The sequence below is a fragment of the Muntiacus reevesi genome, chromosome 18 (genome assembly GCF_963930625.1).
Source record: "Muntiacus reevesi chromosome 18, mMunRee1.1, whole genome shotgun sequence".
Taxonomy (NCBI): Eukaryota; Metazoa; Chordata; class Mammalia; order Artiodactyla; family Cervidae; genus Muntiacus; species Muntiacus reevesi.
In genome coordinates, this window is record NC_089266.1 from 6,740,643 (window position 1) to 6,863,077 (window position 122,435).

A 122,435-nucleotide genomic window follows, 5' to 3' on the forward strand; every position below is an offset into this window, starting at 1 on the left:
GCTAAAGTTAAATCCCAAAACAAAGAGTCCTCAGTGAAGATTTTGAGCTGGGATTGACTGTGGCCAGCCCAGTGCCCTGGGGTGGGTGGGCGCTCAGACACCACGTCCCCAGCCAGTGTCTCCGAGGGCTCGCCCAGCCCTCCAGGGCGCCAGGTGCCGGCTCAGCACGCAGCATGCCCTCACCCGATTGCCAGGACAGTCCTCAGGCCCTCCTGTCCCTCCCAGCAGCGGTGCCCTGCTTGCCGTGTGACCTGAGAGCCCCTGCCCGACCTCTCTGAGCCGCAGCTTTCTCCTCCCAGGCGGCCCCCGGGGCTTCTCCTTTGCCTCTGCCGGGGCTTTCTGTGGCTCGCGTCTAGACGGGCCCTGCCTTTGCCCCTTGTTCTTTCTCTCTGCCTTGCCTGGTTTGTCCACAGCACGTTCATCCACCAGTCAGAACTTGTTCTCCTTTTTGTGTGGTAACCAGTCTTTAAATTGCAGCAGGATCAGCATACAGTGAATTGCACACGGTTTAAGTGTCAGTTTGATGATTTTTTTTTTTTTTGGCTGCACCGCGCGGCATGAAGGATCTTAGTTCCCCAACCAGGGATTGAAACCCCAGGCCCCTGCAGTGGAAGTGTGGATTCTTGACCACTGGACCACAGGAAAGTCCCAGTTTGATGGATTTTTAAGTTCATTAAGGTGTATGTACATCTGCGTAACCAGCACTTAAATCAAGATACAGAATGTTTCCATCTCCCCGAAAGGATCCCTCATACCCTCTGCTGTTCGTGTCTTCCACCCCGAGGTAACCACGGTTCTCACCTTCAGCCACATGGATTTGTTTCGCCTGTTCTTGAACTTCATGTAAGTGGACTGGTACAGGATTCTTTGAGTTGAGTCTCTGGTTTTTTTTTCCCTCAACATAATGTTTCTGAGGTCCATGCAAATTGTTACAGTATCAGTAGCTCCTGTCTTTGTATGAATAGGCCGCAAGTTGTTCATCCGTTCATCCCCTGGTGGAGCTTTGAGTTATTTCTGGAGCCTTTATGAGCAAAGCCGTTACGATCATTTAAAAGATTTTATTTACTTGCGGCTGTGCTGGATCTTCATTGTCCCCGGGCTTTTCTCTAGTTGCCGAGCGAGGGCTTCTCGTTGCAGTGGCTTCTTTGGTTGTAGAACTCCAGGGCATGCAGGCTCCGCGCTCAGAGCACAGGCTCGGTAGCTGCGGCACGTGGCTTATTTGCCCTCGGGTGTGTGGAATCTCCCCAGATCAGGACTGAGCCCGTGTCTTCTGCATTGGCAGGAGGATTCTTTACCACTGAGCCAGGAGGGAAGCCTTGTCATGATCATTTTCATACAAGTTTTCTTGTATACATTGGGTACTCACTTGTCTCAGGTAGATTTCTTATATGTATGTACTCTTTTTTTCTCAGATCTGGGTAGAAGTGGAATTGCTGAGTCACAGAGTAAGTGTATGGGCTTCTCGGGTAGCTCAGTGGTAAGGAATCTGCCTGCTGACCCAGGAGACACAGGAGATGTGAGTTTGACCCCTGGGTCAGGAAGATCCCCTGGAGGAAGAAATGGCAACCCACTCCAGTATTCTTGCCTGGAAAGTTCCATGGACAGAAGAGCCTGGTGGGCTACAGTCCATGGGGTCAGAAAGAGTCGAACACAACTGAGTTTGCATGCGCACTTGTGTACATAGATACACACACACCCCACACACGCGGTAGATGTATGTTCAACTGTATTTGTCGTCGTAGCTCAGTCGTGTCCGACTCTTGTGACCCCCATGGACTGTAGCCTACAAGGCTCCTCCGCCCATAGGATTTTCCACGCAAGAGTCCTGGAGTGGGTTGCCATTTCCTTCTCCAGGGGATCTTCCCGACCCAGGGATTGAACCCGGGTCTCCTGCATTGCAGGCAGACGTTTTACCCTCTAAGCCACCAGGAAAAGCTACCAAAGAGTTTTCCAGTGTAATTATGATGTGTGCACGCCTCACCACCAGCACACGAGAGTTCCAATAGCTCTGCCAGCACTTACTATTGTCAGTCTTCTTTTGTTTTCCATTATAATAGGTGTATAGGGGCCTCTTGCTGTGATTTTAATTTTCATTTCTCTGATAAGGAATGTAGAGCACATTTTCATATATTGGCCCTTTTGTGCAGTTTGCCTAAGTCTTTTGCTCATTCTTTTTTTTTATTGTGTTGTTCATCTTTTATTGATATGAAGGAGTTGTTTAAATATCCTGGATATGAGTTCTCTGTCAGAATCTATGAATATTTTCTTCTTTTGCTTTTTTTTCCCCCCTTTTTTGGTATGAAGAAAAGAAGCGAAGGGGGAGGGGGATGACTAGCGTGGTCAAGGAAGACTCCGAGAAGAGGTAACAGCTTGTTGTACCTTTTTTTTCTGGCCGCACTGCATGGTTTTCAGGGTCTTAGTTCCCCAGCCGGAGATTAAACCTGGGCCCACAGCAGTGAGAGCAGAGTCCTGAGCACTGGACAGTCAGGGAATTCCCTGGGCTTGTTTTTTTTTTTTTTATTGCAATTTTATGACACATTTGCTGTTCTTTTTTCCTCATTAACCTTATATAGCAAGCATTTTCCCACATTACACGTTTTTCTTAAAACGTGATTTTTAGAACTGTATAATGTTTCATCATACGGATGTACCCTACTTTCTTTAACCAGTTTGCTGTTGTTGGGCCTTCTTTAGGAAGCTGCCAGGCTTCACATTGCTCTTTTTCTACAGCCCTCCTTAGTTCTTCAGGGCTGGTGCACAGAGGTGGGCTCCGAGGAAAACTCAGAGCGGCTGCGGCTTCTCGTCAGCTCTTTGGGGGTCTCTTGGCTCCTTCTCTGGCGCTCCTGCTCAGCCCTTTATCCATGAAGCCCTACTCTTTCCAGGCTTTCACTGCCCTTTTTCATCTGCCACGGTCACTGCCAGCAAGGCTGAGGGCCTTAAAAAGTTCCCTGCCTGCGGTGGGGACCCGGCAGCTGGTGAGTGCTGGCAGCCCCCCGATCCATCCCTGGAGCCTTCCCAGGCCTGTAAATGGGGAGCAGGTGGGGTTGGCTGCTGGGAGGCTGCCTCCCGCGCCGGTTCTCCTGCAGATGCCCTGTGATTATCCCAAGTGGCAGAGCCCTGCCCAGGCACAGCTGGGCGTGATGATGACTCACCAGCTGGAGAGTGACTCGGGCCTTTTCACCGTATCACCCTTGCGGGCAGAGATAAGTCCCGTCCCCCACCCCCGAGCTGAGTCCGTAGTGTGGGTAGGAGGCTGCAGCTCCACTCGGAGCTTAGAGGAGATGGTGCCAATGTGTGTGAGGAGCCGGGGTCCCGCCTGGGCTTTTCCACTTGTCCCTGCACCCGACTGAGCCTAGCGTCCACCCATGATAGGATTAATTGTTTTCGTGGCTTCTACAGGGACACCCTTTACGCTGGGAGTGGCAGCGGGCTCCCCATCTTCTGAGACTTTGGGCAAGTTACTCAATGGCCTCAGCTTCTTTCCTGTCTGGGGGTGGTGGTGACTCTTGCTCCATGGGGTTCAGTCGTGTGCCCGGCAGGAATGCACAGTCGCAGGCCCCAGGATTCAGAGGTACATGACTGCTGTGTGGCGCCCAGTGATGGGCAAAGACCGCAAGTAAAGAGGGTGGTGGGAAGGGAGGCCCCAGGGTGTGCTCAGGGCTCCACTGGAGTGACCTGAGGTGGGGCGGGACCCTGCATCAGTGCCTCCTCTTCTGGGGCCGCCCCTCAGAGGCCTCCTGTCAGTGAGACCCCAAAACGGCAGATGTCCCAGGTGGGCAGGGACTCGGGGAGCCATCCCATCCAGCCTCCCGACCATCTGCAGTGCAGCTGTTTCCTGCTGCTCACCGCTTTACAGTCCTTCTAACAAATGTTTGTAGAGCGCGCCCTGTACCAGGCACCCAGGACGTGGTAGGAATAAGACAGCCTGGGTCTTGACCTCTGGGAACGTATCCTCCTAGGGGGCTCAGCAGTCAGCGAGCAAGGAAAAGCCATGGTGATCCGTCAAAGTTCTAAGCATGTGAAGAAAATGAAACAAGGTGATGAGGGAAGTGCCTGGACGTGTTAGGGTGGAACTTATGTGGTGGTCCAGGAGAACCTCACTGTCCAGGGAGCAGTGACGTGCTGGTTACCAGCAAGAGCGTGGCAGGACTTCCCCGATGGTCCAGTGGTTAGAGCTTCCACTGCATGGGGGGCACGGTTCAATCCCTGCTTAGGCAATTAAGATGCTTCATTCCACAAGGCACGGCCAATAAAAGAAGAAAAAAAAAAAAAGAGCGTGGCACCATGTGAAGATCCTGGAAGGGAGTGTGAACTTTATTCCAGGTGCAGTGGGAAGTCCCTGGAGGTTGAGTGGATGGAACCTTTACAAGCTTCCCTTCAGCGGGACCCAGACTGACCCAGGTACTGCTCAGAAGCAGGCGGCTGAGCCTGGAGGGGGAGGAGGTCTTCGCCAGCCCTGCCCCCCGCCTCGCTGCTCCTGTCCCCGCTTACTGGGAAAGACGTCCAGGTTGGGTTTAAGGCTGTGAGAAGCCAGAGCCCTTGCCAGTTTCCAGAGACGCAGGGGAAGTGGGTGGGCTGTCAGTCACTCTTCATTGGCTGCGCGGGGCTGGGCGGCGCGTGCTATGCAAATGAGCTAGAAGCTGGTCTTCTGTTTGGAGTAGGAACCCAAGGGTGGGGGTGCCCTGACGGCAGGAAGCTCACCCAGGAGCCACAGGAGTCAGCTTCCCGCACCCAGGGCTCTGGGCTAGCGGGAGAGTACAAAGTCTGGCCACACTACGTGAGCGGTGGTGGGTTCTTCCATCCCGAACCACAGGTCTCTTCACTCTGTCCTTTTCTCTTATCCCCCAGAATCCTAGTAACAATGATGGGTTGGGGGAGGCAGTGGTGGATGATATTTAACCTCTTAATTATGTTGTATCCATAAAATGGTAAAAGGGTGGACTGCATGGCTGTTAAATGATGCCGTGATTGTAGATTTATTGGCGTGGAGAGCTGTTCACAATTCTGTTCAGTCGTGTCCAACTCTTTGCGACCCCATGAACCGCAACACGCCAGGCCTCCCTGTCCATCACCAACTCCTGGAGTCCACCCAAAGCCACATCTATCAAGTTGATGATGCCATCCAGCCATCTTATCCTCTGTCGTCCCCTTCTCCTCCTGCCTTCAATCTTTCCCAGCATCAGGGTCTTTTCCAATGAGTCAGCTCTTCGCATCAGATGGTCGAAGTATTGGAGTTTCAGCTTCAATGTCAGTCCTCCAATGAATACCCAGGACTGATCTCTTTTAGGATCGACTGGTTGGGTCTCCTTGCAGTCCAAGGGACTCTCAAGAGTCTTCTCCAACATCACAGTTCAAAAGCATCAATTCTTCGACTCTCAGCTTTCTTTATAGTCCAACTCTCACATCCATACATGACCACTGAAAAAACCGTAGCCTTGACTAGATAGACCTTTGTTGGCAAAGTAATTTTTAATATGCTGTCTAGATTGGTCATAAGTGGTTAAATAAAAGCAACTGGCTTACAAAACAGTAAGCAGAGGATCACATTGTTACCAAGTATATGGAGTCACATATTTAAATATTGTGGGATGAAAAGTAAATATAAAATGTCTGGGTGGTAGGATTGAGATGGTTTATGCTTTGCCTTTTTGACAGTTTTATTGTAGTATAACTGACATCTGATAAACTTCACATAAGTAAAGGGGGCAACTGGATATGTTTTGATGTATGTGTACACCTGTGAAACAGTCACCTTACATATGTGTGCGTATGTATGCGTGTGTGTGCATATATGTATTGTGGTCATGCCACACATCTTGTGGGCTCTTAGTTCCCCGGCCAGGGATTGAACCAGGCCCTCAGCAGGGAAAGCGTGGAGCCCTAACCCCGGACCACCAGGGAGTTCCCAGGAAAGCATTGAACTGGCCGAACCGGGCGGGAGAAGGTTCAGTGCCCACCTCCAGAAGGCTGGGCCGTGGCAGGCAGGCCTGTCTGGAACCTTGAAAGGGAGGGCTGGAGATCCAGTGGGACTCCGGGAGGAGAGGGCGGAGGAGGCCCAGGGCTGAGGCCTCAGAGTCCGCTTGCTCTTCCCCAGGCGGCCTCTGCAACCTGTGCGCCGACAGGGCCAACAGGGAATACATCCTGCAGGCGGGGGGCGTCCCCCTCATCGTCAACTGCCTGTCCAGCCGCAGCGAGGAGACCGTGCTGTCCGCCGTGACCGCGCTCATGGGCCTGGGCTCGCCCGGCACGGGCTCCCACCCCGAGCTGACGGCCCGGCCCGTGGTCCAGTGCATGCTGCGCTTCTCCCTGTCGGCCAGCGCCCGGCTCCGAAACCTGGCCCAGATCTTCCTGGAAGACTTCTGCTCTCCCAGCCAGGTGGCCGAGGCCCGCAGCTGGCGAGCGGATGCCGCCCTGGGGATCCCCCTGCCGAGGACGGAGGCCCCACAGCAGCCCTGACCCGCTGCCCGCCGGACGAGACTGAAACCCTAGTGGGGGCTCCGGGAGAGGTGGCGGCGGCGCGCCCACAGCGCACCCTCTCCGCTAACGGCGCGCGCTCGGCCGTTTTCAAGGTGCGCTTTCTCCACGGCAGGTATTTGCACTGTGATGAAAGGCCCCTGACGAGCGAGGAAGCCAGGCCTTGAGACGCGTGGACGGGGAAGCCGAAGGTGCTGCCGTTTTCACGGACCGCTGCTCTCATCTCAGCCTCGTGGAGAGGCCCTCGTGCCGGCCCCCTCACCCCCGCCGGGCCCCACCCTCACGGAGGAAGCAGCGCGGTCCCTGGACTCGCAGCCTTCGCAGGTGTTTCTCCGGAGGAACAGCTGGGCCTGGAGCTTAGGAGAATTGCCTGAGCTTGAGGAAGGAAGCATTCTCCCCAACAGAGGTGTCTGGAGTCATTCTGAGACGCAGAAGTGAGAAGCCTTGTTGTTCAAAGTATATCGCGGCTCCGGGAAGCTGAGGGTGGTGGTGTGCCCCTCTCTGTGGAGGCTGGGTACCTGCTCCACAAGCTCTCCAGGCTGGGCATTCGGCCTGGTGGATGCTGGCCCTGAGAACTCTCTGGCTTAACTGTTGATCCGCACAGACCTGTCAGCCAGCCACCACAGTGGGGCCTCAAAATCCAGAGCGTGCCCCCTGCTGTTGAGAGTCCAGCCCAGTGACTGTTAACGGTGGCCGTGAGGGTGACGACACGTCGGAGGACAGGCACGGACTCTTCGAGCAGTGTCTCCTCCCCTCCCCACCCCACGGTCCCCGCTTAGAAGCCCTGGCCTGCCTTCTCTGCCATCAGGGTTAGTGGGGAGAGGGGGGGCCCTGTGCCTGGAAGCACGTCTGGGGCTCAGGAGGGCCTTGGGGATGCAAGTAAGAGGGGTGCTGAAGGGAGAGGGGACCAGATGCTGACATACAGTGCAGGGCTCAGAGCCCAGTGTATGCCGCTCAGCATGGGGGAAGGGGTGTGGGCCCCCGTGGGAAGCTGGGGTTCGGGAGCAGGGGAAGGTCCTGGCCCCCCTTAAGGCTGACCTCTTACATGACCAAGGAAAGGTGGCTCCAGGAGGAACGGTGTCCAGGTGGATGTGGGGGTGGGTGGATTGTAGGACTAATGGACTAAGGAGCCCAGAGGGAGGGAGGCAAAGGCCTCCTCATCGGCCTGTATTCCCGCTGCCCCCCAGAGGGTCCTGGCCCTTCCCTTTCCCAAATAAAAGGCCTTAAGAGAGCAGTGAGCCAAAGAGTTTTATTTAAAAGGTGCCTGTTCTCCCAGCGCGTTTTCGGCCAGCTGTCCTGGGAGGTTCCAGGCAGCCGGCACGGCGCTGCACGGGAACTCGGTTCTGCCCGACTTCCCTGTCCGTCTGCCTCGCCCTCCTCCAGTCGCTGTCAGCAGCCTCATTGCTGGGGCAGCCCCAGGCCGTCAGGGTCCAGCGGCAGGGCTCCCCGCTTGCTGTCTATAATCTCCCTCCAGTTGTCGCTCCAGGAGCGCAGCCGTCTCCGAGGCGGGGCCAGGGCCAGGTGCTGGTTGTGGCAGCAGGTGAACAAGATATGCTCCCAGCTGGGGGTCTCCTCTTGGCCTGGACGGGGAGGCAGGGAACCCGCAGTCCCTAACCTGGTTATCTGTACTCCCTCCCCCTAATCCCAGCAGGCCAGATGCCTGGAGGCGGCTAAAGAGAAAGACTCCCCACCTCGAATGACCTCCTTGTCATCAATGAGTATGTCCCCCGAGATCACGGTCTTGTCCCTCGTCATGATAATGCGCTCCACAAACTGGGGTCCCAGGTGCTTCTCCACCCAGCGGTACTGTGAGGTGGGCACAGGGTCAGTAGGGCAAGGTGGGCCCCTGAACTCAGGGCCAGTGGGTGTGAGGGAGGGTCTACAGCTTATGAGAGATGCCCCCTCCACTCCTCCCCCCCAACTTTCTGTGTTTCTGTTGGGGTGTTGGGGTTTTTATTTTGGCTGCGCCATGCAGCATGCTGGATCTCAGTTGCCCAACCAGGGATTGAACCCCTACCCCCTTGCATTGAGAGCACAGAGTCTTAACCTCTGGACTGCCAGGGAAGTCCCCCGATGGTTTCTTTTAACAAATCAGAGCTTAGGAAGCTAAGTTTGCCTGTGGAGCGCTGGGGCAGCCGCACCTTCTCGGCCACACAGTGGTCGTACTTCATCAGAGGACTGGTGCAGATGAAGACCTGGGTGCTGCAGGGGGGGGCACGATCAGACGGGGTGGTGCCTGCCCCTGCCCCCCAGCCCCCACTCCCTGCCGCCCTTCCTCACTCCTGCATGTCACTCATCTCCCGCATGGCTTCCAAGGCTCCAGGGATGGGCTCCAAGTCTAGGAAAAAGCCTGGGGCTTCAAACACACTGGCCACTTTGTCCTGAAAGATACAGGGTTCCCGTCCTGGCTCTGCTCGCAGACCTCAAACCCCCACCCCCACCCCACCCACACACACAGCGAGGACTCTCAAAGGTGAGGTTCCTGGGGGGCATTGGTCTCCAGATCAGAGTCCCGGGTGGAGGATTTTGTTTAGCGGTAAGGAAACACCCCCAACCCCCAGACTGTCTAGTCCCAAGTGAAGTGTGGATTCTGAAGTGAGAGCTTTGTTCATTTTAAACAGGAAGGTGTCGACATGGAGCTGCGACAGTCCTGACCCAGGGGAGAGGCTCCCTGTCCCCGGATGTCCTGTAGGGTCGGGGGTCCCCGCTCCCCTCGCGCCGCACCCCTCCCATCCACCCGCTGCCTACCGCCAGGTCGGGGCGCAGCGCCCGGTACTGCTCGCGCGCGTAGAAGCCGCGGCGCTCCGCCAGCGGCACGTGCGGCTCCCCGGGGAAACGTTGGAGGAAGCCCCGCAGCAGGCCGGCCTCGAAGTCCGCCAGCACGCAGTCCATGTCCACCAGCACCCGCACGGGCCGCGCGCGCCGCGCCGGCGTCCCCATCGCCAGCGCCGCGAGGCAGGGGACCCGCGGGAAACGCGGAACCGGTCCCGGGAGCGCGCGGAGCCGGGCGCGGGAACGGCTACTTCCGGAGCCGCGGCGGGCGGGGCCCGGCCGGGCCGGGCTGATTTGCTTGGGCGCCCGGGTGCCCCGCCCGCCCGCCCGCGGGAGCCCCGGGCCTTCCCCAGCACCCCCGACTGGACGTGGCGGTGCCCGCGCCCCGCGTCTGGTCTGAGGGTACGCCTGCATGGACATCAGCCGCCCTCCGCTCCAGCAGACGGCCTCGCTCACCCCCAAACGTGACTGGGCCAGACCTTCCGGGGGTCCCCTGGACTGTCCTGAATACTGGGGAGCGTCGTCTTAAGCCTGTGGGCCGGCTCCGACCTTCTCAGAACCCACACCTGCTCACCCCGCGGGACAGAAGGAGAGCTGCCTCCCGCTGCGTCAAGGCAGCACCAACCCAAGACCCGAACCTCGGGGACCCCCGGGAGCTGAAGTGAGTGAATCTGAAGACAACAGGCTCTTGCGAGTACAGTTCCTCAGAGATGAATTCACAAACCAGAGTTGGCTTGAAACATGGGAGCATCTGCTTCAAACCTCCTGTTCTACCTGCAAGAGGCGATTTTCCACCAGGCTCAGGTAATCGGGACCATCCTTTCTGTGGAACTGACTTTTCTCTAGAATCCTCCTCAGTTATATCCTCTAAGAAAATGCTGGTCATGGCTAACTTTTGTTGACTCAACTTTTTGTAGATTTCATGTAATTTCCTGAATGCAAGTAAATATGCAGTGCTTAGTCTGTCGAGTCCGACTCTTTGTGACCCCATGGACAGTAGCCCGCCAAGCTCTTCTGTCCGTGGGGGTTTTCCAGGCAAGAATACTGGAGTGAGTTGCCATGCCCTCCTCCAGGACATCTTCCCAACCCAGGATCAAACCCAGGTCTCCCACATCGCAGGTGGATTCTTCACCGTCCGAGCCACCCTCACATGTAAATATATTTACTACAAACTAGATTCAGATTTCAGTGACTGACCCATCTTCCTGACGTTCCCCACCTGAACACCCCTCCCCTTCCTCATGCTTCTGTTCCATTGGGTTCTAAACACCCCAGTACTTCTAAATGGAACAGAAGCAAGAGGAAGGGAAGCCTGGTGATCTAATTTTAAAACGCTTAAGAAGTAGACTAGGTATTAGCAATAAATACCAAGCCACTTAAGTCACGTAACTGTGTAAAGAGCCGAGACTGTCATCAAAATGCTGACTCTTCTGCCATCATCATTTTAAGTTCAACTTCACTTTCTAAACCATAAGGTTTCTAAGTGGGAAAATTCAACACCCTTAGCAAACATGTTTATGAAGAATTTTAAACATCTGTAATGGTACCAAAAAGACTGGCAGAAGTCCCTCACAACACTTTTGGGCTAGGCACTTACCTTCATAGCACAGAGAACTAAAGCCAAGTTCCAGTTACTACACAAATCAGGGAGCTGTCTTTCCCAGGTCTGTCTAGTTACTGAGAGAAGGGTGCAGGCTCCCTGCCTCTTTAGTTGTAGGAAACCTTAACTCATGTTATTTGTAGATTAATCTGTTTCAGTGAAACTGGAAACACAGTATAGCACCGCTGCCCCTTTTGCAAAATAATGAGGAGGAAAAACAACACCCCCACAACCTATGATTACCCTTTCTCTTCCCAAAGAGATGCTTATTAAGTCAAATGAGCTGGTGGTTACACACCAGGCCTGTCATTTCAACCATGGTGGGGGGTGGTTAAAGGTGACCTGTTTCAAGTCTTTTTTTTTTTTTTTACTTTTTGGCCACACCCCTAGGATCTTAGTTCCCCAACCAGTGCCTCCTTGAAAGCGTGGCGTCTTAGCCACTGGGCTACCAACGAAGTCCCCAAAAGTCTTAAAGTTAGCAATCGAGCTTCCAAATGACAAGCCCAAGGAACGCTGCTGCTGAGCAGCACGGGGAGACCAAAAAGGCCGTTGGACAGGGCCCAGTTTGGACGTGGAATCCTCGATCTGGAACTTCCTCCCTAGAACCCAGCGTGCTTCCTCCAACCTCCTGTATCACTCGACAGGACTCAGACGACCTTGTCCCCTTCTGGCTACATGTCCCTTCTTCTCTTTGGAGCCCTCTTCTTTGATCATCCACCACCGAGAGGCATCCTGTAGGCATGAGAGAACTTAAAATTTTAATATCATATCACCCAGCAAAGGTGGGTAAGTGGGAGAAGACTCCAGAGTGTATTGGCTAATAATTGTTCTGGGAGCCAGGTATCTGTATTACTCCTGTCTTTTACTGCCAGATGCCAGTTAATGTTCACTTTGGCATTCTGAACTCACCCTGACTTTAAACCTGCTTTCTTTAGAGAGAAGCCCACTTCTCTCTAGGCCTTCCTTAAGTCTGTTTTAATTCCAAGGGCTCATCAAATCATTGGCTAGCAGGGTTGTTAGTAACAAAGAAAAAAGCAACTAAGCAGGTAGAATTGCTGAAACAATCTCAAAAAGAGGACACAGGACACAGTGTTTCAAAATTTGTACATCGTTTACTTTAAGCAACAGTCCAGGATTGTGAAGTACAACACAGTTTAAGGATGAGACTTTCGTTTCATGGTCAAGCACCAGCATCATGCACACAGCTTCAAGTTATCTAAGAAGAGCGCTGCCCTCAGGGGGTCCCTTCCCATGAAGACCCCGCCCCTGCTTCACCACCTGGAACATCGAAGCCTTCCTCTGCGTGGGAGCAGCAGCAGGCTTTGCTCAGCCAGTCATGTTAAGTATCTGGCTTAAATATATCTTAAGGTTCAGAAATAAAAGGCAATTTTTTGTTTTACTTTTTTTTTTGCTTTGCAGGCGGCAAGGCAGAGGGCACAGGCCTTTTATCGCCCCATGTGGCACAGGAGGATGCTTTTAGCAAAGGGCACCGACCAGTTAGGGCCACAGCAGGTAGGTTCGGCATCAAGACGACCTTGTTTGGGGCCTGAAGGGACGGCGCCTGTGGGCTGTTTACTGGTCTGTCCGATCCAGGCTTGGTAAACCCAAGTAAAGCTGACCAAAAAAGGGTTTTAAAAACCTCAGTACAAAAGATCCTCTAACACATTTGAAACCAAATTGTTTGTTCTTAAAAACACGGTACTAAGTGTCACAAAACTTTCCCTCCAATCTACTACTAGAAAACACTCATGCCAAGGCCTACAGACCCAGAGGAATCAGGACAGACAGAGAACCTGTTCTTCCAAAAAATAAAAATAAAAAGACAGCAGTACATAAAGTGCTTCTTTTTTAATGAAACAAATCCAAAAGATGTACAGTCAGGCTCAAGTTGTGCAGTTCACAAGCATGGAAAAAAAACAAAGAAACAGGACGACAGAGTTCCGGGCAGACAGAGCTAACCCAGGACGAGGCTGGACTTGCCGCCAGGGGGGTTTCTCCGGGACGGCACAGGCGCCGGCGCCACGGGGCTGGGCACGGGGGCGGCGGGCACAGGCTTCTCCTCGCTCTGCCCCAGGCTGGCCTGCAGGTCTGTGTCCACGTTTTCTAGGAAAACAGAATGAAGTTAAGACTAGTAACTATTCGCAGTGAAGATGACGAGTCTAAGTTTTTTGGGGGAGCTTTTTGAAGGATGGTTCAAACCACGCCTAGAGCTATAAAGAAAAAAACAATTAGCACGTGGCCACTACCCAGAACCAGCCACTGTGAGTGTTCTGCCGTGTGTCCTCAGGTCTTTCTCTGTGTACGTTCTTTTCTAAATCACATAAATATATGGTGACTTAAATATTTCAAATGAGAACAGCGCAGATAAGCTCTAGGTCCCTGACCACCACTCCAGTTCTGGGTGGGTCTGCTCTCCCTATTCCCAGAGGCCCTACTACTAGTTGTGTGCATTCTTCTAGTCCATTTATTTTATGTAAGCTTTGTGTATTTTATTTCCAGCATATCACAGACAATCTTGTTTTTATTGTATTTAACATAATCGATATCAACTTGTAACTTTTGGAAATTTACCCCCACTTATACACGTGGTCAGGTGCTTCCCTGCTGGCTCAGAGGTAAAGAATGCACCTGCAATGCAGGAGACTCAGGTTCAGTCCCTGGGGTGGGAAGATCCCCTGGAGGAGGAAATGGCAACCTACTTCACTCCGGTAATCTTGTCCAAGAAATCCCGTGGACAGAGGAGCCTGGGGAGCTACAGTCTATGGGGTCACAAAAGAGTCAGACACGACTGAGCAACTAAACAACATACACATGGTCGTATTTCATCTTGCTTAATTCATTGCATTCTAGTATATATACAGTATATATGATTAATCCTCTACTTGAACTGTGGTGTTGGAGAAGACTCTTGAGAGTCCCTTGGACTGCAAGGAGATCCAACCAGTCCATCCTAAAGGAGATCAGTCCTGGGTGTTCATTGGAAGGACTGATGCTGAAGCTGAAACTCCAATACTCTGGCCACCTCATGTGAAGAGTTGACTCATTGGAAAAGACCCTGATGCTGGGAAGGATTGGGGGCAGGAGGAGAAGGGGACGACAGAGGATGAGATGGCTGGATGGCATCACCGACTCGATGGCCATGGGTTTAAGTAATCTCTGGGAGTTGGTGATGGACAGGGAGGACTGGCGCGCTGAGATTCATGGGGTTGCAAAGAGTCGGACGCGACTGAGCAACTGTACTGACAACCAAAAAGTAAAACCAGTCCGACCATTCTGAAACTGTAACGCGTATACTCTGGAACATGGGCCCAGCGGGGACACGCGCTGTCATCTTCAGTGTGAACAGAGACTGGGCACCTCCTTCCACAGTGGCGGTACAGGTCCACTCTACGCCCACGTCGGAGCATCCGCTCCTCACATCTGTCCACTTCCCCCACTTGATAACCACCCTCAGCTTAATATCTGCCTAAGTGATGGGTGAAAAAATATTATTTAATTCTGTCATGTGTTAATGTTTCCATGATTAACGAGTGAGGCTGACTTTTTTTTGAGACTGACTTTTTAAAAACCATATAATATCCAGCTGTACAGACATTTATTAAAGACTCCACCCCCACCCACTGATGGTCAATTATCTTAATCCAGTTACTCCCATCATATCGACCCTGCCCTTTCCTCATTAAAGTTTTAAGAACCAGTGTTATTATCATCCAATGTCCTAGATACTGCTTGACTGATTCCCAGACTGACTTGTGAAATTTTCAACCAGCATATAGGAATCCTTAACCAAGTTGTTGCCACTGATTCAAATTCAAGAGTAATTGCAGAAGAAAAAAATGCCTTATTTTCTGCAAAAGGTAATTTTTATGAAGTTTAATAATTTAAGGTATATCAGACTAATTATTAATAATCATAAAAAAAAAGGCCAGGTCTCTACATTTCAGTGTTAAATCTTAAATTCTGTTGCATATTCTAATACCTACCTTGCAATAATCACACAGAGGCACCTTTAGTATAAAAAAACTAAGATATTTATAAGACTTGGAAGAAAAACTACCTTAAGGTTTAAAGACATTTATTCCCTCCTAGTTTAGAAGTTTCAAAACCCTGGAAGCAGGGAAGCAGAAATACTGGTTATGAAATATGCTATGTAAGAACTTCATATGCACTTGTATTAGACACCAAGGCAAAGTACTAACTCCAAAAAAATTACTCACTAAAAAAAAAGTTCCTCATAAGACTAAACATTAAAGGTCCACATTGCTAAAACCACTTGTACTAAGTTTTCATTCAGCAGACTGAAACAGAGAAGTTCAAGGAGGAAGTCTTAGATCAGAAACATAACATCTCAGAAATATGCTACTGCTGCTTTAAACATTTCATTTCATGAATTTTTGGACTGTTCGATAGAACTGACTTCTAAGGCATATAATGTTCTATACTATTCAACTACAGGTAAAAATGTAGTACTCGCTTTCCAAGATGACAGCACTCAGTTATGAACCAAAGCTTGGCGAGAAAGGGTTACCCCTCAGCTTCCTGTTGCACAAGGAACAGAACCAAATGCATCAAGACAAAGTCCCCAAGTCCTCCGACAAGTGCCCTTAAATAACCTAGGGAAGTGTGTCCACTTTACTGCAAATACAAACAAAACCCAAGAACCCACATTTTAAAGCCATCCAAGATAGACGAACACAGACCATGACCTCAGCCTGAACCAGCCTATCAATCCAAGCTGCTTCATTTCTGTCCTCGCCACTGGACAGGATCTAAGTGAATTCTCCACCATCTGGGCCAACCAGCTGAGGAACACTTCAGACGGACACAAATGTTACCCTGCATGGTAGTTTATTTCCATAAAGTGATTTTTAGATAAACAAGCTCATTCCTACCAATCTCATGTTTGCCTTTATCATTATGACCGGAGTCACTCTGTCTTTCACAACCAGGCAACAACAAGCCAAGAGAGAAAAAGGGGAGGGAGAAAAGCACCTATGGAGACTGCAAGTCGTAGCCTAAATGCTCATTTGTCCAGTCAGAAATACTCTGGCCAGAGAAGATGGAGGGTGGCTTGTTACTTCCTTGAGTCTGTGATAAGTACAGGAATTGAGAGTAAAGCCTTTAGAAACTTTTATGGGACTTGACAGAACTTTGTCTACTGAATCCAGTAATTTAAAAGATGTTTTTGTTTTCTTAAACAAAATTATGGCTTCTGCCATAATATACATCCTATATACTCTTTACTTGTCTGTCTTCTCTGGCACACCAGTAAGGTAACTGATCAGACACCAATGTCAGAAGAGAGAAAAAAAGACTCATCTAAGGATCACAAAGTTAGAACCTCTAGAAAACACAACAGACTTGCCCAAAGGCAAGTAAGGACTTCTGCCCAAGCTTCCTGGACATTCTCCCTCTTTCTTCAAGATTTCCGAAGTCCTCAGTATAGACATTCCTGTGTTTAATTATCCCAAAGATGAAGGCAGTATATCCAAGCAAGATCCGCTTTATTTAACCGAGCAGAACTGGTTGGCTTTGCAGTGAAGCTGCCGACAGAACTGGGGTAGACTTTTACTCACCAGACATGGTCTGAATCGTCATGCCCCTTGTCATTATACGACAGACAAGCTAAAAGTAGCAGCATTCAGGAGCAGAGAACAATCAGGTGCCAAAGGTCATTTAAAAAACACAAAAAGGGAGGACTTGTCATGTTGTGAATGTAGGACTGCTCACCTGGAGGACGCATATCACTGAGCTGGGGTTGGGGGGAGAATTTTTTCTTTCTTTCAGTTACAGCACAAGAGTTTTATTCGGCAAAGAATAGCATACCCTCGAGGCGTGAAGGCGGGCCGACCCCAAAGGAGAGGCTAAGAGAATTAATTATCACAGGACAAATGACATATACTTTCATAACTTCAGGCTCTCACATACTGCTCTGGGCTCCCCAAATTTGTAATTCTCTTCATTGATCAAAATTAGTGAATAAAGATTAGCTGCTTTGTGGGTCTTCCTGGTGGCTCAGTGGTAAAGAGGAGACAGGGGTTTGATCCCTGGTCGGGGAAGATCCCGCACGATGTGTAACAACTAAGCCCGTACGCCGCAACTATTGAGCTTGTGCTCCAAAACAAGAGAAGCCACCACAATGAGGAAACTGATCACTGCAACTACACAACAGCCACCGCTCGCTGAAACTAAACAAAAACCTATGCAGCAACCAAGACCCAGCATAGCCAAAAATAAATAAGTAAAATTGCATTTTTTAAAAAAGATTAATTTGCTTATTATTCTTGCGAAATAAGGTCTGACATTGGAAGTATTTCTTAATACAAAAAGGAGCGGAATCAAGAAGTCTAGAATTTTTTTTTTTTAACCTCCAGAACAATCTTTTTAAATGGAACAAGCTAGACAGAAACAAAAACAGTCCAATGAGAACGCAATCTGTCCGTGGAGCGAAAACCCAGGTAGAATTCACAATGGTTCAGAAGATTCTCCTCCCCTCACGCCCAGCGAGAGACAAGACAACCAAACAGGAACTTCTATTTTCCTGGAAGACTGACTCGCCAAATGTAATAGCAGAAAAAAGCCTTGAGGAAGCAGCTTCGTCCAAGGTCAGCTTCGAGTCGCCAGGTCAACTTGAACCTGATGGCTGCAGGCCAAACAACGCGTAAACCTCACATCACATGCACAGGCAATTCTCTGGCACTTGTTAAAGAAGTGCCAATAAATACTTCAAAGATTTTAAATAATTAAATGATTATAGCTCTTTTCCACTTATAATTTGACGATGTGGGTGCTAACTGAAAATTTACACCTGCCCGCTAAAGTCATCATTCACAAGATCACAGGGTTACCGGTGTCTTGCTGAGTAAGCACTTCAGTAGAAAATCAAACTGTAAATTTAATGCTGAGGTCTGAGCTTGAGATGCCAGAGACGGTTACTAAGAAGCTCTCACTGAGTGTAACAAATACAAACCTGACTGACATCCGTCTGTCCTGAAAGCTTTAGGAGGCTTCCAGCCTTGTTCTCGCCGCCGGCCATGCTTGCTAGCTTCCATTTTGCTTTCCTCTCCCCTTAGAGGATGGACGCTGGCACCTGGGGCTCCGCCAGGGTCACTCTCCAGCCAGCCTCTTTCCCCAGGACATGACTTGAGTCAAAATTCAATCTATTCTAACATTTACAGAACCAGAAATTGGCATACTTTTTTCAGACATACTCACCATGAATGTCACCTTCTCCCTGGAAAAGAAAAAAGTTAAAAAACTTTACTTCAGCTTTTAATTTGGCCACACACAAATAAAACAATCATAGTTCAGAGAAGTTACTGTCTGAAGATAGATGTCAAATTTTGTTTTGATGTAGTCAAGTTCAAGGTCAAGGTGCCCTTTACAATAAGCAGCCTCTATTCAACTTGGAACAATGCTACACAAAAATGCTACTGGACAAATTGCCCAAGTGCCAGTAACATGGTCAAAACACCAAAAAGCCGTCACACTGACAGTGATGACCTAATATCAGAACTCCAGAGGAGCGTTTATCAGAACGGGACACTGGTAAACCTATCTTTCCACCCCCTTTCCTTTCTTTCTAACCTAGCTGTTGAAGGGGTCATCAATTCCAAAGCCCTTCTACCGGTCTCCCCGCTTTCAGGCGGCTCCTGTCTCCGTGTGCCCCGAGGTCCCCGCTTGGGGACATCCCACAGGCTTTCCAGACACACGCCTGGGGCCTAGGGGCCGTGCTCACCTGCAGACAGCCGATGGTAACAGCATGCTACAGCCTCCTGCAGCTTAGCTCAAAACAACAGGCGATATCTGCCGACAACTAAAACAACCTTGAGCTCAGATATGCCACTATGTGTGAGAGACACAGGAAGTGCGAGTGATCCGGTTTCAAAAATCAATACTGAAGGTAAAGACTAGCCCAGCTGGTGGCAGAGACACATGAATAGACTGAGGTCACATGAACTCATCTTTCTGATCTGCTCTATCAATCTTCCATCACCAGCACAGCCAGTCCCTTTCCTAATTACCTCTGCATATAATAAAACTCCAGTGGATAAAAACCTAGTGGGAGAAGAAGTTCAGGGATGACTGGATAATTTAATAGAGGCTCTTTGCCCTGGGTATTAACTCCAGGGATTGAAATCATAAGCAAAGCCTTTAGGGAGTTAGGACCAACAGATGCCCTTTGAGAAACTGTTGCTAGAGTGATACTGATGATGATGGATGGAAAAGATTAATGGAAGTTACAGGAAAGTGATGACTAAGAACGATGCTTATGCCCTTCAGTGACCTCCTCCTTACCCCCGCCCCACCGCCCCACCCCTCTCCATTTATGCTATTTTCTCTTTACTCTGTATTTCTATTTACTAATATTGTATTTTTTGATGTTATAGTAAAAATTCAATAAAAATTTAGTGGTTAAGTGCAAAAAAAAAACCCCAAAAAACAAGCCCCAAAACTCCAATGGCAGTCTTAGTACAGTGGAGGAAGGGCGGGAGGCAGTGTGAGAATTTCATTTCTAAAGGGCGTAAACCTCCAAAAGACCGTCTCTCCCCCTATATTGTTGCACTGACCTTCAGATCTAAGAAGTCTCCAGAGTTCGCTTCAGAAGAATTCCTTCTCTGGGGTCCAGATGACTCAGAATCTTCCCTGCCCCCACTAGACTTGGCACCTGAATCAAAATATACTTTCAGGAGGAATACCAGGGAAAGACCTAAAGCAAGCCACTATTTACTGAGTTCACGTCACATGACTACATGAGCCAACAGTGTTAGGGCGTGACTGCTAATAAAAATGCCTCAGAGGGGCCACAGAAGCCAGCCTGACGGCTCTCCTTGTTCTAGCCACCACGCCGACCCCCAGCGTCTCCCCTGCCTCAGCCCTCCATCTCTCCTCCCGAGACAAGCTTTAATCGTCTCCCATGACTAAGCTAGATGCTACTCAGCAGCACAAAACCAGCTGCGGTGGTCTTGCTGGGCCCACCCCTGACCAGAGACGAGCAGTACCTGCCGACTTGGCCCAGGAAGGGGGGTTTTCCTCAGGCGTCCCAAAGATGCTGGAGGCCATCTTGTTCCTCCTCACGGGTTGTTCTGTTGGTTCATCAAAACCTAACGAAAAATTGGATCCACCGCCGGGAGGCCGCAAAACCCTAGAAATGATGGCGAAATGTCAGTTTCAGACGAGATCAAAACGTTTCCTGGTATGTGTTTTCAAACACCTTTCATTTTAGTTCCCCCGCCCATTCATTCCACACACACACACCCCCTGACAAAAGAGAACTGTTAATGGGAAAATTACTAGTTGATTCCAATGTGGTATAAATTCAACAATGGACCTTAAGGTGGCGAGGTTGTGCACCGCACCAGGCCGCTGAAACAGTCCGAAAGCACCAACAGCAGGCTGGACGGCATCCCCTTTGAGGAAAAGGCCAGAGCCTAATGGAGCCTGTCTGCTGGCCTCAGCTGGACACATTCGCAAATTAGTTTACAAGCATATCTTGTTATTTGTTAAAAAAAAAAAAAAAAGGTTCCATTTTTATTTCCAACAAAAAATTTTAAATGGAAGAGTACACATATAAAAATAAACTTGACCAATTTAGAAGCCCAAGGAAAGCTTGTAATTGTCTCCCCATCTCAGCATCATTCACAAGCCCTGTTTATACACACGTACCTCACTATTTTCACTAACCATCGTGCGTGACCAGTCACAAGGAGACAGTCAATCAAGAGTTAAGTGTAGGACTCCGTGACATGCTCTACACCCATGAACCTTTAGACACCATCTATGGCTCTTGTGTTTGATAAGGAAATATGGCACTTTCCCATTTCTAGATCTTCCGGTCACAGGTTGACCAATTTGTCCCCTCCTTGAAAAAACTCAATTTAATTTGTCCTGTCACTACTCAAAACAGAAAATGGAGATGGTTTCATGGGAAGATGTGCTAACTACAGATTCAGTTCCTTTATGGTGATGGGAGTGGTCTATTTTTCTGTTTCTTAAGTCATTTTGAGTAAGAAACATTTCTCTAGGAAGATGTCCATTTCATTCAAGTTTTCAGATAAATCCAGTTGTCATTTGTAAACTCAGCTCCTTATATTTGAAAGGAAAGGGAAAATTAAACACTTTAGGCATAAATTCTCTTCTAAGTACCCCTCCAGAGGCATCCCCAAGTTGTGATTTTCGTTTCATTCTAAATATTTTCTCATTATTTTCTTCTTTGACCCATAAATTATTTAAAAGTACATTTGTAAATTTGCAAACATAGGTCTTTCTGGTCTGATTTCCAGCTTTTCTTTATAATATAGACGGGGTCTGTGTGACAATGTTCCTTTGAAATGTGATGTGTCTTATGGCTTCATTTTATAAATCTTCTGTATCTGCTTGAAAGGAACATATACTTGCCAGTGTTCTATATGTATACTAGATAAAGCCTATTAATTGAGTTGTTCAAAATCTACTGATTTTCTTTTTTGGCTGTGCCACATGGCATATGGGATCCTAGTTCCCACCAGAGATCAAACCCACAGCCCCCCACACACATTGGAAGCACAGAATCCCAACCACTAGACTACCAAGGAAGTCCCATCAAATCTACTAATTTTTAAATATGTTTTATCAATTACTGAGATTCTGTTACCAACTTCTACAATGGGGGTTTTGTCAACTTCTCCTCAGGACTCTGTCAAGATAAGAGCTCTCTCTCAAAAAGACCACCACTGGAGTATTTTATTTAGTTCAGTAGGGAGAACTGTGATGGATTAACTGGCCAGTCATTTTGATTAAAGGAACAAACCAAATATATATTCCTAAGTCACTTCATTTACCACAATAAATTCCAGCTAGGTCAAATATTTAAATTTAAAGCCTAAGACAAAAATATTGGAAGAAAACACGTACAAATATGGTTCTAGTCATGAAGGCTTTCCTTCTAAGCACAAGATGAAAGCCAGAAACCATGAAAAATAGACAGATTAAACTTGGCAAAAATACACATATTTGACAAAGGATAATAGAATTGCTTTTAAAATAATTAAAAGAATCATGAGAGAAATTAAAATGGACAAAAGGTACTAACAATTAAAAAATATGGACAGTCTCTAAACATTAAAAATTCAAATTCACAAGCAAGTAAATGAAACCTAAAACAAAAGAATGTATTTTTTGCTTATTAGGTTGGTAAAGATGAAAAACAATGCCAATTTCTGGTGTGAATTAAAGTGTGAGAATATAAATTTGCACAAACTTTCTACAGACCATTTTGACAAAATGTATCAAGTGTTTAAATTTGCATCTTCTATGAACCAGGGAGGGGGTTCTACTTCCCTAAGTTTTCCTAAGTAGATAAGCAGACATATGTACAAGTAAACTTGCAGATGCAGGCCTGGTTAGGCCTAAGCAGACAGAAGCAAACTGCTCTGACTTCCCCTCTCAACTGTATCTAGTTCTTACCATCCTCTCCAACCCAGTCAGGTCACATTCTTCCCTGTTCCGTGAACTGTTCTGCCTTATCTCTACCTCAGAATATTTACTCCCATATTTCCTCCTGCCCAGAGCACTTTCCACCCTTTCCTCAGTGACTGCTTCAAAATCCAGCCCATTTCTTTAAAACTTCTCCTCCTCCAGGAAGCCCTCCATGACCTTGAGGAATAAGCAGTAGGACGCCGAGAGGAAAGAATGTTAGATACCCTCTCTTTCTGGTCACCAGTTCTTTCTGTAAAGGACCAAACAGTAACTATTTTTGGCTTGTGGGTCATTCGGTTTTTTGCAGCTATTCAGCTCCATAACACAGCACAGAGGCAAGCCACAGACAACATGAAAATGAATGAGGGCAGCTATGTTCCAATAAAGTTTTATTTACGGACACAAATTTGATTTTCATGTCATTTTCACAAGTCATGAAAGATACTTCTTCTGGCCTCTTGCAGCCATTTATACTGGTAAAAAGCAGGTGCCAGCTGGACTAGGCTATAGGGTGGTAGTACACTGCGCTCTGCTCTGTCTAGTTCAACGAATAGCCTCATTTTTTAAAAGAACAAAGTCAGACCCGGAGAAGTTCTAAATGAACGGCTCAACTTTAGTTAAGTAACAGAGCTGGGGCGAAACCCCAAATCATCCTCCCTGCCTGGCAGGCACATAAAAAGGGCTCAAAGTGAAGTAGGGGGATCACTCCATACCATTTTCTCTTTCAACTACAAACCTATAGAGTTGGTGTTCTGATTGCTTTTCATGTTTTCTACACTGAATGTATTTCTTATATAGGTCCTCTAGCATCCTTCCCTAAATCTAATATTCATGTCTCTCCAAAGTAAAACTCAGTACTCAATTTACACTAAATTAAAATGTCATTATTATTTTGCAGGGGTGGGGGAAATCCATTGTGTGCTTTTATAAGATGTAAAACATTTAAAAGCCCACTGTTTGTAGGTCTCCCATGTTAAATATTCACTTAGATTAAATTCATTAAATGAATTAAGAAATCATGTTCAGGCATATCTCTTATAATTTGGGGTCTGCTAATAAAACTGTTTAAATAATAATTAAAGATATGCTACAAATTCTTAATAGTCATTCTCTATGTTAAAGTTGGAAGTGACTAGGCTTTTATCATTTGTACCTCAAATCAACAGACACTTGCAATATTATAATCAAAATTAGCTTCCTTCAGAGACTTTCCTGGCAGTGCAGTGGTTAGGGCTCCATGCATCCACAGCAGGGGGCATGGGTTTGATCCCTGGCAGGGGAGCAAGATTCCTCCCCAAAAAACAAAATTAACTTGTTTCACTGTCATCCCCTTCATTCTCCAGAGATTAGAATGATTTTCCTTACTATCATAATTAAATTCTCATGAATTATTTCAGCCAGATGAAAATCTTCAAAACCCTAATAGGCCAGGAATTTTTTTTTTTTTTGGACCTTAAAAAAGGAAAAAAGACACTACAATCCGATCACCAGCTTAAAAAAGAAAGTCAAAGCTCTGACCGGCCCAACTTTTTAAAGGTCTGTGTCCCTCTAGCAATAGCAGGTTCTACCTACTCCGATGACGTCAGTGTTGTGCAGCCCATTTGTAACAGCGAGACATCCCCAAACAAAGGATCTGGATCATAAGAGAAATTATTTCAATTTTATTTTCTAAGATCCTGCTATTCTTCCTGAACTATGATAACAAGACCAGAATTACATATCTGAGACTCAACAAGAATGTGTCCATGAACTGCAGGTAGCAATTTTCAAATAATACTCTATTTCTTTCTTATCTCTTTAAATCCCAGAGTTCCCATATGAGCTTTGCAGATCAGTCCCTACCAGACTAAATTTATAATGTGTTTATGGAACCAGGAAACTGTTACTGGAGAAAAGAAGTTTAAGAGAATTAGGTGAGAAGGAAAGGTAGGAAGTAAATAAAAGGACAATGCTACATAAAGTCTTAAGATAACAATATTGGAGGAAAACTGATGACAAAAGGGGGTTAAAACATTTATTTTGCAAAACCAAAAGTCATGTATGTCTCACATTTCAAAGCCACAAATCAAAAAACTAGTGTGAGGATTCATTTCACCTGGTTACTTAAATTCTTTATGAATTCGGCACTCAACCCCAAAGGATAAAAACCTCTGATTTTTTAATAGAATGCTTGAGTTTTCGCATTCCAATCACTACAGTCTGGCCAGCATAAAGTTGACCTGAGGGCACTAAATGAAAAACCAAGGTTCAGTTTGTTCCAGTGTCCTCCGGAAAAAAAAAAAAATCTCATTGGAAGGATGACAAGAGGAGGGAGTGACAGGGTTTGCGTAGGTCTATCTACTCAAGTTCCCCTTCCTCCAAGCAGCACACTGATTTAGTTTTTAAAATCTTTCCTTCTTTTCTACATTTGAAAAGGCAACGAAGAGGTTGCAGAAGAATGTCATTTCCAGCACTACCTCCTCGGCCTCACTGCCGAGGCCTGCTTTTTGTCCCCAAGGACTCCAGCCCCTCAGAGACGGTGCTCTTCCACCGCTGTCTTCTTAGCCCCACAAAATGGCTCCCTTTGTGCCGCTAGCCCAGGACCCCAAGGCTGCCCACACATGACGGCGGGTCGTGATCAGTGAAGCAGGAGGCTCAGAAAAAGTGGGATCTAAGCTGCCTCCACGCCTTGGGCAGGATCCCAGAGACGCCTGTGTCCCACCTTTAAGAGCCGCCTGCGTGCAATTAGCCGAGACAATGTGGACATCTTCCACCGCATCCAGAGCCTTCCACCAAGTTAGACAAGGGCTCGGGAGAGAGGCCCTCCCAGTCCACACACCGTGCCCAGGGCCCCCTTGCCTGGCTGCAGTGGCATGAGTGGCCAGAAAGGCCCGGGCTGCGCAGGTGGAGATAGTACGGAAGAGACAATGGATGTCTCGGGCCCCGCCCAAGAACAGGAAACCTTCTCCATCCAGCCCGGGAACCCGGGCCAGAGGTGAACTCATTTGGCAAACGTCAAACGGGAAGCGAAAGAGGTGGGATGCGAAGACCGAGGTCCGAAGGTTTGAGCGCAGAAAACCCACTTGGGACGACACGCTTCCCCTCCCATTCGGAGGTGGGCGCGGGAGGGGAAGGAGCAGGGGTCTTTCCTTTGTTAGCGGAGAGGAGGCACTTGGCGGAGGGTTTACGGTTGGGTCCCGAACGGGGGCGGGGATCGTGATGACCAGCCCCGCCCGAACACAAATGCCACCTGCCAGGCGGACCCAAGTGGGCAGGAGCCCGCCGGACCCGATCGCTGCGGCTGCAGGATCTGACCGCCACGCCGGGCGCGGGGCCACCACCTGCTCCGTGTCTAGAGATACGAGCGCGTGGCCGGGGGTGGGACAATGGGACCAGATCAAGGTGCCCCGAGGGCTACCCGCACACCTGGGGCCCAAGACCACCGCCCTGGGGGCGAGCCGGCCGCGCTGCAAAAGGCAGAGAGCGAATCCTCTCAGCACGTCCCGACTAACGAAAACCCGCCGCGCGGCGAGCGCGAGCGGCCCCGGCCCTTCCCAGCCCCTTGCTTCGGGGGAGGAATGAATGAGAGAGAAGCAGGAATCGGGCGGGGCCGGCGCGTCAGGCTCGCCGGCCGCACAAAGGCGGAGCCGGTGGCCGAGCCCGGCCACTCGGCCGGGCGCGAGCGCAGCGCCCCGGGCACGTTACAGCCAACAACCGGCCACCAGACCCACCCGGCCCCCTGGGCAGCAACCCTCACACCCCGGAAACTCCTCGCCTCACCGGGAGCTGTTCCTGCTGTTGGGGTCGACGCCCTTGAAGGTGGTGGTGGTGGTCATGGCGCCGAAGAGCGAGGTAGGCTGGCGCGGAGCAAAGCGCTTAAAGGGTCAGGTCGGAGGGGCGCAGAGAAACTCTCCACCCAAGAGTCGGCGACCGCTGCAGGAGCCTCCGCCGCGGCTTGCCGGCCGGACCACCGCTTTTATAGGGCTCGCAAACCCCCGCCCCCACCCCGGCGGCATTGGCCGATTCAAATGAACCTGTTCGCTCCTATTGGCTCCCTGGAGTGCCAAGCATCCTGCGGCGTCACAACGGGCTGAGACGGGCCCAGCTCAGCCTAAACCCGCCCCCTTCCTGATCAGGGAAGGTCTGGGGACGTTTCCCCTCCCCCACCCCCAAATCTCGGAGATGATTGGACAAAAGACAAACCTGTCCCGCGCTCCGTACAAGCGGTGCTCGCTGTCACTTAAAAAAGTTACCTTGATAGAAGGAAAAGCTCGCTCTGGGCTAGTTGGAAATCGCAAGTTGAGGATAGGTTTATCTACCGTTCATTTATTTTACCTTACGGCGGGTAGCAAGGGCATGCTCCTCAAGAGAGGAAAACGACTGCTACAAATCCACGTTTATTGAATACCTACTGCATGTCCGGCCTGGAAAACTGACAGTCCCAAAGCAGCCCTATGAGTCAGCAACAGAAAGCACACGAAGATGATCCCTTGTAAAACGACGGGAAATTCTTTACATTTTAATGTTACTATTTAGCTGTAACGCGTGGTGCATGCACTAAACCAAAATTACAGTCGTTCCGATTTGAGGGCCGGTTCTTAAGGCTGGTTAATGCCGGGTTTCGGGGAATGGCCACATCCCTTGCTACTAAGGCCACGGGAGTAGTCCAGGCCTCTGCAGCTGTCATTAAGCCGTTAAGTCATGACTCTTCCACCTGTCTGGGTAAATCTATCCCCGCAACAAATGCAGACACACTTGTAGGGCTCAGGAATGACTGTTTATAAGATCATAATAGCAAAGTCTTGGGCAAACCAGAGGCGAGGCCTTCCCGGTCACGCTATTTCCTCAAGGCAGATCTCTTTATTTCCCATAAGAAGTGAACTACATTCCTCTTTGTGTGGCCTCCTCCTTCCTGGCCATCTGTATTGGTTCACCACTCTCCTGGGTTTTCATGAAAAGCCAGAGACAAGCTCTCCTCTTCCGGAAGGCCTGGGTCATGTGTTTATGTGCTTACCACAAAAGCATGAAGCATACCACTTGTTTGGATTAAAATCTCTTTCCAAAGTCTGGACCTAAAGTTTCAAAACAGTAAAAACAACTCCCCCAAAAAACTCTTCAGGCCAACCTAGTGAGCATGCATCCCCTCTTCAAAAGTCAGTTATTAATTAGGGGGTAGTATTAATTAGGGTCTCAAAGGAGAAATTCAGGTTTAAATGTCAATCTTACCTTTTCTGGGCACTGTTTCATTTGCAAAACAAGGATAGACTAGTATCTAGACTCCATAGACTTGAGAAGACTGGATGAGGTAATGGATGTAAGGTACTGTCGTGACATGTCATCAACATGATAGCCATTTTTATTATCAGACTTACTTGGAAAGTAACCACATTTTTCTTTAAACAATCTGCAAGTGGTTTTGTTAAGTTAAATGAGGGATTTAGACTTTCGCCTAAATTTTTGAGTTTGCACTGGTTTGCCTTATTTCCTCTGGAAACCAGAAAGTCTATGTTCTAGTTCTGTTTCCTCCCAATTTAAGACACTTGTAGGTCATTTATATCCTTGAGTCCATGTTTTTCATCTGTAAAATGGGGTTAACAGCAGCTATTCTGTAAGATATGGAATGAGATAATTAGGTACCCCATCCTTGCTGCATAACAGAATAATCTATGAGCTTTTTGGAGATTTCTGGATGCAGGATACAGCAGTGGATATCTGGAATAAACAGACAATTCTCATAAACATATAGCTTGGGCTGAGAACCTTTGCTTCAAAGGTAAGGAATCAGTTCCAAGAGAATCCTTTTTAATCTAATCTGATTTATGAAGAGTAAATTCACATAAAACAGACATCTGATTAAAGCCATCTGAGGTCTGTTTGCAACATTCCTTGTATTTTAAAGTAAGTACTGCCAGAAATTTCCAGAATAACTAGCCCTCCTATTTATTTGTTCACATACTTAACATTAAGTTGATCAAAAAGCTCATTCAGATTTTTCCATAAGCTGTTTTGGAAAAACCCGAAGAATTTTTGGCCAACCCAATAGTTTTGACCAAATTACCATACGTCACTCTCTGCTGCAAAATTGAGATTTGGGGTAAAAGATACGATATACAGCTCTGCTATAATCCTTGTTTCAGATGACCAACTAAGTTGAAAATGGGACATTAATCAAATTACATTTTTTCCCCCAAAGATCAACAAAGATCAGGATCAAAAGATGCAAAAGGATGGGACAATGTGAATATCTGCTTATAAAGTCATGAAGGCCTATCATTATGATTTTTAAAATAGACACAAGGGTCTGTATCAATACAAAATTTGCTTCAAATTCTCAGGTTAACCTAAAAATCTAAAGAAATAGAAGACACATGAAATCTTATAACAAGGAATGATCTCACAGCTATTTCAGGACTTACAGCAGTGTTTTTAAACTTTTATGAAGCAGAATCCAAATATATAAAATAGATTAACAGAACCCTGGCTCTCTCTGCTTCCCCCATCCTTGGCCACTCTCTACTTGGTCCTCCTTTTTGCACAACCTAAGGGTTCCATGAAATTTTAAAATCACTGCCCTATATGCATGTCCCTTTTCACCTGCTTTTTACAGTTAATAGAGGAATGAGCAGTTGCCTCCACTTCTTTTTCAGCAGTAAATACTCTCAGCTTCCTGTAGTCCCAACTGCCACTTCCCTACTCTATCCATTTGTTCTAGTCTTCCATGTTAATTCACTTCAGGAAGCCTGGCAATCAGCTTTTCCAATAGATCTTCTGTTTGTTGCCATCAGGTCCTAGTTTTAGTTGCAGCATGTGGGAGTGAACCCAGGCCCCCTGCACTGTGATCACTAAGCCTTAGCCACTCAGCCACCAGGCAACTCCCCCCAACAGATTTTTTTGGCCACTTCACACAGCATGCATAACTTCCACAATCAGGGAAACTGTGCAGTGGAAACTCAATCTTTAACCACTGGATCACCAGGCTTTTGTAAACCCAATATTCTTAGAAATTCCTCAGGACATAATCTATTGTTCTGAAGCATGTGGCAAAAAAATCTTTACTATTTAAAAGATGTCAGAAAATGATTAACACCCTAATAAATTTTTATTTGGACAGGAATCCTGTTGCTTTTTACATTTGTTGCTGAGGGTGTGGGCAGTTTTATCGAAGTATGCAATGTACAACTTAAAATAGAAAAATCTGCTAGTTGTTCTTCACTACTTGTGCCTATTACAGATAATAAGTAAACTTTCACCAAACACAAAAAAACACACTAACATAGCATCTCTTCATTCTCACACATTTGTGTCTTGAATATTACCAGCTTTCCCATTACCAGGTAAACTGAGTCGCTCATAATTTCAACTTGTCCCTATTTATTCCAAAATGCCAGAGGACATGGGCAACCGACATAGCGTCCTTACTGGAATTTATTCCACCTAGATTCTGCAATTGAGTTTGAATCAACCTCTTAGAATAGTGTCTTTCACTGTGATCCAATACACATATATTAGGTTGAACCATATGACACTGCAGATAACTATTTTTGATCTACATGAACAGCAATTACATATGTTTAGCCATACTTTAATACATACTCTTAATGTTTTCTATTCCTTATTACTAAAAGGAAACACTGATCATGTGCTTCTGAACTTGGTTGAATGACTTAACTAATGAACGGCCCAACAAGTACAAGTTTCACTTTCAATCCCTATTGCAGCATGCCCCATAAGTATATCACTCATACATACATTCTGCATCCATCACTCCTAGAGCCAAATTTAGTATGCATCTGTCCATTCTTTTCTTAGCTGCATCCTTACCACACAAAAAAAGAAAAAGGCAGACCAACACCACTGAGAGAAAAACAGCCCAAGGAGTTTATTTTCTCTTAAAACTCATTTGCCATTAAGTAAATCAAATGAACCAACCTAGAGGCCTCAAATATGGAAAATGGCTTTGTCATATTCTTGCCTTCTCTTTCTCCAAAGTTAAACAAAAAGGTATGCACACTCTACTAAAGTCTGACGTGCCCTCTGGTCACTCTGAAATACAAAGAGGAAGAGCATGGTTCCTATTCCCCTATTTTTTTCCTCCTCCTCTCATACTAAGAGCTGAGTAAGATTGTGATTTTTGTCTTCTTTCCCCAATGGCAAGTTTTCTATTTAATAAAAAAAAAAAATCTAAACAATCTATCCTGTTCTAAACTGAATTTAACCTCTTTTACAAAAGTAATTACTAAAATTACAAATATCAAGTAATTTAAAAGGGTATGCTCAGAAAATGGGAAAATTCTTATTAGTATTTCATATTCTGTAACTTGTTGCAAAACGAGTCACATAATACTTCTTCAAGTATCTAGTGCAAAGAAAACAACCATTACATGAAAATTCTTGAACTTTTCACAAAGGCCCTAAGGACGTAGGAAATCCTAAAATGAGCTCATACATAGTCACATGTCACTGCTTACAGGGAAATAACACTCCACATTCCAAATAACAGATTAAATTCCTAACCTGTTTATATACTCTGTTCTAATTATGTTCCACTATTTTCATTAGTTAACCACTACACATACCAGTCTCAGTATAAAACACACATATTTCTTACTAAATCCTGAACTAACCCTCAAATCATCACCCAGATAATCAAAATATTGAAGCATCTTGTGGATGGGTCCTTTGGTTCTAAAGTATTGGAGAATCATTAAAATCTTGAAGATTGTTTTTCCTTTAAGACTGGTTAGGGCACAATTTGGTATTAAGCATTTATTCAAAAACCTAAAGAGACAGACTATATTCAGGTTTTGAAATGAAAAGAAAGTACAGATCAATTGGTAGTTATGGTATTCAGTTGATGCCCCAGGCAGAGCACTTACTGCATACTGAAAATAATTTTTATTTAAAATTAAACATGGAACTTCCCTGGTGGTTGTGGCTAAGATTCTGTCTTCCAATGCAGGGGACACAACTTTGAACCCTAGTCAGGGACCCAAGATCCCACATGTCATGGAGCAGCTAAGCCCAAGAGCCACACTGAGCCCTCACACTCCAAACCCGTGCGCCAGAACTAGAGAGTCAGCACGCTGCAACTACTGAGCCCCTCTGCCACAACTTGAGTCGGTGCAACTTAAAGATCCTGCATGATGCAACTAAGACAAATAAATACATAAAATTAAAGAGCTCAGTACGTGGACGGGATTGTCAGACAGCTAAAACATCTCATTTAATCTTTACCATGAGGAGCTTGGCTCTCAAGAGTTGAGAATGCTTCTCAGTTCCATATTGCACTGAAAATATATTTCTGGGGGTAGGGCCTAGGCACTGGTATTTTTTAAAAGCGCACCAGGGGATTCTAATGCAAAACCATGATCCAGTCAGTCATATTTAAAAGCAGCATCATTCCAACTCAAAAATAACCCTCTGTAGCACAGCTGGCCCTCTCCAATACCCCTTAGCACCCACGAAGACCTTGGAAAAACTTTCCAATGGGCCTCCCTCAAATCCTGGGATTCCATCATCTTACAGATCTCCTTGTGTCACAATCCCCTACATAATTACACACTGACTCCTCTCCAGTTTCTCCTTGAACTGTTTACTTGTTTCTGTTCCATTCAACCTCACCCTCTTTAGACACAATGTAACCTAATCACCCAATTAATTTCCATGAAAACATAAAGAAGAAAAACAAATACCTTTTGTTTTGAGATCAAAAGCAGCTTGTATGAAGGCTTCCCAGGTGGCGCTAGAGGTTAAAAACCCACCTGCCAATCTAGGAGATGCAAGAGACTAGGGTTCAATCCCTGGGTTGGGAAGATGGCTGGGGAAGAAAATGGCAACCCGCTGCAGTATTCTTGCTTGGAGAATCCCATGGACAGAGCCTGAAGGGCTACAGTCCATGGGGTCACAGAGTTAGACAGGACTGACTCTAGACAGACTGGGTTCACTTAGATACTATTTGCTACTTCTGAGATACAAACATGTCTGTTATGCAAGCACAGCAAGAGTGTTTAGCAAAACTATCCTAACAGTTACTCCCATCACTTGAACCTCTCCTCCCAAGCCAAAAAAATTTAAAATGCTACAATTACTTTCACCATTTTCAACAATTCGCTTATTTTCAAAGTGTTAAAAAGAATCCTTCCTTAATAAAGTTCTCTGGCTTGAATTTCAATCCTAACTTTACCTTTGGGGACAACAAAATTCCAACACTTAACAGTACCCAGGACAAGAGAAATGTACTTACCTGATCTAAGAATTCTTGGGGGCAGGCTTCTCACATTATTTCACAATATAAATTGTAAAAACAGGTTGGCACACTACACATACAGGAAAATAAAAACTTCAGTTGATTTAACTTACAAATAGTCAAAAATCTATGCAATTCCCACTGTCTCTCAGAAAGCTCATTGACTACAGAAATGGGGAATGTAAGACAGACCACATTGCAACAGAATAGAGTCCATGATAGTTCATGCTGTCTTCATTCAAAAGACCACAATTAGGCAGTAAGGGTGGGCATTCAGTTTCTTGAGGACCATTATTGGAAAACTCAATTAAGTCATCAGAAAACCTAATCTCCAGTCCCAGCTCTATAGCCATCTATTAATAACTGTGAGACAAATTATCCTCTGGACCTCAGCCTCCTCATTTTTAAAACAGGGTTAGAATTAGTGTCTTTAAATCTTTCCAGCTCCAATATTCTATTTATTGGTTCTGTAGTTGTTTTCTTTCCCTATACATTTGAATTTAAAAACTGTAGTGATCTGCACATCTAATTGCTATAAGGATGTGTATATATACATAAAAATGTTTTCTGTCACTTTAGATCCTTAAATAAGGAACAAAAACTCTATTCTAGGTTAGAGAGTGTTTACCATCAGACAAAACGAAGATTAGAATGGTGAAGTACCACACACCAGCAGTCAGCAAAGTTAGAACTTCTTCCTAGCTGTGTACTAACCAACTGCCTCAGCTAGCGGTTACAGAACACTTCAGAGCAACCCACGACACTGTGACCCAATCTTTTGCTAGTAAAAGTTGCATACTTGGAACTGACTGAACTTTCTGAAGGGAGGCTGAAGCATTCCTTGCTAGTCATTTATGTAACTTTGTTATTCTTTGTTTTGCATTAGTCTGTCCGAAATGCAAAGTAGCTTTATTTCTTCCTTGAAATGTTACTTTTAACAGGTCTATTCAGGTCATGTTTTTGTCTAAGCTTCAACTTTCTATTGAATATTCCTCAGAATAAAGAAAACAGCTCATTTTAAACAAGAAGTTTATTTAAACAACAAGACGCTTGACTTGAAGGGAAAACTATCTAGGATTCATTTCTTTTAGAGTAATTTATCCCTACTTAAAGACAGATTGCCCTACATGTAACAGCTACGTACAAAAAAGTTATAAAATTGTCCTTGGTTTTACAATGATAAATGAAAAACATTAAAATTCTCCAATCGAACAAGGTATGCAAGAATTTTTATGTTGTTCTTTTTTTTTGTTAAACAGTGAGAGCAAAATAACTTACTGGAATATAAAGATAAGAGCTGATGAGCATGCCACTAATGGAGAAAAGGGGGTATTTTCACAGAATCAGTATTTTTCCCCATCCCATCTCCATTTGATGTCGATCAAAACATACCATTGGCCATTTAGTTAAAAAAAAATGCAATATGCGTGTGCACATACACCAGTTACTTTATGTACAATAAAGGAACGGGGAGGGGAAATGGAAGAATAGAGAAACTATAGTGTAGTAGTCAGGATGTGGTGGAGCCAAACTGCGGTTTTCTAATTGAGAATGTCTTCTTGGTCTGAAGGAACAGAATTCTGGAGTAAAGGAGCAGGTTCCCTTTTTAGTTGACACCTCCTGTCTGCTGCTGGAATACATCAATTGTATCTTCATCTTCCATCTCCAACTAGCATAAATGAGAAAAAATAATCCACCATTTGTTACTCAGTTCTTAAAATGTTTAACTATCAGATTTAAATATATTGAATGAGTTCTATCCCTTCCAGTGTTATTTCAGATGTCCCACAGCTTAAAGTAGCATTAGACTTAGGTTTGAATAATTTTTCACTTGGTCTTTTTTATTAACATTATAGAAAACTGAGTTTTTAAGTTAAAAAATAAGTATTACCATGAGTTAAATAATCTTTCATTACTGAAAATAAAAGTGATGTGTATGAAGGATCTCAATGCAATGTTTAGATGAGCAAAACCCGGAAAATAACCAAATTATAAAAACCCAAAGAAATATGGTACATGCATACATGAAATACCATATAGCTATTATTAAAGAAAAAGTAGATTTACACACGCAGCAAAGGAAATATCCCTTAGAGACAGTATTAGGCTAAAAAACAAATTAAAAAGCCAGGCATCAAATACCATGCAGTATTACATCTGTATACATAGTTCTAATTTTGTGTAAATGTGTGTACAACAAGAATATATCCTTGCCTACGTACAAAACAGTGGTTACCACCATGCAATAAGAAAAGGCATATGGGAAAAACAGACTTGTTAAAATCAAAAGGGAACTGTTTCTAACGAAGTTGAAATATAGTACAAGTAGGGTTAAAGTATTAAAAATATTAAGTCTCAATTCTCTGTTTGTAAAATGGAGTATCATTCAGTTATAAGAATTCAATGAGTCAAAGAAAGTATCTAAGAAAATGTAAGTGCATTAACAATTATACTGCTGTTAAAACTGGCTGCTAAGATGTTCTAATTTATATAATTCTGCTACTTAATAAATACTGGAAGAACAATTCTAAAATGAGTCAGTATTATTCTAAAACAAATTCAATTCCAAATACTAAAATGGTCAATTCCAAATTCAATTTGAAGATTTTATAAATGCACTTGTGAACAAACCTTCCCCAGGTTTAATTATTTGCAGTTAGCATAACAGACAAGTTCCAGAACTTTTTGGTGGTGGGTGAGTTTCAAATAACAGAAAATACATTATCATCAGAGCCCAGCATAATGGTTTAATTCTTAAAACCATCAAAACTGGTTTTCAGCCTATCCACTAAAATGAAACTACTGAAATGTTTTTAAATTTTTTTTGTTTTCTTTTTAAATTTTATAGTGAAAGTTTAAATGCCTTTGAAGGATACAGGAGAGCTTTTTCTCTCATTCAAGAGAATTCAGCTCCTCCTTGTGGCTACACACTATAATTGCTTCTTAGAGATTCACCAACAGAAAACAGACGTGAAATTTTTGAAGATTATCAACAAAAACAAATCTGGATGTTCTGTTTCACTCATACTTATAACTTCCTATTTTTTATGGGGGTGATAAATTCAAAAGTACAAGGGGTCCAATTTAAATTTCTGCTATCAATTTCCCCCCCAAAACTGGAAATCTTAAACTGAATTTCAGAAGGTAAAAAGAAACAAAAGACAAAAAATTTCTGCTACAGAAGGTAGCCCAGTCAATTCCCTACAAACTGACAGAACAACTGAGATTATACATAGAGATTAAGGGATCAAACAATTAAGGGGTTTGCAAAGAGACCTACTATCAACAGCCTTAAGAAACACAAGCTATCAAGAGACCTGCAGTTAGAACCACTAGATTCCCTTCAGTTCAGAAATATCCGTAATCAAGACTTCAAGAGGAGCGAAAATGGCTAGAACAGTCAATCACTTGTGAGAAACCCTGAGTATGACCTAGAGCTGCAGCAATGAAAACAGAAGGAAAACAACAATCTGAAGCAACAAGACAGGAATTTTAATTATTTTCTTCCAAATGATGCTGGCAAGAGAAAAACTTCGATTAAAATAAAATGGACCTACTAGCTTTACTAAGTGATAAGTAGATATTAAAAAACCATTGGCATTTCTTGAATTTATTCTTATTTTTTCTTTTTGTTCCCCTTTGGTTATATTTTACATAGCTTTGAACTCTGGTAAAGAACTATACCCCAATGACTGGAAGTTCACAAATTAACAAAGCTGTTGAGAAAATTATGAACACACTGGTTTTCAAGTTAGCACAAAGAGATTTTTACCTGTGCAGGTGTATCTGTTTCATTGATTGGCTGCCCGTCAAATCGGAATCTGATCTGCCTCATTGACAAACCCTGGACAAAGAGTTTAACAGCAATAAGAATGGAAAGAAAGTTAAGATTATGTTCAGGTTTCCATATCAATTAAGTGATTTGGGGTGATTTTTACTTTCTCTAAACTATAGTATGTTTTTCATTCTATTACTAGAGCTTAATTAATAAATTCTATTACTAGAGTATAACTTCAAGAAATTTTTACATGGATTTAAGGAGATAAATGAGCCTAAATATGCAACTTTCTGCAAAGGGGACTCCAACTTATTCAAGAATTACCTACCTGTCACAAGGGTGGGGAAGGGAAAGGAGCAAAATAGTGAAGCTGTTGGTAACTGCAGCCAAATGAGAACAAGATAGGAAAATAAAGTATCTTCGGAGGATGTTGTGAATATATTAACTACAAAAATAGCTTTCTTGGAAGCGTCTTACACAAAATCGTTCCTGTATCATGCACAAATTACAAACTGTTAACTCTTGCTATACAAACTCTTTGCTTTAATATTTAAGAGAAAATTAAACTGAGCTCCTAGGACTAAAAACATTGAGATCAAGTATTCCATAAACACTTGTTTAACACCTGTATTCCCTTATTCAAGGGATTCACTTATTCACTGAATTGGTCTTTAAAACTACTTGTAACATACTGCTTTCCTTTAAAACTCGAGTCTTTGACACATACCACCCACTTCCAGACTAGCTCTTGTCTTGAGGAACACAAGCAATCCCCCACAGCCATAACCTAATTCATTCCTCATGACTTTCAAATTTAGTTTGTGATTACACAAAGCAACCAAGAATCCAATGCCAAGCCATTACTACTATTACATAGTTACAAACACTAGATTGGAGACTACTGCTTCAACAAAACACTAAGCACCTTCTATATGCCGTGTTCTTCCCTCACTACATCAACTGATAAGGACATAAGGTCAATGGTGTGACCATTCAAAATAAGGAGGGGGGAGGGGAAAGGCAGGGCCAGGAGAACACAAGCAAATTGTACTCCTTTACTGCCACCTTTTTATGCTTTTCCTTATCAATAAAAGCTCTTTTATTTTGCTAGAGATCAAAAGTCCAAAATTCAGGAAACTGGCTTTTAAGATTCCATAAACTATGTAAATTTAAACAATGAATTTACACTAAAGCAGTATTTGGTTTTCTCTTATGTATAAATCTCAACACTGAGCTTTAGAGTTGTGTCCCAGAAGAGCTATGTGAGGCTCTCTCTACATGTTCCTCCTTCATTTCACAAAAATGAACTGGACTAAACCAATTATTCTGGGCTCTCTGAAACTACTTGACACCCTAGAGAACAACTAGGGTTAGGGTAAATTTACAGTAGAATGGAATACTATGCTGTCATTTAGCTGAAGTATCTATGGCTGATATTAAGTGGGCAAACTAATTCTACATGTGAATGAAAAACTTATCTAGAAACCAACCTCTAGAGATACTAGTCTGAATCTCTATCATTTTATAAGCATTTGAACACATTTTATAAGCCAGTACTGGTCCAGGATCTAGAGAAACAGTGAGCAAAACAGCCCTATGCTCATGGAGCTTACATGTTAGTGCAGAGACAGGTAAATACAATAATCAAAGAAAAAAACATCAAAACAAACAAAAAAGAGAACTGAGTGAACTAGGGCACTTTGAAATCAGAGAAGTCCCTGAGGTAGTAATCAAGTGTAGAGTAAAAATGATTGAAAGCTCAGCACTATCCAATAGAAATACTGTGTAAGCCATACACGTAATTTTAAGTTTTCTAGCTGCCACACTACAAAGTTAAAAATAAGTAAAAGCTTAATAAAAATATTTTAACTCAATATAATTAATATACTATCCTTTCAACATACGATCAACATTTTAAAAATTGAAACTTTTGTCATACCGAGCCTCCAAAATCTGGCGTTTATTTTACACTCTACAGCACATCTCAATTTGGACTAGCCACATTTCAAGTGGTAATCAGTCACATGTGGCTTGTGGCTACTGTTTTGAGCCAAGTTTAGACAGAGAACAGAAGTGGGTGATGGATTTTGAGTTATGATGCATCATCAAGGAAGATCCTAAGGTTTTGGCAACTAGATGTAAAATGATGCTATTTACTGAGTGGGGACACCACAGAAAGATTTCTAGTAGAATCAAGGGTCCTCTTTTGCATGTTTAGCTTGAGATGCCTAGTAGGCATTCACTGGGACTCCTCCAGAGATCCAATGCCAAATGAGTGCATTAGAAAGTAAATATGAAAAAAAAAAAAAAGAAAGAAAGAAAGTAAATATGAGCATTCAATTAAAACCCTGATAGGAAATTCTTGGGTCTTCTTCCTCACCTGCCAAAAAACTTAAGCTCTGCAAATTAGATGGGATAAATACTGAGTTTTTTTTTTTTAAATAACATGTACCACACTTAAAAAACATGGTCTCAGTCCTCTTCCTTAGAACCAGAGAAACCACTCAAAAAGTAAACAGGGACCTTCTTTCACTCAAAACTTTGAGGTTATCCCCAATTTAAGAGGAAAATGGGAATAAACATCTTTCCAAATTCTTCCTGGATACTACCTTCAAATCGTATTTGCATTCCAACAGATATGCAGTAAAATTATATTCTTTATGGATTGCCAATGTTTTTTCCTCTAATGCAAAGTAAGAGTGGTCTCAATACATTTAGTCAAATATAATCCCAACCTTATGCCTAATAACTGAGAAAAATCAAAGAAAACTTTAATCTGGGCAGTACAGTAGATTTATTTTAACACAGAAGAGAAACAAAAAAAATCCTTGATTGACCCACTAACTGACCTTACAGGACAATTGCCTATAAAAGGAAAATCTGGAAAACAGAGGATACACTTTACTTTTTCTGGGACACAGCATAATGCCCCAGCTTATATGATTCTGGCAAAAAATATATATATATAACTGTTAATTGTTAATCTAAGAGGCAGACTCATGGGTATTCAATGTATCCTTTTCTAAGTTCAAAAATTTTCAGTCCAGTTTTAAATGAAAGCTAAAATTTAATAGTAACCAGAGAAAAGTTAGGCATGATATGCAGAGGATTTTGTTAAAAGTTACCAAATCTAAGCATGAGTTTCTATTTTGTATAAAGTTGTGCTACATAAAAGTTCCACCTTTTAATATTCCCCTGTAACCTGAAGGGGTATTATTGCTAAAATACTGTAGATACTCTTTAGCATAATTAGTAAATATGTATTTACTAATTGTTACAGGATTTAACCAAAATGCTTCAAATAAAAGTACACTGAAGGGCTTATCTTTGTAAAGAATTATGAAAAAAGTTACCTATATAGATAAAAAATTATAATCACAGTATTCTGTTATATAAGTACATTAGGCATAAAATTAAGCTTCAAACTCAAAAGAAGTCTTTGGTTTAAGAAGCCTTTCAATGTCATAAAGGAGACCCAAATATCAACTCAAATTCAATCTCCCAACTTGTAGAGGCACCCCGCGAAACTTGTAGAGTTTTTAACTTTATTTTGAACCTATTCTTAGAAGGTGAATGTGTAATGTAGATAAATTGTTTTAATCTAACAAAATAATTTTCCAAACTTTTATATGTTATTCACCCAGGGTCAAGCAAGAAAAATACTTACTGTTGGATTAGATGTACTAGTTCCTGCTATACTTGCAAAAGTCAACTTTAAAGTTGTCTTGTAGTATTACAGACTCAACATCACAAAAGGAAGCTTTTTTGTCTTAAGGCTCACATTTACCTCCTAGCATCTGTTGATTTCTACTTCCTCTTCTTGATGTAAAAAATTTACTATTTTCTGAGTAAAATTCAAATGTCTTTTTTTTTCATTTATCAAATGTCTTTAATATAGGAATGTTTACACCTGACCTCTCTACTATCAGTGTAAAACGAAAATATTACAACTTTACATGCTTCAGAAAATTTGCAATGTCCTTAAACTCACATTTAATTTTATTTCCAAGTTGGCTAAAATACTCGAAATAAACTGTTTCAACACAAGACAAATTTTTAATTGTCAAAAAAGGGCCTGACAAGAATGCATTATGGCACAGAACCAGAATCATGTATATGAACCATCTTTCATGAAAAAGATGATTTCATGAAAAATCAACAAACCAAGTGTATGATAAAACTCTGATATGTCAAGTATATAAGTGTATATATATTCTACCAAAAACAATCTATTGTCATATTATACTGGTTTCTATTTCTCAAGAAAATGTTTGTGTTTTTTAATATGTTTTATTCAGAGGAAGTACACATGTCAGCTCCTCACCTGTCGTTCACAATAGGCTTTCATTAGTTTACTAAGTGGTGTATGCCTCTTAATCTTAAACTGCACCACAGAACCATCCTGCCCCGCCACCTTCAAATTAATATGATCGTTGTTCTCAGTCTTGACTCCTTCCTGTTGGGGGAAAAAAAAAATTAAAGTATAATTTGGAAAACGTAAAAGACAAACACCTTTTAAAGAAGCAGTAGCCCAAGTCACATCAGAAATCAACAGGTTTCTCATTCTGTATGACAACAGAGCATACAGCTGTTTTCAGCTGCTGAAATCAATCTGAAAGATGAGAAATCCTGAAGCAACAATATTAAATAGCTGTCGCAGAAACAGAAAAGCAGCCTACTTTCAATATTATCAGTATCAACGATCGATTTTTAAAGATGTACCCCCTTCAATTTACTGCAACGCCCTTTGACTGAGTTTTTAAAAATGACATCTCCCAAAATATATCTTTGCTCTAAAACGACTAACAAGCATCCTTTCTCGTTTTAAAGTGCTTTGAGTACACAATGCAAGAAACAAAAATCTAAAGCTTACAATTCAAAACTCATCACAAATCTCGTTAAAAAGTTAGCAAATTAAGTTTACTAACAAATCTCAAACTACATTAAGAAAACAAACAAACACCTAACTGAGGAATATCCTTTGATTCTCTCCGAAGCAACAGTAATAACTCAAAACCACTATTATTGTTCGCCTCTATGAGCAGCTTCATTTTTGTTTATTTTTAGTTGAGAGCTTTTTCTCCACTCCCCTCTGTTGTCATGAGTCAAATGCAGTTTTATTCCAAGTCTTCCTCGTAGATTTCGACAAAATCTGAAGTTCACCAAAACCAAGTGCAGAAAGAATTCTGTAGTCCCTAAACCACTTTAGAAGGAAAGGGGATGGCGGAGGGTGGGGGATCACAAAACCAACCGAGAGAGTCCCGTGTGCCAGGAAGAAGTGTGCGCCCTAGTCCTCCAGGGAAAAGCCTGGTGCCTCAAAACTCACGTTAAAAAAGTTAAGTCCTGCAAAGTCTCTCTGCTCGTACATTTGCCTCCAACTTCTCCAAACCACATGGTCTCGGCAAGCTAAGGGTTACCTGGCACCCAGGGAAAAGCCCCTGCCCATCCCGACAAAAAATGTGGGAAATACTCCCCGGGAATCCCCCAACCACTGCCCATGAGGACAGCCCGACGGGCATCCGGCTTCCAACCCATCCGCAGCCCATTGATTCGCCCCGAGCCCTCCAACCGGCCAGTGCGGCCCGGGGCAGGGGTCCCCAGATGCCTGCGGCCCCCACCCCCGAGCGGGGAAGCCCTGGGCCGAGGGAACTCCTCGCCACCGCAGAGGCGGCAACACCCGCCCGGGCGCGGGGTCCGCCGAGGGTGGGGACACCGCGCGCCCTAACGCCCCTCGTCACGCGCGCCCGGCCAACCGGGCCCAAGAAGCCCCGCTCGCGGCCAGTGGGCCCGCGGGTGTCCGCGATTCGCCCGCCCAACTCGCGCCCGGCGCGCACTCCGAGGCGGCCGGGGGCGGGGGAGGGCGGCGGGGCCTCCTCCCGCGCGGGCGGGAGGAAGAGGGGAGGGAGGAAAATGGCGCGGAGCGCCGGGGCCTGAGCCGCGGCCGCCCCGTGGGGGGCCCGAGAAGGCGCGGGGAGCCCGCGGCGGGCTCAGGCCGGACCCCGGCCCGCACCGTGACCCCGGCCGCACGGCGAGGCGCGGAGATCGGCGCCGAGCTCACCTTGGGCTTTTCGTCCGCCATGGCGAGCGCCGGAGTCTCCTCAGCTGCCGCTTCACAAAAGAGGTACCAGGTCCGCACGGAACGAGCACACAAGCAGCACCAGGAGCGGCAGAAGAAGGAGGCGGCAGCGGTGGAGGAGGGAGAGGGCGCGCGCACGTCGTGCGCTCCCTCCCCCCACCCTGCGTGCGCGAGCCCGAGTCACCGAGGCTCCTCATTGGCTGCCGCCTCGCGGGAGCGCGCAACGCTTACATAACCACCCCCAACCCCCGCCCAGCGCCGCCCGGGCCTGGCTCCGGCGCCCGCCAGGCCGGCGGGAAGAGGCGCGGACACGCGCACCCGGCCCGCCGCGGGGGCGCGCCTGGCTCTGGGCGGGGCTGTATTGTCCTCCTTCTGTGGTGGAGCTTAATCAAAATGGCTTCCAGCTGGTCCTCGGTGGGGACAAGGAGGCTCGAGGCCTAGACGTGAGAAACAAGCCGGGGAAGGCAGACTGACTAGACGAGGCAGGGGAAGCCAAAATCAAAGCCCCAGCACGAGGTTCGCGGCAAAGAACCTCTCATTCGGTGGCCCAAATGCAGCTTTCCTCTGGATAAGAGGAACATCACACTTCCTCTCAGTCAACCTCTCATCCCTCGAATTTTAAAGCTTCAGCCTCAGCCCACGTCCCACTAGGCTCGTGCTTTAGTGCTTTGACTACTTCTGTCCTGCTGGAAACCCCGTACTTTGACTAGCTGAGGGGAAAAGGTTCAGCCTACAAACTCCCTTACTCATGGCCTGGCTCCCAACTTCCAAGAGGATAAACAGCATCCATCAAAGAAAAGTACCAGATATCTAGCTTCCAAACCAGTCGATCATTTCCTCCTCCTGTCAGTTTCAGAAATAAAAGTAGGTTCTTTGCATCTTAAGAACAATCCTGACATCTGTGCCCTGCTTCTCCCCATAGGGTTAATTGATTATTTCTTTTGTCCTATATTTTCCTCCACTCCCTGGTTAGTGTAGAAAAAGACTCTTATTTCTAGTTCCATCTAAAGTTACCACCGTATCTCTCTCTGTTCTTGGCCCAACATCTTGAAAAAAATGCCCACACCAGCTGTCTCCACTCCCTCACCTCCCACTCACTCCTCAATCTACTGCAATCTGGTGATGTCCCTATGGCTCCGCTGAAACTGCTCTCTACAAGGTCACCAACGACTTTCTGCTGAATCCGGGATGCTTTTCAGTTCCTCACTCCTTGAACTCCCTCCCTGACTTTGCGTTGTGACTCTGGTCTGGCCCTGATCCCTTTGCACTTTTTTTTTTTTTCATTCTCAGCCCTTCCCTTAAATGTTCCTTGGATTTTGTTCTGAACCCGTTCCTTTCCCTATTTTGTTAACTCTCCTGGGATGATTTCACACCACTTCTGTTACCATCTATTTGCTAATGATTCTCAAGTCTAGATTCTAATCCAGATCTTTCTCCAAACCTCTAGCCTGTAAATCCAATTGACTTCTGAACATCTCCACTTGAATGTCAGAGGCACCTCTAACTCAGCCAGTCTCAACTAAAATTCCTCAATTTACTTTTCCGAATGGCTTCTGTCTTTCAAGTTCTCAGGTCACTGTATGACGCACCATTACAACCATTACAACATTACTTTAAGCCAGAGAGCCAGGGGGCATCCTTGACCCCTTCACACACTTCCCATAAAGTCAATTCCCCAAGTCTTGTCTATTCCCCCTTTCAAATAAATACCTGTCAAATCTACCTACTTCTTGTCTATCCTGCCTACCTACTTCTCTTCAGCCTCTGTCCAGCCTTTGCTTCCCTGGTGGCTCACGTAGTAAAGCATCTGCCTGAAATGTAGGAGACCCAAGTTCAAACCCTGGATTGGGAAGATCCACTGGAGAAGGGAATGGCAACCCCCTCCAGTATTCTTGCCTGTCCAGTCTTTGGGTTCTATTCCATTTGCTGAGCTTTCCAGCTGGTCCTCCAAGGTGAAGAGGAGGCTTGAGGCCTTAGATGTAAGACAGGCCAAGAAAAGCAGATTGATCAGGGTGGGCGGTGAAAGCCTAAGTTCAACTCAAATCTCCCCAGGGCTACTGATCTTTTGGTTTTAAGTTGTGTCCCAACTGTGTTTGAATAGTTCAGTAAGTCAGAATCATCTAAGGTGCTGCGTTTTTTGTTGTTTGGTTTGGTTTTTGGCCACGGCATGTAGGGGTATGTAGCATCTAGTTCCCGGACCAGAGATTGAATTCAAGCCCCCTGCAGTGGAAGTCTGGGAGTCTTAGCCACTAGACAGACCACCAGGGAAGTCCCTAAGGTGCTAGTTTAAATGCATATTCTCGGGCAGTATGGCTGTGGGAATCCTCTTTCTTAAACAATTATTCCCTTTAATTTTTGGCTGTGTCATACAGCATGTGGGATCTCAGTTCCCTGACTAAGGATCAAATTTATGCCTCCTGCAGTGGAAAAGAGGTGTCTTAACCACTGGTCCACCAAGCAAGTCTCAAGGGATCCCTCTTTCTTAACAAGCTTCCCTGGTGATTCTTAAGCACACTAAAGCCCCAGAACCCCAAACCATTCTAAAATAAAATCAAAAGAAGTTTCTGCCACTCCTCGGTTCAGTGGCAATCTTCTGCCTTATGATAAAGTTCAAAATTCATAGAAGACCTACGAAGCCCTTTGAGAGCTAATCCAGGCTCATCATTTCCTCCTTAAAGTCTCTGCTTCAGTCATAATCAATTACTTGGGGTGTCCTGAATGTACCTGCTCTCTCTCAACTCTAAGCTTTTGTGCATTTTTGATGTGTAAAGATTCACTGAATGACTGACTAATTGAAACTATCACTGTGCATAAGATCCTGTGCTAGGCATTGGGCAGACAAAGTCCCCATCTCAAATAACTTATAATTTTATCTGGGGTGTGGGGAGGATCAGACTGTGGTAGGGAGGGGAAGCAACATACAAGAAGTGAAAGGAGAAGAGAACCAACTACACTGTGTCAGGCAGTGAGTGGGACTTTATTAATATTAGTTCTTTTCCTCCTTTTACAAACCTATCCAAGTGTATTAGTATTTATTTACTCCCGAGGCTCAAAAAGAGTTAATAATTTGCCCATTATCACACATCTGGCAAGTAGTGTTGACTGAGCTCCTATTATATGCCAGGGAATGAAGGCGTTAGGTACTGTGTCAGTTCCTATAGAGAAAGAAAAAGAGGTGTTATCCTTGTTCTTCTGAACCAAGGTCTTTTTGTTGTTGTTCAGTGGCTAAGTCATGTCCAACTCTTTGCAACTCCCTGTCCTTCACTATTTCCCACAGTTTGCTCAAATTCTTGTCCGTTGAGTCAATGATGCTATCCAACCATCTCATCCTCTGCCACTCCCTTCTCCTTTTGCCTTCAATCTTTCCAAGCATCAGGGACTTTTCCAAAGAGTCAGCTCTTTGCATCAGGTGGCCAAAGTATCAGAGCTTCAGCTTCAGCATCAGTCCTTCCAATGAATATTCAGGGTTGATTTCCTTTTGATTGACTGGTTTGATCTTGCAGTTCAAGGAACTCTCAAGAGTCTTCTCCAGCACCACAATTCAAAAGCATCAGTTCTTTTTTATTCAGCCTTCTTCAATTCTCACATCCATACATGACTAACATGACTACAGGAAAAACCATAGCTTCGACTACACAAACCTTTTTCAGCAGTAATGTCTCAGCTTTTTAATATGCTGTCTAGGTTTGTCGTAACTCTCCTTTCAAGGAGTAAGCATCTTTTAATGTTTTTTAAAATATTTATTTATTTGACTACACCAGGTCTTCCCTGGTGGCTCAGCTGGTAAAGACTCCACCTGCAATGCTGGAGACCTGAGTTCGATCCCTGGGTTGTGAAATCTCCAGGAGAAAGGAAAGGTTACCCACTCCAGTATTCTGGCCTGGACTATATAGTTCGTGGGGTCGCAAAGAGTCAGACACGACCGAGTGACTTTCACGTCACATTGTTGGGCTTCCCTTGTAGCTCATTCAGTAAAGAATCTACCTGCAATGCAGGAGACCTAGGTTTGATTCCTGGATCAGGAAGATCCCCTGGAGAAGGAGATGGCAACCCACTTCAGTATTCTTGCCTGGAGAATTCCATGGACAGAGGAGACTGGCAGGCTACAGTCTATGGAATTGCAATATTCGAACACAACTTAGCAACTAGAAGCAAACACCAGGTCTTAGTTGCAGCATGTGGGAACCTGGGCTCCCTGCATTGTAAGCGTGGAGTCTTAGCCACTGGACCACCAGAGAAGTCCCTGATCCCAGGTCTTCTGTTGCCATCACACGTCTTCCCAGGTTTATAGGATGGCAGAACCATCAAAGTGGAACATGTCATGTTAAACTTATACTCAGTAAAAGGTGGGGGACTCCACTAATCAAATGGTTGTTTAGTTGTTAGCTTCGAGGTGACAGGTGGGTCCTACAATATCATCCCCCCTTCTAAAGTTCTGCCAAATTACAAAAATCACCTTCAGGCAAAGGAGGAGCGCTATAGAAAGTAGTAACATGTATTCAAACATGTGAACAATCCATGTTCCAACGATAAACTGAAATTCTGTGAGCTGAGCCTAGGGAAGCTACTGAAGCTGAATACTGAGAGTCTCTGCAACTTCCAGGGGAAACAAACTGTGAAAAAATAGAAATTTCCCAACGTTAAGTTTTTCCCTCTATCATTTTCATAGGAATGGGAAGTTTGGGGGGAGGCTGTGCACTGGAAAAGAGTGCTTTTCCAGAGAAAAAGTGAGAGAGTGTGCATGGAGTAGTATACATAGAAAAACAGTGGCAAACATTAATTGAGTGATTACTATGTGGGGATTCTGTGCTAAGCCTTTAATCCTCACAAAGCCTGTATTATTATTCTTCTCATTTTGCAGGTGAAGAAACTGAGACAAAGAGCGTTCAGGTAACTTGGTCACCTGGCTTGAAGGGGTAGATTCAGTAGACCCGAGACTTTCTGACTCAGAGCTCAGACAGAGTTTGATTACTGCAGGATTTCATCCAGGCCTCAGTGGAAGGGCTCAGAGAGATGAAAATGTGCAGAAAAAAAAAGTCCTAGAATAGTGGTGGGAGCACAAGTCAAGTTGTTCTGGCTTATTTTTTTATATATAATTTTGTTTATTTTTGGTTGTGCTGGGTCTTTGCTGCTGCACGAGCTTTCCTCTAGTTGCAGAGAGCACAGGCGTCTCACTGCTGTAGTGTCTCTCATGGAGCGCCAGCTCTAGGGTGCATGGGCTTCAGTAGCTACAGCATGTGGCTCAGTAGTCGTGATGCACGGGCGCGACTGCTTCGCGGCATGTGGGATCTTCCTGACCTAGGGATCGAACCTGTCTCTCCTACATTGGCAGGAGGCTTCTTTCCACTGAGCCATCTGGGAAACCCCAGGAATAATGAGTAGTCAATTCCTGAATACTGCAGGAAATCTGAAGACAACGTCACAGACTCTTTCATGGAAACCTTCCAGCTTTCTACCCTTGGATCATGGCAAAGAAGATGGGACCCAAGCTTACACCTGCAGTCAAAGCCAAGCTGGTACATTTCACTTTAAATGTATCAGCTGGGGTATTAAATGTAGGGAAATATTGTTCCATTTCACAGTACAATTGCTGACATTTTTTTATTGAAGTATAGTTAATTTACAATGTTATGTTAGTTTCAAGTGTACAGCAAACTGATTCAGTTATATATGTGCATCTTTTTTAGATTCTTTTCTGTTAAAGGTTATTACAAGGTATTGAGTATAGTTCTCTGCTATATAGTAGGTCCTTATTGCTTACCTATTTTATACATAATACTGTGTATGCATGCATTAGTGTATATATGTTAATCCAAAACTCCTGGTTTGTTCCCCTTCCTTGCTATCCCCTTTGTTAACCATAAGTTTGTTTTCTATGTCTGTGAGTCTGTTTCTGTTTTGTAAGTTCATTTGTATCAGTTTTTTAGATTCCACATGTAAGCAGCGGGCTTCCTTGGTGGCTCAGAAAGTAAAGAATCTGCCTGATATATTTGTCTTTCTCTGACTTAATATAATAATCTCTGGTATATCCATATTGCTGCAAATGGCATTATTTCACTTTTTTTTATAGCTGAGTAATATTCCATCACTAAACATTAATATATACATTGCACAAACCTAACTTAATGAATGGTCCTGTAAGTTTTTTGAGGGCAGGTATTGTCACTTTTCAATTTCATAGTCTCTGCAAATAACAAGTTACTGAGAGCAAGTGATAGATAAATGTTCATTGACTTATTTTTGCAATAGTAACATAGTACTTGGCATGAGAATACCAAAAATGCTTAATTTAGGGTTCCTGTCAGGTATTCTATCAGGAATGCAATCTCTACACTGGTATGACAATTTCAAGTTCTTCTAATCCTGTGAAATGCTCCAGTCCTACTCCTCTGTCCATTACTGGATTCAGGAAGGCCCTGTTGTGTTTCATAAGATGAACAGAAACAAACTGAACAAAGTTTGTATTTTGCAATTATGCAAATATAGATAATAGTTGTACTCTTCAGGCTCCTGTCTGTGATTGATTACTCTCACCCTAAGGTAGGGAAGGCAGAGTTGGAAGGACGGTTCTCAAAGGATGGTCCCTTGGGCAACATCACCTTCACTTGGGAATTTGTTAGAAGTACAAATTCTAACAGATTCTGGGCCCTAGCCCAGACCTACTGAGTTAGAAGTTCTAGGGAAAGAGTCCAAGAATCAGTGGCTTAGAAAGCCCTCTAGATAATTTTGAAGTTTACTAAAGTTTGAGAACCACAGTGCTAGAGCAGCTTTAACTCCATTTCTCAATTGAAGTCTTATATACATTAGTATGGCTATAAAGATACTTGCTCCTTGGAAGAAAAGTTATGACCAACCTAGACAGCATATTAAAAAGCAGAGATGTTACTTTGCCAACAAAGGTCCGTCTAGTCAAAGTTATGGTTTTTCCACTAGTCATGTATGGATGTGAGAGTTGGACTATAAAGAAAGCTGAGCACCCAAGAATTGATGCTTTTGAACTGTGGTGTTGGAGAAGACTATTGAGGGTCCCCTTGGACTGCAAGGAGATCCAACCAGTCCATCCTAAAGGAAATCAGTCCTGACTATTCGTTGGAAAGACTGATGCTAAAGCTGAAACTCCAACACTTTGGCCACCTGATGCAAAGAACTGACTCATTTGAAAAGACCCTGTTGGGGAGGGAAGTGGGAGGGGGGTTCAGGATGGGGAACACATGTACACCTGTGGCGGATTCATGTCAATGTATGGCAAAACCACGACAATGTTGTAAAGTAATTAGTGTCCAATTAAAATAAATAAATTTATTAAAAAAAAAAGACCCTGATGCTGGGAAAGATTGAAGGCAGGAGAAGGGGATGACAGAGGATGAGATGGTTGGATGGCATCACCAACTCAATGGACATGAGTTTGAGTAAACTCCAGGAGTTAGCGATGGACAGGGAGGCCTGGAGTGCTGCAGTCCACGGGGTTGCAGAGTCGTACATGACTGAGAGACTGAACTGAACTGATGGCTATAAAACAGCTTTTTTACAAAATGGCCTTATTCATGTATGTGTGCATATGTATCTACATTTGTATTTAAGAAATTTATCAAGAAAATATTTTTTAAAGAATAAAAAATTTTAATTCACATTCCCATAAGGCAACACTTAATTTCCAATCCTTATCCACATGTAAATTTCTTCATATAATTGTAGAAAGTTTTAATTTGGCCTTAAATTTTTAAAAATTTTAAATTATGTGGTAAACATCATTAAAGATAACATTTTCTTCTTTTCTTTTATTTTTTAAAAGCATTTATTTGGCTGTGTCCAATCTTAGTTGCAGCACACAGGATCTCCAATCTTCAATCTTCATTGTGGCAAGCAGGTTTTTCTTCAGTTGTGGCATGTGGGATCTAGTTCCCTGACCAGGGATCAAACCCCAGCCACCTGCATTAGGTTAGGGTTACCTGGTCCACCCTATTTATTATTAATGGTTGTCTGAGGAGGCCTTGCAAATAGCTGAGAGAAGAAGAGAAGCGAAAGGCAAAGGAGAAAAGGAAAGTATACTCATCTGAATGCAGAGTTCCAAAGAAAAGCAAGGAGAGGTAAGAAAGCCTTCCTAAGTGAACAATGCAAAGAAATAGAGGAAAACAATAGAATGGGAAAGACTAGTGATCTCTTCAAGAAAATCAGAGATACCAAGGGAGCATTTCATGCAAAGATGGGCTCAATAAACGACAGAAACGGTATGAACCTAACAGAAGCAAAAGATATTAAGAAGAGGTGGCAAGAATACACAGAAAGTGAAAAGTGAAAGTCAAAGTTGGTCAGTTGTGTCTGACTCTTTGTGACCCCGTGGACTGCAGTCCAGGCCAGAACTCTCCAGGCCAGAACACTGGAGTGGGTGGCCTTTCCCTTCTCCAGGGGATCTTCCCAACCCAGGGAGCCAACCCAGGTCTCCCGTATTGCAGGCGGATTCTATACCATTGAGCCACTTGGGAAGCAGAAGAACTATACAAAAAAAATCTTAATGATTCACGTAACCATGATAGTGTGATCACTCACCTAGACCCAGACGTTTTGGAGTATGAAGTCAAGTGGGCCTTAGGAAGTATCACTATGAACAAAGCTAGAGGAGGTGATGGAATTCCAGCTGGGCTATTCAAATCCTAAAAGATGATGCTGTTAAAGTGCTTCACTCAATATGCCAGCAAATTTGAAAAACTCAGCATGGCTACAGGACTGGAAAATGTGTTTTCCTTCCAATCCCAAAGAAGGGCAGTGCCAAAGAATGTTCAAACTACCGCACAACTGCACTCAATTCACATGCTATTTATTAAATAGTCCCTATTTATTATTACTGATTTTTTTCCAAAAAATTTAAAAAGTCTTTACTGATGTTGTTACAGTATTGATTGTTTTATTATGTTTTCGTCCTTTTGCCACGAGGCATGTGGGATCTTAGCTTCCCAACCAGGAATCAAACCTGCACCTCCTGCATTGGAAGGTGAAGCCTTAGCCACTAGACCGCCAGGGAAACCCCCTATTTATTATCTTTTGGCTCCACCTCAGAACTTGTGGGTTATTAGTTTCTTGACCAGGGATTGAACCCAGGCCCTAGGCAGTAAAATTGCAGAGTCTCAACCACTGGACCACCAAAGAATTTCCAAGATAACTTTTTTCCAATTATGAGAGTAATAATACCCATTCTTGTCAGTATATTTTTCTACATAAATAGTGATAGCTTTTATTATGTTTTTTACAAAATTGTGAAAATTTTTACTTAAACTTTATTGTGGGCTTCCCTGTTGGTCCAGTGGTTAAAAAGCAGCCTGCAAATGCAGAGGACAGGGGTTCCATCCCTGGTCAGGTAAGATACCATATGCGGAAGGGCAACTAAGCCCAGTTTCAGAAAGCTGAAACTACTGAGCCCATGCATCACAACTACTGACTCTGGGGTGCTCTAGAGTCGGTGCTGTGCAACAAGAGAAACCACCGTAAAGAGAAGTCTGTGCAAAGCAACTGTAATAGAGTAGCCCCCACTTGCCACAAAAGACATAGGGCAGCGAAAAGTTAAATAAATAAATAAAAATTAAAAATAAATAAGACTTCACTGAATTTTATCTTTATAAACATTAGCTATAATTACCTTTTCCATGAGTGCGTGTGTGCTCAGTTGTGTGACTCTCTGCGACCCCATGGACTGTAGCCAGCCAGGCTCCTCTGTCCATGGGAGTCTCCAGGCAAGAATACTGGAGTGGGTTGCCATTTCCTTCTCCAGGGGATCTTTCGGACCCTGGGATTGAATCCGCGTCTACCTGCGTTGGTAGGTGGATTCTTTAACACTGAGCCACCTGGGAAATCTTATCTGCTACCTTTTAATTACCTCTTAATGGCTGCATAATCCTTCTCTAACTGTGAGACATTTCTTACTTCCCTTTTTTTTGGTGGCTATTCAAACCTCTCGATTATTTCCTGGAAGTGAATTTATGTGAGGAAAAAGGACTTCCCTGGCGATCCAGTTGTTAACACTTTGCATTCCAATGCAGGGGATGCAGGTTTGATCCCTGGTCAGGGAGCTGTGATTCTGCATGCCTTGTGGCCAAAACACCAAAACATAAAACAAAAGCAACATTTTAACAAAATTCAATGAAGAATTTTTAAATGGTTCACATTAAAAAAAAAAGGTTAAAAAAAATTTCTTGACTTTTCCATGTTCTTATCAGTCTTTGTAATTCTTCTGAACAGGTGACTATTTCGTTGATATTAACTATACTAACTAAGCTGTTTCTCTCTTTCTGTGGTTGAATATCTATGCCAGTAGCTCTTAAAAGTGGTGATTTTACCCCCGAGGGGACACTAGGAATATCTAGAGACTTTTTTTTTCCCTTCCAGTTTTATTGAGACAACTGACACAATAGCACTATACAGAATAATGACTTGACTTACATGTATCATGAAATGAGGACCCCAGTAGGTTTACTGAACATCTGTCATAAACATACAAAATTAAAGAAATAGAAATTATTTTTCTTGTGATGAGAACTCTTAGGATTTATTTTCATAACAACTTTCACATGTAACATACAGCAGTGTTAATTACATTTATCATGTTGCACATAACTGGAATTTTGTATCTTTTGACTGTCTTCATCCAGTCCTCACATCTCCATTTTCTAGAGACATTTTTGGTTGTCACAACTATCAAAGGGTATTATTGGCATCTACTGAATAGAGGTTAGAGATTCTATTCAACAGCCTGCAGTGAACAGGACAGCTCTGTTTTGTCACTCAAGTTACTTTTTTTCTCAGGTCTTCTTCTGAGGCTGGTTTTTCCTTCTGGCCTTTCATGTTTACCAGAATAATTTTTTTTTTTCAAATTTTGTCTTATACTGGAGTACAATAGATTAACGGCCTTCCCCTGGTGGCTCATTGGTAAAGATTCCACCTGCAATGCAGGAGATGCAAAAGGCGCAGATTCCACCTTGAGTTGGGAAGATCCCCCTGGAGAAGGAGATGGCAACTCCCTCGGACAGAGGTGCCTGGCGGGCTACAGTCCAGAGGGTCGCAAAGAGTTGGACATGACTGAGCAACTGTACACACACAGTTGATTAGCAATGCGTTACTTTCAGGCGTACAAAGTGATTCAGTAGCAAGGTGATTCAGTTATATGTATACATGTATCTATTCCTTTTCAAATTCTTTTCAGAAAAATTTTTTTCTGGAGGAAGTTAGACATGATTTCTATCAATGTCTTTTTAAGCTTGGCTTTAACTTCACTTCTGATGCTTTAAAAATTTTGAATGGTCAGAGCAGCTATAATAGCCAGCTTTTAAAAACTGATTTATCTGCTACTGAGAGTTTATTTTACATTTGGAAACTATTAGGCCTCTTTTCACCCACTAGAAAATGGATATGACTTTGGAATTTCTCATACCACACCAATGGTGTCAAAAACACTCAGATCAGAGAAACTTTGTGAAACATTTGGAAAATGCAGCAAGACATAGATGGTAGAACAGTGTGGAATTTTGTGTGAAACTACATTAAATTTCATCCTATGGATGGCTGACTTCAAAGATACAGATTTGAGTAAAATTATAATACCCACAGGATTTTTCTCCCTTTACTAAAAAGGGTATACCTTAAAAGAATAAACTATTGGGGTGACAGGGTTTTCCTAACATTCCAAGTCATCTTATTTCTACTATTCAAATAAGTCGTTGAGAATCATCTCAGTGAAGGAAGTGCTTCCCCAAGTAAATTATTGAAAGAAAATTTGTCTTATTTTCCTATCAAATTTCTTTTCTAGATAAGAGCTGTTACATTTTCAGGCACCATTTCCAAAGGTTTAAGATATCGAATTAGCTCAAGCTTGTTAAAAAAACAAACAAAAATTCGCTTATTTGAGAATTTAGAACCAGTAATATTCTCTTCTTTGTATGTGTATGCATTTGTAAATATGGCACTCACAACATAAATAACTCCTTTAGGTCACCGAAGAACTTTTGAGGTTTTCTATAATAAGACCTGGGATTCGAATTCCCTGATTGGATTTTTTCCCCCTGCTTTTCTTCGGTGAGATAACAAATCAGTTGTTCCGTCGCTAAGCCGCGTTCGACTCTTGCGACTCCATGAACTGTAGTCCGCCAGGCTCCTCTGTCCACGGGATTTTCCCAGGCAAGCGTATTGGAGAGGGTTGCCATTTTCTTCTGTAGGGGATCTTTCCCACCCAGGGCTCGAACCCGCGTCTCAGGATTCTTAACCTCTGAGCCACCAGGGAAGCCCATAACAAACCAGTATTTGTGGCCCACTCAGCCCAGGGTTCTCCATTTCCCAGCTGTTTCGGCTGCATCAATCTCGTCCCCCCACCATGCCTCTGGAGCCGTTTGGGGTAGGGGCTGGCAACGAATACCTTCCTTCGCAAGCCCGATGGACCAACGGGGCTCCTGCCATGGAAAAAGCAGCGGCGCCGACGACGGGAGCGTGCAGACCGAGGCGCGGGGAGGACACAGCCCCGGCAGCGGTGCTGAGCTCGCTCCCGCCGGGGCCAAGCCAGCGCTCGACCTCGGCCGCGCATGCGCAGCCGCCTCCCCGCCGCTCCCGCCGTCTCCGCGAGGGCGTCTCTCCGCCCGGCTCAGGGGTGTCCGCGGCGGCGCCGGATCTGGCGAAAGCGGTCCCGGGAGGACAGGCCGCCCCTGGCCCTGCCTCCCCCGTTCGTGTGGTCCAGGCCAGAAGGAGGGGCGCGTGCGGAGCGCCGCAGAGCGGGTGGCCGTGGCTCCGAGGAGAAGCCCGCGCCGCGTCTGGGCCTGCAGGCAGTGCGGGAGGCGCTCCCGCGCGGGGTCCTCGCTCGCAGCCGGCCCTGAGCCGGAGCCCTGAGGCGGCCCTGCGAGCTCCCGGCGGCGGTGGTGCGGCGCTATGGAGGAGTTCGACGGCGAGCCGACGGTCACTGTAAGGGGGCCCCGAACAGTACGCTTTCCCCCCGGGGCCCGGAGATTGGGTCCGCCTCGTCCCTGCTGCTGGCGAGGCGCCCGGCCCCTTCCCTCAGCACAGTTGCCCCCCGCTCGGTTGCCGCATTAATTCGCCCCCCGCGTGTGGGTCGCGGTGGTCGCTGGGTCCTGCTCCCTTGTGTATTCTGAGGACTGCCTGGCCCTGGAGACCCCGCTCCCCCAACTCTGTTCCTTGCCGGCCCTTGCCTCCCCGACCTCCCTGCTTCTCTGGCTTTTCCTCTTGGGCTAAAGCCCGCTCAATGAGCGGGCTGGAGCCAGGCGGAGGTATCGTACGGCTTTTTTCCTCCCAGCCGAGCAGAGCTTCACGTCGCAGCCCCGTGAGCTTGGCTTCTGCTTGAGCTGGCCCAAGGTTTACCAAGTATAGTTCTCTCGAGAGACTGCTTGTGTCCAGTCTCCCGGTCGTGTCCGACTCTTTGCGACCCCATGGATTGCAGCACGCCAGGCCTCCCTGTCCCTCACCACCCCTCGGAGTTTGCTTAAGTTCAGGTTCATTCCGTGCGTGTTGCCGTCCCTTCATCTCATCCTCTGACGCCCTCTGCTCCTCTTGCCCTCCATCTTTCCCAGCATCAGGGACTTTGCCAAATGAGTCGTCTGTTCTCATCAGATGACCAAAATACTGGAGCTTCAGCAACAGTCGCTCCAGTGAGTATTCAGGGTTGACCTCCCTTAAGATTGACTGGTTTGATCTCCTTGCTGTCCAGGAGACTTTGAGGAGTCTTCTCCAGCACCACAGTTCGAAGGCATCAATTCTTTGGCGTTCTGCCTTCTTTACGGGTCCAGCTCTCACAACAGTACATGACCTCTGGGAAGACCATAGCGTTGACCATAGAAACCTTTGCTGGTAATGTCTCTGCTTTTCAACTCACTGTCTAGGTTTGTCATCACTTTCCTGTCAAGAAGCAATTGTCTTCTGATTTCATGGCTGCAGTTACCATCTGCAGTGATTCTGGAGCCCAAGAAGAAATCTGTCATTACTTCCACCTTTTCCCCTTCTATTTGCCATGCAGTAATGGGGCCAGTTGCCATGATCTTAATTTTTTTATTATTATTTTTTTAATTTTAATTTTTTGATCTTAGTTTTTTTAATATTTAGCCTTAAGCCGACTCTTTCACTCTCCTCTTTCACACTCATCAAGAGGCTCTTTAGTTCCTCTTCACTTTCTGCGATTAGGGTGGTATCATCTGCATATCTAGGTCTGTTGATGTTTCTCCCGCTTATCTTGATTCTGGCTTGTAACTCACCCATCCTGGCATTTCTTATGATGTGCTCAGCATATAGATTAAACAAACAGTGACAGCAGACAGCCCTGTCATACTCCTTTCTCGATCTTGAACTGATCAGTTTTTACATACAGGGTTCTAACTTTGCTGCTTTGCTATTTAGCAGGGCTTACAGGTTACCAAGAGCTAAGAGATATAGAACAAGCCTAAGTGGACAGATGGATATATTTCCCAGTCAGGGAATATTTCTCAGGAGACAGGTGAGATGGTCTGGTATTCCCATATCTCTAACAGCTTTCCACAGTTTGTCATGATCCACACAAAGGCTTTAGTGTAGTCGATGAAGCAGAGATAGTTGTTTTTCTGAAATTCCCTTGCTTTCTGTATCATCCAGCAAATGTTGGCAATTTGATCCCTAGTTCCTCTTTCTTTTCTAAGCCCAGCTTGAGCATCTGGAAGTTCTTGGTTTGCATAATACTGCAACTTAGCATGCAAGATTTTAAGCATGATCTTAACTAGCATGGGAGATGTGTGCAATTGTCCGATGGTTAGCACATTCTTTGGTGCTACCCTTCTTGGGAATTGGGATGAAGATTGACCTTTTCCAGTTCTGTGGCCACTGCTGGGTCTTCCAGACTTCCTGACATAATGAATGCAAAACCTTGATGGTATCCTCCTTTAGGGATTTGAGTAGTTTTGCTGGAATTTCATCACATCCACTAGCTTTATTAACAGCAGTGCTTCTCTTAAGGCCCACTTGACTTTGCACTCCAGAATGTCTGACTCTGGGTGACTAACCACACCACTGTAATAATCCGGTTCATTAAGATCTTTTTTATACAGTTCTTCCATGTATTCTTTCTATCTCTTCTTGATCTTTTCAGCATCTACTAGGTCTCGGGAGACTGTTCCTGCTTTTTCATTGCTCTGTTTGCTTTCACGTCTGTTTGAACTCTCAGGAGAGTATGTCAGATGTGGATGATATATGATGCTTAGAAGGAGATTCATGGCTGTTAGAGGAGGGATACCTACCCTTCCCCCTGTCTGGGATGCTCTTCTCTCTTAGGTTTCTATCCCACTCATTTTTTTACGTACAAGCTCCAGCAACCTCTTTGTCAGAAAAGCTCTCCCTGACTAGAAAATATTTCCATCTGTCTATTTAGGCTTGTTCTGCATCTCTTAGCTCTTGGTAACCTGTAAGCCCTGCTAAACGGCAAGCTGCCTGACCTTATATTTTTGCTTTTTAGAAAGTTGAGATGCCTTCAGCTTTCTGCTGAAGCCATCATATTGCAAAGCAGTGTCTCACAAAACCAAAAACTGAAAATAGGAAAAAAAAAAAAAACTGAAAATAGAAGTCAATTCAAAATTAACTGGACAAGAGACAGGAGATCTCAAACAGCAGTGAACTTGGGATGTTATTCTCTATAAAGCTTACTGCTATATCCTATAGAGTGTTAACTTTTAATGAATATGTGAAGTACTTTAAATGCCAAATATCCATCAAGGACTGTGTCACTGTTTTTTGGGAGGAAAAATAGACTATTGGAATCACTGGGACTTTTTCAAACTACATGTTATCTTACTTTTCCCTCCTTCGCTTATGTCAGAATCTTTGGATGGGGAAACTTTCCCAGTACTTTGTGCGGCCCTGGAAAGCTACTTGCTATGGAACCATGACAATGAGTCATGCATTTACAAATGGAATGAAAACTATCTAAGCTGAATTTTGCCCCCAGTAGTGATGACTGATTTGTGACAACCCAGCTTTACATTGGTGTTGGGAAGACCAGGTAGGAAGACTAGGTTGGCCTTGTGGACACAGCCTCTCAGAAGGGCATCATCCATAGTTTAGAATCTGAACCTCAGCAATGAAAGTTTGAATTCAGTCATGTCTGTATTTGAGATTAGTCTGCTCTTTGAGCTTGCTCTATACACACTGTCAAGAGGCTAATGAATAACCTGGAAAACTATTGTCACTTTTTATAGCAGGGTGAATATATCAAGGCTTGTGAAGGCCAGTTAGTATTTAGCAGATTCAGGAATGTTTCAGTGTAGATCCAAAGAGATTAATCTTGAGTAGTTTTTCTAGACCAGTGGTATTATCTTTTTAGGTCAAGGACTCTTAAGAAATGTGAGTTACAGTTCTTGTCTTTTTTTTTTTTAAGGGCTTCCCTGGTGGCTCAGCTGGTAAAGAATCTGCCTGTAATGTGGGAGACCTGGGTTGGGAAGATCCCCTGGAGAAGGGAGCAGCTACCCACTCTAGTATTCTGGCCTGGAGAATTCCATGGACTGTATAGTCCATGGGTCACAAAGAGTTGGACACAACTGAGCAGCTTTCACTTCACTTCACTTTTTTTTTGGTTCTTTCCAGATAACTACCTAGAAGTGGGATTGCTGGGGTATAGGAGAGATGCATGGACTCAGTTGTGCCTGACTCTTTGCGACCCCATGGACTGTAGCCCTCCAGGCTCCTCTGTCCATGGGATTTTCCAGGAAAGAATAGTGGAGTGGGTTGCCATTTCCTTCTCCAGGGGATCTTCCCCACCCAGGGATCAAACCTGTGTCTCTTTCATTGGCAGGCGGATTCTTTACCACTGGCGCGACCTCAGTGGGTCATGAGGGCAGGCGGAGGATTGCAAGGGTTGCTCCTGACAGTTGGGGAAGGCTTTGTCCTACTGCGGGAGTGGAATGAGCATCAGAAGTCCCTGTTTTGGAACTTCCCTGGTGGTTCAGTGGGTAAGGATCCACCTGCCAATGCAGGGGACACGGATTCAGTCCTTGTTCCGGGCAGATTTCACATGCCGCGGGGCAGCTAAGCCCGTGCACTCCAGGGCCTGTGCTGCACAACTGGAGAAGCCACCACAGTGAGAAGCCCGCGCACCGCAACTCCAGAAAACCCGTTGCAGTCATAAACTAAGTTCCTGTTTTGGCTCTTGATGTTATGGATATAGCTCTGGAGGTTAGAAAACTCATAAAGGGTGGATTATGCAGTTGCATTTATGAAGCTTGGTCTCAGAGGGATTGGTGTGACTGAGTTGGAGAAAAAAATTAAGCGCCATTAAAGATGTAACATAGGGAAAAAAAAAGATGTAACATAGAGGCCATGGGATTGGAGGTCTTTTTAGTGAGTAACAGCAGTTCAATTCCTGTTTAATTTTTTTAACTGCCCTTTTTCTGAACTACAGATCACTAAATTACCATATAATAACTGATTAGGGGGTAGCTTTCCTTTTTATCAGCACTTGAGAAGTGGCAGGCTGGGTTTAGGTGCCTAACAAAACTCTCTTGCTCATTTAGGGTCTAACAGACTGGGTTCATCTCAGCCACACTCAGTTGTATTTATAGATTAGCACTTGATAACTTTCACAACCACTGCTTACTAGGATTATACTTGCAAGTCAATTGAAAGCAAAGCCTTTAGGAAGAATAACAATTTCTGTGCCTTATGTGTGTTTTTTTTTAACTAGTGGATTCCAGGAGTGAATTCCCAGAAGAAGCAAATGTGTTTTGACTGGGGTCCAGGGGAGATGCTGGTGTGTGAAACCTCTTTCAATAAAAAAGGTAGGTTTTTTTGTTTCTCTTTTAGATTATCTGTGTTGGTACAATTTTTTTTTTCTTTATTCTCTCAGAGTTGACTAGCTGAGATATGAAACTGTTGAACTTATTTTGTACCATTTTCATTTTGGAAACTTTTTAGCTATTTAAGATTTTCATTGATTTGTGAGACTTGGCAGATGTTGAGTCCAGGAAAAAAAAGTTAACAATGATCTTCCCAGTGTTAAAGAAGGTTTTCTTTATACTTAAAAACTTGAAGCTTTTTGTTTCCCTTTTTGTCCTGAGTGACTAAATTCTCTTTGTAGTAGTTCCCTCATTGTGAATGTTTGCAGATGTCACAGCCCTTACCTTCATTTTTTCATTGTGAACAAAATAACTTGTCCTCTAAGCTCCATCAGGTATCGGACATGGCTCTTACCTTTCTGATGGGGATTCCCTCTAGTAGCAAGGTAAAATCGACATCTCTATACTTGATTTTGCTTTCTCCTTTTCAAGAGAGAAATCTCAGGAAATGTTAAAAGGATTATTTTGCGAATCTTTGTCATGTTCTTTATCCATATGTAAAGGTTTTCCTTTTTTGTTGGGAGCACATTGAGCTAATGAAGGTCATATAATTTTAGTAAATTACATAGTATGCAGTTTGTGTGGTTTTTTCTTTTAATTAAATTTTTTTGCCACTTGGCATGGCATGTGGGGTCTAAGTTCCCTCAGTAGGGATTGAACCCATGACCCCTGCATTGGAAGCATGGAGTTGTAACCACTAGACCACCGATGCTCAGTAGTGTCTGACTCTTTGCAATCCTATGGACTGTAGCCCTCTTGCCTCCTCTGTCCATGGGATTCCCCAGGCAAGGATACTGGAGTGGGATGCCATTTCCTTCTCCAGGGAATCTTTCTGATCCAGGGATTGAACTCTCATCTCTTGTGTCTTCTGCATTGGCAGGAGGGTTCTTTACCACTGTGCCACCTGTGAAGGCCCTCATGTAATTTTTAAGCAGAGTAGTTTTTCTTGATTTTATAGTTTGAAATGATCCCTGATGTTGCCAAATATCTATGGGATATATTGGTATTGAGAATCTCAAATTTGGCAGAGTGGTAGAAGTTGCTCAGAAGAGAAACTTCTGTGACTGTGTCTGAATGGCTTCTTTCCTTACTTAATGGGAAAGCTTATCAACATTTCTAGCTTGTCCTTGATTGTTGGAAACTCAGGATTTTCTTTCTTTCTTTCTTTATTGAAATCACATTCACAACAAGCCATTGAACGTTATCACAATTTATTTGAGAAGCTGCTGTATGTGAAATTTCCATAAGTTGGTGGTTTATAATTTATCATTATAGAGCCTTTTCATCACTGTTGCAAAATAGTTTAGTCAGTTTTTGATTCTTTGTTTTAGGAATAATGGCAATAAAAAATAATATAAAAAGGATATTTATTTTGACATTTTGTAAAATTTCAGCTCTGGGTTTATCTTATTTATTGAGTTTACATAGGCTGATATTAAGTGGTTTCCTTTTTTTTCCCTAGTACATTTTACTGGATAGAGGTGAAATGTCTTTACAGAGTACGCTAGTGAGTTGAGGGGTAAAGTCTAAAGAGTAAACATTTGTATATAAAAATTCACATATGTCATAAATCAAAGCAAGATCCTCTATGACCCACCTCCTAGAGTAATGGAAATAAAAATAGAAGTAAATAAGTGGGACCTGATTAAACTTAAAAGCTTTTGCACAGCAAAGGAAACTATAAACAAGGTGAAAAGAAAACCCTCAGAATGGGAGAAAATAATAACAAATGAAGCAACTGACAAAGGATTAATTTCCAAAATATACAAGCAGCTCATACAACTCGATACCAAAACAAACAACCCAATCAAAAAGTGGGAAAAAGATCTAAACAGACTTTTCTCCAAAGAAGACATACAGATGACTAACAACCACATGAAAAGATGCTCAACATCACTCATTATTAGAAAAATGCAAATCAAAACTACAATGAGATATCACCTCACACCAGTCAGAATGGCCCTCATCAAAAAGTCTACAGACAATAAATGCTGGAGAGGGTATGGAGAAAAGGGAACACTCTTGCACTGTTGGTGGGAATGTACATTGATACAGCCACTATGGAAGATGGCATGGAGATTCCTTAAAAAGCTAGGAATAAAACCACCATTCAGTTATGTTCACCACCATATGACTCAGCAATTCCACTTCTCAGCATATACCCTGAGGAAACCAAAATTGAAAGAGACACATGTATCCCATTGTTCTTTGCAGCACTATTTACAATAGCTAGAACATGGAAGCAACCTAGATGTCCATCAACAGATGAATGGATAAAGGTGATATATATACACAGTGGAATATTACTCAGCCATAAAAAGAAACACATTTGAATCAGTTCTAGTGAGGTGGATGAACCTGGAACCTATTATGCAGAGTGAAGTGAGAAAGAGAAAGATAAATACCGTATTCTAACTCATATATACGGAGTCTAGAAAAATTATACTGAAGAATTTATTTACAGGGCAACAATGGAGAAACAGACATAGAGAATAGACTTATAGCCATGGGGAGAGGGTGAGATGTTTGGAAAGAGTAACATGGAAACTTACATTACTATATATAAAATAAATAGACAATAGGAATTTGCTGTATGGCTCAGGAAACTTCAAACAAGGGCTCTGTATCAGTCTGGAGGGGTGGGGTAGGGAGGGAGATGGGGGAGAGTTTCAGAAGGGAGGGGATATTGATATTGAGGTTTGACAGAAAACAGCAAAATTCTGTAAAGCAATTATCCTTCAATAAAAAATTAAAAGAATTTTAAAAAATTCACGTATGGTGGCCTCCCAGGTGGTTGAGGGCTTCCCTCATAACTCAGTTGGTAAAGAATCCGCCTGCAATGCAGGAGACCCTGGTTCAATCCCTGGGTCTGGAAGATCTGCTGGAGAAGGGATAGGCTACCCACTCTGGTATTCTTGGGCTTCCCTTGTGGTAAAGAATCTGCTTGCAGTGCAGGAGACCTGGGTTTGATCCCTGGATTGGGAAGATTCCCTGAGAAGGGAAAGGCTACCCACTCCAGTATTCTGGCCTGGAGAACTCCATGGACTGACTGTATGGTCCATGGGGTCACAAAGAGTCAGACACGACTGAGCGACTTTCACTCACTCACTCAGGTGGCTGAGTGATGAAGAGTCCACCTGCCAATGCAGGAGACATACGTTCGATCCCTCGTGCAGGAAGATCCCATATGCCATGGAGCAGCTAATCCCGTGCACCACAACTCGAACCTGTGCTCTAGAGCCCAGGAACTGCAATTGCTGAGCCAGTGTGCAGGCTACTGAAATGCACGCCCTAGAGTCTGTGCTCCACAACAAGAGAAGCCATGGCAATGAGAAGCCCGTGCACCACAACTAGAGAGTAGGCTCCGCTCCCTGCAACTAGAGAAAAGTCCAACCAGCAACAAACACCCAGCACAGCCAAAATAAATAAAAACTAAAACAAAAAAATTTAAATATGAGGAATTTCTCCAGCTATCCAGTGGTTAGGACTCTGTGCCCCCACTGCAGGGGTATGCGTTCAAGCCCTGCTTGGGAAACTAAGGTCCTACTTGCTGCATGGCCAAAGAAAATAAAAATAAAAATTCATGTGTGGATAAATAATATATCATGAAATCAGTAGCAAAGAAGCTGAAGTTTTTGTAATTAGCTACTCAATTAAAATTTTAGAGTGCTTTGATGAGGATGACTCTGATAGATGTTAATTTTTTTGTTTTTCCTGTTTTGTTTCAGAAAAACCAGAGATGGTGGCAGGTTGCCCCTTTATCCATATCATCCGAAAGGATATAGATGTTTACTCTAAAATCCTGAGAAAACTCTTCAATGAATCCCATGGAATCTTCGTGGGCCTCCAGAGAATCGAAGAAGAGTTGACTGGGAAATCCAGAAAAGCTCAGTAAGTTGGCTGCTGATAGGTGCTGCCTCCCACAACTAAATTTTGAAAAACCAAGTGAAATGCCTCCTTTTCCTTTTGCACAATGGGTGGACCTTCTGGAGAAATATGCGACTCCAGGTTGGATTTTCTGGCCTCTGTACTGGGCAGTGTAAGTGGTCATGGATGGAGAAGTCTTTCAGAGAATGTGTGAATGGCTGCCAGTTGACTTGCTCACTGCTTGACGAGCTTTCTGTTTCTATTCCTACTGCATTTACCCTCCAAAGAATAAAATTTAGGCCAAATAAGCACCTGAGAGTCATTGAATGAGGTTCCACTGTTGAGAGTTTTGTTTTGTCTTTAAAGAATTATTTTCAAGGCATTTTTTTGGGAAGAGACCAGAAAACTTGTATTTTTTACAGACTAGAATTGGTTAAAGTGAGATTTGTGAATTAACTGCATCAACATCAGGTACTTATTCAGGCCTCACCTCATATCCAAAATTTCTAGGGGTGGATCTTAAAGTCTCTAGGTGAGTTTTAAGTACAAGTGGAGTTTGAGAGCCCCTGTGTTAGGTTTTTCTTAGTGTCTGTTCATATGTCTAGGGAATAGATAATGTTGGTATTTGTGTTGGAAAAACAAAAAGTTTTTCCTGTGTTTCACTCACAACCCTTCTGACATCAAATGTGTGGGAGTTTTCACGCACCAAGCAGTTCTCTGACCCCAGCTGAGTGTCCTACAATTCAGCTGTATTCTGACACCGCCTACCTGGAGATAGCAACAGATTCCTCCAGTTAGGGGCTCTATAGTACAAAACTGCCTCCCATTCAGATGCCAGTCACAAATAGTGGGTCCCCAGGTTACCCACAGCTGCTCTCCAGCTTGACTACAAATCACTGGTTCCCATGGTGACCTCAGGTTTGATAAATTTGCTGGAGAAGCTCACAGAACTCAAGGAAACAAGTTTAGCAGTTCATTAAAGGATATGAGAAAGGACACAGATGGACAGCCAGGTGAAGATGAACGTGGGGCCTGGTCTGGAAGAGTCCCAAGTGCAGGAACCCCTGTCCCTGTGGAGCTGGGGTGTGTCACCATCCTGGTACATGGATGTGTTCACCCACCTGGAAGCTCTCCAAACCCCTTGCCTGTGAGATTTTATGGAATCTTCCTCATGTAGGCATGATCAATTATTATCTCCATTTATGGCCCTCTTCTTTCTCCAGGGAAGTCAGGGACAGGGCTGATAATTTCGGTTTCTAATTATGACTGGGTCTTTATGGTGAGAAGTCCTCATCCAGAAGCTACCTAGAGTTGGAACGAAAGGTTCTACCAGTGCTCTTGTCATTTAGGAATTTACAAAGGTTTTAGGAGCTGTGAGTCAGGGATTGGGGTTGAAGACCTAGCGTTTTATTTCTTCTTATAAACCACAGTGTCACTGTATTTTACTTCCTTGATAAGCATTTTACAGATGAATCACCCCAGAGGGTACCCTGGTCAGCATGCGTGTGTGTCTGTGTGTTTATGAAAGGTCACTGGTGACAAGAGACTGGTACAGGATACTGATAACTCAGAGAAATCTCTATTGCCCAAAGCATGTCAAAAGTCCTGTAATTCCCTGAAGGCAGGGACCCTGTCTTGTTTATGTGGACCTTCTGTTCCCAGATATCCTCATTCATCTGTATAGTAGGTGCTTTTAAATATTTGCTGAGTTTAATAAATCAGTGAACATGTGAATGTCCTATTAATGGTGGTATGGGAGCTCCTGTTTTGTGCGTGGGGGTCAGCATATCATCTTGTTTTTTGGCCAGGTGAGTTATTTATTTGGGGCTGAGTCTTGACTGAAAAATTAAGTGAGAGTGTGTGCAAGTTGTTTTCAACTGCTGCTGGCCCCATTGTACCTTCTGTTCATCTTTAAAGGGAGCCAGAAAATAAATAAACAAAAATAAATGGAGCCAGTAGGCAGCATTTAGGTCTCTTCATTTCGAACTAATGTTTCTTTCTAAGGGTCTACTTCTTGGTAACTAATAGTCAGTTCCTTTTTTGTTTGTTTTGTTCTGCTCTTTTATAAGAACTCTGTTTTGAAATAATTTTAAACATACAGAAAAAGTGCAAAAATAATAGACTTCTCTACATCCCTCATCCAGCTTCTCTGATGTTAGTATCTTGTATAACCACATTGCTGGTATTTAAACTGGGAAACTTAAAAATTTTTTTTTAACAACTGATTATCGATTTATTAAAAAGATTGATTTAGGCATCGGCAATGGTGACTTCCACCTCGACTCCTGGCTCAATACTGATGGGAGTGATCTGCTTGACAATTTCAGAGGGGCGGTGCAGGTCAATGAGTCACTTGTGGATCCTCATTTGGAATCGATCCCAAGTCTTAGAACCTTGACCACAAGGAGTTTTCCTTGTAGTTTTTCTCAGAGTCTTGGTAGACATCCGAACTGGTCCTTTCACTTTGAGATTCTTTTCCTTTGTTCCTCTGATCAAGTCAGCACACACCTTCTCCAGAGACTTCACGTTGCGGCTGGTGAGGGTGATCCTAATCCAGTGAATGGCCACCTCTGGCTCCACGGGAGTCTTGAGGTGTCTTTAAAGGCCATGGCTGCAGCGCGGCTTCCTGACCGACTTGTTCCTTGGCGAGAGCAAACAGCGGTGAGTCAGGAACAAGAGCGGGCAGCACAGAGCTCCGCTGCAGCGGTGACCGTGTCTTCCTCAAAGAGGAATTTTTTTTTTTTTTTAAACTTAAGTGTTGATGCAGTGTGATTAACTGAAGGCCTTATTTCGGTTCCACCATTTTTTCCACTAATGTCCTTTTTTCTCTTCTGCAGCCAAATGAGGTTGCATTTAGTTTTTTTCTCCTTAATCTGCTTCATGGCCTTATCACTTTTGAAAAAATATTGACCAATCATCTTGGAAACTGTCCCTCAAAACTGTCCTGGGTTTGTCAGATGTTTTCTCATGACTGAGCAGAGATTATGCATTTTTAGCAAAAATACCACAGAAGTGGTGTGATATGTCCTTCTTCACACATCACATCATGAGGTTCATGATACTGATGTTTTATTATGTTTATATTGACCTTGATCACTTGGTTAATGTGGTTTCTACTGGGTTTCTGTACTATAAAGTTAACCATTTTGCCCTTTGTAACTAGTAAATATTTGAGGGAAAAACTCTTGAGACTATGAAAATCCCATTTCTCCTCAAATTTCAACCACTAATTTTAGGATCCATTAGTGGGTCTCATTTGAGACAATTAATATCCTTGTGGACTCATGGATATTTCTTTTAGTCCCTGGGTTATATGTTATTTTGTTTATTTTGTGGCTCAAGTTGTTTTAGCTTTGGCCATGAGGAACTCCTTCAAGTTGACTCCTGTCTGTCAGCAAAGTTTTTATCTTTTTTTTTTTTTTGATACTTTCTATCATCACAAGATATTCCTTATTTTCTGTCACCATAAACTGTTCCAGGTTCATCTTGTATGCCATTTCATCTTTTGTAGATTGGTTCGAGTGAGTAAAAACTACCGATCAGTCATAAGAGCGTGCATGGAGGAAATGCACCAATTTGCAGGTAAATATTGTGTGTGTGAGTAATTGAAGTATTTATCTGGCTATAAGTACTACAAGGTAAAATCTGATTGACATTCTAGTTTAAAACTTACTTGCCTTTCTTACATAATCTTTAATTTTCTGGCAGTTGTCTTGAGTACATTTTAGAACAAATTAGAACATTTTATGTTAGCAGGTATGAGGCTAAAGGGCCAAATTAAAGACCTTTGACAGTTGCATTCCCAGTTCCTTGATATTGGTGATTGAAAGTTATCATAATCCTGAGACCCATGTGACTTGTGGATGCTGGATAGAATCTTGTGTAGCATGGTGGTCTCTCCGTTTGCCACATTGTAGTTGAAAGACCCACTTGTCATTTCTGGGCCGTGGTTTGAGATCATTGATGTACAACAGAGAAATGAAGCATGTTTAAAAAAAAATCTGTATTGAAAATGGGTGGTCAGTAGAAGGCACAAGCCACAGTACCTGTCTATGAAGGTCTAACAGTAAGACTCATGTTACATTGCTCACTTAAAATACTTTATGTTTTGTTAGTTGCTGATAAAGATTCAGCCAGTGGCCGCCAGTTCAGCAGCCAGGTAAGGGGGTGGGGCCGCCTGTGTGGTACCGGCACCATTTATGTCCTTCTGAGTCCTCGGTAGTCACCGGGGGTGGCTTTGAAATCACTGATACTGCAGACATCTCTTTTCCTGCCAGGTAGACAGGCAGCTCCTTGGGGTGGTAAGACTCATCTTGAACTTCCTGGTGCCCTGTTCAAGGCTTAGCAGCTTGGAACACAAGGATATGCTTGATAATACTTGTACGAGTTTTCAGCTCTTGTGGGAAATATAAATCCTTACCGTGTTGTGTCACCTGAGGTGGTGAGCTGAGGTTTTAGAACCACTGGTGAGTCTCATGAGCTATACTCAGTGAACCAGTATTTTTAAATGGCAGGTTGTTACATTTTAGTTGGAAGATGACTTAAAGAATTCTCATTCTTTGGTTAGAATTTTTATATTATTCAAACTCAGTAGTCAGTAGGGACTGGTGCACCGTAACTGAAGTCATCAGACCATTTATTTTTCCTTATGATTAAGGTATAAAATTCTGTGATTGTACAAGAAGGATGATGGGGGTACTGCATATTCCTAAGGTCAGGGTCCAGAGCTGATTTATTTTGGAGTCTTACATTGGGTTTACTTTTTTCTTTGGAGGGGGGTTACTTTTTTAATAGATTGTTTCCTAAAAATCAATCCCTTAAATATCAACATCATTAATTTTTGCTGTACCTGTATATTATGATGTTATTTGCTAAATATTTTTCTAAAAATCATCTCTCCCTTTTTACTCAGAGCCGCTTCCTAAACTGTAATATTCATCAAGATCATGGGTGTAAAGAGCTACTTACATTTTTCGAAGGCACATTAAAACCACAACCATTGAAACAGAAACTATTATTCTGTGTCCCACCCCCTAAAATTCTCTTGACTGTCTTGTGGGGAGCCCTACCATAGGAACAGTCTGTAAATGTTGAGTTAATGAACGACCATCATGTGTTTCAAGCTTTGCTTTGTTTCTTAGCTCTAGGTGAAAAAAATCTCAGGAATGGTTTCAGTCAAAACTCGGCCTCTGTTCCTTCCTTAGGTCTCCATTCTGTCGGCAATGGAGCTCATTTGGAACCTTTGTGAGATTCTTTTTATCGAAGTAGCCCCAGGTGAGCACAGAATCACCTTGTCACAGCGGCAGAGGTGTCCCCCTACCCTGTCCTGTGCTGTGATGGGTGTTTTGTTGCCTAAAATGCTCTTTTCATTGCTTTTCATCAATACGAGCATTGGGAAGTATTACAGGATGCCTGAAGAAGCCTGTGTTTTTGTCAATATATTGCAAAAAGAATCAGAGTATCTTCTGAAAACCTTAAATTGTAGGCAGGTGACCCCTAAAAAAATACGAAGAAACAGACTAGCGTGCGAAAGGAGTGGTCCATATTTGTATCATGGACTGGTGAAGCTTTAGAAAGTCTTAGAAGCCCGGGAGAAGTGTGTGCAGGTTCTTCCCCAGCCTCCGAGGGAACCAGCCCTCCCAGCTCCTGAGACCTTTAGCCTCCTGAAACACGAGACAGTACATTTCTGCTGTTTAAAATTTTAAGAATGAAAAAAGTTGTACGGATATGAGGCAGGATTAGGTGATGGAAGGCAGAGCCCCTGAGAGAATTCCTTTGCTGGTGATTGGGTCCGGGGCAACCCTACAGCTTCATGCGTCCTTTTCGAATTATTCCCTTGATCTTGAATTTGATTGTGTCAGTACAATATCTGGCTTGAGTGGGCTTTCTGTGGAGGGGCTGCAGGCCTTTTTGCTTTCATTTAATGGTTTATATTTACTTTTGTCCATAAGTGTATGTTAGTAGTCTCTCTGCAGTCACAGCTTTTTATTCATACTCCTGCTTAAGCACTGAGCAGCTTGAAATGGAATTGGTTGGTTGTCTGCTCGCCTCCAGTAGATTCTGAGGACTGTCGCTATCTTTTTATCATGGTTGTGTACCTGGCACCTAGTCAGTAGCATCCCCTTATGGCCATTACTGATGTGGTCACTGAGTATTGTGTAGTTGTGAAGAAGCTGGGGGTGGTCGGGGTGGTGAGGTTGGCCCCCTGACGATTCAGTGGAAGGTCACGCTGCCTGGCACAGAGGAGGCCCCACAGGAGTCCTTTCGGTAGCTCAGCCCTGTGGTCAGGACCACACGCCCGCTCACTGAAGACGGACAAAGCACTTCCTCCGCCGTTTGCTCGCCTGCCCTACACTCTGTACTTCGGGAAGGTGGAATCCACTGCTTGTGTGTTTCCTCCCAGCCGGTCCGCTCCTCCTCTACCTCCTTGACTGGGTCCGGCTGCACGTGTGCGAGGTGGACAATTTGTCGGCAGATGTTCTGGGCAGCGAGAATCCAAGCAAACACGAGAGCTTCTGGAACTTGGTAAGACCCTCGTGCCTGCTGGGCCTCCCTGCCTTCCTCCTCGGGTTCTCTTTGGCCTGTGCTCCCAGGCCGCCTGAGGGTTTCCCTGCTGAGCCCGTGGGCGTCTGGTTCTTTGAGTCTGTGATCATGGAGATGTGCTTAGGGAGGTGTTTCCTTCCCTGCTCCGTGGGGGAGTTTTGAACTAAGTTATCATGTAAGAAAAATAATGCTTTGTAGACTTCACAGTGAGAAGGGAATTTTGATCTTTTTGTGGATCTAAGAATGAGACTTGATGAAGAGAACGCAAAGCCGATGGATAGGTGCTGGGATAGGGGTTTGATGTCAGTGGGCTGAGGGCTGTTTTGAGGTGTGAGATGTGTTCTGAAGCTGAATTGTGATGATAGTGCACAACTCTGTAAACTTACTCAAATCCCCCGAATTAGACACTTAAACAGGTGAATGTTTATAAGGTGTACATTGCAATCAGTAAAGCTATTAAAAACAAAGACATTGATGATCCCAGTCATTTTGGATGGTCAGTTGGAAAGTCAGTGTGTGTGTGTGTCTATGTGTGTGTATTCTGTCTGGGAGAGCAGTACTTTTCCATTCACCCATACTGACCTGTGACCCAGTTTGGAGTGACCAGAGAGGAGCTTGCTGGTTGACTTGAATGTTGCAGACATATAACATCTGAAATTCAGGTAAAGAACTGCTGCCTTTGAGGCTGTTTCTGAGGCCTTCGGGTGCTTGGAGATCTGTGCCAGTAAGGGGAGAGCCTTTGTTCAGAAATGGTTGGGCCTAGGTTGTAAGTGTGTGGTTCATTCACTGTGTATTTGAGTGGTGCTGTGTGCAGGCCCTGAGGAAACAACCAGAACCAATGCAGGCAGTGATTCCTGCCCTTATGGAGCTTGCATCCTGTGTGGGGAGACAGGAAATAAATACAGAAGCAAGTAAAATATGTGTAAAAGTGAAGTGCTCTGGAGAGAAATAGAGCAGGGGAGGGGAATTGGGAGTGTTAGAGTCGAGGAAGGGCACCCTTGTGAGGTGACGTGTGAGTAGGAACCTGAGGACGTGACGAGGGATAAGGGCTCAGCTCCTAGAGAGGCAGGGTGGTGGTGGTGCTTAGTCAGTCAGTCCTGTCTGACTCTTGCGACCCCGTGGACTGTAGCCCACCGGGTTCCTCTGTCCATGGGATTTTCCAGGCAAGGGTATTGGAGTGGGTTGCTGTTTCCTTCTCCATGGGATCTTCCTGACCCAGGGATCAAACCTGTGTCTTCTGCATTGGCAGGAGGATTCTTTACCACTGAGCCACCAGGAAAGCCCCAGAGAGGCAGGGTAGTTGAATGCTAGGAACAGGGTCTGTGGTGCCAAGCTGCCCAGGTAGCATCCCAGCTCGGCCTCCGCCAGCTCTGAGCTCCAGCGAGTCGCTTCCCTGCCTCTAGTTTCCTCGTCTGTAGCATGGGGAGTGCCCCACATGCGCCACAGGGCTGTTTGGACTCGGTTAGTTGAAGGAGATACAGGTATGCCCTAGCTTGTGGGCACTAGAGTTCCCGTTTTACTCCTGAGTCAGTTTGGGTAAGGAGGACATTGGAGAGTCAAACACAGGAGCGCTGTGATCTGACTTAGATTTTCTTTTCTTTTTAAACATGTTTATTTATTTGGCTGTGCTGGGTCTTAGTTGTGGCATGCAGGGTCTTTAGTGGCAGCATGTGAACTCTTAATTGCGGTGTGTGCGGTCTAGTTCCCTGACCAGGGATGGAACCCAGGCTCCCTGCACTGGGAGCACTGCGTCTTAGCCACTGGACCAGCAGGGAAGTCGCTGATGCAGGTTTTCAAAGGATTTTCTGGCTGCACTGCTGACAACAGAGTAAAAGCAGAGCAGAGAGACCAGTCTGGAGGCTCAGGTCCTAAATCAGGCAGCTGTGCTAGTGACTTGGACATGGGTAGGAGCTGAGTGGAGGAGGTGGTGAGAAGTGATTCGATTCTGGATACAGTTTAAAGGTACAGTGATAGGATTCGCTAATGAATTGGATGTGTAAGAAATAGAAGAATGTGGGTTGGTGGGTTGGAGGCGACCAGGTGTTTACTTCAAGGCATGTCAGGTAAGACGCCTGTGAGGGTCAAGTGGAACCGTAGGGTGGGAATAGGGCGTGCACGTCTCGAATTCAGGGAGAGGGATTGGGACTGGTCAGCATATGTTTCTTTGGCTTTCTTCTTCTTCCTTTTCTTTTGCTGTGGCTTGCAGGATCTTAGTTCCCCAACCAGGAATTGAACTCAGGCCATAAAATAGCATGGAAAAACCTGAACCAAATTTGGCCAACCCAGTATTTGAACTAAAACTTTTTCTTTTAACTGAAACTTATACGAATCAGTGCTTTATTTGATGCACTTTGGTAATTTTTATTTTATATTTCATTTTATTTTTAAAAAGTCAGTCATACCTGCAGTGGGTTATAACAACATGCAGTTTGAAAAGCATGGTGCAGGGGTTAAAACTAGAAGGTCGGATGAAGTAGATTACCCTGAGGGAGGGAACCGTCCCTCTTCTCCGGGACAAGGAAGCCGGAGCGGGTGAGGGTCCTAGCGCTGAGCCTGCGCCCGGATGCTGTGCTCTTGGTTTCCTCCCAGGTGACCGCCTTGGTGCTGCAGGGCCGGCTGGACGAGGCCCGCCAGGTGCTCTCCAAGGAAGCCGACGCCAGCCCCGCCTCTGCAGGCATGTGCCGAGTCCTGGGGGACCTGATGAGGACCATGCCCGTTCTCAGCGTATGTGGAGCCGCCCGGGTCGCAGAGATGGGTTCATGCAGGGAGCGTGAGGGGCTGGCATGGTGACCGCCCCGTCCGCGTCTCTCCCGCAGCCTGGGAACACGCAGACCCTGACGGAGCTGGAGCTGAGGTGGCAGCACTGGCACGAGGAATGCGAGCGGCACCTCCAGGACGGCACGTTCGCCTCCAGCCCCCACCTCGAGTCCCTCTGCAAGGTCTGCGGCGAGCGGGTCCTGGCCGGGGGCCAACCAGCTCCTCCTGGGGCCCTGGGCGTCCAGCCCGGCAGCAGCTCCTCCTCAGACGGGGCTCTCGTTATGGGCCCTGTCGGGAAGGAGCGAGCTTTTCCCTCAGCTGCTCCAGCTGAGATGAGGAGCGTTACCGGGAAGTGGCCCCAGAGTTAAGGGACAGCGTCTCTTCTCAGGTCCTGCTGGGAGACGATGCCGCCCTGCTGGAGCAGAAGGAGCTTCTGAGTAACTGGTATCACTTCCTGGTGACCCGGCTGTTGTACTCTCAGCCCACGGTCAAGCCCATGGATCTGCACCTCTATGCCCAGGTGCGTCAGCTTCCCCGGGAGGGGAGAGGAGATGGTGTCCAGGGCTCCGCTCCCTGCCGAGTCACTTTCACCGTGTGGCCTCGTTGACTTGATCCTCCCTGGAGAATCGAGGGGCCCAGTTTGAAGGACCCCATCGCCCTTCTCTAGGGTCCCCTGCACAGCAGCCCTGCCTGCACCCTTGAGTCTCTGCCACCATTCGGGGACTGAATGGGTCACCACCTTTCCACAGTCTAGCCTTGACCTGTTTCTGGGAGGTGAGAGCAGCCCAGAGCCCCTGGACAACATCTTGATGGCAGCCTTCGAGTTTGACATCCACCAAGTGATCAAGGAGTGCAGGTAGGACCCCGCTGAGCACCTCGGGGCCGTTCAGCGCCTGGTGCACTCACGGTGTCGCATGCCCATCACCACCGGCCTTTTCCAGAGTGTCCTGCTCCTTCCTGTTGGTGTCTTAACCTCCTTCCCACAGACCTGCTCCCCCGCCACAACCACATTGGGCAGGCAGTGTCTTCTCTGGACGAGCCTGGGGGCCTTCCTGAGGCTTGCAGGCTCCTGTATGTGTAACAGTTTGCACTTCAGGGATGTTTACTTTAAGTAATATTGCAAGAAATTACTATGGTATTTAAAATCCAGAAATAGCCAGCCAGCTTATTTCTTGGAACTTGATGGACATGCAGCCACCTTACAGGACAGCACTTCTCTGGTGAGCCAGGAGCTACACCAGTGGACTCTGGGCTGGGTCTGTTCGGAGCAGAGATTCTACATCAACCCCCCTCCCCAGACCTTCAGCAAGGCAGGATAGGGAGCGTGAAACAGTGAATCCAGGGCAAAGCTTTCCAGATTCCCCACCTGTAGTAAGTCAGAGAGAACTTACCCTCCCTTCTCATGCAGAGGGGGAAGGTTGGGAACTGCTGGAGCAGGTGGCCTTGCTCAGGTATCGAATTCACCGACCTTGACTGGATCTTTTCTTTGTTAGTGAATCTGGGCAGTAGGAAGGTCTCCCCGCTTCTACCCTCCACCTCCACCCCACACATGCTACCTGCTCTTCCTGTTTGGCCAAAAGAAAGCCAAGGCCCATTCAGAAAATGGTGTTAGATTTGGAGAAAGGAAGGTTTGTGTCCGTATTCTTTTCACAAACCTCTAAAATAGGGACTGGTTGGAACTGGAAGATAACTTACAGAATTCAGCTGATTTTGGCACGAGGGGTTGTATCTGCAGCGAAGGATCAGTAGGTGCGGCTCCCAGGGCACAGATGCCAGTATTTAGTTTTGTCAGGGTCTCTGTCTATAATTCAAAGCAATAGGCATTCCTGAATATGTTGTCTGTTACTGGCAGTGGGTTATTTCCTCCAGGGCTTCCTTCATAAGCCACATCTGGAATTTTAGGATCAAGACAGATTTGAGGAAAAGAGGAAGGAAGGACAATAAAAAAGAAAAGCACCTTGCTGTTTCCAGTTGTTGTAGAAGGAAAAGAGAAAGAAGTGTAACGAAGAGGCATGGTGCTAACGAACGCCGCTGAAAAATGCATCACCCCTGCCAGTCTTGAAGGAGGAAATCAGGCTTGCAGCCCCTCAGTCTGGGCGTCCGTCTGCCCTGGCAGGCAGGGAAAAAATTGAGGTATTTCCATTAGCTAGGAATCTAGGAGCTTGGGTTTTCCTGACCAGTAAGCTTCTTCCTGCCCTACTCTGAAAAGCAGGTCCTGAGACCTCTGTCCATTAATTGAAAGAAGGGCTGAAGTATCCTCAGAGAGTGCCCTCCTGGACGAGGAAGGGTGGGTTCTGGGGTCTCCTGAGCACTTGCCTTCTCACGGGTTGTTCCAGTTAGGCCCCAGCTCACTTCCCAGGGGAGGAGAGCCTGTCTGGGGTGGGGCCGGGGGGCTGGTGGTGTAGGGGAGCCTTGAGCTTCAGGTGTGGTGTCAGCTGTTCACTCCTCTTGGGGGGAATGAGGGGAACCCTTCCTCAGCTAGAAGGGAGCTTTCTATAGGGGTACCTGATGATCCCCATGTCAACCATGCCAGGCCATTGGGCAGAGAGGGCTCCTGAGGCAGAGCAGAGAGGCCCTGAAAGTGAAAGTGTAGTTGCTCAGTCATGTCTGACTCTTTGTGATTCTATTGACTGTATGTAGCCGCCAGGCTCCTCAGTCCGTGGGATCTTCCAGGCAAGAATGCTGGAGTGGGTTGCCATTTCCTTCTCCAGGGATCTTCCTGACACAGGGATTGTGGGTAGGCTCTTTACCGTCTGAGCCACGAGGGAATCCCAGAGAGGCCCTGGGAGGCCACAGTTGGCCAGCTCCTGCTGAAGGGCCCCGTGTTTGCCTGGCGTGCCCACAGCTGAAGGGAAATTGGATTTCTTCCCTTGTGGGCTGCAGCTGCCAATTCTTGCCATCCAGCAAAAGGAAGAGAGGAACTGGCATGGACTTCACGGGACGGCAGCCCCAGGGCAGGGCAGACAGCCCATTTAGTCAGTCATGCAGTGTAAACCAATCCCTACTCTTTTTATATCCTGAAAGCAGGATTTTTCACCCTAGCAACATTGAAGTTGCTTTTCCCTCCCAAGATTTAAAAAATACTCTAGCATTATATACAGATACAGAAAGGCCTATGCCAAGTAACAAATTAAAAATATAACTCAAAATGATGTATTCACACTGCAGTAAGTGCATTGGTATATTCTATTCAAAATGCTAGTGAGTTTACAAAATTTGGCGATGTAAAAAAACTTAACATCCGAAACATTTAGAGGGCCCTAGAAAATGTCATTTTTAATAAGGGCTAGAGATGATTTTAGGTTTTGATTAAATGTGGTATGGGGGTGGACTTTTAGACCTTTGTTATGTGTCAGATTACATATCCAATAAAATCAAATTATTAATCATGTAATCAAGCAAAAAATAATTTTTTATACAAAGTATTAATAGATAATACAAGGTGGTTTTTAAAGTGCTGTCATGTATATATAATTGTGTTCATAAAATATGCTAATCAAAACTATGCAACAGTGAGAAACGTTAACAGAACGTAAACAGCAATCCAAATGCACACGTTAGTTCTTTGAGTTCTGTGTTTCATCAAGAATCAAACCCCACCAATCTTTTAATCCTTTTCTTAGCCGTTACCCTGTATCTGCATCCTCTCTCTCTCATTGGGTCCCTGGATTTTGTTCTTTGTGACATTCTCCATTGACACGTCTCACTGGCTGCTGTTTCGACGTTGAGTGCCCTTCCCAGTGTGGTGTTAGTCCCCGCCTCGTGGGCAGAGTCCAGCTTGCCACTGTCCCTCCCCTCCTCTTACAGCAAAGGAGGTGTGGGGCCCCTGCTTATGCTCCACACCTGGGGGCCGTGGCTGCTCATCCTGACGCTGCTTCTTGCCTTGGTATCTCAACCCGCAGCATCGCCCTGAGCAACTGGTGGTTCGTGGCCCATCTGACAGACCTGCTGGATCACTGCAAGCTCCTGCAGTCGCACAACCTCTAGTAAGGACTCCACGGCCATGCCAACCTTTTCCTTGCTGCCACCCAGGCCCTTGAGGGTGGGGGGACCGGAATGCCTAGGAGGGAGGTTGGGCTGCAGAAGGGGGCCCTAAAGAGCAGCCCGGGAGCCTTGGTCTCATGGTCTGTTTTCTGTCAGCTTTGGATCCAACATGAGAGAGTTCCTCCTGCTGGAATACGCCTCAGGACTCTTCGCTCATCACAGGTAGGAAGGCCGCAGGGCTGAGAGGCAGCGGGGTGCCCTCCAGCAGGCGCTGCGCGTGGCCGGGGTTCTCCTGTCTGGTTCTGGGAAGGCACCAGGTCTGGGGAGGAGCTGCCTTGGAAGCTAGTTCCAGCCCCAGGGCAGCTTCCGGGCCCTCATGTCTGTCCCGCTGGACCCATGCAGCCTGTGGCAGCTGGGTGTGGACTACTGTGACCACTGCCCTGAGCTGGGCCGGGTCTCTCTCGAGCTGCATATTGAGCGGATCCCTTTGACCACGGAGCAGAAAGCCCTCAAGGTACTGCGGGTCTGCGAGCAGCGGCAGATGACGGAGCAAGGTGAGTGGGCTCTCCTCCCAGCCTTCAGGGTCTGGGCAGTAGCTGCCAGGAGGTGAGCCCAAGCGTCGGAACATCCCTGGGGAGGGAGCAAGCGCTGGGGCCCACTGGGACCCAGAAGCGGTCGAGCATGCTGCCTGTTACACAGGTCCTGCCCACTTACGTGCTCATGCCTTCAACCAGGGCTCAGGCTGGGCAGCTGCACTTTGTCCTGTCCCAGGGGGCTTGCCGGTGCTGGCTCGGGCTGGCTGGGGGGACGCAGGACTGGAGGTGACTCAGGAAGAGCACGGGGAGACGTTGATGACGTTTGCCCCGTCTCTTCCCACTTCGCTCTCAAGTGGTACAGGCCTAAATAGTTATTCTTCCCAGAGGTACTGCATGTTTATGACCGTCCCTGAAAGCATTTAGCACTCAGGACCCAAAGCCTGGTAGGGTTTTCAGCATGTGGACAGATAATGACACGCTGGTCTCTGGGGAGCCTTGCCAATATTCTTGGCACCCCTTAAGTGAAACCTGCTCACAAAGCCAAAGTCTACCAAGGTAGGTCGTACTGTTGACGAGGCCAGAAGACAATTTATAAACCTCACAGCTTCTGGTTCTGCTGCCCAGCTGTACTTGGAGCGCACAGAGAAGCCACGTAAAACTCAGAGGTGGTGGGAAGGCTGCTCCTCTCTCAGCAGGGTTTGGGAGTGGAGTGATTGATAGGGTGAATGGTTTGCCTTTTCTCTTTTCCCTGCAAAGTTCGCAGCATCTGTAAGATCTTGGCCATGAAAGCGGTCCGCAACAATCGCCTGGGCTCTGCTCTTTCTTGGAGCATTCGCGCCAAAGATGCCGCCTTTGCCACGCTGGTGTCAGACAGGTGGGCTCTCTGTCTGCATGCTCCCCGGATACTGCCTGGAACGTCGTGGGGCTGAGCAGGGGGCCTGGGGCTACTGCCCTCATCTCTGGGCCGGCCTTGCAGGTTCCTCAGGGATTACTGTGAGCGAGGCTGCTTCTCTGACCTGGATCTCATTGACAACCTGGGGCCAGCCATGATGCTCAGTGATCGACTGACATTCCTGGGTGAGTCTCTGAGCTGTCCCCGGGACCTTCAGCACAAGCGCACAGAAGTTCTAGACTTCTCCAGTCCAAAGCACAGAGAGCTCTGAGGGACTTCCCTGGTGGTGCAGCAGTTAAGACTCCATGCTTCCACTGCAGGGGGTGCAGGTTTGGTCCCTGGTGGGGTAAGCGAGAGCCCACACACTGCAGCACCACCACAGGGAAAAAACAGGAGCCAGTGTGGTCTCTGCAAAGCGTGTTTTTGGGTAACATTTTATTTTCTGGTAATTTGAAACTCAGAAATTGTGAAAGTAGTGTAAGGAATAAGAGACTACCCCACACACCTTACCAAGTTAACCAGTTATTCATGTTTTGCCTCGTTTGTTTTATTCTCAGTCTTTTGGGAATAGTTTGGAAGTATGTTGGAGACATTGTTTCCCTCCCTCCATAAATATCTGAGCATGTATATCCTAAAGAATGACAACATTTCTTTTACTTAACCAGTTATGAAAATCAGGAGGTTCAGCATTGATACAACACTCACCTAATCCATATTCTGATTTCATCACTTGTCCCGATAATGTCCTTTATTTTGTCATGAATTTAGTTTTCGTATCTCATTAATGCCTCTGCCTTTGTTGGTGTTCCTTAATCTTGACGTTTTTGCAGATTCTGTTCAGCTCTCTTGTAGAATATTACTTTGGGTTTATTCATGAACAGCCTCAGGTTATATACTTGGCAGGAATTCCACTGAGGGGATGTGTTAATAGGAACTCCCTTAGTGGAGTTCACCTTGATCACTTGGGTAAAACGGCATCCACCAGGGGTCTCCTCTAATATTTATTAAACAGATTTATTAATCTGTGGAGCTGTACTTCAGGATTATTTAAGTCTCCTCAGACTTTGATCCACTAGTGTTCGTAACTACTGGTGATTTTGTGAGTGCCGATAAAATTGTGTTTTAGTTGGCATTCCCCTGTATGGAAAGCTTCCCCTTCCTCCCTTTTATTCTTTCTTTTTTTTTTTTTTTTTGACTTTTTTATTCTTTCATTTATATCGGTCATGGCCTCGAGGGTTATTTTATTCAGTCTATTATCAACCATGACTCTTGTTCATTTTGACACTTATATTCTCCCAGGTTTGGCTCTTTGGAGCCCCCTTTAAGCGAGGAGTTTGAATCCTTTTGGTCTCGTTGGCTGATGAGCTTGGAGGCCGCTTTGGAAGAATTTCCTTGCTCTAGGGTCTCTTGTTTAGGGTCACAGGTGACCTGGTGCTCTCTCTTCCCAACAGGAAAGTACCGTGAGTTCCACCGCTTATACGGGGAGAAGCGTTTTGTCGATGCCGCTTCTCTCCTCCTCTCTTTGATGACATCCCAGATTGCCCCCCGGTCTTTCTGGATGACGCTGCTGACAGACGCCCTGCCCCTTTTGGAACAGAAACAGGTACAGGTTGAGTCCACAGTGTCTTCTCTTTTATCCTGTAGCTGTTGCAAATGGTACATCCATCCATCGTCTCCTAAGTAGGGCTGTGTGATTTCCATAGCGCCCACTCTGGAAATCTAGTATCTCCACAAGCAAATGACTTATCTTGAAATGAGGCAGCGGTCCACAGACAGTGCTCAGCCCAGGACCCTGATGAGAAGAGCCGGGAGTGAGTGGGGCCTCTCAGCCCCCAGCACACTTCTCCACATGATACAAGAAAGGCTGTCTCAGCCGAGCCCTTGCCAGACTGCTGCGGGCCCTGGCTGGGGAGCAGCTCCGCGAAGCGGCCTCTCCCCGCAGGTGATCTTCTCCGCGGAGCAGACGTACGAGCTCCTGAGGTGTCTGGAGGACCTGACCTCAGGAAGGCCGCTGTGTGGAGAGCCCGATGCCCAGCAGCTCCAGGTCAGTCTGGTGGTTCCAGGATGGAGGGGAGAGGAGGCACCCCGCCCAAGACGTTGGCCCCTTGCAAACTCACATGCCTCTCACGTATTTGCTTAACTTGCGACTAGGGCACACTCACTCTTTAGGGGGAAATGGGGTGATTTAGTGTTCTGGCCTCTCGATTTTCTTCTTTCTTTCCTGTCACTTGTGGTCCTCTGCATGCAGCTTGGTCTCATATTAAGAACTTGCTGGAAGATACTACTGAATGTTTTGTGCCCTTTATCTCCCTTTGGATTAGATAGTCTTGGGAAAGAAGGAAAACTTCCTGCTGGTCTTCACACAGGCCGTCTTTGGTTTTAGGATGATGATATCGAGACCACCAAGGTAGAAATGCTGAGACTTGCTCTTGCACGGAATCTTGCTCGGTCGATTATAAAAGAAGGCTCGTTGGAAGGTTCCTGAAACTGGCTCCAACATGGTATCTTTGTAAAGGCAATGTATATACACTTTTAAAAGAATAAATGTTTCTTTTTGCAAATACAGGCAAGTTCTTACATGTGGGGAGGTTTTAACCTGCCAGCACTGGAAACCTGAGGTAGCCACCTTGGAGAGAAAGCATCCCTGCAGTTACGGGGAACACAGGTAGAAACCTGAATAAGAGTGTTCAGCGGTTTGCATCTGAAACTTTGCTTTACCTCAGAATCATGTTAGCTTTCTGGTTATCTTTTTGTTTATTTAGCATTTTGTGTTGGGGTATTGCCAGTCAACATTGTTGTGATAGTTTCCGGTGAACAGTGGAGTGACTCAGCCACACATATACACGTGTCCATTCGCCCCAACTCGCCTCCCATCCAGGCTGCCCCATAGCGCTGACATTGAGCAGAGTTCCCTGTGCTGTCTATACGGTAGTTCCTTGTTGGGTTCTCTCTCTCAAATATGGCAGTGTGTACATGTCCATCCCAAACTCCCTAACTAGCCCTTCCCTCATCTTTCCCCTTAGCTTCTTTAAAAAAGGAAACAGTCTAGGAACGTATCTTTCAACAGAAACTCAGATGGCACCTTCCCCCACACTGGGGTGACTGGTATCTGTATTACAAAGATTCCAAATTGGACAAAAATGGTTTTATTTAACATGCAGCAAAACAAGGGCAGCAGTTGATATATCCAGTAGTTTTTTTTGTCACAAAGTGACCTCAATAGTAATGAGTAACACTCATAAATAACTCTAAGTCTAAAGCTTACCGTAAAGGTACATTCCGCATAGTAGGCCCACAGAGCTTCCCAGGGCTGCAGCAGCCCATCTCTGGAGAGCTCTTGGATTTACTCCTCAAGGAGTGAAATGGATTCACTTTCTTTCGTCTGTCCTAATGAAGCAGTGAAACCTGCTCGCTGATGAGGGGAGCGGAGGGGGTGATGGCCTCTTGATTAAGGAAGCCTGGCGAGAGCAGGGAGGGCTGCTCCAGGGCTGCCTCTCCCTGGAGCTGGCTCTAGCTTATCCAGCTGAGTATGGGTGAGCCACCTGCTCGTTCCCCAGCGGCTGGGTCTCACCTGCCTGTCGCCCCGTGAGGCCTAGCTGTAGCCAGTGGACGGAGCACTGTTGAAGCAATAGGGTCTGGTGACTCGATTCAAGCAAGGCTCCTAATCTCACCACCTCCAGACCCAACATGTCGCCAACAGTGCCCTTCAGCAGCTGGGGACACTCGGGGTTTCTGGGCAGCAGGTAAGGACATAAGTTTAGTGCAATGCGCCTGGTCCTGAGGCCTCCTGTTCCCAACCGCGAGCCACCCCGCAGGCCATCTGGGGGGAGGAGGGGGGCCAACGCAGGACGCAGGGTGCTGTCTGCCCCTTCAGAGGTGAAGGGCAGCACAGCGGTTTGTTCCAACGCTGAGCAAGAGGTAGTGAGTGAGTGAGATGGCCTGTTCCCACGGCAGCAGGCACCCTTTTCCCAGAAAGTGCTGGGTACCTGCTTCCGGAGAAGGCGCAACACTGCTCTCTTCCATTTCCTTTCCTAGTTGTGGTTCAGGCTGCTGCAAGGCCAAGTTCTACTTCTAGCAGCTTTAGTTCCTTATCTCACTGTGATGTCCATAGGACACAGCCTGCTGCTGCCAGGGCCCAGCACAGCTCCTCTGGTGGCCAGCCGTTCCAGGCTCATGCTGCCCACAGAGGGCAAGGGTGGCGGTCCGGCAGCACGCCAGCGCCCTGCTCTGGGCCCAGGGCCACTCGGGAGCCTAGGCTGTGCCCTTCTCCCTGGAGCCTGCCAAGGGGAAGCCTGGGTAGCAGGGGGGCTGAGAACTGGGGATGTGAGGATGTGGTCCTGAAGGAGGGTCCTGAGTCTCTGCATCAGAGGATGCCAGCGCAAGGGGAAAACCCACTCCAGCCCTGGGGCCATGTCCCCAGGGGACGGCACAGCACCTGGGGCCACTCCCCGCTCCTGATGCACATGGCCACTTCCAAGTCACACAGGTAGATAAAAACAGGTCCTTTTAGGGGCTGAAGGAAGAGAGATCACAGCAGCGGCTCGGCTCCCAGCAGCGGCGGCCAGGGCCCCTGTTCCACATCAAATCTCTTAAGCACAGCGGTTAGGACGTGAAGGAGGACTAGGCCTGGAGAGCCTCCTGTCTTGGGGCAGCCTGCCTGGGCTCCAAAGTGCAGCCGACACGTGTCCTCTGGGGTCATAGGTTCCCCCACTGCTCCACAGGGGGGAACTGGTCCACCTCACCCACCTCGGTGCTCAGCTGCTCCCCCAAGGCGAATGTCAGCTTGTACCGAAGCCTCGCCTTCTCCTGCAGCAGAGGGGCCGCGCGTCAAGACACCCCTTCTGATACCCTTGGGGCGCTTTCATGCAGGGGACACGCCCTGCTCCTACCACCCACCCCATCCTCACTTGGTCATTGGGCCAGGGTGGAAAAGGGACATGGGAGAAGTAGTAACACTCCAGGCTGGGAGGTGGTGGACGTGGAGGTCTAAGCTGGGGCAGCCAGGGCTTTCTGCTGGGGTCCCCAGCTCCAGCTCACCTTCAGCGGGTTGGCCAGCAGCATGACCTGTGTGATGGCTGCAGGTGGCTGGATGGGGCTGAAAGGAGAGAGTTCTGTCCCAGAGGGTGGCTGCAGCTTCACTTTCATTGACTAGAGAGACAGACAGGCTCCTTTGAAGAGATGGCAGGTGCCCTTGAGGTGGAACGGGATGCAGGCACGTGGGTGCAGGAAGAAGCCCCAGGGGGCGGGGATACCTTGGGCACTGCGGCCTGCAGCACGATGCTCTTGATGGGCAAGGGAGCCGTGTTCAGCATGGACACCACCACCACCAGCACGTCAGGCCGTCCTGGAGGGCACTCCTTGGCAAAATGGAAGAGGATGCGGAAGCCGTTTTTATCATAGGCCGTCACAGGAAGGGCACTGCCTGTGTGTGAGAACGGGGCAGGTGAGGGCGCGGGGAGAGGCAGGCCTGAGACAGCACCGCAGCCGAGCGGAGGGCACAGCAACCCCGGGACCGGGAAACTCCGGGCGGAGCCCAGGAAGAACCTCCCGAGCGCACAGTGGGGACAAGCACAGACTGCGACGCCATAGTGTGGGCCGCGTGTGGCTCTAAGGGACCCTGGCAAGAAGAGCCTGGACCCACCCACCCCTTGCATGCGGCCCACAGCTCTGCAGGCTGGGACCCCTGCCCCTCACCCCGAGCCTCCAACACCTACTAGGCTTGATAGACTCCAGGGGCACGTGGACACTGGCCAGGGAGAGCTCGGGCCCCTTCACGGGGCTGCCCTGGGCCTGGAAGAGAGGGCTGCCAGGCACCGTGGAGAGGGGGAGGAGAGGCCGAGTGGAGGCGCCGGTGGGGAGCAGAGGAGGGGCGGCAGCGCCTGGGAAGAAGCTGGAGGTGGCGGGTTTCACCAGGCCTGATGTCCTGGGCAGCAGGAAGGAGGACAAGGCGTGTCGAAGGCCAGGCAAAGCTGCTGGCCACCCTGTGCGGAGGCCCCCAGACTAGAGCCGGCTCTCCCCCATCCCAGCTTCCAGATTCCAGCCGACCCACCAGACTGAGAGGGAACTCCCGCAACCCCCTGGGGCTGCCTCCCCAGCACTCCCCTCCCGCTCATTACACTTTGGCCTCTTGTAGAAGCTGGTCGAGGACATCCAGCTGGTGCAGGGTACTGTCGCCCAGAGCAGAACCGTGGTACCCGGGGGTGATGGGCTTAGCCTTTGGGGCCGGAGCTGGGGCCAGGCCGGTGGAGAACAAGAACGGGCCAGCTTTGGGGGCAGGGACTCCAGCTGGGGCCACGGGGGCCTGGGGACTGCCTGCGGGGGCCACTGAGGGCTGCAGGAGAGGCCCGTCTGTGGGGCTGCAGGCTCCCGGCCCGGGTTTGGGGCTGAAGAAGTCCAGGTCCGACTGCTCGCTCTGGGGAAGGAGAGCGGGAGTGAGGTGGCCCTGCAGGCGGCGGAGGCTCCAGGCTCTCCACCCTGCCTGCCCCCCACGCTATTCCCGGGGGCTGGGCCGAGCCCTCTGCACGAACAGCCGTCCAATGGACAGGGCGCGTGAAGCGCTGTGTGCGGGAGGGTACCCGGGGCCAGGACAAGGCTGGCAAGGGGGGCAGACACGGCGCCCGCCCCTACCTGGAGCAGGGGCCACTGGCTGTTCCCAGCTGCCTCGGCGGGAGGAGCGCTGGGCACCGGGTCGGCGAGGCCTGAGGACAGAGGAGACGGCTGTGGTGGAAGAGGCTCTGGGCTAGGGCGGCCCCAGCCCCACCTCACCTGAGGGAGGGTCACGTGACCACCAGGCCGTCCGAGGGTGAAGGGGTGTCCCCCAGGGCTTCCGGAGGGGAACGGGCCCTCTTCTGTCTTTATGCTGTGGGGGTGCCTCCCGGGGAAGGGGGAGCACAGCCAGACACGATGTCACCCGAGGACACTGCCCTGGGCCCTCCTCCTCACCCTCGCTCAGCACCCGGAGTTCCCTCGGGCCTCCCTGCCCAGGGCAGCCCCCCTAGGACGCACCCAAGCAGAGCAGCTCCTCGTCCAGCAGGCTGAGGGCGTTGCTCGTGCTGCTGGGCCCTGGGGGCGCCTCGGGCTGGCCAGCTGAGTGGCTGCGCCCAGGGCCCGAGGCCTGGGGGGGCGGAGGGAGGACAGGGATGCTCGAGCTGGTGGGGGCGGGGGCCAGAGCTGGGGGCGGGCTGCTTGGCGCATCCACCTCAGCAAGGTCGATCAGAGTGCCTTGGTGGCTGGAGCGGCCGTTTCCTGGATGGATGACGGAAGGGGACAGGAATCACTGGGGGCCCCTCCCAGGCTGCGCAGGGGAGGAGGGCCCTGAGCACAGCCTCTGGCCGCCTCCTAGAACACCTGTCTGGGGAGCGGTGAAGAGCTGGTGGAGGTGGCGGGTGGGGACACCCTGTGTGACCTCCTGGGAGGGACTTGGAGGGGCTCGGAGTCCCCTCAGGCCTTTGGGCTAACACGGGGTCACCCTGCACTGGGGCCTGGCGGTGGGGACCCAGGCTGCTCTGGAGGGAGCAGGGAACCAGAACACTTTACCTTCTGAGGTCACCACCTCGCCATTGACGACCTGCCCTTCAACGACTGTCTTATAAGAGTTGATGACCCGGGAGAGGTTGTCACTGGCCTGTAAGATGTCTCCTAGTACCGGAGAGAAACCCGTCACTCCCGGCATGATGATGCCCCCACCACACACCATCCAAATCCCCAGGTCACCCCCTCAACCACCCTTCCCGTTCCACTCACCTAAACTATTGTCGTTGTCCTCTGTCTCACTGGCGAGTTTGAATAACGTCCGCCTCTTGTTCTCACACCGATCAAACAGCTCCTATCAGAGACCCAGGCAGGAAAACTCGAGCTGCCAGATCACCTAACCTACCGTCCACGCCAGAGTCCCGGCTCCCCGGTACCACAGCCAGTTCCTGGCAGATCACCCAACCCACCGTCCATACCAGGGTGTCCCAGCTCCCCTAGTATCATGGTCAGCTCCTGGCAGAGTCAGACTCTGCACAAATACTTCCTGCTGCCAGCCTCGGCCACTCTGCATCACAAGACGCCTGCCCAGGCAGAGAGGCAGCCAGGACAGCAGGCCCCTTCCCGCCTCCCTGGCTGGCACATGCCTCAGAATTCAGTCTCATGTGACTGAGGATGGAGGAGCGCACCGGGGAACCACGCTGGGCCTTTCTCTGCCCAAGCGTCCCCAGGCAGAAGGCGAGGTGGAGAGGAGGGGCGCACCCCGAGGCAGGTCTGCAGTCACGCAGACGGAGGGTGTATGGAGCGAATCAGCCACGGCTCACGTGAAAATGGAGGCACCACCCCTCTCGGCCTGGCTGCTGGTGGAGAAGGATCGCCAGGGCTGTAGCAGCGTCTCAGGGCAGGGACGCCCTCTCCTGGGGCCTACCTTCATGAGCTCCTTGTCTGCCTCCGCAGAGCCCTCTCTGCTGTAGTGACGCAGCATCTCACCAAGCAGCTTCACGCTGTTATCCACCTCCTCTAAGGTGTGCAGACGCTCGGTCACCTTCTGGACCCGCGCCTCATCCTGCGCCAGAGAGGACCAAGGAGTGAGAGCTCAGCTGGACTTGGCCCACTGCCCCCCCAAACCCTGCCAGGGAGGGTGAACAGCTGCCCAGGGAACATGCGGGCCAAGGCCCGCCCCACAGAAGCTGCTTTCAGAGCGGGATTCTTGGGACTACTGGCCTCAGACCTAATCTACAGCTCTTCTTTCAAAGCAGCAGCCCGCCTGCCCCCACGACTCCCGTTCCTCTCCCCTATCCACCCCCTGCTCCCACGTGTTGGGGAGCCCTGGGGACAGGGAAGGGACCGCTGCTCTGGGCCGCGGGCTCCCCCCAGGGCTCAGGGCCCACCCACCTCCTTCACCATGGACTTGATGAGCTTGTTGGCCTCCTGCAGGTCGTCTGGGTTTTTGCTTTTCAACAGCTTGGCTAGAAGCTGGAAGAGGAGCGCCTCAGAGGTGGAGGGACAGCAGCACCCCACCGGGGCACACGGGACCCAGGCGCACCCCGGCGCTGAGCGAGCCCACACCCCATCAAGGACTTTACCTTGGATTTCTCCTCGTCATCAAAAACGGGGTTTTTGGGACGAGGCGGTGGAGACGGGATCAGCGTCCTGTCCACAGAGATCAGCGGGTCAGAATGCACGATGCCTGGAAGGGGACGGAGCAGAGGTCGCGCAGGCTGGGCCGCCCTGGTGCCCGTCTCCACACAGCAAGGGGTGCCCCCGGGGCCAGGCCTGCAGGCCGCCACGCCTCAGCCCCTCAAGGCCCAGCCCAGACCCCCTGTTTGGGCAGACAGCCGCGTACCCTGTCTCTTCAACATGTGGTAGGCATCCTTGATCTTTGATTCTTCCGGCAGGGCCAACGTCCAGCTATAAAGCAGCTCAATAACCTTGGTCTTCACTTTCTCAGACACCCTGTCCCCCAGGTACTAAGGAGCAAAGGAAAGGGGAAAACTGAGTGCGTGTAGCCTGGAGGCGGAGGCAGAGGGAAGGCTGTGTTCACAGCAGTGAAATGGTCGCTAACTGGCTACAGTCCCCAGGTGTGAGCTGCAGGGCTGGGCCGGGTGTGAGCCAGCGCGGCCGGGGCAGGGGAGCGGCATCCAGGGGCACAGCCTCCGGCCAGGCAGGGGGCCGCGAGCTTGTCACCGCGTTCACACACAATATGCCAGACACATAGCTGCACCTTCTCTCGAAGGAGTGAGCGAGAATGCCTTCGCGGTGAAGAAGTGTCCCGTCTGCCCAAGCGGGTGCCCAGAGCTGAAGCGACACTCGTGTGTGACCGTGGCGGCCACGTGACAGGCGAGGACCAGTGACTGCTGTCACGGGAGCCCGTCAGCGGGCTCACTGAGGCCAGGAGGTCAGCAGAGACGTCCCTGTGTGCGTCTACCCTCAGCACGGCGTCCTCTGAGCGCAGGACCCAGGGAACCCCAGACCCGGGAGACGCTGGTTCGCATGGTGAAAGCCGGTGAGGGGGGAGGAACACAGAAGTTCTGAGAAACGAAACTGCCACCGACTGACCTTTGGAGAGACGACTTTGATCAACTCATTCAGAAACCGGAACTTGCCCACTTCGTTATGGAGCCTCCTGCCGCAGTTCTTCATGCAGGCTTCCAGCACCTGGGCACAGAGGCCGGCGCTCAGGCCAGGACCTGGCGCTCGGCCAGACCCCACATGCTGGCGGCGCTGCACAAACCCTTGCCCAAGAAAGGACCTAACCAGAAGAGGCGGCCCTGGGGGGCATCAGGGCAGTGGGATTACACTCAGAAGAGTTCCTCAAGGTGCAAACCCCTCCAGGGAAGCTCAGCAGAAACTCAAGTAAAAAACGCTGAAGCCCAGTTAACAAGACAGACGGTCAGCCCTGGAGCGGGCCTGCCTGCAGATCCTGCCCTTGCGCTTCACAGGTGAGGAGATGGAGGCAGAGACCACACATTCCTCTGATTCAGGGTCCAGGGCTCTTTCCACAAGCTGAGCAACATGTTGGGCAGGCCGGAGAGGATGTTTCAATTCTGTTTTCTTCATCTTAGACAGACATGCTATTTTCCCGCCCTATGGCGCCTGGTGCCTGAGTTTATGCCAAGGAGTGAACCACCCACGTGCTGCCCCCTGCCCTGGCTTCCATCTTTGTAAATCTGGGATTTTCAACTGCACTACCATGGATGTTCTGGGCCAGTCACCCGTTCTGGGAGCCTGTCCTGGGCACTAGAGAGTGCTCAGCAGCACCCCGGCCTCCACCCACACAGATGCCAGTAGCACCCCCTGACCTGTGACAACCAACAGTGTCTGCAGACACTGCCCAGTGTGACCGACCTGCCCCCACTGGAGACCCGGGTTTAGTCAGGCCTTCGCTCTATGGAGGACACGGCACAGGCACGCGTGTCGGCTAAATGCCTCTCCACGACGTCCCCCTTCCCGCCCTTCCAGGAGCTGAAGGGAGTCAGGAGAGAACCTGGGCATCCTGGCTTAGGGGGGAGCCTGGAGGCGTCCCAGCACCGCGCTCAGCTCCGCGTCCTGAATCCTCCGAGCCTGAATAAACGCTAAGATCTGCCCACTGGGCTGATGCCTTCACTAGCGACCCGCGTCATTTTTAGCTACGGGACGAATTACACCTGGCCAGCTCTTACCTGGCAGGACAGCTGTCGGCCTCTCTGAGCCCCAGCCCGGGGCCCCCGGCCCTACCACTCTGCCTTGGCCTCTCCGCTTCTCCCATCACACCTCGTGCTCACACTCAGCCATCCGTGATGCTTGGGCCTGGCACAGGGGCACACACATCTGTGGAACAACTGCCTGTGCAAGGTCCAGGTAAGTCTAGTTTGTATCCAGGACGCTCAGGTGGCTGAGGGCGGGAGCCCTGACCCCCTCAGAGATCCCAGTGGACTCGTGAAGATCCATCACCAGCACGAAAAACCTACCGTCAGGGCCTGGACCGCCTCCCATTCCTGCGGAGACTGGATCTTATGGGCCAGCAGTCGGACAGCGATCTGCGGCCTGAAGACGAGCAAAACCACACCTTCAGGACGCGGACCCTTGGCCAGCTGGCCAGCCCTCCTCTGCCAGTTTTTCACTCTCCCGGTCAACCGTCTCTCACCTGCCCCCCAACAGTTCTGAGACTCACCCTTCAAGCTCCTTGTTGATCTGATCACAAAAGCCGATTATGTATTCCCAGTCCTCCTGGCGGTTAGAAGGATTGGTGGCTTTATCTGGGGAGAGAACGAAAAAGACGACGACTGTTACGAAGAGCGAGGAGGACACTGCGGAAGGTTCTCCGCACAGTTTTAACGCATTGATGTGAAGAAGTTTCTTCTCTAACAGAGCAGACTCAATAGTTTAGTCAGACAGCAATTCAAATACAAATACTTGAAAAAAAATTTTTTCTGGTAGTGCCACATAGCTTCTAGGATCTTAGTTTCCTGACCAAGGATTGAACCTGGGCCCCAAGCAGTGACAGAGCAGAGTCTTAACCCCTGGACCACTCGGAATTCCCTACAAATATCGCTTTCTGTCCAGTATTCTGAAAGTTACAAACGAAAGAGAAAACAAATCTGAAGCCTCTCATTTTAAGGTAAGTTAACGACGATTACTGAGCCCTCTAGGCACGAATTGTGCTGTCCGTCCCTGGGTCACAGAAACAGAATCTAAGCCTGAGCAATCAGCATCCCTGAGTTTAAATGGTCTTCCACGAACAAGGACAAAGACAAGCACTGAAGGGTCACCCAGGGTTTAAACTCCAGGAGGTGAATGCCAAGTCTCCTAACACGTGGCGTGTGGCCTCTCTTCTCAGTCATGCCCAGATCCTGTGCTTAGAGAGGACGGCTCCAGCTGAGGGTGGTTAAATGCGTTCCCATCTCTGATTCAGATCTTGGAGTTGGCCTCTTCCAGAAAGCACTCTCAAGCTGTTTGCTAAATTTAGGGCTTCAGGTTCAGAAGACTAACGGAAGACTGAAGGCGTGTATCCTTTATAAAGTCCAGGCTCCTCCAGCAGATTTCCTTCAGGGCCAAAAGCAGAGTGAGAGCCTTGAAAAAGCCCTTCCCAAAAGGGGTGATGTTAGACGTTCCTGAATTCTGATTGCTCGTGACTCTGTTTCTTCACTTCCCTTTTCCTAATGTTAAAAATCACTAGCTCCACACTCAAATCCTAACAGGGACACCGAGCCAGCTCCATCCCCGCCCAGGCGTCACGAGGCAGCAGACGCCACCCAGTGGCATAGGAAAGACCTACAGCGCCCAGCGCTGTGCTTGCGGAACAGCGTTTCTGCTCTGGAGGCCAGAAAATTATGGTGGTTTAGGATCATATTTGGAGGAAGAGAGAGATGTCAGTCCTAAGTCTTGAAAAGAGAATTAGCAGGCCCTTGAAAATGTCACGCTTGGAGGGAAGGGAGATTAATTCTATCAAGAGGGGCTATTTGTTGCCACAGGGAGCTACTAGCTGTCACCCTCCAGAGAAGCCCTGTCTCCCCCGACCAGGTGCCTGAAACCTTCTCAGGTGTCAGGGCGGTTTGTTACTGCTGCTGCTGCTGCGTCGCTTCAGTCATATCCGACTGCAACCCCACAGACGGCAGCCCACCAGGCTCCCCGTCCACGGCACTGTCCAGGCGAGAGTACTGGACTGGGGAGTCACTGCCTTCTCCGGGCTTTGTCACCAATCCCTAGCATTTGGCAGGCTTGGAGTTCCCATACGACATAAGAGGGTGTAGGATACAAAAGTAAGATGGTTGAGGAGCCGTACCTGCCCCTGTCTCTACAATCACTTTGGGAGCAGTCACACACCTTCCACTGTTTGCCACTGGAAAAGAATGTCACAGACACAGGGGACAACGTGCACAGCCCCTCCCCTCCCCACACACGGACACAAAGCCATGGGCGTTCACCAAAAATGTGTCCGGCCCGCGGCTGCCACGACTCCATTTCTGCTTCCAGGAACACTCCCACCTACTTCTCACTTTCATTCAACATCTCGAGAACCCCATTTCCCCAATAGACTTTCCCACCGCAAACCTGCAGGGAGCTCTTGGCCTACACATGAACACAAAGCCCTGGTTTCAGCCATGGTTCGCCCCACTTCTGAGTATCGCCCCCCTCTCTCCAGCCAGCTGAGACAGCAGACCTCAGTCACCCACAGGAACTGCAAGAACCTCCAGAGGTAACCTGGGGTGACTCAGGCACTCCGTCTGCCCACCGCCTCCCGGCAGACGCACACACCCACCACCCACTCAACACTCTCCTTCACCTGCAGCGGAGGTGACGCCAGAACCTCCCCTGCAGATCCTGCCTTCCAGAACCGTCCCTCGGGACTCCAGGTTTCTATTTTGGGGTCTCTGTTGAAAGCCTTATACTAGTCTGTGTCTCTGTCTCTATACATCCTGCTCTCATTTTCAACTCAATTCTATCACTAGCCATGAGTGTCGTGGGACCTCTGGTCCAGGAGGGAGGGGAACAGCATTGGCCACCCCGCCCCAACACGGCTCAAACAGTCCAGTGACAAGTTCCACGTAGCAAGGATAAGGATGGAAGGGAAGTCAAGCGTCAAACTTTAGTGCGAAGGTCTTGAATCAAGGGAGACTTAGTCAACCACCAAGTCTTTTGTTAAACAGCCACAGAAAACTAAGTAGACAGCAAGTTAGGCCCTGGAGAAACGACAGGAAAAGTACAAGACTCGGATCCTACCCTTGAGGCGGTTAGGCTCTTCTCGTGCAACGCATGAGAAACAACCAGAACAAAACAAGACAGGGTGTAATTATAAGTGCTCACTTGGTGCAGAAACGAGTCTAAAAACACTCATCATTTCTCCTCCCTGACTTCCTTATTTCTATAAATGGTGCTACAATTCCAAAGCTCCTTTTGCCCCCAACCCTAGGCACCCAGGTCTGAAGGCTCTGTCTTCCCTCTCCTCATCCAATTTCATTAGTCAGTCCTAATCTCTTCCTTCTCCATGTCTTCACTATTTTTCCCCCCTCGAGGCTAGTAGGGTCTTAGCTCCTCTACCAGGATTGAGCCCCGGCCCTCGACAGTGAAAGCGTGGAGCTCTAATCACTGAACTGCCAGGGAATTCACCTCAATGTCTTTTTGTGCGTTGTGCTGAGTCACGTCCGACTCTGCAACCCCATGGACTGTAGCCCACCAGGCTCCTTTGTCTGTGGAATTTTCCAGGCAAGAATACTGGAATTGGTTGCCATCTTCTACTCCAAGAGATCTTACTGACCCAGGGATCAAACCCGAGTCTCTTGCCTCTCCTGCCTTGGTAGGCGGATTTTTTACCACTGAGCCACCTGGGAAACCCCAGTGTCTTTTTAAAACTGTTTTTTCACTCCTGCCCTGACCTCCTGTTTTCTCTCTTGCTTCCAGAACTTCTGCTCCAATCCATCCTATGTAAAACACCTATAGGAACCTTCCCAAAACACTGACTTAACAGGTACAGTATGAATGGGAATCTCTTAACTGGAGACACAGACCTCTTGGAGTGGAATTGGAGCCGGTCCAGAGTTTGGTCTTCCTAGCTCTCTCTTCCATGTTCCCACAGGAACGCCCTACTTGAGTCAAACGTCTGTTACTGCATGCCCCAAACACGGTCTGCTCCCTCCACACCACTGTCTGCTGTTTTCTTAGCCTATTTTCCCATTCTTTAAGGCCTAGCTCGAGTGCCATCTCCCCACTGGGAGAACCATCTCCCATTTCACTTATCCCCAATTTCGCAAAATAAACTGTCTGTATTTTAGCATTTATGGTTCCTGCTTTTTTACTTAAAAATGCTTTATCCACTCCAGCACCACTATCATCAAACTGAAGGCAAAGACTTTGAACTTAGTTTTCTTTAACACCTCACACAGTAGGTATTCATTAAGCACTGATTAACTGCAGTAATGACAGGACTTTAGAGAAGGCTGAAGTCATCAAGAGATGGTTTGTGGGGAAGGAGATGCCGGGATGGGTTTCAAAGCATGTAAAGGAGCACAGGGGAACAGGGCTTTCAGGAAAGGAGAAAAAGGTGTGTTGGTGGGACAAGAACATCCAGCTGACCGAAGCAAGGAAGAATACGAGGAAGTCGCAGAGAGGTAGAGGGGAGGAGCAGTGCAATGACTTGACTAAGCAGAAGGGTTCTTCTGGGAGCAGAATTGGGCTGGGGGGGAGACCTGAGACCTGTCCAAAATATCACTCTATGTAACAGGAAAGGGTCAAAGGCCAGTCTCAGCTCTAGTCTCTACAGATACCCTCCCTCTCCCCCATCACCATCTCCACTCTCCCTCAAAAACAGGTCTAAACTCTAAACCTAGCCTATTAGACTCAGCTGAGGTCATTTAAATTTCTCTGAAGTCCCCATTAGCATCTGTAAATGAAACCAATTCAAGAGTATTTACATACAGTTGGGTGGCAATACTTTGGCCACCTCATACAAAGAGTTGACTCATTGGAAAAGACCCTGATGCTGGGAGGGATTGGGGGCAGGAGGAGAAGAGGACGACAGAGGATGAGATGGTTGGATGGCATCACCGACTTGATGGGCATGAGTTGGAGTGAACTCTGGGAGTTGGTGATGGACAGGGAGGCCTGGCGTGCTGCGATTCATGGGGTCCCAAAAAGTCAGACACGACTGAGCGACTGAACTGAACTGAACTGGGTGGCTCTGGGCAAGTGAACTGATTAGGGCCAAGGTGTCCTCTTTTGTGACACTGTGACACCAGTACCTACTTTGCTAGGATTCTTGATAAATGAACGTCTTTGGAGCGCTCTGAGCTCCTGGGAGAACAGATCCATATACACAGAAGACTTTGTGACCTGCCTGTAACTGCAGACCTTGCAAATGTAACCTACGTTCAACCACCTGAACAGGGTTTCTTTTTTTTTTTTTTTGAACAGGGTTTCTTATGAAGGGGAGTCAGGCAGTTGGAGGAAGTGGGCATCACCCCTCAAGAGGCTGCAGGCTCTAGTGAATAACTGACAATGCACAAGGCAGCGTCTAGGCTCCAGCCTGTCTTATCACCCTGCGCAATTTCTCTTCACTTCAACAGGCCTCCAGGGGCCTCCTCTAGCCCATACTTAGTAAACTCAACGTACTAACCCTTCGGCCAAATGCAATCTGCTAAGGTTATCCTGTATTTCCTCAACAGCAATATGAGTGAGCAATCACAGCAATAGGCCGCTATAACTACAGTATCAGGCTGCGTCTCTCAGCTTTGCTGAGTAGTTTACCAACGAATGACTCGTTAAGACAGGCGGGGGGTGGGGAGAAGGGTCCCCCAACAGAGCTTTCATTATGCTTCGGCTACTGCAGGGGAAAGTACTCTTTGTTCCCCTCTCTCTCTGGATTATTTTCACTTCAAACATTCAGCCTGCGCGAAGCAGTCACTTCTGGAATACACGGTCAAAATTCTGAAGCTATGTGGGTATGCCCAGCACCACCCACCGCTCCCGGAGTTCAGCCCCAATTCGGAGCTTTCCCCTTCGTCGGAAGAGCGCAGGGGTCCCGGAGTCAAGGCCTTGCGCGGCCCCACCACAGTCTCCCCAAAGCGCCGATGCATGTCAGCCTGAAGCACTTGGCTGTCACTTTCCCTGAGCCCGCGAGGCCCGAGCTCACCGCGAAGAGCGCGGGAGCGAGAGGAGGCGCCGCGGCTCACAGAGCACGGGCCGGGCGGCCCCACTGAGGAAGGGGCGCGATCCCGGGGCGCTCGCGGCGCGGGCGAGGCTTGGCGCGGGCTGCCGGGCGGCGCCACCGCACGGCCGGGGGAGGGGACCGAGGGCTGGGGAGAAGGGCGGCTCGAGCGCAAACAGACTCGGCCGCGGATACTCACTCAGCCAGGACTCCAGACTCTCCCCTTCCGCCTCCGCCATATTGCAGCCGCCCGGGCCGGCCCAGCGGTCTCAAACCTCGCGAGAACCTGAGAGAGACGAGCCGGGGCGGGGCCTGCATAGGGACCTGAGAAGACCGTGTGCCGCCGCCTAGGATCTTGCCAGGCTGCGACGGATAATGCGAGGGCGAGCGTTTCCTTTTTGACTATCCGCCTTAGACCTCGGAGTGAGAGACTCTTCAGACCCAGATTAACAGGGTGATGCGCAGATCTAGAACCCTGTTGCTCCTTTCCCCTGTTTTCAGTCACTCGCTCAGGCACGCCGAGGGCAGTCTCCGTGGGGTCCTGCTGGCAGCCAAGATGGCTGCCCCCACGGTGAAGGTTGCGCGAGAGTGGTCGGGCTTGGCTCTCGGCGTGCGGAGGGCTGTCCTGCGGCTTCCAGGGTGAGAGGGTGGCGGGCAGCTGGGAGGCCTCTTGGGTCTTCACGGAGAGACCTGCTGGGAAGGAAAGAGGGATGCCACAGGCAAGCCTCGCGGGGACCTGGAGAGAGCCTGGGGGGCCGGAGTAACTGAGTACAATCCTTTTTAACCCGCTGCGTGAGTTTGGGTCAATCTGAAAGCTTAGTAGTTGCTCCCTGCCTGAGAAAATTCTCACTTGGATCTGAAAGATTGATCTGTTTAAAGAACTCAGAACTGGGGTTTCCTTTGCTGGGAGGTGGGGGGGAGAGGTGCATAGGCGGATTGTCTATCCTGACGTTCAGGAGCCTGTCCTTACTGTTGGCACTTGAGCAGCAGACCTTCTTGGCCTCTTTAGGGGAGGTCCTCCTACCTCTTGGGAGAAGAGCCAGAATTACTGCAGCTCAGCTTTGTCGGGCGGTCTGCCCGCTGCTCGCTTGGCGGCGGTTTGGCATACATGCCTATTGTTAAGTCAAGCCTTTTCACTTGATCAGCTTTTGCCTTCCTCTTCCTCTCCCACACTCCCCTCCGCCGCCAGGCTAACCCAAGTGAGGTGGAGCCGCTATGGCCCTGAGTACCAGGATCCTCAGATTGACAAGGAATATTACCGCAAGCCCTTGGCCCAGCTGACTGAGGAGGAGACGTATGAGCGGGAGCTCAGGAAGACTCAGGTTATCAAAGCTGCCCCAGCCACGAAAACAAGCTCCGTATTTGAAGACCCAGTGATCAGGTTAGCAGAAAACAAACTTTTGTTCCACAGAGTGGGACTATAGTCCCGTATACGGGGGAAGGCGGAAGGATCTACAGTTAAAGATTCTGTGACAGCCTTGGGAACCTAAACATCTTTTTCTTCTTAAAGTAAATTCACCAACATGATGATGAAAGGAGGAAATAAAATCCTGGCCAGATCCCTCATGACACAGGTAAACAGTGCCTCTCTCTGTCAGCTTTGTTTTCCCCGTAGTTTTGTGTTTGGCTCTTTCATCTTAACATAAAAAAGAATGGATTCTGTACCTGTCATTAAAATGAGTTTCTCTGTACTTATGTGTGGGAGTAGAGGCTTTAAGAAGTCCTACAGGAGTCAACCACTTCCATCCCCCAGCCCCACATTACAAATCTTAGCTCATTTTTCTGTCCTAGTCCAGGGTTTTTGTTTCAGAAGTACTAAGGGAATAGCTGGGCCGCTATAGAAGAACAGGATGATGGGAGTAAAGGGCAGGGTCCTAGCCCAGCTGGATAAACCCTTTAGGGACTCTGGGGCATCCTCTTCCACTGTATCCCTTTGCAGACCCTGGAAGCTGTGAAAAGGAAGCAGTTTGAGAAGTACCATGCTGCTTCTGCAGAGGAACAGGCAACCATCGAACGCAACCCTTACACCATCTTCCATCAAGCACTGAAAAACTGTGAGCCTGTGATTGGGCTGGTACCCATCCTCAAGGGGGGCCATTTCTACCAGGTGAGTGGTCAGGGTGGGAAAGCAGGGCTGCTTATATGTGAAATGATGGGGGTAGAGTGGGGGTACTTAGAGTTGGGCCAAGGTTGATAGCTTTCTTAGGACTGCAGAGTGCCAAGGTCTTCTCATCTCAGTCCCATGGAATAAAGATTACAGGCAGAAGATGGAAGAGAGCCAAAAAAGTATCTAAATGACCTCTTTAGCAGGCTCACAGTACTTCCCCCATTGCCCCTCCTGTCCAGCATTCTGTGTTCCAAACTATAAGTTTCTGATGGTGAGGCGCTATGTTTATACCTCATCTTTATACATCAGTGTCTAACATAGTGTTTGACTGATGCTTCATCACGGTTTAGCTGAACTAGGTGAAGTGAAGCGTTAGTCACTCAGTTATGTCCGACTCTTTGCCACCCCATGGACTGGGGCTTGCCAGGCTCTTCTGTCCATGGGATTCTCCAGCCAAGCTTATTGGAGCGGGTTGCCATTTCCTTCTCCAGATCTTCCTGACCCAGGGATCGAACTCGGGTCTGCTGCATCGCAGGCAGAGTGTTTACCATGTGAGCCGCCAGGGAAGCTAGCATTTAATCATAGTTCATTGTCATAAGTGGTTGTTCTTTTTTTAAAAATATATATTTGTTTTGTCTTTCCTTTTTCAGTGTAAACCTCATAAGGGTAGAGACTTTCTTGATGCCTGTGTCCCTAGGGTCTGGCAAGGGACCTGTTTCTAGACGCTCATGATCTGTGTTGGCTAAGTCATGCCAGCTGACAGGGCTTTTCCCAGTGGTGCTTTTATCTACTTGGCTGAACTCCCTTTAGAGGTGAAAGAGGCCAGTGCTCAAGGAATGTTTGTTTGATGAATGCCTGTGTCTGCTGCACTGAGGTCAGCCAGAGGCGAGAGGAGCTCAGAGAGGAGCAGTCAGGCCCTCCTCCTCAGCAGCCTTGCCAGGGCTGGCCCCGAGTGGACGTGTGGCTACTTATCAGAGCTCTGGCAGGAGGGAGGCCTGTAGTCCCAGCAAGTTCTCACACTGACTTGCCCTGTCCCGCCTTGCCCAGGTCCCCGTGCCGCTGGCTGACCGGCGTCGCCGCTTCCTGGCCATGAAGTGGATGATCGCTGAGTGCAGGGAGAAGAAGCCCCGGCGGATGCTGATGCCGGAGAAGCTGTCTCAGGAGCTGCTGGAGGCTTTCCACAGCCGGGGCCCTGTGATCAAGAGAAAGCACGACATGCACAAGATGGCTGAGGCCAACCGCGCGCTGGCCCACTACCGCTGGTGGTAGAGTGTGGGCGGGGGTCCGGGAAGGCGGCAGCACGCTCTGCTGTCGGAAGAGCCACTACAGAACGCCTGTGGGTTAAGGGCCGGCGGACCTCCTGGCAAGGACGGAGCCGCACCTCCGTTGCCTGTTAGTCGTTTCTCTGGGGGCTGGAACTCGCTCTCCCTGTCCCATCTTCTTGGAAAGAGGGGGCATATCAAGTTGGATTTTCTCCTAAGAAACCTAGGGCTTACCCAGCCTTCTCTTCCTGCAGCTTGGGGTGGACCTTTGGGTGATATGAAAAGAAGCAGTTTTAGTATCGAAAGAGTTTATTAGAAAATTCTCGTCCTGAGCTGGTGTAACACATGATATGGTATTACGATTCATTAAAACCAACTGGAGGAAATACGCTTGGTTCTAAAGTGGTCCTTGTACAGAATATATAAAAAGCAGTTTCTGGTGTGACTGCCTGTCCCCTTTGATATCCCTAAGTGTCCCCACCAATGGCTCTGGGCGCCCATTTTACAGATGGGGGAACTGAGGCACCAAGATAGCTATTGCACCGATGGTTCCACAGGGCAGTGCGTTGTCAGGAGTTGCCCAGGTCAGAGGTGAGGGGAGAGAAAGGCTGGTGGGGCTGCAGGGCAGGTGTGCTTCTGTCTTCCCCAATCCTGGAATCGGAGGGAAGGTGCTCAGGGCAGGACCGCTGCATTAAGTGGGAAACATCTCGGGTGCTCTTGAAAGTCTGGAAGGGAAGAAGTCTTTGGCAGAGGTGAAGACTCCACTGCCAGGTTGGAAGGTGGGCAGAAGAAAGGCTGGCACCCCTGGGGAGGAAGCCTGGAGGCCTAGTCAGAGAGCTCGCTGTAGTAATACTTGTGGGCGGCCGGGGTGGTCTTCCAGCCGGCTGCCCGGAACTCGATGATCTCCAGCAGCAGCAGCTGGGCCAGGGAGCTGAGGCCAGCTGGGAGCAGGAAGCCATCCCGGATGAGGACAAAGAGCTCATCCATGCGCTGCCCGTTCATCTTCTCCAGCTGCTCCCCGACCCGATGCAGCTGCAGCACCAGGCAGTCCACCTGCAGGGGCAGCGGGAGGCGACCCCGGCACGGGCCCCCCGTCACACAGAGCAGCCATTTACTGAGCGCTCGCTGTGTGCCAGGCTCTGGGCTCGGCCTGTGCACACGTTTCCCCGCTTCATCCTCACACGACCCGGTGGGCACCGTCTCTGCCTCGCATGAAAGGAGCAAGCTCAGAGACTTGCCTCAGACCTCTCGCCGGGGCCAGGGTGGACACAGGCCCCGTCCCCAAATGCTTCTCAAGCCCACTCCCCCTGCCGCCCGCCCCGGGTTGGTTTCTGGGCCACCAGTATCCACAGCTGCTTTCCTACTGGGAACACAGCCTCTGAACCAGGAGGTCCTAGCTGTGCTGCGCTCTGGATAATCCCAGACCTAGCAGTCTGTCCTGTAACCCTGACGGGCCGTGAACACCCCCACCGGGTTCCTGCCCCACAAGTGAGCCTCCATGGACAGGGGCGGCCATTCCGAATTGAGCCCACCTCCGCAGTCTTTGGTGTCAGGGCCACTCACCTCCTCCTCCTTGCTCAGGCTGTCGGGCTGGGCCAGCCGGAAGAGGCAGTCGTAGACGGGGTTCACCAGGGCCATCATGGGCATGTTATTCACCTGCGCGGGGAGAGCAGTGGCCAGAGCACTGGCTTAGTGGCGCAGGAGACGAGGTGGGCCGCCTCTGCTGCACCGGGTGTGGCTGGCGGGTCCTCACCCTCAGGTAGTCAAAGATGTTGCAGATAAAGGTGACGTAGCAGACCCAGCCCTGCCGGGAGCGGGCTCGAAGCTGCTCCCGAGTCTGGTACTCCTGCTGCAGCCGGTTGAGGAGTCCACGGCGGAAGACACTCTGGCCCGCTTGCTTGCTCTCTGCCTGTGAGCCAGGGAGAGGGAAGGGCAGTCCCGGGGCCCAAGCTTCCCAGGCCGAGGCCCCTGCTGTCCTCCTCCTCTCTTGCCTCTGAGGCCAGCCCTTTGCATCTCTGCCCTGCTGGCCTCTGCCCACTTCAGAAGCACCTTCCTCAAAGTGTCTCCCCTTCTCTACCAGCCCCACCCAACCTGAATGATGGCGTAGCACATGCGTCCTGCTTCCTTGCTGAACACACTGTCCTGCAGAGAATGGTCCACAATGACATTGGCCACTTTCTCCAAGTCCACGGCACCTGGATCTAGGGTAAAGACAGGTGGGGAGTCTAGAGCTGTTTAGTTACATATGCCTCCACCTGCTTCTAAAGGATTGAGGTGTTCACTGACGCGCACTCCCATTATATACTTCCACTGCTGGGAAAGACTGAGGGCAGGAGGAGAAGGGGACGGCGGGATGAGATGGTTGGATGCCATCACCGACTCGATGGACATGAGTTTGGGTAAACTGGGAGTTGGTGATGGACAGGGAGGCCTGGCGTGCTGCAGTTCGTGGGGTCGCAAAGAGTCAGACACGACTGAGCAACTGAACTGAACTGAAAGAGGGAATTCCCCGGAGGTCCAGCGTTTAGGACTCTGCTTCCATTGCAGGGAGCGCTGGTTCAATCCCTGGTCAGGGAACTAATCCTGCAAGCCATGCAGTGCGGCCAAAAAAAATAGAGATCAGAAAACAGGAAACATCACACAGGAGCAGCTGCGGCCAAGAGCCACCTGGCGGCCCAATCAGAGAAAACAGGGTCATGTGACTGAGAAAGAGTCAAAGAGCGCTCAGTTTTTTTAGGACACGTCTTTTCCTGGCACTAGGTTGAAGATGGAACACTGACAACCATTTCATGGAAGAAAGTGTTCTTACAACACACACATGAACCTCTGACAAAAGCAGGCCAGAGAGGGCCTCTCTGCAGGCTTAGCTTGGCACGCTATAGGCATCGCTAATAGTTCGCTGAGTCAAACTTCTGTCCTGAGTGCTGCGGGAGGGCCTTGGCCCAGGACAGTTAGTGGAGCTCTTCTGCCAAGCAGAACACTCCATCTTCTGTCCCAAGTCAGGCAACTCCGCATATTCAAGAGAGGGGCTGCAGCAATGCAGAAACCATGTCCAGGGTAAGGACTTAAGGGGCAGGAACTCACCCTCCTTTCCTGGGTACTTTAAAAACACTTTACAATCTGAGGGGTGACTATGATCTATGATTCATACTTCCAAATACTAGCCTAAATGTCTTCCAGTTCCAGAATTATGTTGCCGACTCCTTCTCTCAGAAAGTGAAGGGAGAGGGTGGCACATTCCCAGGCTCAGCCCCTCTCTGGTGCTCTGGAGCTAGGCTCAGGGGGCTCCCCGTGCTCACCTTTGAGAGCTGTCTTCAGCAGCTGCTGGGTCTCTGCATCAAAACCCTGGATTTTATACTCCTCTCTACCTGGCTCCCCCATGACTATCCAGCCGCAGCAGCTCTTTACTGGGGTGGGACTAAGGACAGCACCTGGGTGGGGGGACAGGCAAATGGAGAGGTCTTAGGTGTGGAGCTCAGAGGCAGGGCTCCCAGCCCTATGGGCCCTGGATAGGGCTGGGCAGTCCATGGCATTCAGGTGTTGGCTGGGTGCCCACCAAGCTTGGCTTCTGGTGGAGACTGGGCACCAGCCAGGCACCTGCTGCTCAGTTAAAGAATCCTGATAGTCTCTGGGATTACACAAGAGTAAAGAGATGAAGGGTGAATGTATCTGCCCTCTAGTCTGCCTCAGGGTTATTCTAAGCTGATACCAAAGCTGGGGTGGGGTCCAGTGCACAGAGATGCGGGGGTGGATGCGTGGATATCAGACACTTTCCACGCCTGTATAAGACGACCTAGAAGCTACTGGTCCACCACGGCTCCCGGCGAGTGAGAGGGCCGGGGCCCCAGGCTGTGGGCATCTGTCCCAGCAGGGTTCCAAGCCCCTCTCCCCATCCCTCTCCCTTATGTCAGAGTCCTCAGCCCAGAAAGCCCAGCCCTGGACTGGGGCTGGCCAGAGGGCTGGGTGCCGCCTTGACTCCCCTTGTACCGGCCAGTTTCTCCCCGGGACGGACTGGTTAAACTGGCCTCCCAAGGGGCAGAAACCTGGCCCTGCCCTCTAAAGAGGGGTGTAGTGCTGAGAGTCCTGAGCTCCATTCTGAGCCTTCTTGAGGGGAGAGAGGTGACGTGGCCCCCAAAGGTGGTCCCCGCTGGAGCCTCCCCTCCGGACTCGGCGCCTCCCCTCCCATCCCCCCGGCCAAAGGAGCGGATCTTAAGGGTCTCCAGACCTGGGCAGCTTTCCTAAGTCCGGAACGCCCTTCCCGGCGGCTCAGTGGAGCCCGCCGTCCGGTGTCCCGCGAGCTGTAGGGGTGGCGAGAGAGCCGGGGACCCACCTGCCGCGCCGGCGCCGCGCCCGCGTGCCCGGAGGCCGCTCGGCCGACATCGTGCGCGCGCCCCGCGTCCGCGGCGCTGCAGGCTGGGCCGCCGGCGCCTCGCCGCCGCTGAGGTCATTTCCTAGCGCTAGGGAGGGGCGGGGCCTCGGGCGGCGGGGCGGGGCCTCGGGCGGCGGGGCGGGGCCTCGGGCGGCGGGGCGGGGCCTCGGGCGGCGGGGCGGGGCCGCTCATGAGCGCCCCCTGCCGGAGCCCCGGCGACGCTGCCCTCGCCAGCTGGCCTCGCCAGCTGGCCGCGCCATCTCAGAGGTTCCCGACGTGGGACGGCGTAGGACGCCCGTGACCCTTGCCCCCACCGCCCCCTTCCGCTCCTCACCTCGTTCTCCCCGCGCCTGTCCGGGACCACGCCGGCTCGCGGGCGCCGGGTCGGGCCTGCTCTTCGGCCTGCCTGAAGCCCTCGGTCTTGAGCGGTGGCACCCACCCCGCCCCGCCCCACGCCGGGGCTGAGGTTAAAAAGGGGTCAGGAGCCGGGCCGGCCAGCGGCGTAGGAGGGGCCTGCGGGGGCGCGGTTCGCAGCCGGGCGGCAGGCGCGCGGAGCAAAGTGGAAGGGCAGAGCAGACGGCGGGAGGGGCCGGACCTCACAGGCGGTAGGCCCGGGCTCCCCGCCCCTCCGCCCCCACCCGAGGTAGAGAAAGCGAGGAAGCCGTCAGGTCTCGATCGAGTTCCACGAGCCCCCCACCCCACTCCAAGTACAAACGGTATTGGTAAAATAAATTGACAATCAATGAACCAGCCCAAGAGAAAGGGGTCCCTTTGCCAACTTTTGGTGCCCCAGGAGTTGGGAGTGACCCTGACGTTGAGCTTCCCCGAGGGTTCAGACGGCAAAGAATCTGCCTGCAATGCAAGAGACCCACGTTCATTCCCTGGGTGGGAAAAGATCCCCTGGAGAAGGAAACGGCAGCCCACTCCAGTATTCTTGCCTGGAGAATCCCATGGACAGAGGAGCCTGGCGGGCTACAGTCCTTGCGTCACAAAGACTCAGACATGACTGAGTAAACACATCCACATCCTGACTGATGGATGAGCAAGCGCCTGGCTCAGTCCGTCTTGGTCTGGGCTTGGGGAGACGTGTGGGCTCAGCATCCCAGATAGGGCCAGGTTGGAGGTCAGCCCTGCGCCGCAGGAAGGCATACAGGAGAGACTGGGAAAGAACTGCCTTTTCCTGTAGCTTGGACAAGAAAGATGTGTTGATGATGATTTCTGTATCCAGGGCTCGCTTCTGCTCACAGAGCTGCCAAAGTGGTCACCAGAAAATGGATCAAGGAAGAGCACCTCAGCTGCCGAGAAAGAAAACCAATGAGCAGAGAGCTGAAGAGAATAAAGTTTTACTTCCATGGATATCAAAAAAATACATTCGGACAGCGGCCCCCTTGGGCAGCCGCAAGCCTTGACTGCCAGACACCCTCCAGCCACCTGTGGACCTTCATAGTCAGCAACCAAGGGCAGGGAGGCTCCAGGATTCCAGGCACCAGACCAGAGAGGACACGGTAATGGTGAGAAGGGGCCCAGGACCCCAGGAGAGCCATGACGCCCACCCACGGCTGCTCCTAGCTCCCGCCTTCCTCAGCCGTCAGTGCAAAAGCTAGAGCCAGAGTCCATGTGAGGTCAGGGGAGCAGCCCCTGCGCGGGGCTCCCCCTGCACAGCCAGCCTCTAGGGCCATGCTCCCCAGCGGGCGGTTATTCTGTGATTCTCTTCTTTCATACCCCTGGCTGTGTCTAGACGTGGGTTCCTGTGCCTGGCAACTGCCGGGGCACCAGGTGTGTCCGCAGCAGGCAGCCTGCTCAACCCCTTCCTGCAGGGATTGCAGAGGATGCACCCAGCGCCATGCTGGACCCAGGCGCTCATGAGAGGGCAGCCGATGTCCAGTGGCCCAGCTGTAAGCTCCTACCCACACAGGAGGGCTAACCCAGGCTCCAGCGAAAGAGGAGTGATCCTGGGAGACTGAGGCAGAGGGCTGCTGCCTTTACCCACACCCCCGCCCCGTCAGCACACCCCCACTGCCGGTGGTGCCGCTGGGATCAGCTTTCCCTAGAGGCCCAAGGGCTGGGACCAGTCCCGCCCACGGAGAGAACAGCGTGAGCGGTCCCTTTATAGACACGGAGATCTGAGTACGGTGGAGTTTTTATATAAAGAGACCAATTCAGCTGGATTCTTCCCCTAGAACAAGCAGCAGAGCTGCCTGAGGGACACAACGGCTGAGTGAAATAGAATGCAGGGAAGGCAGGGCTCCCTTCCTCCAGCTTTGGGAGGAGGGTTGTGATTTGGAAGGGAAGGTGGAGGGGAAAGACTACTTTCAGCTTTAATGTCTATTAAATAGGTGGCGGGAGTAAGCGTGGGGACCCTGTATGGGGCCCAGTCCCAGCCTCACGCTCACCCTGCAGGCCCGCCCAGAGCCAGGAGGGCTCTCTGGGCAGCCGGGGCTCAGCAGGAGGGCAGCTGCTGCCCCCAGTGTCCGCCAGACAGATGAACATCCAGCTCCTCCCGATGGCCTCCCGATGCTCTCCCCTGGAGAACCCCGGTGCCCTTCCGGTGGAATCCCGACGGCTCTTCGTGCCTGGGACGGCTGGCCTGGAGGGAAGGACCAGGCAGCGCCTCTCTGTGCAATAGGAGACTGTCGATCGACTCTTCTTCCAGGAGGGGAAGACCGCAGGCCACCCTTCCTGCCCTCGCAGCTAGCTGTCTGCCTTCCTCATGGAATGGAATAAGTTACAGAAGAGCTCGTACCAGAAGAACACCAAGCCGGTGGAGAGGGCAGCCTTCAGCAGGCTGGGGGACAGGCCTTTGAAGCAGCCCTGGGCCCCCTCCTCTCGCAGCACCTGCCCGGCGCAGTCCAGGAGGCCCTTGTAGCTTTGCACCTGGGGAGAGGAAGGGTACCCTGGTTGAGGAGCGAGGAGGGGATAGACACGTGGATGTGGGCTCTGTTTTTCTGTCAACACAGGGCCTGGCACATTCAAGCTCCCAGCAGATAGTTGCTGGAAGAAGGAATGAATGCCAAGAAGACGGAAGAAGTGAACCTCATTCTTTCTCTTCCAGCTGGGCTAATTCAGGCTTTGGAGAGGAGGGGCGTGGAAATCAGCACCGGACAGAGCTCCTTCCTGCCGGGGAAGTTCCCACTGACGGAGGCTCTTAAGGACCCAGTGAGAGCTCTGGACCCTCTTCCCAGAGGTGCTCTGACCGTGTGCCCCATCACTCCCTGCCCTCCTTGGGCAGGAGATCTGAATCTGGTCCTTGTGAGCTCTGAGCCTGACCAGTGTCACCAGGCTGGTCACCTCCAGTTGACCACAGACGGCTGCTGTGCCTTGCTCAATCCCCAAAGCTCTAGGAACTCCAGACAAGGACGATCAAGAATCAAGTCCAAGCCACGTGGCCTGGTGTTCAGGGCCTTCCACCATTTGCCCTCAACGTCCCTCCTGGATCTGTCTTTTATCTCCCACTGGTTCACTCACGGCGCCCCCACCTCCAGCCACACCTCTCACACTACATCTCCGTTGGGAGCAGGGCCTGCCTCCTGTGTCCTGTGCTCTCACCAGCTCTCCCTGTCCAAATTCAAACCATCTCTTCAAACCAAGTTGGTAAGTGGAAAGAGGAGGTTATAAAACCTTGTGTACGACCCCATTTTTTGTTAAAATGTCCATGTGTTTTCTTCTGCAAAGAAACAAAATGGCAATGTGGATGGACTTAGGGGGTGTTATGCTTAGTGAAATAAGTTAGAGAAAGACAAATAGTGTGTTATCACTAATGTGTGGAATCTAAAAAAATAAACTACTGGTGACTACAGGGATGTGGGGAGGGACAGGTGAGGGGTAGGGGATTAAGAGGTACAAACCACTATAAAATAAATTACAAAAAAATAAATAAAAATAAAATAAATTACGTGGGACCTCCCTGGAGGTGCAGTGGTTAAGACACCATGCTTCCACTGCAAGTGGTGCGGGTTTGATCCCTGGTTGGGGAACTGAGATTCCACGCAGAGCCAGGAAATAAAAATTAAATAAATAAGCAACATGGATATACTGGGCAGCACAGGGAAATGTGGCCATTATTTTATAATTTTAAGTGGAATATAAATTATAAAAATATTGAATCACTATGTTATACACCTGAAACTAACACAGAATTGCAAATAAAGTATACGGCAGTAAGAGGAAGAGAGAGGGGGAGAGGAAGGAAGAGAGAGAAAACCTGTAGCTAAAGGTTCTGTGTGATCCTCTTGGGGTGGGTGGTGTTGGATTTACCTGTGATTTTATCTTCCTTTTTGTCTAACTTCTCTGAAATTTTCTACAAAGAAACTGTATTACAATTTGTAAACCCACTTCTTTTTCTCTCCCTGAGTAAGGCGTGCACTCTTCCCTTCCTGATTCCCATTCCACACCCTCTCGCTCCTCTGCCGTCTGTCAGGCATGTGTCTTCTTGCTGTGACATCCCAGGGTCCCAGATTCCAGAGGGAAAGCCTTGAAATCACCCAGCCCTGCTCTCCACCACCCCACCGCCTACCACCTTGGCCTTTCACAAATTCAGTGCCTCACAAGGAGCAGATGAAAACCCAGTATGTGAAAATCGCAGCAGATTAAGGAATGACTGTTAACATTACGAAATTACCTACAATGAGGCTTCTCTGATGGCAAACCCTTCTAGTGCATTTAAAATATAATTTAGTTGGTCAGATTTAATTCACCCCTACCCTGGGATACCTACAGCATAAAAGCAAAGAACCCCATACACCAGTATGAGCCTCCTTCTCCGTGTTCTGTGGTATCTTGGGGACCTTTCTTATGTGAGTAAACTCTTGGTCCCAAAACGAACTGAACACTTTGTAAGAACAGAGGCCGAGTGTGCCTTCTCCTGGGTCTCTGCGTGGCGCCAGACACACGCAGGGCTTTGCCTGTGGCTTCCCGTGTGCTCAGGGGTCCCCGGTGTGAGATAAAAATTCAGATTTCAGGGCAAGACAAGATAAATTTAAACATAAAAATTCTCCGCTCTTCAGCTGCCCTCTCCCTGAACTGTGCATCACGTTATCTGTATTTTGTGTTGACCAGACCTTTCCCTTAGGTGGGAATACCTGCCCAAGTATACAGAGCAACATTCTCCCAGCATCGACAAGGCAACTCCTTAAAGATAACATTCTTTCTTGAGCTCGTAAGGTGCTTAGATCCAGATTATGCAAAGGGTCAATAATATTTGATACACAGCCCTCTGTCTCAAAAAAACTTAATCAAAACTGTGTCTTAACATCTAGCGGGCAGGACAGTTCTCAGAGCTTTCTGAGATTCTCTTCCCACATTATAATCCTCAATTTTTCCAAATTCTTTCTTAGATCAGCTTTTTTTAAAAAAAATACAGAACACTGTATGAATTTGCGTGTCATCCTTGCACAGAGGCCATACTGATCTTCTCTGGATCATTCCAATTTTAGTGCACGTGCTCCCCAAAGCGAGCGCTGATTAAATTTCCATCGACACCAGGGCCAGCTTGGGAGTGAGAAGGCTGGGGGAGCTGAAGCTGCCTGATGGGCAGGTGCCGACCCTCGTTCCTTCACACGCCCGGTGAGCAGCCAAGATCAGAGCTGTCTGCGGGGGGTACGGCTCACCTGGCCAAAGGAGGCTCGGGCCTGCTCAAACCCTCCGACCTGCAGCCGTTTCTTAAAGAGGTCCAGCGGGTACGTGAGGGTCTTGCTGATGACGCCAGCTCCGCTGCCACAAAGCAGGTTTTTGAAGTTCCCTGGACCAGAGATGTGGGATGGAGGGGGAAAAGGAGAGAAATGCAATCTAGGGTAAATCTCAAGGTTACACATTCTAATTCTGGGCCATAAAACAAAACCCTACAAGCATCCTTGATCTCAGAATTTAACCCTGGAGTGAGAGAACCAGACGCGGTCCCTTTCATCAAGGATGACGGCGGATTGCAGGTTGGACAGGCTGGTGGCAGAAGGGGTGTGAGCCTGGAACATGCGGCGCCCCAGCGGGAGGCAATCGGGGCCTGCAGGCTCTGCCACGTGACCCAGGTCATGCTCGGGAGGGAACAGGATGCCCATGCCCCTCCCCAGCTTCTCCAAATGAAAACCAAACCAAACACATAAACAAAATCACGCTGTCTGCAAGTTGGACCTTGGACAAAAATGAAAACCATGACCGGTGGCTGAAGATAACAGTGGCGAGAGCCGAGAGAAACAAAGTAATCTGTGAGTGAAGGGGTTTGTTTTGCTGGCTGCACTAGAGCAGGGGGTTCAGAGGTCTGCAGTGTCCTAGCTGCTGCAGGAAAGCCTTCCTTCCTTCTTGACTCAGAAAGAGATGCTATGGCTGGGGAGTGAAGGTGGGGAGGGGAAGCGAGACCCAGATCCCCTTTCCCGGGAGGGTGTTCTCACCGTTTTTCTTGCCCTCGGCCGGCAAGGCCCACTCGTAGGCACGCTTCAAGGAGCTGTAGATGGAGAACTGGAACCCCGCGTAGGGGAAGATGGCAATCAAGGTGGGGTTCAAGCCTTTGTAGAAAACCAAGGGGCCTTCGCTCCTGTACATGGTCACCACAGCATCTCGCAGGGTTTTATAGACCTGGACACCACACGTGCGACGACAGACGAGGTTATTTCAGCCCAAGAAGCCAGCCCGCCAGGTATATTTCCCCGAGCCTAGAAACCAGCTACCAGGGGTGTTACTTCTCCTGCCAGGATGACAAAGAAAATGCTGGACCAAAACTCCAAGGGTGGGATTGCCCAGCGGCTCCCCTTTTGGCTGTTTACACCATGGGCTTCCCAAGGAGTGCACAGAAATATGCAGGACTGCGAAAGGCGTGAAGTCCACCCTTGGATGATCCATTTTATACTTTACAGCGTGCGTGCCTGTGTGCTCAGCCACATCTGACTCTTCTGTGACCCCGTGGACTAGACCCCACAAGGCTCCTCTGTTCATGGGATTTCCCAGGCAAGAATACGGGAGTGGGTAGCCATTTCCTTCTCCAGGGGATCTTCCTAACCCAGGGATTGAACCCAAGTCTCCTGCATCGGCAGGCGGATTTTGTACCATTGAGCCACCTGGGAAACCCGTGCATGTACTTAACCCTTCTTAAACTGTCCACAGGCAATCTTTATGCAATCTTTAGGCAATCTTTAACCCTGGAGTGAGAGAACCAGACACGGTCCCTTTCATCAAGGATGACAGCGGACTGCAGGTTGGACAGGCTGGTGGCAGAAGGGGTGTGAGCCTGGAACATGCGTCGCCCCAGCGGGAGGTTTTTTTAAGATCGCGGACAGTTTTTTTTTAAGTATACTTCTGTTCAACATATATTCTCTATATTTTTTGCAGTGGTCCAGCGGGGCTGACTCTGCCTGCCTGTGGGTACCGCAAGGCACTGCACAGACCAAGGGTGACTGATGGGAAAAGTCTGCCCTGGGCAGGGAGGCCCTCTTCACACTTGCTCCCAGATGCTGGCAGCTATACTGAAGGCTTCCACCCTCAGAACTTGCACAAAGGGCTGGGCCTCAGAGGAAGGCCATTTGGTACTTGTTCTCTTTCCCCGCCAGGTTCTGTGTCCCCTCAGGAGGCTCTGAGCACCCTGTCTGCTCCCGAGAGCAGTCACAGTTTCAGGGACAGGCTGAAGGACCTGAAGACCCCCATCCCCATCCCCCAGCTTTGTTCCCTCTAAGGAAAAGAGCCCCCACCCTGGCCCCCACCCCTCACCCGCCCATCCCTCGGGCACCCCTTTTCTGACCTGGCCACTCACCCTGGGCTCACCCTGAGCTGCAAAGCGGGTGCGCAGCACGTCCACGGGATGCACCGCGAGGGTGGCCACACAGGCGGACAGGCCGCCGCACAAGAAGTGCACGGAGAAGTCGCGGGCATCGCGCACACTGGCCCTGTGCACCAGCTCGGTCAGCACTTCAAACGACAAAAACTGCAAGGGTGCGTGACAGCGTCATGGATAAACACCCCCGGACGCCTCCCCTCCACCCCGTGACCAGGCAGGGCCCGACCCAGGGACCAGGAGACCTCTCCTTGAGCAGGGACAGAATTCAATAAACGTGGACACTTGTACCCTTTCACATCCTGAACAGAGCCAAACACCCAAGGGTTAAAGAAATAGGCGAGGGGGAGTTTTGATATCAGAAAATTCTACTCAGAAACCAGACTGTGAGTTGTCCAAAGTAACAGATAAGAGTTCACGATTTTAGAATTATCTCTGACATCCTTCAGCAGCTAAGAATTGAAGGGTGTTTTTTTAAGTGGCTGAACAATGAATTGTATATTCAGCTCCTGGCATCATTCTATCATCTTGGATGCAAGTTAAAATAAACAAGCAAATAAGGGAGCAAAAAAAAAAAAAAGCACAAAAGAAAGAAAACTACTCAGGAATTCCCTGGTGGTCCAGTGGTTAGGACTCAGTGCTCTCGCTGCCATGGCCCTGGGTTCAATCCCTGGTTGGGGAACTAGACTCCTGCAAGCCATAAACCGAGACCAAACAAAGAAAAAACAAAAAAAGAAAAAACGAAAGAAAGGAAAGAAAATTCTGTTCATCACTTAGTTTCCTGACAACTGAGAAAAGATGGTCATCATCTGATTCTAGGCTGGGGACCCTTTCAGTGCAGCGAGCTGTGGCCCTAGAGCTGAAATTTCATTGGAAGAATTCCATACATTCCATATTCCATGGTGGAAGCCCCCCTTGGGTTCAGATCCTTCTCCATCCAACTCACGGAAGCTCGGGGTGCTGAGAGCACACGTCACTGCGTGAACCCACCAGCGTGCAGCATCCGTGCGCTGGCTCAGGGCTAGAGCTGCAGGGCACGTGACCTGAGCGACCCCTGTGACGTCACAGGAAGAGCAGGCGGGGACAGCTCTGTTGCTGGCCGCCTGGCTGGAAGTCCCGGCTCGGCCACTCTCCACCTAGCGACTTTGGCTGGGCTAATTACTTATGCTCTCTTGGCCTCCATCTTCTCATCCCTAAAATGGGGTTGACGACAGAGCCTACCGAAGGACTGCTGTGAGATGGTGGATGTGACATGCTTTGCCCAGGCCCCCAATTAGCATGGTGCAGGGTTGGCTATTTCATCACCACCTCTGCACAACTACAGACTACACGTTGGGGGTAAACTGGCACTCAGCTGAACAAACGCGTGACTAACAGACAAGAAGCCTGGATCCTAACCCTAGCCTCGCCACCTACGGGCTGTGTGGCCTCAGGCAGCTTGCTCAACCTCTCTGTGAGCCACGAAACACCTGCTCCACCTACCTCACAGTGCTGCTGGGAAGTTCAAAGGAAGTACAGACGTGAAAATGCTATTTTGAAAAATGAAAAGTGTTTGTACTGCCATCTGCCAAGCCCCTCTGGGCCTGGCATTAAGACAGTCTTCTGGACACAATGCTTCATGTTCTGTGAGTGCTAAGTCCCCAGGCTTGGGCGACATGGGGAAGGGGATGCTTCTGGTCCATGTCTTCAATTTGCCAGGTAGCTTCCCCACCAAGGCGAGTGGGAAGTGTGTGACCACCTCCTGTTGCCCTACCCTGGGCGGCCTGGGTGCCCACCCCACCACCCCAGGTTCCCCCATTGTGCAACATGACCCCAGGGGCCTGGCCGCTTCCCCTGCCACCTACTTGGACAGCTCCATAGCCTATGGAGAGAAGCTGGGCTGGGATGTGCCCTTTCCAGAACGCTGTTGGGCCCTCCTCTTGCAAAATCTGTCTCCCGGCCTGCAGGATTCCGTGGTATTTTGCATTGGGGTCACTGCGAGACAGGCGCTCAATCTGAAGCTAGGTATCAAAATGGAAATGGTCAGGATGATGGGGTTGGTGGGGGGTGAGAAGGAGGAATTTCAGAGATGGCAATAAAGCGCTTCTTCACAAAACTCCAAGCTCCAGGAACTGCTTTGGCAAAAAGAGTGAATTGGTTCTCTAGCCCATTACATGGATGAAACAGAGGAAAGGGTACCTGGAAGCGGATTTTGATGACGTCCAAGGGGCTGATCAGCACCCGAGTGACAAGTCCAGACACAGACCCAGCCACAGCCACCTCAAGATTGGAGATATTCCTGTCGTCTGCTTTGGGGTCATAGCCCACCATCCCTGCCTCTGGCCCATACAACGTCCATTGGCTTCAAGCTAAACGGGAGAGACAAAGAGTAAACACTAGAGCAAGTGCTTAGGGTCCCTGCTCACACCCCAGAGCAGCCCTCCCGAAACAACCCCCCAAAGCAGAGCCCACATCCCTTTTCTCTCCTTATCCTGCTTTATTCTTCTTTAGAGCATTTACATACTGGACATTGATTCCATACATCTGTTTCTTGTCTCTCCTCCCCACTAGAATTCGAGCCACACTTTTGCAAAAGAAAAACAGCAAGATCTACATACGCTCAGTTGGTAAAGAATCCGCCTGCAAAGCAGGAGACCTGAGTTCGATCCCTGGGTTGGGAAGATCCCCTGGAGAAGGGAAAGGCTACCCACTCCGGTATTCTGGCCTGGAAAATTCCATGGACTGTGTAGTCCATGGGGTCACAAAGAGTCGGACACGACTGAGCGACTTTCACTATACCAACATATAAAGAATAGGGGGAAAGTCTGCAAGGACACACACACACCAACTGCTTGGTGAGGTTATCTCTGGGGGGAGGGTGGGCAAGGGAAGAGGGAGGACAGATCTCCTTTTTTCTATATGGATTGAATTCATTATGCCCCTCCCTCCCCGCCTCCCAAGCCCCAGCTAAAACTAAATATAAAATAATTTCCAAAGAGACTTCAGGGCTTCCCTGGTGGCTGACTGGTAAAGAATCTGCCTGCCAATGCAGGAGACATGGGCTCGATCCCTGATCCGGGAAGACTGCACATACCGAGGAACAGCTAGGCTGGCGCACCACAATTTCTGAGCCTGTGCTCTAGAGCCTGGGAGCTGCAACTCCTGAGCCCACGTGCTGCAACGACTGAAGCCCGCAGCCCTAGAGCCCGCGCTCCACAAGAGAAGCCACGGCAGTGAGAAGCCCACACCCGGCAATGAAGAGCAGCCCCTGCTCACTGCAAGCAGAGAAAGCCCACGTGCAGCAATAAAGACCCAGCACAGCCAAAAATTAAATATATAAACTAAAAAATTATTTTAAAAAAAGGAGAGCGAGACTTCAGAATTAACCTAGTTCTTGAATACCTTGTGGCAAGGCTGGTAAAGAATCCGCCTGCAATGTGGGAGACCTGGGTTTGATCCCTGGGTTGGGAAAAGCCCCTGAAGAAGGGAAAGGCTACCCACTCTGAGCGACTGAGTGACTTTCGCTTTCGCTTTTGAATAATTTTAGGAACAGGAGAGTCAGGGTGCACACAGTGACCCCTTCACCCCGCTATTGTTTCTTTTTCTCCTTTCATCCTTCCTCAGCCCCAAGTCCTCACTTTTCTGAAACTACCAAAATAGCACTCCAATTCCTCCTTAAAATTAACAAGGCACACCTGTGGGGCTCCACCGGCAACGTATTCTAAAATAATATCTTATTCAAGGTCTAATGGGGGACTTCCCTGGCAGTCCAGTGGTTAGGTAGGACTCTGCACCTCCACGGGCGGGGCCTAGGTCTGATCCCTGATTGGGAACTAAGATCCTGCAAGCCTTGCAGCGTGACGAGAAAAAAAAAAAAAAAACAATGGCATGAAACTTCCCAACCCCTGCCAGGAATGTGCCTGCCCCTTGAATAACTTTTCCCCAGGCCCTCAAAGGAGACCTCGGTTTTCCCATTGAGTTCTCTTTGATGCTAACTCAAGCTGCAAGTCCCCAGGCACCTGTAAGGAGCAGTTTAAATGTGAAGCAGGTGACTAAGAGGCACCGTCTCTCCACAGGTTACCCAGAGACTGCTTGGGTCACACCGAACAGTGTCAGTTCCCTGCTGTCAGGGAGGGAAGGTGGCATTTCTATAAATAAGTAGCTCTGCATAGCTGGTCATAATCTTAAACCTCAGATCAAGAAGCCTGAGCTCAAATTTCTGATTCGCTCATGTACCGTGGGCAGGTTTATTTAAGCTAGGCTCAGTTTTTCTTCTGGAAAATGGGAATGATGGCGGCCCCACCTAGCGAGATTCCTGGGAGGATCACACAAGATACTATATATGATAAGCTCTGTCAAAAAGGTAAAAGTCTTATACACGTGAAAGGGCTTGCTGAATACAATTCATTAGTGGCCTTACTTTTTTCTGCTTGCTCAGAATTTCCTTCTTGTACCAAAAAGCCTTGCTATTTATCTAGAGACAAAATAAACATGAAACATTATAAGCATGATATAATAAAGTATCAGAAGATGGTGGGGTGCGCCTTGGTGTGAATAAGGGCAGGTGTGCGTGTTGGGGGTGGGTGTGTGTCTGCTTTCGCCACCCCGTTTTCACTGCGGGAGCCCCTGGGGTTCAGATATGCAGGAGACCCGCGGTAAGCGTGTGTGCCCCTGAGCCCACGTGCAGAGCAGAGGGTCTCTGCAGATGTCCCCGCGTGTGGACACCGCCGTCCACATATGCTCCAGGGCGTGTGGATCCAAGAAAACGCCCACGAGGCGTGCACCCGCGCGTACAGACAGGTGCCCCGGGTGTGTCCAGGGTTTCTCTTCCTGCGTCCCTGAAGATGCTTCTCAGGTCAGACACGTCACGTGTGGGTACGGCCCCCGCCCCCGCGTGAGTACCTGCGCGAGTGGTCGCCCCCAGGGAATGAGAGTGCAGGTCTCCGAGCGGACAGCGAGAGGGCGGAGGCAGAGGTCACTCACCGGGCTGAGAGGGCGCGGCTCCCGTCGCTCGTCTCTCTCTCCTCGAGCAGTCTAACAGTAAAAACTTAACTGAGCTCGGCGGTAACTGACGGGCTTCCGGGCCAATCACAGCACAGCTTCCGACAGACGCTAAACCAATGGTTGTACTGGCGTCCCCCGATCAACGCCTATTTCAAGGGGTCGCTGGGTAATGTAGTCCTCCGAGACCAAGGCCGGCCCCCTGCGAGGCGCAGAGCCTACTGGGAAATGTAGGCCCTTGGCGCGCGCGTGCGCAAACGTCTCCCCCGCGTCGGAGGGAGGCGGGTCCAGATGCCCGCCTGAGCCCGTAAAGGTCGCCGCGCCGAGTCGGGCGTGTGCCTAGGGTCAGACTGCTGGCGGGCGGAAGTTTAGGGCGCGGTGAACTTGACCCGCATTCCTCAAAACTTTCTTACTTCCAGTACCCGGATACTCTAAGCTTGGAAAAGATGGCGGGAAGTTTAGCAAAAGCCTGGGGGAAAGAACAGATAAGTTTTTAAGACCAGGACGAGAACGGCAAAAATACAAAGATTTTGTTTGCCCCCTAGGGTTTACTATGAGTGAAAGGGTTAGTCGCTCAGCTCATTATGAAAATAATATAAAAATACATAGACACATTACAGACAATGTAGAAATGAAGGGGGAAATGACTCATCCTACCACTCTCTCTCAAGTAGCATCAGCATTTTGCAGGACAGTCTTTCTTCCCGATTTTCAAACGGTGTTTTTCACATTAGCGCAATAATTTTGATGCACAGTTTAAAAACATTTTTATTGCACAATGTAAAACTGTTGCAGGGAACTTCCCTGGCCGCCCAGTGGTTAAGACTCCACACGCTTCCATTGCAGGGAGCATGCGTGAACTAAGATCTAGCCCCTGGGGAGCAAGCAAGCAAGCAAATAAATTCATACATATACAAAAGTAGAGAGAGCAGCCCGATGAACCATCATAGAGTCATTACTCAATTTCAACAATTAACCAACTCCTGGTCAGTCTCCTTTTCCTCTATATCTGTATCTAAGTGGTGCTGTTACTGAATCTAATAATTAATTGATTCCCTAATACCTTCCAAAGGTTATTGATCAATGAGTCTTTTTATTATTATCATTATGATTACATATTTTATGTCTACCATTATGAACACATAGATTTGTGTCTATCAGTCTGAACACTGTATTACTGTTTGTCCTTTTTCAATCCACTGGATTTCCATCCACAGTAATTATTATCCTAATTGATACTCATATTTTCCCATCGTTGGCCAGTCCAGTGGGTGCTTATTTAAGTTGGAACCTGAATCTTTTTGACACTGACTAGTTTCCTTGTTTTCTGGCATGACAAAGAGTTCTAGGCTCCCACAATTTTCTGCACAGCTTTATTGAGGTGTAACAGACATACAGTTGACACATTTCCAAAGTGAACAATTTTATGTTTTGACCTGTGGTGTACATTACCATGAGAGAGTGAACAAACATCCATCGCCTTAAACGATTCCTCTTGCCTCTTTACGATCCCTCCCCCTTGCCCTCTCTTCTCCCTTCCCAAGCAATCTCTGATCTGCTTTTCATTAGTTTGCATTTTATAGACTTCCATATAAATGGAATTACACATGACGTTCTTTTTGTCTGGCTTTCCCTTAGCATAATTATCTAGAGATTCATCCATTTGTGTGTATTATTTTTTAATATTATTATTTTTTAAAAAAATATTTATTTATTTTTGGTTGCTCTGGGTCATTGTTGCTGCACGAGGGCTTTCTCTAGTTGCGGCAAGTGGTGGCCACTCTCAAGTTGTAGCCCGGGCTTCTCGTTGCAGTGGCTTCTCTTGTTGTGGAGCACCAGCTCTAGAGTGTGGGGGCTCCAGTAGTTGCTAGACGTGGGCTCAGTAGCTGTTTTCACGGGCTTAGTTGCCCTGCAGTAAGTGGGATCTTCTGGGACCAGGGATGGAACCAGTGTCCCTTGCACTGTAAGGTAGAGTCTTAATCACTGTATCAGTAGGGAAGCTGTGTGTTTATTAATTGATGTCCTTTCATTGCTGAGTAGTATTCTATTGTATGGGTAAACAATAATTTTTTTTTAATCCATTCACCTGTTGATGGACACTTGGGTTGCTTCCAGTTTTTGGTTCTTACAAATGAAGCTGCTATTGGTAGGGACAGAGTAGGAGAATGATATAGTTTCGAAATCCTGCTAGGGGATAAAAGACAGAAAGGGAATTTTAAAGGAATTTGGGAGACTGTTGTAAGCTAATAACTTCTCAGGAAAAGAATCCAGTAACCTAGCAAAAAAGAAATGCAAGTAGGCCAAGAGATTGTCTGAAGAGGCTTTGCAAATAATTGAGGAAAGAAGAGACGTGAAAGGCAAGGGAGAAAGGGAAAGATATACTTAACTGAATGCAGAGTTCCAGAGAATAGCTAGGAGCAATAAGAAGGCCTTCTTAAATGAACAATGCAAAGAAATAGAGGAAAACAATAAAATAGTAAAGCTTAGAGATGTCTTCAAGAAAATTTGAGATATCAAGGGAACATTTCATGCAAAGATGGGCACAATAAAGGACAGAACTGCATTTGAATCAGTTCTAATGAGATGGATGAAACTGGAGCCCATTATACAGAGTGAAGTAAGCCAGAAAGATAAAGACCATTACAGCATACTAACACATATATATGGAATTTAGAAAGATGGTAACGATAACCCTATATGCAAAACAGAAAAAGAGACACAGAAGTACAGAACAGACTTTTGAACTCTATGGGAGAAGGTGAGGGTGGGATGTTTCGAAAGAACAGCATGTATATTATCTATGGTGAAACAGACCACCAGCCCAGGTGGGATGCATGAGTCAAGTGCTCGGGCCTGGTGCACTGGGAGGACCCAGAGGAGTCGGGTGGAGAGGGAGGTGGGAGGGGGGATCGGGATGGGGAATACGTGTAACTCTATGGCTGATTCATATCAATGTATGACAAAACCCACTGGGAAAAAAAAAAATAGTGTACAGAAAAAAAAAAAAGAACTGGTAACGATCTAACCGAAGCAGAAGAGATTAAGAAGAGATGGCAAGAGTACGTGAAAAATTATACAGAAAAGATCTTAATGACCCAGATAACCACGATGATGTGGTCACTCACCTGGAGCCAGACATCCTGGAGTGTGAAGTCAAGTGGACCTTAGGAAGCATCACTACGAACAAAGCTGGTGGAGGTGATGGAATTCCAGCTGAGCGACTTCAACTCCTCAAAGATGATGCTGTTAAAGTGCTGCACTCAATGTGCCAACAAATTTGGAAAACACAGCAGTGGCTACAGGACTGGAGGGGGTCAGTTTTCATTCTAATCCCAAAGAAGAGCAATGCCAAAGAATGTTCAAACTTCTGTACAGTTGCCCTTATTTCACTTGCTAGCAAAGTTATGCTCAAAATCCTTCAAGCTAGGCTTCAGCAGTAGGTGAACTGAGAAGCACAGCTGGGTTTAGAAAAGGCAGAAGAATCAGAGATCAAATTGCCAACATTCGTTGGATCATAGAGAAAGCAAGGGAATTTCAGAATATCTACTTCCGCTTTGTTGACTATGCTAAAGTCTTTAACTGTGTGGATCACAACAAACTGTGGAAAATTCTTAAAGAGATGGGAATACCAGACCACTTTACCTACCTCCTGAGAAATCTGTATGCAGGTGAAGAAGCAACAGTTAGAACCAGAAATGGAACAATGGATTGTTGAAAACTGGGAAAGGAGTATGTCAAGGTTGTATATTGTCACATTGCTTATATAACTTATATGCAGAGTAAATCATGCAAAATACGGGGCTCAGTGAATCACAAGCTGGAATCAAGATTGCCAGGAGAAATATCAATAACCTCAGATATACAAATGATACCACTCTAATGGCAGAAATTGAAGAGGAACTAAATAGTCTCTGAATAAGGGTGAAAGAGGAGAGTGAAAAAGCTGGGTTAAAACTCAACATTCAGAAAACTAAGATCATGGTGTCCGATCCCATCACTTCATGGCAAATAGAAGGGGAAAAAGGGGAAGCAGTGACATATTTTATTTCCTGGAGTTCCAAAATCACTGCAGATGGTGAGTGCAGCCATGATATTAGATGTTTGCTCCTTGGAAGAAAAGGCATGACAAAGTTAGACATCGTATTAAAAAGCAGAGATATAACTTTGCCGACAAAGGTCCATATAGTCAAAGCTATTGTTTTTCCAGTAGTCATGTATGGATGTGAGAGTTGGACCATAAAGAAGGTCGAGTGCCAAAGAATTAATGCTTTTGAATTGTGGTGATAGAGAAGACTTTTGAGATTCCCTTGGACTGCAAGGAGATCAAACCAGTCAATCCTAAAGGAAGTCAACCCTGAATATTCATTGGAAGGACTGATGCTGAATTTCCAATACTTTGGTCATCTGATTCAAAGAGACCCTCATGCTGGGAAAGATTGAGGACAAGAGGAGGGGGCAGCAGAGGATGAGATGGTTGGATGGCATCACTGACTCAGTGGACATGAATCTGAGCAAACTCTGGGAGATAGTGAAGGGCACGGGAGCCTGGCATGCTGCAGTCCATGGGGTCTCAAAGAATCAGAAATGATTTAGCAACTGAACAACAACAACAAACCTAGCAACAATCTACTCTGCCTTGAAGGAAGACCGGGCACATTGAAGCCCCAGACACACTCAAACCATAAAGTTCTGATAGTTAAAACACAACACAATCGGGACTTCCCTTGCGGTCCAGTGGCTGGGACTCCATGCTCCCGCTGCAGGGGGCCTGGGTTTGACCCCTGGTCAGGGATCTAGATCCTGCATGCTGCAGCTAAGAGTTCTCATGTAACTAAAGATCCGGCATGCCTCAAGGAAAATCGCAGATCCAAGTGCAACAACTAAGACCTGGTACAGCCACATAAATAAATTAAAAAAACCTAGAAACACACAAGGCAAATAGGTATGGGTTGTACATCTTGTTACATGAAGTCAGGGAGTTAGTAGTCCTTGAAGAGTAGCACTTCTGCAGGTAGCCAAGACAGGAATAGAGGTGAAAGGGGAAAGAAAACTAGGTGAAAGAGGACATTATACCCACACCTGAGAAGATATTTTAGTACGTGTTATTGTGTGTGTGCTCAGTTGCTAAGACTCGTAGCCCACTCTTTGCAATTCCATGGACCGTATGCTAGTAGGCATGTGATTTTGATAGTGCCATGACAGTCCTGTTTACACCATATAGGGTTAAAGGAGGAACTAATGATGCAGGTCTTGACGTCTACGCAAAAATGAGGAAGAAGTTGGTCTTCTCTCCTACCCACATTTTCTTTGATTATACAAACGTATCTGAGTGTATTCTGGGGGCTGTGCTCCCTTGCCTGCCTGCGTGTAGCTGTCACAAGCATTCTATCCTAATAAGCTCCCTCATTGCCTACAATTTCACTTCTCACCTCTCATCGGATTCATTCTGCACGGAGACAGAACTCTAACTTCAGGAAGTCCTCAGACCAGTTGTGTAATTTCGGTTAAAAGACAGTGGGTTCGAGTCTCCTCCTTGGTCAAGGATTGTGGATTCAAGTCCCCATCTGAGGTGTGACTGGGTTCGAGTCCCACCCAAAGGAGTGTGGTTTAACTATGTGTATTCGTTTATATATTTGTGTGGACAGCTGTGCTAATTTCCTTTGGGTACAGACTTAGGAGTGGAATGTCTCGACCATATGGTCAATGTATCTAACCTTTTAAGATACTGCTAAACTGCTCCCCAAAGTGGTTGTGTATTTTATTTCCCCAGCAGCATGACCGTTCCAGTTCCTCCACATCCTTGGTAAGGCCATTTTTAAGAAATTTAACCATTTTCCTAAATACAGAGTGCTGTCTCATCATTTTTTTTTTAATCTTTTGGCCACACCCCAAGGCATGTAGGATCTTAGTTCTATTTGCCCTGTCAAAGCTACTAACTTGTAGCTACTAACTTGTCCTAACTACTGGATCAGCAGGGGAGTCCGCAGAATTTCTTAATTTTAATGAAGTCCAATTTATTGATTTGTTTCCTTTTATTGATTTTTTTTTCCCTGCACCATGTGGCATGCAGGATCTTCTCC

At 48.0% G+C, this 122,435-nt stretch overlaps 9 protein-coding genes, 1 non-coding gene and 1 pseudogene across 30 annotated transcripts in view; 3 read left to right on the top strand and 8 right to left on the bottom strand.

The window, feature by feature from the left end:
• ARMC7 (armadillo repeat containing 7) overlaps window positions 1-7,705 on the top strand; it is a 15,010-nt gene extending 7,305 nt beyond the window's left edge. Inside the window, exons 3-4 of one of the 5 annotated variants that reach the window (XR_010659622.1) lie at window positions 564-843; window positions 6,095-6,232. Coding sequence is in view for 4 of the 5 variants with exons in the window: in XM_065908837.1 (XP_065764909.1) it covers window positions 4,324-4,401; window positions 6,095-6,456 (440 nt within the window). In the remaining variant the exon portion in view is untranslated. Of the gene's footprint in view, window positions 1-563; window positions 844-4,323; window positions 4,402-5,177; window positions 6,060-6,094 lie in introns of those variants that run through there. The other 4 variants (XM_065908839.1, XM_065908837.1, XM_065908840.1 and 1 more) reach the window with 4 other exon arrangements.
• A 113-nt stretch (window positions 7,706-7,818) lies between these two features.
• NT5C (5', 3'-nucleotidase, cytosolic) lies at window positions 7,819-9,716 on the bottom strand. Of its 3 annotated transcripts, none has more exons than XM_065908833.1 (5): window positions 9,223-9,716; window positions 8,755-8,855; window positions 8,616-8,676; window positions 8,166-8,280; window positions 7,820-8,054 (listed from the first exon to the last, which is right to left on the bottom strand). In XM_065908833.1, exons 1-5 carry the CDS (start codon window positions 9,664-9,666, stop codon window positions 7,873-7,875), a joined length of 903 nt encoding a protein of 300 aa, XP_065764905.1. In that variant the 5' UTR covers window positions 9,667-9,716; the 3' UTR covers window positions 7,820-7,872. The 3 variants fall into 3 exon arrangements, with proteins under 3 accessions (XP_065764907.1, XP_065764905.1, XP_065764906.1); XM_065908834.1 differs by having other exon boundaries at window positions 7,927-8,054; window positions 8,522-8,676; XM_065908835.1 differs by lacking the exons at window positions 8,616-8,676; window positions 8,755-8,855 and having other exon boundaries at window positions 7,819-8,054.
• A 2,222-nt stretch (window positions 9,717-11,938) lies between these two features.
• On the bottom strand, window positions 11,939-26,245 carry JPT1 (Jupiter microtubule associated homolog 1). 4 transcript variants are annotated; one of them, XM_065909722.1, is made up of 6 exons: window positions 26,063-26,245; window positions 19,849-19,991; window positions 19,417-19,514; window positions 18,062-18,080; window positions 17,817-17,969; window positions 11,939-12,949 (listed from the first exon to the last, which is right to left on the bottom strand). In XM_065909722.1, the coding sequence occupies exons 1-6, from the start codon at window positions 26,116-26,118 to the stop codon at window positions 12,801-12,803; spliced, it is 618 nt and encodes a 205-aa protein (XP_065765794.1). In that variant the 5' UTR covers window positions 26,119-26,245; the 3' UTR covers window positions 11,939-12,800. The 4 variants fall into 4 exon arrangements, with proteins under 4 accessions (XP_065765794.1, XP_065765795.1, XP_065765798.1 ...); XM_065909723.1 differs by lacking the exon at window positions 18,062-18,080 and having other exon boundaries at window positions 17,817-17,988; XM_065909726.1 differs by lacking the exon at window positions 17,817-17,969.
• Window positions 26,246-33,543: 7,298 nt separating this feature from the next.
• Window positions 33,544-42,523, bottom strand: SUMO2 (small ubiquitin like modifier 2). The gene is made up of 4 exons (XM_065908975.1): window positions 42,365-42,523; window positions 40,631-40,762; window positions 36,301-36,372; window positions 33,544-34,197 (listed from the first exon to the last, which is right to left on the bottom strand). Exons 1-4 carry the CDS (start codon window positions 42,383-42,385, stop codon window positions 34,135-34,137), a joined length of 288 nt encoding a protein of 95 aa, XP_065765047.1. The 5' UTR covers window positions 42,386-42,523; the 3' UTR covers window positions 33,544-34,134.
• Window positions 42,524-55,015: 12,492 nt separating this feature from the next.
• NUP85 (nucleoporin 85) lies at window positions 55,016-81,353 on the top strand. Of its 5 annotated transcripts, none has more exons than XM_065908806.1 (20): window positions 55,016-55,315; window positions 59,175-59,331; window positions 60,063-60,156; window positions 63,942-64,104; window positions 67,592-67,662; window positions 68,196-68,239; window positions 69,285-69,354; window positions 70,484-70,605; window positions 73,213-73,347; window positions 73,440-73,562; window positions 73,769-73,900; window positions 74,130-74,236; window positions 77,283-77,366; window positions 77,521-77,586; window positions 77,767-77,918; window positions 78,657-78,774; window positions 78,877-78,977; window positions 80,244-80,395; window positions 80,735-80,836; window positions 81,114-81,353. In XM_065908806.1, the coding sequence occupies exons 2-20, from the start codon at window positions 59,284-59,286 to the stop codon at window positions 81,201-81,203; spliced, it is 1,974 nt and encodes a 657-aa protein (XP_065764878.1). In that variant the 5' UTR covers window positions 55,016-55,315; window positions 59,175-59,283; the 3' UTR covers window positions 81,204-81,353. The 5 variants fall into 5 exon arrangements, with proteins under 5 accessions (XP_065764878.1, XP_065764880.1, XP_065764881.1 ...); XM_065908808.1 differs by having other exon boundaries at window positions 55,017-55,315; window positions 81,118-81,353; XM_065908809.1 differs by having other exon boundaries at window positions 55,017-55,315; window positions 81,159-81,353.
• LOC136149799 (small ribosomal subunit protein uS10-like) lies at window positions 66,288-66,689 on the bottom strand (annotated as a pseudogene).
• Window positions 81,354-81,915: 562 nt separating the features above from the next.
• Window positions 81,916-96,286, bottom strand: GGA3 (golgi associated, gamma adaptin ear containing, ARF binding protein 3). Of its 2 annotated transcripts, XM_065908803.1 has the most exons (17): window positions 96,084-96,286; window positions 90,416-90,500; window positions 90,213-90,288; window positions 88,822-88,920; window positions 88,109-88,232; window positions 87,849-87,952; window positions 87,658-87,738; window positions 87,191-87,328; window positions 86,536-86,617; window positions 86,329-86,430; window positions 85,798-86,037; window positions 85,420-85,490; window positions 84,909-85,204; window positions 84,507-84,715; window positions 84,045-84,214; window positions 83,830-83,940; window positions 81,916-83,598 (listed from the first exon to the last, which is right to left on the bottom strand). In XM_065908803.1, exons 1-17 carry the CDS (start codon window positions 96,121-96,123, stop codon window positions 83,488-83,490), a joined length of 2,139 nt encoding a protein of 712 aa, XP_065764875.1. In that variant the 5' UTR covers window positions 96,124-96,286; the 3' UTR covers window positions 81,916-83,487. The 2 variants fall into 2 exon arrangements, with proteins under 2 accessions (XP_065764875.1, XP_065764876.1); XM_065908804.1 differs by lacking the exons at window positions 90,213-90,288; window positions 90,416-90,500; window positions 96,084-96,286 and adding an exon at window positions 89,925-90,062.
• A 55-nt stretch (window positions 96,287-96,341) lies between these two features.
• Window positions 96,342-99,641, top strand: MRPS7 (mitochondrial ribosomal protein S7). The gene is made up of 5 exons (XM_065908819.1): window positions 96,342-96,523; window positions 97,074-97,265; window positions 97,395-97,458; window positions 97,824-97,991; window positions 99,039-99,641. Exons 1-5 carry the CDS (start codon window positions 96,342-96,344, stop codon window positions 99,258-99,260), a joined length of 828 nt encoding a protein of 275 aa, XP_065764891.1. The 3' UTR covers window positions 99,261-99,641.
• Window positions 99,545-104,085, bottom strand: MIF4GD (MIF4G domain containing). Of its 4 annotated transcripts, none has more exons than XM_065908816.1 (6): window positions 103,584-103,702; window positions 102,553-102,684; window positions 101,345-101,454; window positions 101,007-101,162; window positions 100,817-100,909; window positions 99,545-99,978 (listed from the first exon to the last, which is right to left on the bottom strand). In XM_065908816.1, exons 1-6 carry the CDS (start codon window positions 103,699-103,701, stop codon window positions 99,823-99,825), a joined length of 765 nt encoding a protein of 254 aa, XP_065764888.1. In that variant the 5' UTR covers window position 103,702; the 3' UTR covers window positions 99,545-99,822. The 4 variants fall into 4 exon arrangements, with proteins under 4 accessions (XP_065764888.1, XP_065764890.1, XP_065764887.1 ...); XM_065908818.1 differs by lacking the exon at window positions 103,584-103,702 and adding an exon at window positions 103,957-104,085 and having other exon boundaries at window positions 99,838-100,306; XM_065908815.1 differs by having other exon boundaries at window positions 99,838-100,306.
• A 227-nt stretch (window positions 104,086-104,312) lies between these two features.
• Window positions 104,313-116,406, bottom strand: SLC25A19 (solute carrier family 25 member 19). 4 transcript variants are annotated; one of them, XM_065908810.1, is made up of 8 exons: window positions 116,338-116,406; window positions 115,775-115,828; window positions 113,554-113,723; window positions 113,220-113,375; window positions 111,355-111,525; window positions 110,003-110,186; window positions 109,229-109,359; window positions 104,313-106,496 (listed from the first exon to the last, which is right to left on the bottom strand). In XM_065908810.1, exons 3-8 carry the CDS (start codon window positions 113,683-113,685, stop codon window positions 106,314-106,316), a joined length of 957 nt encoding a protein of 318 aa, XP_065764882.1. In that variant the 5' UTR covers window positions 113,686-113,723; window positions 115,775-115,828; window positions 116,338-116,406; the 3' UTR covers window positions 104,313-106,313. The 4 variants fall into 4 exon arrangements, with proteins under 4 accessions (XP_065764882.1, XP_065764883.1, XP_065764886.1 ...); XM_065908811.1 differs by lacking the exon at window positions 116,338-116,406 and adding an exon at window positions 116,257-116,322; XM_065908814.1 differs by lacking the exon at window positions 111,355-111,525.
• LOC136150393 (U6 spliceosomal RNA) lies at window positions 108,972-109,079 on the bottom strand. The gene has a single exon (XR_010659825.1). It is a non-coding gene; the product is annotated as a U6 spliceosomal RNA (small nuclear RNA).
• Window positions 116,407-122,435: the final 6,029 nt, after the last annotated feature.

Bases quoted from the DNA above. Each gene is read 5' to 3' on its own strand.
- NT5C (XM_065908833.1), bottom strand. From the start codon at position 9,666: ATGTCCATGCAGGCGTACCCTCAGACCAGACGCGGGGCGCGGGCACCG. The intron at 8,281-8,615 runs GTGCGGCTGCCC...CCCACCTCACAG, and splicing joins ACCACTGTGTGGCCGAGAAG to TACCGCTGGGTGGAGAAGCA. The intron at 8,055-8,165 runs GTGGGGAGTCTT...CTCCCCGTCCAG, and splicing joins TGACAAGGAGGTCATTCGAG to GCCAAGAGGAGACCCCCAGC.
- JPT1 (XM_065909723.1), bottom strand. From the start codon at position 26,118: ATGACCACCACCACCACCTTCAAGGGCGTCGACCCCAACAGCAGGAAC. The intron at 19,515-19,848 runs GTACTGCTCGTC...ATTTTGATTCAG, and splicing joins TTCCTGGGCCAAGTCGGCAG to GTGCCAAGTCTAGTGGGGGC. The intron at 12,950-17,816 runs GTTTGTATTTGT...CTGTTTTCCTAG, and splicing joins GACAGACGGATGTCAGTCAG to AAAACGTGGACACAGACCTG.
- SUMO2 (XM_065908975.1), bottom strand. From the start codon at position 42,385: ATGGCGGACGAAAAGCCCAAG. The intron at 40,763-42,364 runs GTGAGCTCGGCG...TTCCCCCAACAG, and splicing joins TGGCGGACGAAAAGCCCAAG to GAAGGAGTCAAGACTGAGAA. The intron at 36,373-40,630 runs GTGAGGAGCTGA...CTCTTTGTCCAG, and splicing joins AAGCCTATTGTGAACGACAG to GGTTTGTCAATGAGGCAGAT.
- NUP85 (XM_065908805.1), top strand. From the start codon at position 59,284: ATGAGCATCAGAAGTCCCTGTTTTGGAACTTCCCTGGTGGTTCAGTGG. The intron at 67,663-68,195 runs GTAAATATTGTG...ATGTTTTGTTAG, and splicing joins GGAAATGCACCAATTTGCAG to TTGCTGATAAAGATTCAGCC. The intron at 69,355-70,483 runs GTGAGCACAGAA...GTTTCCTCCCAG, and splicing joins TTTTATCGAAGTAGCCCCAG to CCGGTCCGCTCCTCCTCTAC.
- GGA3 (XM_065908803.1), bottom strand. From the start codon at position 96,123: ATGGCGGAGGCGGAAGGGGAGAGTCTGGAGTCCTGGCTGA. The intron at 88,921-90,212 runs GTAGGTTTTTCG...CTCTGTGCCCAG, and splicing joins AGGCGGTCCAGGCCCTGACG to GTGCTGGAAGCCTGCATGAA. The intron at 85,205-85,419 runs GTAGGGGCGGGC...CTCCTTCCCCAG, and splicing joins GCCAGTGGCCCCTGCTCCAG to AGCGAGCAGTCGGACCTGGA.
- MRPS7 (XM_065908819.1), top strand. From the start codon at position 96,342: ATGCGCAGATCTAGAACCCTGTTGCTCCTTTCCCCTGTTTTCAGTCAC. The intron at 96,524-97,073 runs GTGAGAGGGTGG...CTCCGCCGCCAG, and splicing joins GCTGTCCTGCGGCTTCCAGG to GCTAACCCAAGTGAGGTGGA. The intron at 97,992-99,038 runs GTGAGTGGTCAG...CGCCTTGCCCAG, and splicing joins AGGGGGGCCATTTCTACCAG to GTCCCCGTGCCGCTGGCTGA.
- MIF4GD (XM_065908815.1), bottom strand. From the start codon at position 103,701: ATGACCTCAGCGGCGGCGAGGCGCCGGCGGCCCAGCCTGCAGCGCCGC. The intron at 102,685-103,583 runs GTGGGTCCCCGG...CCCCCCACCCAG, and splicing joins GCGCGGCGCCGGCGCGGCAG to GTGCTGTCCTTAGTCCCACC. The intron at 100,910-101,006 runs GTGAGGACCCGC...CTCCCCGCGCAG, and splicing joins ACATCTTTGACTACCTGAGG to GTGAATAACATGCCCATGAT.
- SLC25A19 (XM_065908810.1), bottom strand. From the start codon at position 113,685: ATGGTGGGCTATGACCCCAAAGCAGACGACAGGAATATCTCCAATCTT. The intron at 113,376-113,553 runs GTACCCTTTCCT...TTTGATACCTAG, and splicing joins TCATCAAAATCCGCTTCCAG to CTTCAGATTGAGCGCCTGTC. The intron at 106,497-109,228 runs GTGAGCCGTACC...TCCTCTCCCCAG, and splicing joins CCCGAGCCTCCTTTGGCCAG to GTGCAAAGCTACAAGGGCCT.